A 137,878-nucleotide genomic window follows, 5' to 3' on the forward strand; every position below is an offset into this window, starting at 1 on the left:
TTATACACCACCTGTAAGGAAGCTCAGATTGGCTTACAAACTCTTTTCCCTTTTTCTCCCCACAAGAGATGCTTTGTGAGGGAGGTGGGGCTGAGAGAGTTCTGAGAGAAGTGTGACTAGCCCAAGGTCACCTAGCAGGCTTCATGTGGAGGAGCAGGAAAACAAATCCAGTTCACCAGATAAGAGTCTGCAGCTCATGCAGAGGAGTGGGGAATCAAACCAGGTTCTCCATATCAGAATCCACTGCTCTTAACCACTACGTCACAAGGCAGGATTTAAATTAAATAAGGTTTTAATTGTATTATCTGTATTATGTATTTCAACTGCGTGTATTTTTTGACTGTTAGCCACCTGGGCCCTAACAATAGTCAGGAAAAGGCGGGGTGTAGATCTAATAAAATAAATAAATGACAGCAATACGTTAATAAGGGACTGGCTGCATACAGTTCGTTTGTCTTTCTACTCCACCCCCAAATCGTTGTTCTCATCTCTTCCCTGTGCCTAGTGGCAGATTGGAGACGCTTGTCTTGCAGTATGGTCAGTTGATGGGCTCCTGTATCCTGCTTGCATCACTTCCATGGATCAGGAAGAGGGATGCTGTGTGGTACGCTTCGATGGCTATGGAAATGAAGAGGAGCAACAGCTGACTGCTCTCCTACCCCCTGACTGGAGACCCCCAAAAGATGAAAATGCAGTGAGGGAGGTGAGAACTAGTGGGCAGAGGGCTCTACCCACCCCCACCCCCCACCCCCCGCTGGTAAGTCCCAAGCTGAAATCAGCAGGTTTCAGAGAGTCAACTGGATTTTCTTTTCCTTGTATGGAGGAGCTTTCAAATTCTCCACACACAGAAATCTAGGGGCAGTGTGTCAGGGGCAGTGTGTCAGGGGCAAAGAGTCCGAATCTCCCTGACACACTAGATTTCTCTGTGTGTGGAATTTTATTTGCACACAAAGGAGCGGTTGAATTCTCTGAACACAGAAAAGCAGTATGTCAGGTATGGGGGGGGAGTCTGAATTCGGTCCTCATCAACTAGCTTTCTGCGTGCAGAAAATGATGTTTTTATGGAGGAAAAAACCCAGATTCCTTGCACCTAAAAAGGAGGGTCCAAAAGCCTACCTGAATCATTGTGAAACACACATTTTATTCATCTAGCTTTTGACACTCTCTGGAAGTTCCATTTAGCTCAGGGGTCTGCAACCTGCGGCTCTCCAGATGTTCATGGACTACAAATCCCATCAGCCCCTGCCAGCATGGCTAATTGGCCATGTTGGCAGGGGGGCTGATAAAAGCTCTCGAATCCATGAACATCTGGAAAACTTCCAGGAATTCTAGGCTCAGTGCTATTGTGGCCTGTCTCCTCCACGAATTCTGTCCCCTTCTCACCAACCAGTGTTGTGTCATGTGATGCTGGAATTGGACGTGGGAGGCCTGGGTTCAAATCCTTACTCACTGCGTGGCTTTGGTACAGCCCATTTCCCTCAGCCTGATTACCTCACAGAATGGAGAATGATTTTGTAAGCTACCTGTTGGGGAGAAAAACAGGGAAGAAATATCTAAATCAGGAGTGGCCAACCTATGGTGCTCCAGATGTTCATGGACTACAATTCCCATCAGCCCCTGCCAGCATGTTCATGGACTACAATTCCAATTGGCCATGCTGGCAGGAGCTGATGGGAATTATAGTCCATGAGCATCTGGAACGCCATAGGTTGGCCACCCCTGATCTAAATAAATAAACTGAGATCATAGGGCTGTGGTGGCAGGGGCTGATGGGAATTGTAGTCCATAACATCTGGAGTGCCAAAGGTTCTCCACCACTGTCATAGGGTTCTGTCATAGGGCCAGGAATGAGTAGGGGAATACACTCTTTAGTTCCCAGGGTCATAAATGCCTCTTCTTGTCTTCCTAGTGGGGAAGGGGAGACCCGTGCCAAGCTGTGTGGTCAGGAGACGGCTTGTTGTATCCGGCCACCATTCAGGAAGTGGACGCGGAAACTGGCATGTGCTGGGTGGAATTCAACCATTACAGGAACCAAGAGTGGCAGGCGTTGGCCGATCTTTGGCCCCCTGTGGAACGCGAGGTGAGCGGCGTGTCTGGGTTTGTGTAGGGTGCCAGTCAGGCTCAGAACACCAAAAAAGAGGCAAGAAAAGGCCGTGGATTAAAGGCCTGAGAAGCTGATGCCAGAGGCAGCCCACGGGCAACATCTGGCATGGCTGAGAATCTGCTAATTGTTGGCATGCCAGGAGGGTCTGCTTAATTGGCAGGAGAATTTTGACCTTGCAAACGTAGATATGCTCCAAAAACTCATCATTGGCCACATATAATGTAGAAATGTGTGCATGTATTGTAGCTCTTTAATTTTACAAGAGTATAAATAATATCTGTGATTCTTATTTTTATTACAACATTTTCAATGGGATTGGGAGGGGTTCCTGCCCCGCCCGTGGCCAGTTTTAATTTAGTTTGATTTTTATTTTGCTGGCCTCTGGTTTAATTGATCTACTGTTAATTGTGTTTCAGCTTCCTTGGAAGCTACAGACGCCTTGCTAAATGTAAATCTTTTAAACAAAATATTACAGGCACAAATGCATACATATAAACAAACGTGTATTCGTTTGTATGTGAGTTCGTGCACGCACTTAGGTATATATAACAGTGACATTTTCATTTTCTTTACTTGCAAAATGTATATCTGGTTGTTAAGTGGGTCTTTAGCACACAATGACCAGCTAAAAATTTTAACCATGAAACTCGTGAAACGCACTGGAAAATAACCAAGCACCGACTCTGCAAGGCCCGCCAGCCAAATAAGAATGGTTGGCAGCGAGGCCTAGTGGATTCATCTGTCCTTTGTTGACTGCTGAGTTATGGTGCCCAGATCTCCGACTCTCAGGGATCTGGCTTCTTCCTCCTCCATTGTGTTAGTTCAGTCCTCATTGAGCATGCTGTACATAGAAAAGTAAATTTGGTGCTGCTGCAGTGGATAACTCCAGGTTGCTCAAGGGAGTGAGTCAAGGTGTATGCAAGTCATATAGAATGGCTTCTTCAGACTGGCCTAGGAGAAGACCGCCCCCCTCCCCCAATCCTTTAGCAACCTCCTTATTCGTTGCTATCTTCTTTGCTTTGCCTGCCTTAGCTTTCTACCCAGGAAGTATTGAGTGATGTTTTGCGATTTCCAGAGGGGAGAAGTGACGAGAGCAAAGGCCAGGCAAACTCCAGAATCCCCCAGCCACAGAAGGACCAAAAGCCTGTGAGTTTCTCTGCCCTGCTGTAGAATTGGGATCTGGGGGACCCTTGTTCAAATCCGCGTGGATGTTTGTTCTGTGGATGTTTGCTGGGTGAGCTTGGGCCAATCACACTTTCTCAGTCCAACCTATTTCACAGGGCAGGTAAAGTAAATCCGATTATAGAAAAGGTTAGCCCTGGTGGCGACGACTCACTTTCAGCCAATTACCACACACCCACTGCTTGGGGGTGGGGCTTAACAGTGAACGAGTAAAAAAGAACACAAGCAAAATAGCAGAATGTGGTGGTTACTGTTGTTGTTCACCGTCCTGAGCCCTTCAGGGGAGGGCGGTATACAAATCAAATAATACAATACAATACTCTCTCGCACACTCGCCCTTTTCTCCCACTGCTGAATACTTACAGTCACTGTGCTCTGCAGCGGCCTGAGGAGAAGCAGGTGCAGGCATTTGCCACTCCCCCTGGGAGAGTCACGGCTGCAACTGCGCTACTAACAGTTGCATTATGATATAGGCACCCGGGAAGAGGAGCAGGCATCCAGGAAAAGGAGGAGGGAGCTGATCACATGGGGCTTAGGGGGGAGAAAAGGCCAGAGAGATCCCCCCCACCATGGTGGGTACCATTAACCTTTCTGTGCTGATTGAGACATCTGGAAAGAGGAGGAGGGAGCTGCTGGGTCAAGGGGGAAGGCCATGTTTGAGGCCATCTTGAGCAGCAGCAGTGGGGTAGTGGTTAAGAGCAGGTGCATTCTAATCTGAAGGAACCGGGTTTGATTCCCCACTCTGCCACTTGAGCTGTGGAGGCTTATCTGGGAAACTAGATTAGCCTGTGCACTCCCACACACACGCCAGCTGGGTGACCTTGGGCTAGCCACAGCTTTTATGAGCTCTCTCAGCCCCACCCACCTCACAGGGTGTTTGTTGTGAGGGGGGAAGGGATAGGAGATTGTAAGCCCTTTTGAGTCTCCTACAGGAGAGAAAGGGGGGGTATATATCCAAACTCCTCCTCCTCCTCCTTCTCCTCCTTCTCATCTAGTGGCAGAGAGTTCCACAGGCTGTCAATACGGGAAAGTGTCAGGAAACTAGGAGAGGGGTACGCCTTGGGGAAGTGTCTCATGACTGACCCAGATCCTTTCTCTTCCGCCTCATCCATCCTTTTCAGCCTCCTCCGCACAGCTGCAACGATGAAGAATTCCTTCTCAGTATGCTCGTGGCTTGGCATTTGAGTGGCTACCATACTGGCTACTATGTGGTAAGGCTTATCATCTGGTAGAATGCGGGGGGGCCGGGGGGGAGGTCCTTTTCTCTAACACACAGCCTGAACTGTGGGAATTGGAATGACATCGTCCACTACTGTGTCCCATAACAGCACATTCCTTACTGTTTTACGATTGAATCTCCACTGGTTTTTTGAGAGGGTGTGTGGATTTTCTTCCTACTGTGGGTTGGCCTTTTTTGTGGTAGAGGATGTTTCAGAGACTTCAATCTAGTATGTCCCTAGAAGTTCTTTCCTTGTGTCTGGTCATTCAGGGCCTCAGACAAGGACAAAAGGAAATGGCCGTTCTTGCTCCAAAGAAGAGACCTGCTCCACATCCAAGAGTCTCTGAGCACCGCTAGGAATTCAGGTGGGTCTTTGAGGGGGAGAACAGACGGTTACAGGTAACCCTTCTACATTGCGACTTTCCCCATCGTGATTTCAATATATTGCGTGTCGGCATAAGAAACTAAGTGGGAATTTTGGGGGAGGTTTGTGGAAGCTGCAGTCAACACAAAAATTTAGAAACTCAGAAATGTATAAAGTACATGCGTAGTATTGTATAATATCTACATATTTTGTCTTTTAATCCCGTAAACATACATAGTTTCTTTTTTTAACAGTTAAAATGAAAGAAAAAAATTCAGACTTCTCTGGTATGAGTGGAGGGCCAACAATTTTACACGGATTTCCAATTCACAGGGGGTGTCACGCCCCAAACCCCAGTCATTTGGAATGGATATCTGTACTTTGCTGGTGGGCAAAGGTCCACTCCAAGAACATAAGAAAATGGGCATGTATTTTTTAGCAGATGCAATATTGGAGTCTGAAGCAGCCTTTTATAGGGAGGATGAAAGAAGCTGCTTTGGGAAGAAAGTCACGGTTTGTGTGAAGAAAATAAAATAAAATAAATAATTCCAGGTCCATTTACGTCGTTAGTCACATTTGCATTCCCTGCAGCCGGTTACTATGTCAGACTGAACAGGAAGGCCACTGAAATTCATAAACACCAAGACAATTTCAACAAGGAAGAAGAGACTCTGAGAATTAACAAAGCTTGGCTACCAGTACTTAAAAACACCAGAATCAAAGGCCAAGGGCATGCTAAGTTAATGGGCAATGGACTCCACCCAGACACATGATTTGCATTCACCAATACTGCTGCTACTGCAGGGAATGCGAATGTGACTAACAGTGTAAATGGACTGATAACCCCACCCGCACTACAATGTCCCTTTGCATAGCAAGTTCCGCCCAAACACTTACTGATTGGTTCCCCACCCTGGGACATAGACAATATATACCCCACTAAACATTCCCTTCTCACTAGACACAGTGTGTAACAGACATCTCTCTGTGATACACCTCTGAAGATGCCAGCCACAGATGCAGGCGAAATGTTAGGAACAAGATCTACCAGACCACGGCCACACAGCCTGGAAAACCCACCACAACCAGTTGAATCTGGCCGTGAAACCTTCGACAATACAGAGGAGCAGCAGTGGCATAGTGGTTAAGAGCATGTGCACTCTAATCTGGAGAACTGGGTTTGATTCCCCGCTCTGCCACTTGAGCTATGGAGGCTTATCTGGAAAACTAGATTAGCCTGTGCACTCCCACACATGCCAGCTGGGTAACCTTGGGCTAGTCACAGCTTTTCGGAGCTCTCAGCCCCACCCACTTCACAGGGTGTTTGTTGTGGGGGGAGGAAAGGAAAGGAGATTGTAAGCCCCTTTGAGTCTCCTTATAGGAGAGAAAGGGGGATGGGCATAAATCCAAACTCTTCTCTTCTAAGCTGGTCTTCAGCCAAGATGAGCCTCAGAATTACAAGAAAAAAGTAACATTTCTCAATTCTTCCTGATATTTGTATTGACCCTCATTTACTTCAGGAAATCTTTACGGAGATCATGTAGCTCACTTCTGGACCTGCTGGGTCTGATTTGTTTGAGTATTTCTTTCATATTCTAATCCAGAAGTTGGGTGTCACATTTCCAGGGAAGCATCCATTTTCAGACTATCCCTGAAAAAGTGCCCTGCCGTCAAGAACATTTTGGAGCTCCTCAGGACTTAAAAATCTCATCACAGACAAAACCAGAAGAGGAGAAACCTGAGCCTGCAGCTTATCTGTTGCTTAATCGCTGTCTCTAGTGGAGCAAGAGACCAGTGGGACAGTCTGAGCATTGAAGAAGAAGAAGAAGAGTTTGGATTTATATCCCTCCTTTCTCTCCTGCAGGAGACTCAAAGGGGCTTACAATCTCCTTGCCCTTCTCCCCTCACAACAAGCACCCTGTGAGGTAGGTGGGGCTGAGAGAGCTCCGAGAAGCTGTGACTAGCCCAAGGTCACCCAGCTGGCGTGTGTGGGAGTGTAGAGGCTAATCTGAATTCCCCAGATAAGCCTCCACAGAGCTGGGAATCAAACCCGGTTCCTCCAGATTAGATACATGAGCTCTTAACCTCCTACGCCACTGCTGCTCCTTTGGGCTCATTTGGGCAAATTGGGCACCACGCTCAATTTGGCAGGTTTTTTGGCAGGTTTTTTTTAGATAATTGGTGTGGATTCAGGATGCCGCTGTTTGCCCTCAGCCTCCCCCTAATACCAGGCATCCAACTGACAGGGGTAGATGCAATCTAATATTCCCCTGGGGCATTGCAGTCCAGTTTAAACCTACCTGCCAGAGAAAGTGGATATTTCTATCTGAGGTGGTATAGCCATTCCACTGCTTTAAATATTTGGTTGACTGAGGCCCATAATTATTTTGCATGTTTAAGATCGGGGTCCCTTTTGGGACCTTAGACTGACTTGAACCCATACCAGAACTCGATTCCGAAGGACTATCCCGACAGGGAAAAGGAGGTGGAGAAAATTCGTCCAGAGATCGTATACTTACAGAGTCGGTCATTGTTGGTAGAAGAAGAAGAGTTTGGATTTATATCGCCCCTTTCTCTCCTGTAGGAGACTCAAAGGGGCTTACAATCTCCTTGCCCTTCCCCCCTCACAACAAACACCCTGTCAGGTGGGTGGGGCTGAGAGAGCTCCGAAAAGCTGTGGCTAGCCCAAGGTCACCCAGCTGGCGTGTGTGGGAGTGCACAGGCTAATCTAGTTTCCCAGATAAGCCTCCACAGCTCAAGTGGCAGAGCGGGGAATCAAACCCGGTTCTTCCAGATTAGAATGCAGCTGCTCTTAACCACTACGCCACTGCTACTCTCTCTAGCTATTTCCAATGCCAAAAAGGAGAACCACAAAAGGTATTGGTGGGTGTCCCAGGCCACTGAAGTCTACTGAGGCATGCCTGTACCATATTGAAGAAATGGGGTGGTAGAGGATGCTGTAGTACAAAGGGAAGAGGTATGTTCTGTAAACATTGCAATAGACTTCATCGTTGTCCCTTATAATAATATAAGCCAAAATAACGTTTGGAATGGTTCTGCTTTTCCAGGCCTTTCTCTTTTCTGCTTCAATCTCCTCTCCTGGTGTGGATCCCAGCTAAGACAGGAGTCTTTGTTTGGGGCATCTGTAGTCCGAACCAGATGAGAGTTGGCCTCGAACCTCAGAGGCAAGACCAGCAAAGGGACCTTCCAGCCGTCCCCATCTGTACCGGATACTTGATCACTTTTTTTCCCCCTCCGAAGATGGATTTTTTTTAAAACCTCATCTATTTTTTCCCCCAAAAATAAAAACCTTTTTGTCTGATTTTGCCACTTGTACGGTCTCGCCCGCATGATGTCTCTGCTGAGAAGCAGCCGTGGTCTCATTCTCTCACCACCACCCCTGCCCCCGCCCGGTCACCCACCAGGATCCTATTTCTTTTTAATCTCCTGAATTCACCCAGTATTTGCAAACAGTGAGTCAGACCCTCTGGAGACACGGCTTTTTCAGGTCCCCGAAGAGAGAAAGAAAAACTCCTGTTTGCTTCTGAAGAGGTCGCCCCATCTTGTCAATCTCCCCTTTTGTTTCAACCCGGTAATGATAATTCCAAAATTAGAGCTTCCTTGCCAAGTGATGACGGATTATAAGAACCGGCAGAAGCACAGCTTTGTGTGTGGTTAGAGAGCTCTGATGGGGGGCGGGAGAGATTTTCTGTGGACTCCAGTCTCCCCCAAAGTACCAGATTCTGTTTCTGAAAAAAAGACAAGTTTCTAGTCTTCGTGGACTTGCCGACAAGAGTTCTTGGCTTGGAGGGGGTTCCGCTGTTTTGCTTCCTCGTTCGTTCCTTTCTACCCTTATTTTCTCCCCACTGTCAATCCCAAACCATCACATCGATCTCCTCTCTTCTGTTTTATCCTCGTATCAACCCTGTGCGTTCGTCAGGCTGAGAAAGTGCTCAAAGCCACCCAGCGAGTTTCTATGGCACAGTGGGGATTTGAACCCACATCTTAGTCTGACACCCCTACAACACACTGGCTCTCATGGTTCCTCTGGGCAACTCAGGCAGCATTCTTTCACTCCTGCCTGTTTGGACTTTCTGCCAAAGAGTGATCATTCCACGCAGGGATTAAACTGCTGCTTGGAACCTTGAGGCACACAAGAAGCAGGGACTATAATTTTGATGCAAACACTGAAATAATGAATTAGTTGGTGGTACTCAAAAGGAGGGGGAGAAGAGGGTACTTGCCCTTCCCCCTGTGCTTAGCCAGCATGGTGTAGTGGCTAAGAGTATGTGTATTCTAATCTGGAGAACCAGGTTTGATTCCCCACTCCTCCACCTGAGTGGCAGAGGCTTATCTGGTGAACCAGATGTGTTTCTGCCCTCCTACATTCCTGCTGGGCGACCCTGGGCTAGTCACAGTTCTTCGGAACTCTCTCCTACCTGTGGGGAGAAGAAGGGAAAGGCGCTTGTAAGCCATCTTGAGGCTCCTTACAGGAGAGAAAGGTGGGATGTAAATCCAAACTCCTCCTCCTCTTCATTTCTCATGAATTCAGATGCTGTTACTTATGAGCAAATAAAGCTACCTTGTACTTTATACAGGGCCAGGTATGGATTTCCAGCTGGGACTAACAATTGCAAGGTTTGATTTTAAGCAAAAAGGTTTCTAACTCAAAGACGCACCAAAATGGCACTAGTCTACTTTAGAGAAAAGAACCACCTTCTCCAGCATGGATCTGCCTGTTTTTCAAGATCCACATCAGTAGTCTGTTCGGGTGTCTCTTGAAACGGAGGCAGAGTGCTCAGGGATGGGACTTCCTTAGCGTTGGTGCCCCAACTGGGGAACCCCACCTCAGGACCAGCTGCTCAGCAATACCCTCCCTCCCTTCAGTAAGTTGAAATAATTTTATCTGGTTGAGCCTTTGGGAACAACAACTGCATTGTAAAGACTTTTGGGAGACTACATTTCTGCTGTTTGATTCTAATATTTTAGTCTCTTAGAGAACATAAGGTAAAAAGAGCCCTGCTGGATCAGTCTAGCAAGCCATCTAGTCCAGCACTCTGTTTTACACAGTGGCCAACCAGTTTCATGGGAGGACCAACAAATAGGACTTGCTGAGTTTCTGGATTGTATTTTTTAGGTAGGAAAGGAAGTACACACAAATTTGTACAAGGCTGTTTCCACACGGCCACGCTGGGGGGTGCATTGGCGTATACAAGGCTGACACACACCCCTGGGACCGTTCACACGAACAGTCCTGGTAGGGGCAGGGCACTGCGCCGTCGCCCGATCGACGTACCTTCCGTGCAACCTTCCGGCGCGTTGCCCAGGCCAGGGAACACGCCCCCCTGCCCTGCGCGACAGCTCTGGAATTGCAGGGCGGAGGGGCGTGTCCCCAGGTAAGTACGGATCATCTTCAAGGTATGGGTACTTACCTTTAAGGCCTTATGCGGCCTGGGACCCTCATACCTTCGGGACCACATTACCCCATATGTCCCTACTAGGCCTCTACGTTCAGCGGAGGCCAATTTGCTGGTAGTCCCTGGCCCCTCAATGATGCGGCTGGCCTCCCTTGCGCTTGAGCCAGGACTTTTACAGCCCTAGCCCCTGCGCTGGTGGAACACTCTTCCTCCAGCTGTCCGGGCCCTCGCGAAAGGATCTTGGTGAGTTCCATGGGGCCGCTGCAAGGAACATGGAGATTGTTCCACGGGCCTTTGGAGTGTCCAGCCACTGATATAAGTGCCCCGCCTCCCTCCCTACATTTTGGGCCCATTACCATCCCTATGGAGCCCGCTCTTTTTATCTCCCCTTCTGGGAGAGTTTAACGAAGGGATTGTTTAGCGGGCATTGCTGTTATTGAAGTCGTTCTTAATTGCTGCATTTTAACTTAAATTATTTACAGTCTATTATGTAACTGTTATTTTATGTTGTTCACCGCCCAGAGCCCTTCGGGGGTTGGGCGGTCTATAAGACTGAGAAATAAATAAATAAATAAATAAATAAATAAATAAATAAATAAATAAAGGTCACAGGGAAGGTACGTTGATCAGGAAAGGGGATAGCAGCTGGAAGCTGCTGTTTCCAGAAAACCTCGCTCGGGGAGCGAGGTTTGGAAACAGCGGCTTTGCGTCGCTGGGGGGGAGTGAGGGCGGTGCAGCTGCGATGCTGCTGTGCCCCCCATGCGAACAGCCATCCCTAGGGCGCTGTAAATGGCCCATGCGGAAAGGGTCTTAGTCAAAAAGCTAGTGAGGTGTAGTGGTTAAGAGCAGGTGGACTCTAATCCGAAGAACCGGGTTGGATTTCCCACTCCGCCACAAGAGCGGGGACTCTTATCTGGTGAACTAGATTTGTTTCTCCACTCCTACATTCCTTGGGCTAGTCACAGTTTTCGCAGAACTCTCTCAGCCCCACCTACCTCACAAGGTGTCTGCTGTGGATAGGGTTGAAGCCCATGGATCTGTTCTGCTAGTGTCAAGAGAAGAACTTTTGCACCAATGGGGAACACCACTGCTCACTGATCAGACAGATGAGATCCTACCCAATGCAACTTGAAGTGCCTTCAAGTTGTAGCTGACTTATAGTGACCCTGTAGGCAGTAGGAATTTCAAGGCAAGAGACAAACAGAGATGATTTGCCATTGGCGTCTTCTGCACAGCAATCATCATCTTCCTTGGCAGTCTCCTTCCAGTTACCAGTTAGGCTGACCCTGCTGATATCTGACTAACCTGGGCCATCTAGGTTAGGGCACTGTACTCAATAACCATCAATAATGGGGATTCACACTATCTTTGTGGCATGTTGTGATAATTTAATCCTTGTAGCCTAATGCAATCGACTTCATGAGATATTGATGAGAATTACTATTTAAGAAGTTTCACGCTGGAATCCCTCTTTGAAGCTTCGTCAAGAATGGTGAATTTCACAACAGTCAATCTATGCTGTGGTGGTCACTGTGTTCGTTTTTTGTATAGTTAATCTTTGCAGAGAGACATTGCTGGCCGGACCAATTGCTTCCCATGGCCTCCCAATCTTCTCCTCTATACCTTATACATCTTCCTATCAAGGATCTACCTCTCGCGCCAGATGGAGTGGGCGCCATTTCATCAAAGTTTCCGCCAGAATAATGCTGTTAGTTTTTTCACAGTGATGTGAGATCTTTCCATGTTCTTCCCCAGTAACAGACACAGCAAGATGAGATACAATGAGATACAAATTGGAAACCAAGGTGGTGGGAGGGAAAAGCAGCCTCACTTCCCCAATCTCATTTGTCTGTGGACTTCTAGTTTAATTTCTGCCACAGGGTATTTGCTTTAGAATATTGGGTCACTCAACTCCTACAGCAGTGACGCGAGAAAGAGATGCCGTCCAATGAAGGCTATTTCCAAAGCGCCCTTGGGGAGGATGGAGGTGCAGGTCTAAAAACCCTACATTCTCGCTGTGGGAAATAGCTGTCGCCTAGTTTGTTCCTTGTCAATACAGACGTTGAAAAATTCATGGCTAATGGAAGGAGAGGGTTATCCCCCATGGCAGAAGCAACGCGGCATAAATAACAATGGGATGATCTTCCCTGATGGTGGCTAGGACCCCCCCTTTTCCAGACCACCCACTCTTCACTCCAACGGGCACAATGAAAACTGTGACCATACACAAATGGACACTGTTGCATCCACCAATCAGGTTGCCGAAGAGGTGCCAAGTACGAAGGGCAAACTGATATAAAGCCCCCTGCGCACCTTCGGAGGAAGCCTGAGTTGTGGACTTCTTTGACCTGGGAGTTCAGCACCATGGCTAGCTCCAGGCTCTATATACTCTGCTTTGGGTGCTCCATTCTCTTGCTCTTGGGGGCTTGCGAGGAACCAACCAAGATTCAAGGTGCGGGAGATGCAGCTGAGGAAAGCCAGGAGGAAAAAGAAATGGTAAATGAGGTGGGGGAAGTTTCATGTACCAAAATCCATCAGTGTTTTCTGCCACACGCCTTTGAGTGTATGTGGTTTTAATTTTCCTTTGCAAGCCTGCAGACAAGACCTGCTTTTTCACCTTTCTGCAGTGCATAGTCATTTTTCTTGCCTGATAGCTCTAATAGTGTCTGTACTGAATTTGAATGTGGGACAGTGTGGGGTCCACTCTGTAGTGGAGAGCCCAGAGATGTTAGCTGTAAGATTTCCTAAATTGGTTGAGAGACTTCTCCATTGAGATGCCAGAGAGAGACCTTTTTAAGAAGTGGAGAGAACAGAAGACTATTTAGAGCTGCAGCTAACTAGAAGGTGTAGGGATCTGGGTTCAAATTCTATTTGCTATGAAGCTCACTGGGTGACCTTCTTGGTCACCCCCCTTAGCTTAACTGACCCCAAAGGGTTGTTGTGAAATAGGGAGAATTCCCCTTTCCCATGTGTTATTCTGAGCCTTTTTTGGGGGTGGGGGTGGGGGAATGGAATATAAGACATACATAGCTTTCATTTCATCACCCAGTTTAAATCATCTTATTCTCACTGGGCTGATTATTTAAGAGAACATGGCATGATTGAAGAAGGCCCCGGAATGAGTCAGACCTTTGCCCAAATCCAGGCAGGTGAACTTAGGTAAACTACTGTGTCTCTCAACCCTTTCCCCCATCTTCAAACTGGGCACAATACCACCAGCCTACCATGCAGGGCTGATGTAAATTATTACAACAAGATAATGTAGTGTAACATGCTAAATATTGAAATGCAATTTGAACATGAAATGTTACCAGCTGATTGGTCGCAGGGCTGTTTCCCCTAATTTTTACCTGATTTTTCTGGCTGTTTTAATGCTTGGTTTGTAGACTGGGGGGGGGGATTTAATGCTTAAACACAGTAATTGTCTTAGAAGAAATGTGCTCAACAAAATGCCTGGGGTACAGTCTAGTCCAGGGGTCTGCAACCTGCGGCTCTCCAGATGTTCATGGACTACAATTCCCATCAGCCCCTGCCACCATGGCCAACAGGGGCTGGTGGGAATTGTAGTCCATGAACATCTGGAAAGCCACAGGTTGCAGACCCCTGGTCTAGTCACTTTTAATCCCATCTGTTTAAATGGAAGATATCTTAGCCTGTGGCTAATTTTTATGTTGATTGGAATGACACTTCTTTGGGGCTGGATTATGGTCAGTTTCTGTTCTGGGCCAATATTTCTTTGCTTGACCCGGGCTTGAAACCCGGGTTCCTCTCCTTTTGCCTTGGCTGTGCTGGAAAATGCTGACCCCTGCTTTGCTGCTCTCATGTGATCATTCCAGACCAAAGTGTTCGTCAGTGGGGCTGCAATCACAAACTCCTGCTCGTGTACCAAGCAGATGCAACCACTGAACTTAATGCAACCGGCCACTGACATGTGCTACAAACAACCACTGCAGAGTAGGTGCTTTTAAATGATAATTCTACCAGGTGTATTCAGTGGAAAAAAACCCTGAAGATATAAATCCGCGTGTAGAAACCTGGACTATTCATATTGTTTGTCACCGAGACTCAAGGGCATAATTCACCAGCATGTTGTTACATGCAAACCAATTTAACACTGGATAATTTAATTTCCTGTATGGGGCCTATAAGGTCTTTCATCTGTAAATCATTTGCTCTTTCTCAATTGTGTCTAACATGCTGCTCATTTTTATAAAGATTACTTTGCTCATTTAAGAGGACGGTTATTGATTGGTCTTTAGTTAGATTCTCACCATCAGCCCTGCAGAAATTCCCGTCTCTGAATTATTTCACAAAACCTGTGTCCTGTTCACTACAGGCGCAACAGGGGATAGCTCCATGAAACATTTGTGAGAAACACTAAGAAAATTGATTGTTTTACATAGAAAATATACCTCACCAGACTGAAGACTGGGTGAAAGGGGAGGTCACAGTGGGCAGCAGCCATCAAGAATTTAATTGAGATTGGGGAGCTGTGTGTGCATATTAAAATCCACCAAGTTGTTTCCAACTCATGATGACCCTCTGAATCAACGTCCTCCCTAACATCGTATCATTAGCAGCCTAGCTCTGGTCTTGCAAACGGGGGGTTGTGGATTCCTGCACAGGTGTCAAACTCGTGGCTCTCCAGATGTTATGGACTACAATTCCCATCATCCCCTGCCCGCACCATGATGGGAACTGTAGTCCATAACATCTGGAGAGCCACGAGTTTGACACCTAAGCTTTATAGAGTCAATTCATCTCATGTTGCTTTTTCCTCCTTTCCTTCTGCTGTCAACCTTTGTTAGCGTTATCGTCTTTTCCAGCGACTCTTGACTTCTCCTTAAGTGGCCAAAATACAACAGTCTCAGCTTAGGGAACTAATTGAGAAATTGTCTAAAGTTCTAACTTAATTGCACTTAGGAAGAAATGTCAACACAGAGTCCCAGAAACCTGCTGACTGCGCGTGTTCCCGTTTCAAAGCAGCGTGGGAGTGTTTTGGGGAGGATGCAAAGTCAGCATTCCAAAATGTTGTTACATGCAAACCTATCAGGCCAAACGTTTCACTGAGCATGTGCAGAAGCTTGTTCAACATTCTGAGTTGAAGAACATTGCAGGGAAAATAGGTGCTCAACTCATAAGGCATCCAACCATTACAAGCTGGACAAATGCCTATACTAAACTGCCCCGATTCATAATGACCTGAAATAAAACTTGTTTCCTTCTGCTGTTCTTGCAATACCTGTAGTCACCACACTCCATTATCCTATCTGTCTTATAACCTGTTTACAGTTTTCTCAATGGATACCAACAGCGGTTTATTCTCTCTTGAGTGTGTTTGGTTTTGAGTTGCAGATTGAAGCTCTGCAGGAGGTGCTGGAGAAGCTGAGGAATAGCCGGATGCCGCTGCTTGAAAAGAAGTTAGGATGGGTTCCTTCGGTAAGCAACTTGGAGAGAAATGGCAGCCCACTTTGGCTTTCTGTGGTTCATTAGATCTACCCATTTCCATAGTGCAGTGGTGGCGAACCTATGACACGCGTGCCAGAGATGGCACTCAGAGTCCTCTTTGTGGACACACACACTGTCGCCCCAGTTTGGGCACTTGGCAGTGGCATAGCACCAAGGGGGCAAGGGGTGTGCAACTCACTGGACATGTGCCCCTGTGGAGCTGTGGTGAGGGTGTGGCAGGGGTGTTTTGGGACATTCCAGGGGCATTCCAGGGCAGGGCAGGGCAGACGGGGGGCGAGGCAGGGGCTCAGGGCATATGCATGCCCCCACGCAGTTTCCCCTTGCTCCGCCCCTGGCACTTGGTCTCTAAAAGGTTTGTTATCAGTGCCATAGTTTATAGCGGATAGGTTCCAAAACACAAAGATATATCCTGCTAATACACAAGCCTCAATATAAAGTGCACAGTGCGTTTATTGTGCTAGTACAATTAAATATACAAACACACAAAAACCCGATTGTGGTGGGTTTTCCGGGCTGTGTGGCCGTGGTCTAGTAGATCTTGTTCCAAACTTTTCGCCTGCATCTGTAGCTGGCATCTTCAGAGGTGTATCACAGTGGGGAGTCTGTTGCACACTGTGTCCAGTGAGAAGGGAAAGTTTAGTGAGGTTTATTTGTCCATGTCCCAGGGTGGGGAACCAATCAGTAATTATTGTCGAAGGCTTTCACGGTCGGATCATTCAACTGTTTAGCCCTTAACCGTGAAACCAAAACTCAATTGTCCATAACAAAATTCCAATTAGGCACAAGTCTTGGAGGCCATCCAAATAGATAGGCTTCTCTTTGCTCTCCTTCTGGGCTTCTAAAACAGGCTCCGCGGCGTCATCGCACATTTTCCCAAAAGCAATCTTCTTCAGTGGGAGCTCAGCATAAGGTAGCCAATCATTTGGTAAGGGTATCATAAGCTGTTAAGCTGCCTGTCCCCCTTGACTTGAATCTGAGTTACTAGTCATTTTGTTAATGGACAATTGAGTTGTTTTGGTTACATGGTCCAAGAAGAGGAGGAAGCTAATATAACTGGACTACACAAATGGATGAGTTAAGGGTGAACACCCCCAACCTGTACATCCTTAATGGATTCTTGTATGTATTGCGAAGGCTTTCAAGGCCGGATTCAGCTGGTTGTGGTGGGTTTTCCGGGCTGTGTGGCCGTGGTCTAGTAGATCTTGTTCCTAACATTTCGCCTGCAACTGTGGCTGGCATCTTCAGAGGTGTATCACAGAGGGAAGTCTGTTACACACCACCCGCAAAGAACTCACAACCATAACCCCACCCGCAATACAATGCACTCAACCACACCTTTGCATAGCACTAAAACATTCCCACTGGACACAGTGTGTAATAGACTTCTCTCTGTGATACACCTCTGAAGATGCCAGTCACAGATGCAGGCGAAACATTAGGAACAAGATTTGATTGCATGTCTTCATTATATGTTAGGAGTAAGAGTTGTATGTTTGGTCATAAGTATTTGTAATGTGTTCGAATTAGGCTGTTAGGTATCGTGATAAGTGGATGTTTAGAAATCCCGCTAGCACAATAAATGCACTGTGCACTTGTGTATTAGCGGGATATATCTTTGTGTTTTGGTTCATTAGATCTACTCCATGACCAACCAAGGCTTTAGGGTTGCCAGCCTCCAAATAGTGCAGAGGCGTAGCTGGGCCAAACTGCACCTGGTGCGCAGAGTGTTTTTTCCGCCCCCTTCCCCCCCCCCTGCAGTGCACACACACACACACCCCTTCCCACACTTAGCTATGTTCCTTTTCTTTTTGTAGTACTTTTTGAGGCTGAAAAATGTGGCCTATTTACAGTTCAAGGAGAAAGCTGCCTGACGAACTATACTTCCCAGGAGACCTTGTGAGCCCCAAGGTCTCCTGGGAACTGTAGTTCCTCAGGCAGTTTTTCCCCTGAACTGTAACTAGGCCGCGTTTTTCGGCCTCAAAAAGGACTACAAAAAGAAAAGGAATGAAGCTAAGTGTGGGAAGGAGGTTGGGGTATGTGTGTGTGCCATGGGGGGGGGGGGATTTTGCGCCCCCAGGCGTGCGTCCGGTGCACGACGCACCCCCATCCCCTTGGCCCTCCGCCACTGCCTGGGTGCCATAGAAGGCCAGCACCATGATGCTGCTTTGAGGACCCCCATACCAGAACCAAGCTGATACACTGCATGACTGTGCTGCAGCCTGCCTTGTGATACTTGCGGTGTACCTCTAGTTTAACTAAACCATCAGAATCATCTGTGTAGGGCACTTGAGAGGGAGAAAAAGGAGGCCTTGTCCCTGTGCATGCCTGCAATTTTTCTCCCCCACCCCTTACAGTGCGACGCAGGGGAGCAATGCGCAGTGCGGAAAGGGTCTCGCATTGGCAGGCTTTGCAACTGCCCCCGTCGAACGTCCTGCAACATGTACATCTTGAAGTGCTTGTGAGGATGCGGGCAAGGGGCACGGGAGAGAGTGGATCCTGGACGGGAGCTCCACGCACAGCTCCAGGTGAGGAGAAACCTCAGGTGCAGACTTCCTCCAATCTGTGTATCCCCAACTGTGCTCTAAGGAGCAGCAGTGGCGCAGGAGGTTAAGAGCTCGTGTATCTAATCTGGAGGAACCGGGTTTGATTCCCAGCTCTGCCTCCTGAGCTGTGGAGGCTTATCTGGGGGAATTCAGATTAGCCTGTGCACTCCCACACGCGCCAGCTGGGTGACCTTGGGCTAGTCACAGCTTCTCGGAGCTCTCTCAGCCCCACCCACCTCACAGGGTGTTTGTTGTGAGGGGGGAAGGGCAAGGAGATTGTAAACCCCTTTGAGTCTCCTGCAGGAGAGAAAGGGGGGATATAAATCCAAACTCTTCTTCTTAAACGTGTTATGCGTTGGGAACTCTATTCTCATGCATGTGGCGCCCCCATGTGCCCAAAAATGGAATAAAAAACAATGCAGGGATTTCCAGTCACAGAACTGGTAAAACCTCAGGAGGAAACGTGCAGAATGTTCTGCTGCCTTCTGGGAAAGCCAAGACTCCCACACGAGCACCAGATTTGCTAGCTATGATAGTCCAAGAAAGCCCAAACTCTAGTGTGGAGTGAGAGAGCCCCCCCCACCCCCGGCTCAGAAAAGAAAGTTGCCAAACCTGAATTATCATAGTTGCCGTTTAGCTTAATGTGTTTACTATGCAGTGGAACCTCGGTTTTCGTCGGTAATCCGTTTGGCAGGAGCCAGCGAAAACCAAAACCAACGAAAACCAAGGCACCCTAGGGCCACCTATTTTGCAGTCCTGGGTTGCCCTCTATTGACGCAGTTTTGATGGACAGCAGGCGACGGAAATCGACGAAAACCGAGTCCACTTTTTCACCCAGGTGATCAAATGAAAACCGAAATGAACAAAAAAACGAGGGAGACGAAAACTGAGGTTCCACTGTACTGGTTAATGTAGCACAGGAAGTGTTGGAAGGGACCCTAGAGGCCATGTAGCCCATCCCCAGATTCAGCACAGAAACCCAAGATGTTCCTGACAGATGGCTACTGATCTTTTTCTGATGTTCTGGTGGCACACCGTGCTGCAAAGTGGATGAAGAGAAAAATTCTGCTCAAGAATAGTTCCTTGGTTTGGGACCCTAGGTGGGCTGACTGTGTACCTCCCTATCCAGATGGTGCAGTGTATACTTGGAATGTGCTCTTCCCACAGAGACCAGAACAAAGCAGGCTTGGAACAGAGTACATGGGGGACAGGATGCCTGGCTGTTCTTCAGACTCTCCCTCTGTGGCATAGTGGTTAAGAGCAGGTGCACTCTAATCTGGAGGAACCATTCCCCGCTCTGCTGCTTGACCTGTGGTGGGTTATCTGGAAAATTCAGATTAGCCTGTGCACTCCAACACATGCCAGCTGGGTGACCTTGGGCTAGTCACAGTTCTTCAGAGCTCTCTCAGCCCCACCTACCTCGCAGGGTGTTTTGTTTGGGGGGGGACACAAGGGAAAGGAGATTGTCAGCCCCTTTGAGTCTCCTTACAGGAGAGAAAGGGGGGGATATAAATCCATCTCTCTCTGAGATATATATGTATGTATATATGGGAAGGGCTTATTTGGGGTTTTATTGTATTCCGTATGTTTTAAAATAGTGATTGGTAAAACTGCCTTGAGCTATGAGGAAGGCAGAAGAAGTACTTATCCATGCCAGCCTTTACTCAGGAGATGTATTTTGGCTAACATCTTGCCCCTCTCCCTTCTTCTTTCTCCTAGGTTGTAGAAACTCTTCAGAAAACGCCCTCTTGTGGATCCGCTTGTCCAGAGACATTGGGAATCTCCATCCTCTGAACCCAGAAAAATGGCCAAACTCCTGCAGGCTCTTTTCCCACCAGGCAGACCAAGAAAATAAAGTTTTCTGGCACTGTTGGGGGGCGTCTCATTTTGTTGTGACGAAACAGTTCTTATCTTTTCACCACAAAAAGAGTGGAGCAAAAGATTTGGTTCAGGGGCCTTGAAGAGAGAATTTGCAAATGAGACAATTTATTGACCTCATGTTAAAACCAAAAAAACCCCCCAAACAAAAACCCCCAAAATCTTTCCCCTCATTTGGGGACTCAAATATGGCTGTCACCATTCTCCTCTCTTCCATTTCATCCTCACAGAAACCCATTGAGATACATTAGGTTGGGTGTGTGTAACTGATCCAAGAGGCATATATTTAAACCAGAGGTGGGATCCAGCAGGTTCTCACCAGTTCCCGAGAGTGGGTTGCTAATTATTTGGTGTGCCGAGAGGGGGTTACTAATTGGATCCGCTTTTCCAACTCCATGCCCTTGCCTCCCCGAGAGGCATACTGCCTTTGAACGTGAAGGTTCCATATAGCAATTGCGACTAATAATGTAACTCCCTGAACTGGGTTAATCCCTTTCAGGTACTGCAATTCATTGATTCTTAGCCTTTCGTACCTTTTATCTCACCAGTCTCTATCCAAGAATGTGTGCGTTTTACCATTGCTTTGTTCAGATTTGTGAGTTGGGACATTTTCTATAATGTGATGATGATTTAGAAATGACCTGGTGCAAAAAAAAATTGGGGGGTCGTGGTGGGGTGGCTGCCCATGGGGGGGGGCATCCAACTCAGGTTTTGCCCAGCGCTCAGGTTTGCCTAGGTATGCCTCTGCCCCCTTTGCTGAGGGGGGCTGGCGAGGGAACCTGCTACTAAATTTTTTTGATCCCACCACTGATTTAAATTGAGGAGGGAGAAGGAAAGAGAGAGAACACACTGAGGCTTCAACCTAAAGAGTGTGCATGGCACCAACCGTTGCGTTCTGTCAAGTTACAGTTTCCCTCCAATTTGACTTTTCCTTGGTAAATCTAGTTTATCTGGCTTTTTTTGCTGCAACTGCAGAATAGCAGCATTCACCCCTGCCCAAAAGAGAAGGGCAGTTTTTGGGATGGGGCGTGGCTCAGGGATAGAGCTGTTGCTTTATGGGGAAGAAGGCCTATATTCAAGCCCCAGCATCTGCAGTTAGAAAAGACCATCAATCAGGTGATACGAAAGACCTCCTTCCGCACATGCAGAATAATGCACTTTCAATCCACTTTCACAATTGTTTGCAAGTGGATTTTGCTGTTCCGCACCGTATAACCCAGCTGCAAAGTGGATTGAAAGTGCATTATTCTGCATGTGTGGAAGGGACCAACTTGATGTGAGATCCAGGAGAATCAATGTCAGCCAATCAGGGTGGATGACACTGACCTTGGCTGAGCAATGGTTAGATTTGGTCCAGGGCAGCTTCCTGGGCTTTCAGCTAGAGGTGATATGAAGGCTGAATGTTTCCCTGTACGCTGCAAACCTAAGCACGTCAAGTTACAAACTTGATCCCTGATTTAAATGGACTTTGGAGTAGCCTGCCACTGCATATTCAGTGACTTGATACAACTTTTGCACGCAGAAGCTCCCATGTTCAAGACTGTGTGCCATATCGAGCCACATCCCTCCCGAAGTTAAGGCCAAAAAAGAACGCACTGACAACTTGCTGCACAGGCCAAAAACGCACAAGACCCATTCCAAGTTCCAGCCACGGTCAAACCCACCTCCTTGCCTGACAACAAAAAAATCTTTTGTCCATGAAGAAATAGCAGCCTCAACGGATCACTGACCAGTCTGTAAGGCTGCTCTGCCGTGTCTCACAATCAGGCACTATAGAAGCTCGGAGCCCGTTTGAACTTTGTTTTTAATTCTTTATGCACAGGGAAATCATCTTTTTTCTTGTCTGCGCTGGTGGTTCCTGAGCACCACAGCTACTAGGCCACCCACAGCTACCACTGTTGCAATGCCTGCGGCCAAGATCACAGCTCCATCCCACTGAACCGGGCTGTCTTGGGGGATCCTTTTCAGGCCTAGAGGAGTGGGGGGAAAGGAAAAGAGTTACGTGCTGCCAAATGAAGTCTCTCTCCTCTCCTCACAAACCCAGCAGGCTCGATCTCCCAAACACTGTTACCCCCAAATTTGTAGCATTGTAGCATTCACTTCCTGAAGATATTTGCAAGAAACTTCCTGGATGACAGGGCCGGCTGAAGAATTTTTGGTGCTGTACCCGACCAAGAGTTTGGTGCACCCCTGGTAAATCTGAATACCAAATCAATGTAAAAATAAACAAAGAAATAATCTTCTCGGCTGTTGTGGGTTTTCCAGGTTGCGTGGGCACACAATCTGGTAGTTTTTGCTCCTGTTTTGCCCGCTGGCATCTTCAGAGACATGTCAAGGTAAGATGCCTGTCTCTCTGCATCACAGTGTGGGTGAAACATTAGGAGCAAAAACTACCAGATCACAGCCTGGAAACCCCATAACAGCCAGTTGATTTTAGGCAGTGAACAGCATTCAAAAATAATTTTTGGTCTGATTTGGCACCCCTGAAAGCTTGGTGCCCTAGATAACTGCTTGACCACCCCCCCTCACCCCATATCACTGGGCCAGCCCTAATAGATCCTAAAGGATGTGGGAAGAATAAGCCTCATTCCCTTCCCCTTGTGTCAGGTATTTACGTTGTCCCCCTCCCGAATCCTCTGCCCATGAGGGAAACCATTGAAAGCTTTGAAAAACAAGGTTGCTGGCATTAATGCAGCATCAGGCTGCTGGTTAGTTTCAATTAGAGGTGAAATAAGGAAGCTGCATTAGTCACCCAAACATGAAAACAGCAAATGAATAATTCAAAATAAAGGCATTAGACAGTCTGCAAGCATCAGTGACCTCAACAGTGGTGAGAGGTGTTGAAAGCAAGCCAATACTCAGCAAAACTAGGAGGTGGTTAAGAGCAGGGGCCCCGGGGGGGGGGGGGATTCTAATCTGGAGAACCAGGTTTGATTCCCCATTTCTCCACCTGAGTGGCAGAGGTTTATCTGGTGAACCAGATGTGCTTCTGCACCCCTACATTTCTGCTGAGAGACTTTGGGCTAGTTTCGGTTCTTTGGAACTCTCTCAGCCGCACCTACCTCGCAAGGTGTCTGTTGGGGGGAGAGGAAGGGAAAGGAGCTTGTAAGCCACCTTGAGTCTCCTTACAGGAGAGAAAGGTGGGGTATAAATCCAAACTCTCCTCCTCTTCTTCTAAACCTTGCAGCAGAAGTACCCATGGGCAGGGAGGAAGCAGAAAGTTATACCAAGGCACTAGGCCAGATCCTGCAAGGTGTTTCCCTCCAGGGCAAGCGACCTTTGTCTGTGTGCTTGCCTCAGGAGAAACCCCCTGGCACTATAGGAGAGTGCTGCCGCTAGCAAACTGACCCAGTGGCAAGGCATTGCTTTAGAACAGGGTCCCCAGGGCACCTTGGAAATTCTGACACAAGGTGGTGGGTGCAATCACAAAAGGCTGCCACAGGAAGCCGAGTCAGCCACAATATCAAGGAGCAAAGTGATGCATAACTCTAATAGTAACTCTTCAACAGTTTAGACAGAATGTCTGCAGAATGAACATGCACAGTGAAGATCCTTGCGATGTGGCGACAGCTGCTGTTGTGGCGACTTAAGAATCTCCACAGCCAATCAGAATCACTGCTGGACAAAAGACCGCCCCCCTCCAGCCCCGCCCACTTTCTACAAACACTTTGCGCGTGCCAGGGAAGGTGTCAGCAGGTGCAATGGGAGACCCCTGCTTTACAGAATCTTTTCTTCCCCTTGGTAGCACGAGTAACACAGCATATGCCAAATACTATCGTCAAGCTACATATAATACGAAATGTGCAAAATTTAATGCAATAAGTGCAGAAATGTCAGAAGAAGAAGTCTGATTTATATCCCCCCTTTCTCTCCTATAGGAGACTCAAAGGGGCTTACAAACTCTTTACCTTCCCCCCCCCCCCACAACAAACACCCTGTGAGGTAGGTGGGGCTGAGAGAGCTCAGAAGAACTGTGACTAGCCCAAGGTCACCCAGCTGGCCTGTGTTGGAATGTACAAGCTAATCTGAATTCCCCAGATCAACCTGCACAGTTCAGGTGGCAGAGCGGGGAATCAAACCTGGTTCCTCCAGATTAGAGTACACCTGCTCTTAACCACTGCGCCACAAAACCAGCCAAAATGTCTAATGAAATTATAACATCCACAACAGTGCGCAAAAAAAAAAAATCCAAACATGGATTTTGTACATTTGGTATTGTATGGAGACTGGAGGTAGTATTTTGTATATTTTGTTGAGGCTTGATTGACTGTGCCCTATACCTGCTTTCATTATATGTATAAGGAGCAACAGAGGAACTAGGCATGCCCAGCAGCCTGTTGAAGTTTCTCTTGGGACTCCCCCCCCCCGCCATCACATGTGCTGTTGTTACCTTGGTAAGATAGCACTTCCGGGTCTCGGGCGCTAGAAAAGTTCACAGGCCCATCCAAGGTTACCAAGACCAGCTGTTCTTCCGGATAATCCCCTGCTGTTCTTTGCCCTGGGAGGAAACGCAGAAGAGGTTATTACCTTGGGCAGCTCAAGGGGCTATAGCCGTGGTGGCGAACCTTTGGCACTCCAGATGTTATGGACTACAATTCCCATCAGCCCCTGCCAGCATGGCCAATTGTAGGGGCTGATGGGAATTGTAGTCCATAACATCTGGAGTGCCAAAGGTTCGCCACCACTGGGCTATAGAGAGGTGGTTTATCCTACAACGATAGGCAAGAAATCTTCTCCCTCTGAAATAATGTATTCATCAATACCCTGCCTTCAAAGCAGTTTACTTCAAAGCAGTTTACTTCATTCTCTTCTATTTTGTCCTCATAACAACCCTGTGGGGTAGGCTAGATCAAAGTTAACACTCACTTCTTCCTGGCGCGGTCCCCTCACAACGGATGATGCATCTCTCCTGCCTTGAAGGTACACAGGCTGAGGCACTGCAGTGGAAATACACCTGGGGTTGTAGACAAAGAGGAAGGCGATTTAGCAGCAGTGCGGCTGGGGAATGAAAGTCTTAACTGCAGTCCATCCATCCGTTTCTTGGTTGGTAAATGAGTACCTAGCTAGGAGGTAAAGAATAACCGGGGAAAGCAATGGCAAACTACCTCACTAACGGCTTGCCTACAAAACCACTGCTCGCAGTGGTACCCCAGGGTCGGATACGACTGAAGGGGAAACTTTACCTTTATTTTTAAAAAATAAGAAAATGCATATTAGGAGATTAAGACAAAATCCAAGAAAGTTGGTACAGATACTTTAAACCAGTGGTGGCGAACCTATGGCATGGGTGCCAGAGGTGGCACTCAGAGCCCTCTCTGTGGGCACGAGCAAACAGATCGCCCCACCCCCCCATCTAGGCTGGCCTGGGCCGCTGGGTTCGATTATTAGCATTAAACCTAAGACCTAGTTTTGGGGAAGCAGTGTAGGTAACCCTGTTAAGCGCTGTTAAACCTCACTGATTTTCATGCAAAGTACTAAAACGCTATCCTTTACTTGGAAGTAAGCTCGGTTGCTGGCAATGGGGCTTGCTTCTGAGTAAACCCTCCTAGGGCCGTGATTCACCCGTTGGAAGAGTTGCATGGTTGCTTCAAAGCAAAGCCACCAACTACCACCAAGCTTACTCCTGAGTAACGCATGCCTCTGAGCCAACCATTTTTTCTAAAGTAAACCCTCAGTATTCAAGTTAAATTGCCGTGTTTGCATTTGGCGATAAATAAGAGGGTTTTGGGTTGCAATTTGGGCACTCGGTCTCGAAAAGGTTCGCTATCACTGCTTTAAACAAAAGTGTCAGAGGGAGTATTATCACCGCTCTAATTTTCAACACTTGTTTCAGAAATAATGGTTGGGGGAAGAGAAGAGGGGAACCAGTCGCATGACAGATTTATAGATCTCTTCAAACTTACAGCAGTTCACTGTGGAAAAGACAGCAAATAATAAAGCATTTAGAAGTGTCTGAAAGAAAAAGAAACTGTCCTGGGCAAAACACCATTTGCAATCTCCTTTTTGCTCCCACAGAAGGCTCAATGGGTAGTCAGAGATTTTATCACAATTATTTGTGATATTTATCACATTTATACGCTGCAGTCCATCATAAAGAGGCCCATGTTGGAGAACCCCAGACACCAAGGAAAGCAATGGAGGTTTGGTTCAGTTAAGCGGGACTGAACAAGGTTCACTCTGGGTTGGCGCAAGAAGAGAGCGGCTACTTTGGACACTGCCCCGGCATGGATACTCTTGGGAAGAAGGGTTTCCCCACAGGATTGTACAGCTTTCACACACCTTCCTGGGTATTCCGCATCTCACCTGTTATTTCCCCCAAATCTGTTTGGGGAAAAAACTGCAGGGCAGAAGGAAAGGTTGCCTCGTGGGTGGGAAAGTCTGGGGTCTCTCGGGAGTAATTGGGACAAGCCCCTTTGAGAGCTTTTCCTGCAGTTCGAACTCATTTCTGCCAAAGGGACTTTGACTCTTGAAAGGTCATCATATCCCAAAAATCTCGTTGGACTCAAACCTAGAAGTTCTCCTGCGGTTCTGAGCAGCCCTTCCCACCCCCACCCACCACCCCCAGCTCCTACCGGCCCAGTGAGCATCTTCTGGGAAGCAGGTTCCACAAAGGTGAAGGTGCTGACGACGAAGCGCTGATAATGGGAAGGGAACGGCACCCCTGAGTTGTCCTCGACGGACACCCGCTCGGTTTGGTAGTTGTCTCCTCTGTAGGGGCATCTATAAACGTGCCAAGAAACCTGACTTAGCAAATAGTCTACTCAGTTTCTATAGACATATATAAGCAACAAATATGGCCTTTGGTTTTTTAGAAACAGAAAGTTTTCAGTTCTTATGACTACACTAAAAAAAATGCTCCAACGTTTTCAACTCTGCGGTAAATTTGTCCATGTTATGGGCCTACGACAAAGCTGGTCAAGAATTGAAGGACCCCAACAGAATAAAGGTGCTGAAAATTTTTAAGCAAACCTATGGATCCTAAAGCAACCTGTTCGTGGGAGAATTTTCAGATAACTCTTTTTGGAAGTTTGAATTAGGAAATCAATTAGAATTTAACAGTGTCTGTGCTCATGATACACTTTATTGATATATTCAACTTCTACACCATGCTCTCCTGATGAGTCAGACTTGGGGTGGTTTGTGAAGCGACAGCCCATACCGTTACAAGAGCCAGAAGTGATTGCTCAAGTAGGTCATATTAGGAAAGTATGACAAGCCCTGTCCCATGGTATCATGCGCATTAATGGCTGGAATTTTGGGGATGTGGAAATGCTGAAAGCTCAAAGTAAAAATTACCACCTCCTGCAAACAAATTTCAGTCCTGGGCAGCCTCGATTTGTGTCAGGGTTGTGCAGAGAAGGAAAAGGGCTTTAACCCTTCAATCAAGGGGCTTTTGGGGAGGCCAGCCGCTGATGTGCGCCCCCCCTTTTAACAGCAGGGGTCCTGCTGTCCCCCCCCCTAGAGGAGTTCAAGCTGTTGGACGCCATCTGTTGTTTTGTAATGCTATGTTATAATTTGAGCGCTGTATTTTAATAAGGACCAGTACTAAATGTACTGTATTTGTTTATTTATTTGTCTGTTTATTTTATTTACCTGTTGTGAACCGCCCTGAGCCCTCCGAGGGAGCGCGGTATACAAGTTTAATTATAAATAAAAATAAAATAAATAAAATCTCCACTCGTTTTTAATATTCAGAGCAGCCTCAATTCGTCTCAGCATTGTGCAATTTTTGTCAGCATTTTGACACAAAGTATACTAAAAATGCATGCCCTTGGGCAGCTCACCTTGGTATTATCATACATCTCCTTCTGGTGCCGTTTCGTGGGCACCCAGCTGTCCCAATACTCATGAATTGGCCCCTGCTGAAGATCTGTAACCAACTGACTACAGCAGGGGTCTTCAAACTATGGCCCTCCAGATGTTCATGAACTACAATTCCCATCAGCCCCTGCCAGCATGGCTAAGTGGCAGGGCTGATGGGAATTGTAGTTCATGAACATCTGGGGGGGCATAGTTTGAAGACCCCTGGACTACAGGGAACCCAGCAATGTCTTCAAAGTCATTAAACTGGGGGGAGGGGCTCATGAACTGCATTGCAAACGTTGGTGAGCTATGGTTGGTTTTAAGAGTGTGGTACCAGGTAGAAACACCCTTAAACTACCCTATAGCTTGAACAGTCTGGAAAAGGCATGTGGCATAGGTTCAGATTTGGCTTAGCACAGTCAGTAGATGTGACTGGATTCTAGTAGAGGTCAAGTTGAAATCCCAACACAAAATAGACAGCACCAAACCAGAGGAACAGATTACTTATATCATACTTGCCTCTCCCTAGTGGAGATACACATTAGATTACACTATTGTTCTCTCTTCCATTTTTCTTCACAACAACCCTGTGAAGTAGGTTAGGCTGAGAGTGTGCGACTGGCCCAAGGTGTCCTGGTGAGCTTCCATGGCAGACCAGAGATTTAAAGTTCCTAACAGTGAGGGCTGTTTGGCAGTGAAACACACTGCCTTGAAGGGTGGTGGAGTCTCTTCATTCGGAGGTTTTTAAACAGAGGCTGGATGACCATCTGCCAGGAGTGCTTTGATTGTGTGTTCCTGCATGGCTGGGGATGACCCTTCTGGCCTCTTCCAACTCTATGATTCTAGGTCCCAGTCCACCATTCTAATCACTACTCTGGCTCTTGCTATAGAGATGGGAGGTTATAAAGCTGGGGGAAAAAGCAAGGCTAAAATAAGGAGTCCTCATAGTTTGTTTGCAATTAAAAGCTCAAAGCATGGTTAACACTATTAGGACATAAGGCGCCACTATTTCCCATGATCCAGATAAAACCAGCATGGTTTAGTGCCGTGGTGGCGAACCTTTGGCACTCCAGATGTTATGGACTACAATTCCCATCAGCCCCTGCCAGCATGGCCAATTAGCCATGCTGGCAGGGATGATAAAGTGTAGTCCATAATCTGGAATATAAAAAAACTCCTCCACCACTGGTGTAGTGCATAGGTGTCAAACTCGCGCCCCTCCAGATGTTATGACTACAGTTCCCATCATCCCCCGCCAGCATCATGCTGGCAGGGGATGATAGGAATTGTAGTCCATAACATCTGGAGGGGTGCGAGTTTGACACCTGTGGTGTAGTGGTTAAGAGTGGTGGGTTCAAATCTGGAAAACCGGATTTGATTCCCACTCTTCCACACGAGCAGCAGACTAATCCAGTGAACCGGGTTGGTTTCCCCACTCGTACACATGCAGCCCGCTAGGTGACCTTGAGCCAGTCACAGTTCTCTCACAACACTCTCAGCCCCACATACCTCACAAAGTATGGGGAGGAGAAGGGAAGGTGATTGTAAGCCACTTTGAGACTCCTTAAAGGTTGAGAAAAGTAGGGTATAAAACCCAACTCTTCTATTTCTTACGGACTGTGTTCAGACAAGCATGTTTCAATTGCAATGCAAACCGCCCAAATGCTTCCTTCCTTTTTGGGTACCGTTCATCCATCCGTTGTGCCCCCAGATCACATGGTGAGTACTGACCCTTTCTCCAGCAGTGGCCATTCTGGTTTCTGCAGGGGGTTGGTGCTTGGCGTGGCCCAGCATTCGTGCAGGACCAGATGCAAGGCTGGGTCTGTCCTCCCGAGAATGCGGACTTCAACGGGAACTGGGTCACGGAGGACCTTCACCACTGGATAATCCCGGTCGGCATAGTAGGAGAAGAAGAACGCATCTGGAGACAGGGAAGAGCCAGGTAGCTTCAAGTGAAAGGAGAGTCGGAGCATTGCTCCAGAAGGGTCTTTGCCAAATGACAACCATGCCAGCTTTCATAGGAGATGCTGGGGACAGAAGCTGGTGCCCTCCGAATGCCGAACACCATGCCACAGCCTCCCTTGCACGTATGAAAAGATTATGGCATGTATGTAAGGGGACTTCCTGGGTACAGTGGCAAGTACCATCCATGCAAAAATAGGCACATGACTGTCTCCCATATTCTTCTGCTCATGTAGCCAGCGTGTTGTAGTGGTTAAGAGCAGGTGCACTCTAATCTGGAGAACCAGGTTTGATTCCCCACTCTGCCACTTGAGCTGTGGAAGCTTATCTGGGGAACCAGATTAGTTCGTGCACTCCAACACACGCCAGCTTTGGCGAGTCACAGTTCTTCGGAGCTCTCTCAGCTCCACCCACCTCACAAGGTGTTTGTTGTGGGGAGGGGGGAGGAGATTGTAAGTCACTTTGAGTCTCCTTGTAGGAGAGAAAGGGGGGATATAAATCCAAACTCTTCTTCTTCTTTTAACATTTAGGAAGATAATTTGCTCGGGTTGTGGGATCCATGCAGTGAATTGAATCCCTCCCTGCCTTAAACAAAAGTTGTAAAGAATGAAATGTTCCGTGCTTTGCTTATTTTAAAAACAAATTGCCCTACACTGCAAAATGTTGACCTAAAAGAACGCTCATGTACCGAATCATAGCAGATAAGAAGGTTCTAAGGCTAGGCCAGGGGTAGGGAACCTGCGGCTCTCCAGATGTTCAGGAACTACAATTCCCATCAGCCCCTACCAGCATGGCCAATTGGCCATGCTGACAGAGGCTGATGGGAATTGTAGTTCCTGAACATCTGGAGAGCCGCAGGTTCCCTACCCCTGGGCTAGGCTAACTCCCTGATACTAAAGATAAGAGGGAATTGTTCTGTATCCTGTTGGTACACGGGTCAGTGGATAACATTTGAGAACCGCAGAATAACTTTTTACTTCATTAGCATAGTAAAAATTGCACCCCTGGTCAGACTGCCTATGAAATACCTGGACCTGGAATACCTGGAGTGGAATACATGGACCTGGAGTTCTGGGAGAAGATTTGGGGTAAAGGCCAGGGGAATACATGGGTCAAAAGAGGCAGGCAGCTGGCCTCTGAAGAAAAGTATATAAGCCAGATGGAAACTTGTGTTAATTGCACTAGCTTTGGCGTCTATCTTGTAGCTTTGCTGTCTGCGCGAACAATACAATGAAACGTGGTTTTGCACATTTAGCCATTGTGTGATTGAGTGGATCTCAGATCAAGCGAACGAATCCCCAGGCCTGGGGGGCCAACCCATGTACAGCAATTCCTCCTTCCCACAGGCCTAGAAACGCTCCTTCTGTGACTCAAAGGCTGCAAGAACAGAGGAAGGCAGGAAGACTTTGCTTTCTTTGCGCGGAGCCATTAGAATACATGCCAGTGTTTGCAGGACTTTCAGGGCAATCCTAAGAAGAGTTAAGCCAGTCTAAGACCATTGAAGTGAATGGAGTAAATGTCCCTAGGGTTGCACTGATAATTGCTTCCCTGTGCTGATCCATGACAGTAATAAATTGATTGAATGAATTGCTCTTCCCCTTCCCCTTGCATGAAGAGCCCAGTGGGGGCCAAGAAGCACATTGATCTATTTAATTGTCAAACATCCCCACCAACCCTGTTGCCCAAGCCGTCTGCTTGCTTGTTGGATACAGGAGAACTTACCTTGCGCCAATCTCATCTCCAGTGTGAGAGGTCCTTGCTGGGCAATGCCAGCAGGTGGCGTCAGTGGGACAACCAGGACGCTGACCGGCAAGGAGGCTTCGGCAGAGTAGCTGCAACGGACGGTGACTCTGTGTAGTGGAGCAAAGAATGAGCAGAGATGGGCCGAGCTGGTGCCTCCATTTTATTTTCGCCCATTTACAGCTGCAAGTCTCAATGGGTATAAGCAAAACGGCTGAAAGATCTCCAGAGATCACTTTTCCTGTAAAAACATAGTCCTACCAGCAACACCAAGCCAGCGTGGTTAAGAGCAGGTGCGCTCTAATCTAGAGAACTGGGTTTGATTCCCCGCTCTCGCACTTGAGCTGTGGAAGCTTATCTGGTGAACCGGATTAGCTTGTGCACTCCAACACATGACAGCGGGGTGACCTTGGGCTAATCACAGTTCTTCTGAGCTCTCTCAGCCCCACCCACCTCACAGGGTGTTTGTTGTGAAGGGGGAAGGGAAAGGAGATTGTGAGCACCCTTGAGTCTCCTTACAGGAGAGAAAGGGGGATATAAATCCAACTCTTCTTCTTCTTAAACAGATTACTATGCAGCACCAAGTCCTAATTCAAACTAGCAACTTGTAAAGTTTAATTCAGCCACAGCAAACAGATAGTCACTGGCAACATTAAACTAAGTAATGTATAGCAATAAATGTGGGCAGAGAATTTTTTTTCCAAATCCAGTGCCAGATATGCAGGAGAGGCAGCACCCGGATAAAAGACATGGGAAGGGAGCAAACGACAACTCTTGCGGCACACCGAAGCTTGCATTGCGTCTGTAGATCCCAAGCAGGGATCTTTGGGTCTTCCACATCTAGAGACATTTCGGTTGCCCCTCATTTCCCCTTCTTGCTCCGAAAACGGCTTTCCACCTGCCCATTTCCTTTCCATGCCTGAACAGCTCCTTACCTGAAGTTGCTGTCCCGGGTGATGGAACCAGACCGGGACACAAGAACTTGCCTGTCTGCCACCAGCTCGTTCTCATAGACTCGCTGGTTTCCAGTGGCCTGAACAGAAATAGGAGGCTTGGTGAGCAATTTGTGTTCAGCAACAACCATGTATCTTTCAAGAGGCAGCGTTAGTGAGTCTGGGGCCCCGGTTAAAAGCCAAGGAGGAAGCCCCAGGATCGCTGGAAGTGGCAGATGGGAGTTTTACAGACAAACCTGGTCATGCCCCTTCCTGACACCGTACCTTCAAGGTTGTCCCGCAAGCAGACAGTGGAAACTGGAAAAGGAGAAAGGCATTGGTCTTGGATACAGGGGCACACTCTCTCCCTCGGCTGCTCAGCAAGCGCACCAAATCCAAGGTGAGAGGCGGACGGGTTGCATCCCTGGAGACAGCAATGGAGAACTGGCCTTCTGGGGTGCACTGGGCTGTCACTGTGGAAGGAAGAGAGAAACAAATAATGAATGAGGGACGAAGTCACCACAATACTGTAGTTGCTGCTGTTTGCATGGTTTTCAACAAGCCCCCCAAATGAGTCCACGTTTTATGCTGCCAAGGCTGGATTCCATGCTTGGAGTGGCCTTTTTCTGCAAGTGGTACGTTAACCCTTCATTTTGTGGCATAACCACCATCCCAAGCAGCTTTACTTATCTTTGGGGCAACAGGACAGCAGAGGACATTAGCCTGACCAAAGAAATGCAAACCAGATAGACAATAGAAGAAGAAGAGTTTCAATTTATACCCCCTACCCCACCTTTTCTCTCTTGTAAGGAGACTCAAGGTGGCTTACAAACTCCTTTCTCTTCCTTTCCTTGCAACAGACACCTTGTGAGGTAGGTGGAGCTGAGAGAGTTTCAAGAGAACTGTGACTAGCCCAAGGTCACCCATCAGGAATGCAGGAGTGTGGAAACACATCTGGTTCACCAGATAAGCCTCTGCCACTCAGGTGGAGGAGTGGGGGATCAAACCCAGTTCTCCAGATTAGAGTCTACCTGCTCTTAACTACTACATCATGCTGGCTCTCACCACAATTTTTTAAAAAGCACATTAAAAGCACACAAAAAAAGCAATTACCGTATATACTCGTGTATAAGCCGACTCGTGTATAAGCCGAGGCACCTAATTTTACTACCAAAACCTGGGAAAACTATTGACTGGCATTAAGCCCGGGAAGGTGGGAGAAGCAGGGAGGCAGAGGAGCTCTTATTTGGGCAGTGACTCCCCTGATGTCATTGCCCAAATATCCCCCTCCCTCAAACTGCCTGGGCTTCCTCAAACCCAGCAGGGGAGGTGAGGGAGCTCCTTATTTGAGCAATGACATCAGGGGAGTCACTGCCCAAATAAGGAGGCTCCCTACCTCAGGGTTTGAAGCCAACTCAACTCAGGAGTCCCCCTCACCCTCCGAGGAGGGCAGCAACAAGCAGCTTGTGCAGCGGCAGGGAGGTCCTCCCGGGCCACACCCCCAGCCTTGGCAGAGGCCTGAAGAGCCAGCAGGTAAGCAGTGACTCGTGTACAAGCCGAAGGGGCATTTTTCAGCCTTAAAACAGGGCTGAAAAACTCGGCTTATACGCGAGTATATACGGGTATTTACCACACTATACTGAACAAATAACAACGTCCACAAGAATTATATGTGGCTAAATAGCAAATAGCCAAAATGTTAACACTTTCTGAAAAAGCTTCATTCATAAAAATTAAGCTTCAGCGGATGAAGATTTTTAGAACGGGATTACATCCAGATTCCTGTACCTGCTGCTTCAAACATTTTGGCTGTTTACTATTTGGCCACATTTTATAATTCTTGTAGGACCTAGTAGGACCTTCCAGGACCTGGAAGTAGGGTAGTACAGCCTACTGGGAACCTCACTCATTTGCATTGGGTTCTGTACATTCTAGCAAGGTTCCCACCTGAAAGAACCGGTCCTCTGCCCCTGGGCTCACCTCTGTTGCCATAGTAACAAGGAGCCATCCTGTCTCTGGAGTTGTAGCAGCATCCCAGGTCCTCGCATTCCCTCTGGCTGACTTGGTAGGATGCACATGGGAGTCTGTCTGGAGCTTGGACGGCAGAACACAGATCGGGGCTGGGAGAATCCAGTGCTGCAGAGGAGGGTGGACGGCACAGTTAGAGATATGTTATATCATAGGTCGTTTCCCCACTTCTAAGATGGAGGTTGATATGCACTGGTTTCGTTTGTTCCAGGATCTTTTGAGCGCGGGGTCATGTTCCCCACCACAGCTTCTGCAGCTTGGTCCAGTGAACGTGGCAGCCACGCAACAGCCAGGCAGGACTCCCCACGATCCGCTCAGGGGGTGTCCTGATTGGCTGCTGCGTTGTGCTGGGGCGGGATTTTTTTCCCCAAAGGGACAAATCAATGTCTCCACATCTATTTGAGCACACACAATATGTGTCTATGCCCATGTGGGCTCAAAACTACGTGCAGACATGGATTTCTAGTATTAAATTTTTTGAAAAAATTAATAACCGGCTGCACACGCATCGCATACATCCCGCCATGGCCACGTCACTAAGCGGCAGGAAAATTGAAACCTGGAGTCATCCCCTGGGCTTCCCCACTGCCCCATGCAGGTTTTTCCAAAAGGCGCTGTTCCAAACAGGAGCAGATATGACGCGCACTGAGGGGGGTAGGAGAGCGGCAGAATCAGAGCAGCTGTGTTGCCACTGCTGTAGTGGGGGGTGCGGCTGGACCCCATGCTACTTGCCGCGAGTAGCAAGCAACAAAAGGTGAGTGGGGAAACGGCCACAGAGAGTCGTCTGCCGCTGAACTCCTGGCAAATGAGAGCCAGCCTAGATAATTATGAGATAACCTAGGACGTAATCTAGGACACACCATGCAAGGAACAGATGCTGCTAAGGACTGGGGGAATGACAGCTACTCAACAGGGGAAGACATGGCAGGCATGCAAAAGACCCCACTTTCAATCTCCAGTTTTAAAAGCATCTCAGTGAGAAGAGGCTTTAGCCCAGGACAGAAGAGACTGGGAAGAGTAACAGCTTGTCCGGCCTACTTATACTCTGCTTGCCTCCCCAATGGGGATCCAAAGCAGTAGACAAGATTGTTCTTCTCTCTGCCATTTTATCCTCACAACAACCCTGCAAGGAAGGTTTGGCCAAGAGATTGATTGGCCCAAGGTCCTCCCCTGAGCTTCCAAGGCAGAGCAGGGAACTTGGACCTCCCAAATCCTAGCCCGTTCTTACCACTACCCCACACTAGCTCTCAGAAGGCAACTTGACATGAGAGCAGCCAACAGTCACCTAGCTGGGCAATAAAAACCATCAATGAGAGTAAACAAAATCAAGATGGCCAAGGAGGAAAGAGGTTTCAATTATTTGGGCAGAAGCAATGAGTGAGGTTAGTTAGCAGGATGTAGGGGAGAGAGGCAAGAAAAGGGAGAAGTTCCTTCCTGCAGCTTGAGCAGATAATTCCAGCATCCCCACATCATTTTGTAATGCTTTATCTGCAACGCTTTGGTTTTCGGCTGTTTGAATTGTGCAAAGCCAGTGCCATTCAGAGTCAGCATTGACAAACAGGGCACCCAATTGCCAAGGTTAGGGGATTTCTTGCAACCTCTTGCAATAGCTCCGACCCTAAGCAGGAGAACCTCTTGACTGCCCAATACAAAATTCTGCTTGCAGAACATTCTTTGTGCCAGAATTATCTTTGCCTGCAGTTTCTGTACATGCTCCTTCCACATGCAGAATAATGCACTTTCAAACTGCTTTCAGTCAGGGGCGTACCTAGGCAAACTGGCGCCCGGGGACAAAACCTGAGTTTGGCGCCCCCCCCCCTGGCCTATGGCGTGTAGGCGGCCACCCTCCCACCATGACCAATTTGGGCATTTGGGGTTGGCCCTTTAGTGTTTTTTCGGCCCTGCAGGGAGGCTTTTAAGGCTAGCGGCACCATGATTTCAGGGCATCATCCAGAGACGGTCCTGATGATACCATCCAACTTTGGTGATGTTTGGTTCAGGGGAAGCAAAGTTATGGACCCCCAAAAGGGGTGCCCCATCCCCATTGTTTTCAATGGGAGCTAACCTGGGATGGGGGCTACCCATTTGAGGGACCATAACTTTGGTCCTCCTGAACCTAACTTCTCCAAACTTGGGTGGCATCATAAGAATAGTTAACAGATGATACCCTGAAATTTTTTAGTGTCATAACTGTAAAATACATCCTTCCAGGCACCCCAAAATTTGCCCAAGATTCTTTGTTTTGCAGTGACTTTGCTCCACTGCAGCTAATGAGAATTTCTGAGGCAGGCTGCACATTTTTTTGAAGATAGAGGCACCAGACTTTCAAGGTGGCTCCAGGGAGACATCCTGCTAATTGCATCAGGCTTAGAGACCTTTGCTTCTGTCCAATTTGCCTGGGCCCCCCAAAAGGCTTATTTTGTTTCCCGGCTCCTGCACTTGAAGCCTGCTGGGTGAGGTTCTCTCAGAACTTCTCAGCCCCCACCCACCCCAAAGCAAAAGCTCACCAACCTTGGATGCTATTACTCAAGGCCTCTTGGAGTCACCTTGAAGAAGTCTAGGCGCCTTTGTCTTCAAAAATGTGTGGTCACTGCTTACACACTCAGAAATTCCCCAGAATCTGCCCGCCATCAAGCCTGCATGATGTGCATGTGTTCTGTGGTGGGAAAAATTATTTTTTCCCACCATACCATGACCAGGCTTCCCAATAGGGGCTTTCTGTTATGCCCAGCTTTAGCTCTGTGGTAGAGAGTTTCAACAGGAGGCACTGTGGTAGTGGTTTTCTTCTCTCTGGGCAGGGGCACTTATTTCCTGTAGGGGCTGCTGGTGTAGGAATCTCCTGAAAGGAACCAGCCAACTTTGCTAAAGGGAGTTTGCCTGTGATGGCCCGAAGATGCTGTGGGCATCAGGTTCACCTTCAACTCGGTGCCCACAGCATTTTTCCTCTTCACACACATTTTAGCAAAATTTGGCTGGTTCGCTTTCCGGGAGACTCACACCAGCAGCCCTGCAGGAATGCCCCCCCACTCAGAGCAACATCCCTACCACAGTGCCTCCTGTTGAAACCTCTACCACAGAGCCATCTGGGCATAACAGATAGCCCCATTGAAGAGGTATCTATGGTGAGGAAAGTAATTTTTTCCACCACAGAAACTGCCTAGAGCCTGGCAGAATTCTGGGGGAATTTCTGAGTGGTGTAAGCTGGCTGCACATTTTTTTTTTTTTTTGAAGATAGAGGCACCAGACTTTCCAGAGGTGGCTCCAAGAAGGACCTTGAGTAATAGCATCCAAGAAGCTTGAGGTGAGCTTTGCTTCTGGAGTGGGGGGGGGGGAGTTGAGAGAGTTCTGGGAGGAGCACTCAGCCCCACAGAGCTTTCATGTGTGCAGGGGCAACAAGAAACTAAAGTATAAGCCTTTGGGGGCCCATAAAAGTGAACCCCCCATAAGCAAAGGAGTCTCCAAACCTGGAGTGCAATTAGCAAGGATGCCCTCCTGGAGCCACCCTTACCAGAAGTCTGGTGCCTCTATCTTCCAAAATGTGCAGCCTGCCTACACACTCAGAAATTCCCCAGTGAACTCTAATGTAGCAAAGTCACTGCAAAACAAAGAATCTTGGGCACAGAAATTTCTTGGGGGTGCCTGCTAAAGGGGTGTATTTTTTGCAGCTAAGTGACCCCCCAAAATTTCAGAATTATCTTCTGTTAACAATTCTTATGATGCCACCCAAGTTTGGTGAAGTTATGTTCAGGAGGGACTAAAGTTATTGTCCCTCAAATGGGTAGCCCCCCCATCTCGGAGGTTAGCTCCCATTGAAAACAATGGGGATAGGGCACCTTTGAGGGTCCCATAACACTTTGCTTCCCCTGAACCAAACATCTACACCAAATTTGGGTGGTATCATCAGGACAGTCTCTGGGTGGTACCCCGAAATTTTGAAGTGCCATGGCAACAAAATGCACGCCACCTGCGAGTGGAACGTGAAAAAAAAACACTTTAAAATGTAAAAAAAAAAAAAACATACAAGAAACTGACCCATAGAGAATGTTGGCGCCCCCCCACGTGACCAAATGGGGGGCGCCCGGGGACAAAGGGTACCCCATGTCCCTAGGTAGGAACGCCACTGCTTTCAGTGCTCTATGAAGCTGTGCGGAATGGCAAAATCCACTTGCAAACAGTTGTGAAAGTGATTTGAAAACGCATTATTTTGCGTGTGCGGAAGGGGCCTGTGTTTTCAGAACACAACTGAGGGTTCTCAAAGAACTCAGGTAGGAAATACTGCTCACCTACCAGTGTATACGGAACTTGGTTGCTAAAGAAAATAAACGAATTCCTTAGAGGGGATTGAAAGAACAGCTGGTGATACAGGTAAAGTACAAGCAGGGGGAAAGGCCATTTACCTTCATGATTGCTCTGGGAAGGTTGATGGAATGCAATAGAACTAAGGCTGAGGAAAAAATGGACATGGCTTTTGGAGAATCTGCCTTCTCGAACTGTTTAAGATAGCAATATGCATCTTGACTGCTGTGTGTGTATCAAGAACATGGCAGATACTATATTTCAAAAGCTTGGGACTCACTTGAGACCAGAGGCGTAGCTCCAAGGGAACGGGGGGGGTGATGCACCGGGCATGCACCCCGTGGTGTGTGTGGTGAGGGTGTTCCGGGGGGATGGCTGGGGCATTCCGGGGTGGGGCAGGGGCGGAGGATGCAGCAGTGCACCGGGCACTTCCCCCCCTTGCTACGCCTCTGCCCGAGACCCTTGGTAATCACAGCACTATTTTTGGATCTCCTCCCCACCGAAGATCCAAAGTGGTTCCCTGCGTTTTGACCATGCATTTTCCAAAATAAAGCTGCTTAGCAGAGACTTCTGAATAAAATTCAGTGCCATGGGATAGTACTAGTAGATGGAGGTCTGGAAAGGGTTCAACAAACTGAGATTTTCCTACTGGAACAACATGCTGGGCAACAGGAGGTTCAACTACAGCAAAGTTCCGCAAAATGGTGCCAACCAGTATTTCCATTGGCACCCACCAAGCTTTTTCAGAAAGGGGTGGGGCCATTGCAAGGTAAGGCTTGTTATTGGCTTCCCTGATTCAAATGACAGAATTTTCCACTGAAGAACGAAGAGGATTGATAATCACGGGCGTTCCTTCGTCAGTGTGTGGTTCCATCCCCCATCCCCCTTCCTTCTTCTCAGGATGTGTGAGGAGGATGGTACCGTCTTTGGCTCCGCCTCCTAAAGCAGCCATTTGGGGCCTAGCTTCGCTTTCTGTGGAAGCCATTTTGGGGTGGCATTCACCAGTCTTTCTCAAAATCCCAAAGGTGTCCACAATCTTACAAACGGTTGAGGACCCCTGAACTGCAAGGACCACCTTCCAATTTTTTCCCGTCCCTAACCCCAGTTCATATACTTGGGACTCCTTATATTTTCAAGGTCAAAGTCCCAGGAATTACCTAGAAAGGCATCTGGGCATTTCAGCACTTCTTTATAGGTAGTTTTTTGTCCGTTGGCTCTTAGACCTTCAATTTGGATCGTTGCTTGATAGCTTCCATCCTAGACAGAAGAAATTCAGGTCAGCAGTTGAGATGTTGTCACATGAATATGCAAGACACTGAGACGATATAAGAACATAAGAACATAAGAACAAGCCAGCTGGATCAGACCAGAGTCCATCTAGTCCAGCATTCTGCTACTCGCAGTGGCCCACCAGGTGCCTTTGGGAGCTCACATGCAGGATGTGAAAGCAATGGCCTTCTGCTGCTGCTGCTGCTCCTGAGCACCTGGTCTGCTAAGGCATTTGCAATCTGAGATCAAGGAGGATCAAGATATAGTCACAGCTTTTTCCTGTGATGCACACAATTGGGAGTTGGGTGGGTAGAGCAGAGTTATCCTTGCAGCATAACTCTCCAAGGCTTAAGGACAAGTACTGGTAAGAGACTTGGATTGAAGAACAGGACAGCGGGACTGCTTCAGAGCCGATTTGACCTTGATGTTTTGGAGAGCTTCCGATACATCAGTGTGCTTTGCCTGAAGAATGAAGCTCTCCATCTTTAAGCCAAAGCAAAGGAAAACTTTGTGTTTTATCTGAAAACAACAAGAGGATGTTTTATTTGAAAACACTGACATTCTGGACAATTCGGAAGGTTACTATGTCAGACTATACAGGGAGGCCATTGAAATTCACAAACACCAAGATAACTTCAACAAGAAAGAAAAGACTCTGAGAATTAACAAAGCTTGGCTACCAGTACTTAAAAACACCAGAATCAAAGGCCAAGGGCATGCTAAATTCATGGACAATGGACTCCACCCAGACACAGGATTTGCATTCACCAATACTGCTACTGCTGCAGGGAAAGCAAATGCAACTACAAATGTAAATGGACTGATAACCTCACCCGCAATACAATGCACTCAGCCACACCTTTGCATAGTAAGTTCCACCCAAACACTTACTGATTGGTTCCCACCCTGGGACATGGACAATATATACCCCACTAAACATTTCCGTCTCACTAGGCACAGTGTGAAACAGACTTTTCTCTGTGATACACCTCTGAAGATGCCAGCCACAGATGCAGGCGAAACGTTAGGAACAAGATCTACCAGACCACGGCCACACAGCCCGGAAAACCCACCACAACCAAAGGAAAGCTCCTTTGCTCCAACATAGAGGAAAAATGCAGGGGGCTGTAAGCAGAACTTGTGGGCGGAAGCTCTGCCTGTTGCCAATCTAGGGTGGTGGGTATATGCTTTGCTTCCCTTCGATGGGCTTGTTTTTCATTCACAGCAGAGGACCGCAGCTCAGCTGTTAAACAGGAAAGAGGGTTGCTCTTCCTTATTTTACCAGGTCTTCTGCAACATTGCATTGGAGAGCCATGGGGTGCATGGGTAGGCAGCAAAGGAATAAGGCATATGATACCACCTCATATACCTTTACCCAGTGGTGGGATTCAGCCGGTTCGCACCACTTTGGCAGAACCGGTTGTTAAATTGCATGTAAACAACCAGTTGTTAAATGATTGAATCCCACTACCAGAACTGGTTGTTAAATTATTTGAATCCCACCACTGGCTCTACCCTGTTTGCTACTGCTTCCAGAGTGGGGCTGTCCCCTGCCCCCCCCCCCCCCCACACACAAGTACTGGATTAAACTAGTACCAACAGCAGCATATTTATTTAAAATGTATTTGTAATACATGCACCGCACCTCATACTAGCATTTCTAGGTGGTTGGCAAGTATGCTACAAGCTTCGCACTACATATTTGCAAGCTGTCTGGTGATTCACGGACAAAGCTACAGCTCTGCAGAAAGCCACCCTCCTTTCCAAGACAATTGGCCACCCCAAACTGGTTACTCCAGTGGATGTAATTAAGAAGTTGCCATTTTGTTGTTCTAATAGCAGTTTAATAGAACGCAACCAACTGGAGGGCCCAGCAGTGGCTCAAAAACTTAGTAGCCATCTTTGGAGAATGGAGGGAATGGAATGGAGGGAAAAGGTGCTAAGACTGTACTGGCACAGAATGTGGCATGGCAGACTGGCAGTGCATTTGAGTCATGATGTGCCCGCTATCTAGTGAGACTCCACGTTTATGTCCACACAGGTGCCAATCTCTTTTTAAAAACAACCCCACCCCGAAAACAAGAAGAAGAGTTTTTATAGCCTGTTTTTCTCTACTGATAGAAGTCTCAAAGTGGCTTATAAATACCTTCCCTCTACCTCTTCACAAGAGGTACCTTGTAAGGTAGGTGGGGCTGAGAGAGTTCTGAGAGAACTGTGACTGGCCCAAGGTCACCCAGCAGGCTTCACCTGGGAGAACAGGGAATCAAACCTGGTTCTCCACATTAGAATCCACTGCTCTTAGCTATTACACAAGAGTCAGAAAACAGATATTCATCACAGGTCAGCATAGACTGGCCGTTCTTATGTGGGGCTTCTATTCTGAAAGAGATAGCTCACTCAATCCTCCTATTCCAACCTTGCAAGATTGTTTTAACTATCAAGATCTTACATGGGCTTTGACATAACACCCGGAAGTTGCTATCTTCACCACCATGGAGCCATCACGATTCGGGGCTATCCGAGTCCCACAGACCGAGTCATTCTTCAAGGGGTGAGGCTTGCCTTCAGCATCTAGAGGGGGTTAAAGCAGCAAAATGCCTTGACAAAGACAATCCAGGCATCCCCAGATGGGTCCTACACACCCTGACAGGCCACCCCAACACCTCTTCAAGCTCTTGTCCCAAAGAAGGAAAGGCCAAGAAAATAAATTTACCACATGTGTGAACAAGCTTTTGTAAAGGGCAATTTATTGCCACTTCCCCATATGAGGATGTGTTTCTTAAATTTGGCCTTTCAGGTATCCAAACAGACTAGGTATTTTTGGATGTAACATTTACTATTTTCTTTTTAGCATCTACCCAATAATTTTCTGTGGGATGCCTTTTTAATTCAAAATATTTATTCTAGGATTCAAGCATAATCTAAACTCTGGTTTAGTGTACCAAATAAACTTGCAATTCCACACCCAAATTATAATTGTACATATATATGACTAGCCTCAGGAAAGCTATGTTACCTCAGAAATACTATGGCCACCTACCCTGTTTCCCCTAATATAAGACATCCCCGAAAAATAAGACATAGTAGAGGTTTTGCTGAATTGCGAAATATAAGGCATCCCCCGAAAGTAAGACATAGCAAAGTTTTTGTTTGGAAGCATGCCCAACGAACAGAACACAGGAAAAATAAGACATCCCCTGAAAATAAGACACAGCGCATCTTTGGGAGCAAAAATTAATATAAGACACTGTCTTATATTCTTATAATATAAGACACTGTCTTATATTCGGGGAAACACGGTAGTTATATTATTTCTGTCTAAAGACAGACTTGTCAGCCAGGTCACCCCTCCTTTATTTATTTATAAGTGTTTATACCCCACCTCAAACTAGCATCTCTAGGCTGCTTACATAAATTAAAACAATAAATACCACAATTAAAACACAATCAATAAAATATATCCATTAAAACTAGAATAAGAACAACCTTGAAATAACCCTGACTATCCCACCCCCTAGACTAGCAGTTCTAAAGGGAGATTTCCAAATGTCTGGACGAAGAGAAAGGTCTTTGCCATGTTCCTAAACCCATAAAGGATAGGGGCATGGCAAATCTCCAAGGGGAGATTGTTCCAAAGCATTACCATGAACTGTATCAATCTTCTTGCTCCCATTCTTGGGCTCTCAATACCAGTTGTTAGCTCTCAAAAGCCTCTTACAGTTACTGCATACACATGCAAGTTTTTGAGGAGGCGGCAGCCAGATTTTTGTGCTTTGCTGCAGAAGACTTCTGTGGCACCTTGAATACTTTTAAACTTTAGGGCTGCCAATCTCCAAGTGGTACTTGGCAATCTCCACCTATTACAACTGATCTCCAGCCAACCATAATCAGTTCCCTGGGAAAAAATGTCTGCTCTGGAAGGAAGACTCTATGGCATTATGGACCTGCTGAGGTCCCTCTTATCCCTAAACCCCACCCTCCCTAGGCTCCACCCCCAAAATCTCCAGGTAGTTCCCAAGCCAGATCTGGCAACCCTATTAAACACAGATGCCACATCTAGAGTAGTGATGAACCTGACTAGTCCATGTGTAGGACTGCCAACCTCCAAGTGGAAGTTCTCTCAGAATTACTACTCATCTCTTGACTACAGAGATCACTTCCACTGGAGAAAATGGTTGCTTTGGAGGATGGGCTCTATGGCATTATAATCCCACCTTACTGAGGCTCAACCCTCAAAACAATTTATTTGCATCCTGTTTCCTAGCAATTCTTTTTCTGAAAATGTTTTGAAAACATTTTCAATTGCTGTGCGTAGTTCTTTAAGATATCTCCCATGCACCATTTTCTAAGATCCTGCCTGCCATCTTGTGCTATATTTTCATCATTTTGTTTTAATTTTGGGGAGTTGTGTCTCTGTAGCTTCAAAGACCGCTAGAGAATTGTGGCTCAAGACTTTGAATCTTCCTAGCACTAGATCCACAGCTCTTTGTAAAAAATGGAACTGCCACAAAATGGTGCCAAGAATCATTTTGAGGGGTGAGTGCAAATAAAATGGCGGGGTGGGTGGGGGTGGAATTGAAAACATTTTGCAAACATCTCCAAAATGTTTTCAGTTACTTGTGTGGAAAGGGCCATAGAGTTGGCAACCCTATCCTTTAGCTGCTTCGAGGGCTTCATAATAGCACATACGTCTCCTTTTATCATCACATCAGGGAGGGGCTATAACTCAGTCTAAGAATCTCCGCTTTCCATATGGAAGGTCCGAGGTTTGATTCCCAGCATCTCCAGTTTAAAAGGGCCAGGAAATAGATGATGCAGAATCTGTCAGCTTGAGATCCTGGAGAGCTACGACCAGTCTGAGTAGACAATTCTGATAGCGGTAGCCTAAGAGTTTGATTCAGTACAAAGCAGTTTCATGTACTGAGACCAGAACAACCTTGTGAGGTGGGATAAACATATTCAAGCACTTACAGCAAAAACTTATCTATAGAATGCAAAGTGGCAGACTCCTACAATCTCAGTTGACTTAAAGAAGAGTTTGGATTCCTACCCTCTTTTCTCAACTGTTAGGAGTTTAAAAAACAGCTTGCAAACTCCTGCCTTTCCTCTCCCCACAACAGACACCTTGTGAGGTAGGTGGGGCTGAGAGAGCTTGAGAGAATTATGACTAGCCCAAGGTCACCCAGCGGGCTTCATGTGGAGGAGCAGGGAACCAAATCCAGTTCACCAGATTTGAGCCCTCCGCTCTCAACCACTACACCAGACCATTGTAAGAACAAGAAATAACACTTAACAGTTTAATAGCCATTCATTTTCACTGCTCAAAACTAGTGTCCTATTATATAATTATTACCTTAAAGGAGGAGAAGGGCATTTCATTTAAACACGGAGAACATATTAAAACAACACTCATCCTCCATCAACCCACAATAGATCAGAAATAGTCAAAGCAAATAGCTTCAGGGGGAAATTCAAACTTACCCAAGATTCTTATTGTAGAGAAAGCAGCTTGAGGATGAGGTAACAAGAGAAGTTCTAAATTGTCTCCATTACAGTTAAGCAGCCCAGAATCCCAGGTAGCTCCAGCAATAACCCCCACATTCACTTGGGCAACCCCAACAAGGAACCACAAAAACAAAACTCCCTCCAAACCCATCCTAGTTAATACACATGCCCAGATGTTTACCTGCTGCCTGGTGTTCACAGGTGTGTTATACCCCTGGGAGAAATGTGATTGGACTACACTTAACTGAGCTACCCTATCTCATGCCTTCATCAATTGACACACCTGAAAATGAAGATTGCGCTCCTATAGACCCTTACTAGGATATTAGAGTTGCCAGCAGGCCTAGATAAAAATGTCCTGTCTCTTTAGTAAAGGTGTGGACATGGGTCCTTGAACCTTGTCATGGCATGGAGATAAATAACATCGTTTGGTAAATAATTGGGCACTTCTTCAGGTCTCTCGGGAGTCACTCCCATTGAATTTAGTGGGGCTGACCTCCCAGTAAATATGCACAGGCTCAAGTTGGCGGGTTGCAAACCAGTGGTGGGATTCAGCACGTTCACACCACTTCAGCAGAACCAGTTGTTAACCACCGGAACCAGTTGTAAAATTATTTGAATCCCACCACTGTTGCAAACCTATGCACACTTCCTAGTTGGAAGGAAAGTCCATGAAACACAGTGCAACTCACTTCTCTCAGTCAACACAATCGCGGACTTACTTATGATATAGACAAGAGATGATCATATAGGAAGAGTATCATCCTCAGTTTCCTAACTCCACTTACAGTGACTTTCTATGTTCCAACACGCTGCTAAATATATGAATCGAAGATCAGAGCCGGTTAGGTTTACTGACATCTGGAGACAAAACAAATGTCCCATCCCCTTAACACTGTCTTAGTGAGCTGTTATTCCCCAGGTGATGTTATTTGTCCTGGAATGAAGAGTTTCAGCTGCCCATGTCCATTCAAGAAGAAGCTCAGAGTGAGTCTGATGCAGGATTGGGGCCACCACATTTGCAGGAGAGTCACAATTAGCTGCTGGCATATGGAACTTGCTTCTCAGGAGGCCTCGAGAAGGAAGCCTGGGAAATAAAAGGGGCCTCCTGCTATATCTTCTTAATGAGAAGAGGAGCTTAACAGGGCAAGGGAAGTGGGTACCTTAAATGGCTTCACTACCAGGTAATTATTATTAGAATTAGCTCTTAGAGATACCTGTTGAGGTTTATGTGGTTGTCTCCTGGGGGAAGGATGTTTGAAAGCCTTGCTTTAGGTTGTTTAGTTTGTACACAAGACTGCATTGATTAGCTTTTTTACTTATCAGTATTTGTTTACCCTTGTTATTCCATGTAAGAGAGTAACTGTGATGTTTCTCTCTTTTTCAGTTCTGTTTTTACAACCTTTTAAGACAGGTTAGGCTGAGGAAAATATTGGTTCAAGGTTACCTCATGGTAGAGTAGGGTTTTGAATCTGGGTTTTCCTGTACTCAGTCTTTATAGACTGCTCCATATTGGTTATTACACTTGAAGGGAGACTTTGATTTGTCTAAACCTAGTAACCTATTTCTGTATGAATGTTATTTACTTATTCCTGTTCCCTGAGTAGTTGTGAAAGGAGAAAAGAAATGCAAAGAAATCTTAAATGCTGTCAATAAAGAAAAAAGTAAAGCACATGTTTTAAATGAATAAAATTACTATAGTCAACAGATACTATTTAATCAGTTATTGATTGAAGCTTTCAAAGTTTCAAAAGCATTGTTGAGGTGCCTAAAGTAACCTTTGAAAAATACTTAGATTTCTATTGCCCAGGGTATATTCCTAGGCCAAATTCCTAATATAATTTGTGGTGAAAAATTTCCCTTGAACTTTTGTTGTTGCTGTTGTTGTGGTAAAAGTCACTGCATTAAAGTATTTAGAAACAATACATTTTCACATGAAGTGGAATGTCTCTTTTTAGCAGATACCTTTATCTTTGCATAGAAGATCACATGTACCCATAGTCTTCCTTTATAAAGCTACAGCCTTTTCTGGTGCAAATTGGAAAAAAAAATGCCTTGAACCTAGGGTAGTATAAAATTAGTAACCTTTCATGACGCTTTAAAGAAAAATATCTAAAACTAAAGACTTAGGATGCTGTTTATATCGTGAGATACTTCAATAATAAGAAGAAGAGTTTGGATTTATATCCCCCCTTTCTCTCCTGCAGGAGACTCAAAGGGGCTTACAATCTCCTTTCTCCACCTAAGGGTGGAGAGCATTACCTCAAAATGGCTACCACAAGAAGTGGAGCAAAACACAATATCTCTCTCCTTCCTTTGCAAAGGAGTTGCAGAAAGAGAATAAAAAGAAATGAAGGAAAGTGGGGGGGGGGGGGAGAAAGAAAACCTGAAAGAAACTTTCATTTTAATGAGGGCAGCTAGTAACAAACTCTGCCTTACAAAGGCTCTGCCTACTTTCTGGAAAGCTTGGCAGGTGCCAGGGCCAGGGGGAAGTATTGGGTGGTGCTATGGTACCTATTGGCAGAATGTTGGGGAGCCCTGCTCTGGGTTATTAGGAAGGGGCAGGAGAAACTCTCTCTCCACACCACTTAACTGGAAACAGTGTTTTCTGGAAAAATGAGGTATTTTTGTACAGCAATACATGTTCCATAGAGTGCAATTAAGAATACCTCAAAAGTATATTTCTGGCTTTTTGAACTCTGGATTGTTTTTGTTTACTGAAAGAAAATGGTTTTGTGGCTGTCTTTTGGAGTCACTGCTAACAGCCCTGTTCAAAAGTTACAGGAAACACACAATTTGTGTACAGCATACCCGTGATTTTCCTTAATGCATGTGCTGAGTCATTCACATATTACATTCAATGCACGTATAGCTGAGCATGTGACTGAAGTGCCACGTTTATCCAGTTACTGGTCCCTGACTTTATTTGTAAAATGAACGTGTGCTGGATCTTCCTTACAAACAGATATATACATACATATGCAGGCTGTACATGCGTTCAATGTAACATGTGGACAGGGCTGGTGAACTAAGAGAAAAACGCTGTAGAACCTCTTCTTTGTTTGTTCTGCCCCTCAAAATTTGACCAGAGTAGGAAATTCACCCCCAGCAGGGGTAGGGAACCTGCGGCTCTCCAGATGTTCAGGAACTACAATTCCCATCAGCCCCTACCAGCATGGCCAATTGGCCATGCTGACAGAGGCTGATGGGAATTGTAGTTCCTGAACATCTGGAGAGCCGCAGGTTCCCTACCCCTGACCCCCAGCCTCTCTTCAGGGATACATGGGACACTTGGTGCCAAAGATTCTCTGGAATGTCATAATTTGTGGTATAAAGTCAGACCTACTGAACTCGGTTACACTTGTGTGTGTGTAAAGTGCTGTCAAGTCACAGCCGATTTATGGCAACTGAGTAGGGTTTTCAAGGCACAATCCAGTAACTGTCCACTACGTAGGCATGCTGTCTAATATGGGGTCTCCAATCTTGTTCAGCCTGGGGGCTATGTTGGAATTCTGAGAATGAGAAGTGAGTTCTGCTGCAAAATGTGGCACTCCATGTGGCACTTGGGCCAATCACAAAATGTTGGAGGCTACAGGCCAGTATTCTCCTAGGGTGGAGGCCGCTCTACTCAGGCCAGAGCATGGTGGCCAGGTAATCCGGTTGACATGGGCCTATGATTTTGAGGGGCCTACTCCCTCAAGTAGAGGCAAAGGGGACCCTTTGGTAAAGGAGGAGGAGGAGTTTGGATTTCTCTCTTGCATAGGCGTAGCTGCTATGGGGACATCCGGGGACAAACACCCCAGGTGCCCCGTGGGAGTCACATGGGGGGCAGAAAAATTGCCCCCACACACTTCGAAGAAGGAGGGGTGTGGCTGGGCCTCGGTGTGACGTGTGTGCGCTGCCCTCTTCCTTCCCAGAAGTGGCTGCCCCCCTCCATGGTGCCCCCCCACTTATTTGAGTTCAGCTGGCTGCAAAAGTAGCCTGGTGGAAACTACACTTTCCAGAAGACCTAGCGAGTGAGTTGGGGCTCGCAAGATCTCCTGGGAAGTGTAGTCCCCACCAGGCTACTTTTCCCACCAGGCTGCAAAAAGCGTCCGGCTGAACTCAGGTAAGAAGGGGGCAAAGGGGGATTTTTAGCACAAAATATTAATATTTTAAAGAAGGTCCATAATAATAAAAGATTAATGCAGAAACAGTATAAACAAATAAATGCTGACAACTGAAACCAACTTGTGTTTTTTCTTAGATCAGTTTTGTGGGACAATGGGAAAAAACATGAAAGCATATGATACATAAACTATATGTATTTAGTGCTGATTACAAAAATATTTATGAGCTGTTTGAAATGGGGCCTACGTTTACTACCTTGTCAACTTTGTATGGCCTGGCTACACCGCGTTGAGTGCACCCTCTAAACCAGGGGCCTTCAAACTCTGGCCCTCCAGATGTTCATAGACTACAATTCCCATGAGCCTTACCACTTGGCCATGCTGGCAGGGGCTGGTGGGAATTGTAGTCCATGAACATCTGGAGGGCCAGAGTTTGAAGATCCCTGCTCTAAACACAAAGAGTGATACCTCTGCGGCTCTTCAGGAGTACCTCCTAACTCCAGTGAGATGGAGAAAAGCCAGGAGTGGATATCTGCTTTTGAAAAGTAGATGGGGGTACCATGTTGGGGTTTACTAGTCAAAGAGCCGAGGCCTCCTTTCAGGAAGTAAGATCCTTATCTCAAGGGAGGCTCCTTGATTGGGCTGAGTTTGAGCGACATGGGATTTTGCTATTTACCGGGTGATGGATTCACTCAGGGAATGGGGCTTTCTACTGTTGAACAGCAATTGTCAAACTCTTCTGAAGAGGATGTCATTTCAGTTTCCAGGCGACTCAGCCTCCGCGCTTCTTTTGATGGTTCTCGGCCTCATCACCCACCCACGCTGACCATGGTGCTAGAAGCCGTGCAGGCCCTCGAAAAGCCAAAGGGTGTTTCAGCCTTCGCTATCAAACGTTACATCCTCCACCAATACCCGGGTGTCGATCCAGTGAGGCTCAAGTACTATCTGAAGCAGGCTTTGGTGAAAGGGATAAGCCAAGGGTATCTGGTCAGGCCTTTCAAGTCTTCTGCGCAGGGTGCTTCTGGAAGCTTCAAGGTAAGAGGGTACCGACTTCAGGCAATTCTGCAACAGTCAGCAATCCAGGGCATATTCATGGCAAGGTGAATGCTGGCTCCTGCTGCCCTAAACTCCTTAAGTTGTCTGGTCTGGGGCTGCTGCCTTGTGTGGGATCCTATCTTGCATACTTTAGACCAGTGAGAGCAAACCTTTTTTGAGACCGAGTGCCCAAATTGCAACCCAAAACCCACTTATTTATCACAGAGTGCCAATATGGCAATTTAACCTGAATACTGAGGTTTTAGTTTAGAAAAAATGGTTGGCTCCGAGGCGTGCGTTACTCAGGAGCAAGCTTGGTGGTAGTCAGTGGCTTTGCTTTGAAGCAACTGTGCAACTCTTCCAATGGATGAATCACGACCCTAGGAGGGTTTACTCAGAAGCAAGCCCCATTGCCAGCAACTGAGCTTACTTCCAAGTAAAGGATAGCGTTTTAGTACTTTGCATGAAAATCAGTGAGGTTTAACAGCGCTTAACAGGGTTACCTTCACTGCTTCCCCAAAACTAGGTCTTAGGTTTAATGCTAATAATTGAGCCCAGTGGCCCAGGCCAGTCTAGATGTGCGTGGGGGGTATTCTGTTTGTGCGTGCCCACAGAGAGGGCTCTGAGTGCCACCTCTGGCACCCGTGCCATAGGTTCGCCACCACTGCTTTAGACATTTAGCAAATGCATTTTGAGAAATGATCGCTTCACATAGTTATATATCTCTCGAGGCTTGCTTATTTACTTTGTTCATAGCCACCTTTCTCGCTGAGACTGAAAGCGGACTGCAGAACAAACTTCCCAAAATAATCAGAGTGTAGCAAGAAACGACCAGTGAACTATTTATTTACATCGTTTGTACCTCCGCTTCTCTTCTCAGTGGCGACCCAAAGTTGCTTATATAATGCTTGCCTTGCCTGGTTTATTCTCGCAACAACCCTGTGTGGTAGGTTATGCTGAGAGTGTTGACTGGTTCCGAGGTCTACTCAGCAAGCTTTCACAGCTGAGTGGAGAGCTGAACCTGTGTCTATAAGATCCTTGGCCAGCATTTCTAACCACTATACCATGCTGGCTCTCTAGCATGCCATAGCAAATTTCCTCACATTTTCCCTGCCCCTCCCTGCCTCCTCCGCCTTCTCTGCCAATGCCACTAGAGGGCTCTTACACATTTTTTTTTAATGTCAGTTACCAATTAAGTCCTCCAGTACCTCTGAGGGGTGGCAGGGAAAATAGTGCTGATGTATGCAGGGCAAGATAACATCTGTACTGGCCAGAAACATCTGGGCTTCCCAGTCCACACAGTAATGATTGTGGTAGTCACAGTATGATGTAGTTGTGCCTTTCCCCTTATTGTCCTCAAAGGCCCCTCCAACCTGCGGAGGGGAATTTGTTAGTGGGCCCAGGCCCCAAGAATGTCCAGTTGTCGTCAACACGAGCCAGGGCTCTTACGGCCCTGGCCCAAACTTGGTGGAATGCACTCCCCAATGACATTCGGGCCTTGCGGAATCTGGTTCAGTTCTGCAGGGTCTGTGAAACAGAGTTATTCCACCGAGCCTTTTCTATTGGGCCTGCTGGGGACCCTTTTTGATATTGTTCTTGATCCTTGCCTGGGATATGACATGTACGCCTGTTCCCTTATATCGTTCAGGATTTTATTTTTTACGCCATCTAGAAATGAACTGGTTTTTAATTGGTTTTAGCATTTATACTTTGTATTTTGTAATGTTGTACTGTTTTTATGTGTTTTCACCATATATTGATTGCAAAGCTGCCCCAGGTCCTTTGGGAGATTGACGGGATATAAATGCAAAGTATTAATTCATTAATTAATTTTTAAAATTGTAGTAAAGCAAGTTTAAGATTTTAATATGTCCCCCAAAGAACTTTGCGCTCAGCTAACAACAATCTACTGGTTGTCCCCAGCCCTAAAACAGTCCAACTATTTTCGACCAGAGCCGGAGCTTTCTCAGCCCTGGTCCCAGCCCAGTAAAACGCTCTGTTGAGCAAGACCAGATTCCTCTGGGATTTATTATAATTTCACAGGGCCTGTAAGATGGAGCTGTTCTGTCTGAGGCAGCAAAAATTTCCATCTTGCTGGCTGGAGCGGTGTGTGTGGTGGGGGTGGGGGGTGGGTGGGAATCACTGAAGGGGATGCAAAATGTAGAGCAGTGTTGGGGTTCTGGTCTTCTTTCTGCAAGGCAGCCTGAAGCATTGAGGGGTACCCACTCGGTTCTTTCAAGTACTTATACTGGAAAAATACTTTATGTACCTGCAGCTAGGGAAGGAGAAAGCCCAACAGAGAAAAGGCCTCAAGAAGAATCCTGATGAGAAACCCACAGTCAAGCTGGAGGGAAAGGCAGCGAAACAGCCCAAAGTCAAAGAAAAATCTCCTAAGCAGAAACTGAAGCGCAAAGGTAAGGCGCGTCTTCTGCGGCAAGTGGGGACCTGTTGTGACTTGTGTGCCAAGGTTTCCCCTGAGGTCCTTGGAGCAGAGAGACGAGGCTTTTCAAAGCTGATGAGTGAGATTGAAGATGCAGGGAAGGTACCAGGCTTGAGCCAAGAAGTAGTCCCACAGCGCCCAGGTTTTGTCTGTCTCTCGCTGTTCATGAACTATTACTGTTGATGGTCATGTATATGGTGCTTATCTGGTTCTCTATGCACAAAAAGAAAAAAGGGAAAAGGGAGGGGGTAGCTTTTCTGTCCCTGGAATCATAATGGAGATGGACTGGATGTTACAATGGTGCTGGAGCAAGCAATATGTGGCCCCACCAAAATATGGTGGGCTTGCATCTGTTGGTGGCTGCGACCCAGGTGTGAACCAATCAGAACCTGCGATGCTGTCAGGTTTACAGGACCACGTAACTCGGCTTGGTCCTGATTGCTAGCCGCCCACCAGGCCTGTAGCATCTCAGTGAAGCTCCTGATAAGTGAATGGTTCCTCTTTGATGTGAAAGGTCTGCCTCTATTGAAACTGACACAATGCAGGTGGTAGGAAGATTCCCAACTCTGGCTAGCAAAATTCCTGGACATTCAGGGCAGGGTTTGAGAAAGGACCTTAGGGAGGTTATAATGCCATCAAATCCATCACCACTCCTAAAAGGAGCCATTTTCTCCAGGGTAACCAATCTCGGTTTTCTGAGTTCAGTTGTCATTCTGGGATCTCTTCAGGCCTCACCTGGAGGTTGGCAATCTTAATAAGTAGGGTGATGTTTACTGACTGGGTCCCTCTCACAGATGACTTGTATTCTCTTTCCTGGCTTGGGTTGCTGTTTATTTTTAATGCTGCTGATGGGCTTCCAAGAAGGAAACTGCAGTTTGGGTGCCGGGTACTATAATGGCAGGGCTTTGCCACACATAAGGTCCTGAGGTAACCCCTGGCCTGTCTCAGGAGCAAAGGGAAGCAAGTCCTGGGATTCTCTGCACAGGAATGATCTCCTGCCTCTCTGTCCTGGACAGTATGGGCCAGAGCTCTGACTTGGGCAGGAAATGGCTTCGGCTTCTTATCGTCTGATCCCTCCCAATTTGTCTTGCAGGTCCTGAGCAGGTGGAAAAGAAGACGTCAAGCACAAAGCCCAGGGTACCTCTTGGCAATGTAAGCACATGGTATTTCTATACCATGCTTAGCTCTACAGCAGTGATTCCCAAAAAGGGTTCCGTGGTACCCTGGGGTACCATGAGCACGTCCCAGGGGTACCATGACAATGCTACCGCCAGCCCCCCCCCCCCCCGAATCAAATGGATTTTGCAGGGGAGTGGGGTTGGAAGCCTCATGGGCTCCCTTTAAACAACACTGAAAAACAGCATTGTTTTATTTGCCTAAATTCGGCATGGATTGTGGGGGGATAGATTTAAAGGGAGCTCTCTCTTTAAATCCCCCCAATCCATGTTGAATTTAGAAAACAAACAACGGGGCTGTCAACGCTGCTTTCCTTCACCTCCCCTTGCTTGCCACTTTTCCTTCACCTCCCCTTCACCTCCCCTGCTTTCCTTCACCTCCCCTTGCTTGCCACTTTTGGCCTGCCACCTACAGGCCAAAAATGGAAAAAACCCTTAAAAATGCAAAAAAATTCAAATGAACCTCAAGGGTTCCCTGAGATATGAAGAGCGAGGTTAAGGGTACCGCAACAGCGAAAAGGTTGGGAAACACTGCTCTACAATCTTGATGAGGATTCACTCCCTCCAGATCCATAGAATGAACTTCGGAGGAATTGAAGTTGGGCTTTGCTAGTGATGCCTTGGAGTCAAGCAGTGTGCATGAAAAAATATATAAAGAGGTCTCCCCTGACATCTGCATGCTGCTCTGGTGAAGTTATTTGGCCCCAAGTCTGCTTCTTTGTGGAAGAACATGCAAAGGATGAATGGCAGAAGGAAAGGGGTTGAGTTTGGGGGTTTTTTAGTTGGTCACAGAGATATGTGGGTTGGGGAACTACCACAGAAAGAAGAGAGAGGGGTATGGAATTCTAGCCAGAAGGCAAACACCGATCCAAGCTGTCTTTGTCAGACAACATTTGGAAGTTCTGCTTTCACAACCAGGAGGGTTATTCTTGATAATGGTTTGGTTGCCACAAAGGTAGGGATACCAGCAGCCAGGTGGGAGCTGGCCTTCTGCTGCTGTGCCCAACCGAGCTGTCCCTGCCCCCAAGCGTGGGCGTGGGGATGGGCAGGAGGCCTCCTGGGGCAGGTGTTATTTTCAGGCGCCATTTCCCCCCAATACCCCTCTGTTCCCAACCTGGATCTGGCAACCTCTCTCCCCCCCCCCGTCCTGCCCCGCCCACATCTCCCACCAGTGGCCAGGGGGAACGTGGCAAAGCTACAGAGAACTATATCCACTTCTCCATTTGAGCTGCAGATATAATATTGGGGATCATCCTCTTGAGAGCCTGTAAATGCTGTGGTCATGACAGCTGTTTTCTTCTTGTAGGGTGGAGCCACAACTTCTGGGGTGGAACCAAGGCCCAAGGCCTCTGGTGAGAAAGCGGCAAAAGCTACCAAGCAGCAAGGTTTGCCAAAGGCCACCAAAGCAATATCGGCCAGTGGCCCAAAGAAGCATCCCCCCAAAACCAAAGCTGAGCTGAAAGGTGTTCCAGAGACCAAGGCCAAAATCAAGTTGCTGCGGGATGAAAAAGCCAAAGGAGGCTCTGTGCCCAAGGGGGCAATTGCCAGAAGTAGGGCTGCCAGTGAGGCAAAGACAGCCCGTGCCAAGGGTCAGGCCAAGGCCAAGAAGGGTACTGGCAGAGAGCAGGTGAAAAAAGAGGCAACTGCTGGGTCTGAGGCCTGATTTGTGGGCCGCTTCAGAGCTAATTGCAGGTGCTCCAAAGAGCCCCGGACAGAATTGTGAAAAGGGGCTTCCAAGTCCCCATGCAGCCGGAAAGATTTTTTTCAGGCCAGTGGGAGATCTGTAGGTCCATTTGTGGGTGAATAGATGGCGCTTGAGCCTCGCCCCCCGAGTCTGCCGTTTTCCCCACTTTGTGGTCCTCATCAGAATTGAGCCTGTGTGTCTGGGAGCTCATCTGATATTAAGTCCCTGGTTGGAGGATTCCTGTTGTGAGCCTCATCAACCTGTAGCAAAAACAGGCTTGCTCAGGATCAGTGGTCAGATTCTCAATGGCTGTTTTAGGTCCGATTTTAAGCTTTTGCATTGTTTAATAAAGTTTGACATTCAGCAAATTATTCCTTGTCCAATGAAGGCCGTTTTCAGCCCCCACGCCCCGCGCACCAAAGGCCATGGCGGGGAGAACAGGCCCCTTTTCCATGCCCTACAGCTACCACACGTTGAGGTCAGTAAATATGCCCGGAAGTTTTCCTCCTTCTGAGCCCTGTGCTCTTCCAGGGTCACCCTTGAGCGCTGATGCGGGACACCTTGGGGAGACACGTGGAGTGACCTTCTCCCACAATTTCTGCTTACCCGAGTCCAGGGGCTTGGAGGCGGGTGAATGTCCACCTCATTTATCATTGTGAAGATCTCCTCTGATTCTGGAGCAGGGGAAGCTGGGGGCAATAGCCGCTCATCCGCTCCAAACCATGTGGCTCTCATGATTTTTTTAGGGGGGGGGGGATGATGTTCCTGTTTTCCCCGACAATCCTTTCGAGCACCTCCTAGAAGGGGCAGGTCGCCCTATTGTTACCCGACACCCCCTGTTGTGTTTCACAACACAGTTGTATTCTTGCCGCAGTGTCTTGGTCTTGGTGCGGCATTTGATGGCAGTCCTGCTGTGACCCCTCCTCTCTGCAGCCACCTTCTCAAAAACATCAGTGTTCCTATGGCTTTTGGTAAGGGCTCGCTGGACTGCCCTCTTGCCCCAGATCCCGAGCAGGTCCCTGGTTTCCGCCTCCTTCCACGCGACACCTCTCCCTGGTCCCTTGGCAGAGAGCCTGCCATAGATCCTTCCAGGCAACACCATGAGCAGAAAACGTGCTTGGGGGAGTGTTTTGGAAAGGGCGGGATGCAACGGTTGGCGGTTCAGCAGAGTTGAAAACTGTTATGACGTCAGGTGGGGCGATCAGGGGGCTGGGTGGGAAAAATGAACTGGTTCTGCTCCCATGGTGTTTGCACGGTAGCAGGCTCACCACGGGATTTTTTGAAAAGAATCACCAAATTGGTGATTTTTGAAAATCCCAGGATGAGGGGCAATTTCGTGGGGCAAACCCACTTTAGGACAGGGAGCCATGCGAACCTCTTGGTCAAACTGGGATATTTCCCTTGCTCAACCCCAGGATATTTGGACCGTGCAGAAACAACCTCAGTCTCGCCATCCTTTCGTTATTGCAGAAACACAATTTTTAGCTTGCTCAAACAAGGTTGGTGAAGGACTTTTCAGCGAGGAGTTTCGGGTGGGGGAAGCACTCTGTGCATGTTCAGAGGCGTCCTGAATTGAGGGGTGGGCTAATGAGAGAAAATGGGCTGAAATACGGAGCGTAGGGGGTTGATATGAATTTGAGCCTAGGTGGATCCTCTTTCTTAATGGGGGAACCTTCGCTTAAAAATATATATATTTTTATACACACACACCTTTTTTTTAAATTAAAAAATAACTGGTTTAGTTGACCCCGCGAAAGGCACTCTAAACACGCACAGCAGCCCCCGCTGCGCTGTTCATTCTTCGCGGCTCTCTTAACGCGGGAAACCATCGACGCCGTACGGCCACGCCCCCGCCACGCCCATCTACCCCGATTGGTGAGCAGTGACGCCATGAGGCGTGGCCACCGCGCGGTGGCGGGCGTAGCCAAGCGGCGCGCGGCGGCGTCAGAGGCGGTGGCGGCCGGGCTTGCCAGGCACCCACCAAGATGGCGGCGTCGGTGGGGGGCGCCGGTGGCCCTCCGCGCTTTTCGCTCCTGGTGGTCTTCGGGACCGGGGGCGGCAGGCCCGGCCTGCGTAGGGCCGTGTTGGGGGCCGTCAGAGCCGGTGAGGGAGGCGGGCCGTCAGTGGCTCTTGGGGGACCGGAAGTGGAGTGGGACTATCTTGGGCGGGGGTTGAGTATCTGGTCTATTGATGTGATGGTTTTTTATGTGTGTAGTAAATGTGTAGTAAATGTGAGGTTTAGGGGGGCGTAGGGAGAGCTTTCACTGGTTCCCCCGTTAAGGCTGTGGATTGGGAACCTCAATTGACGGGAGGGGGGCTAAGGGGAGAAATTGGGCTGAAATACGGGTGGGTGGGTTTTGATATGAATTTGAATATAGGAGGATCCTATTGGGCCTCACATAGGAGTTTGGTTGGAAGGGAAGTATGATGTCGGTATGATACTGGTTTGGTGTTGTTGGGGGAAGCAGATACGAAAGATAGTTGAAGAGTCAGATATAGTAGAGCAGTGGTTTCCAACCAGGGGTGCATGCAACCCCCCTCCCCTGGGGTACTTGCTATAGTATTTGTGGGTATGTGACAAAGATTATGTAATGGGTTTGCTAATAGGGGATTACAGTTTTAGGGAAATGGGCTGCCAAGGGGTGAAAAAGATTGGGGACCACTTGTGAAAAAAGGTTGGGGGCTACTGTAGTAGAGGGCTATGTCAAGGAAGAACTGAATGGAGGATATGATCTTGTAAGAGGGAGGATCTCTTCCCTAATCTCTTATGCAGATGGTGGAGTTTTGCTGGTGGGAACAGAGAGGAACAACTATGAGGGAAGCTAATGGGAATGGATGGGGCAAGGCTTGGAGGAACTGAAGCAAAGCTGTTGCTGCTTTGAACCGCCAAACAAGTAATTTTTTTAATGCTCTCTGTTCGTGATGTTGTGAGAGGTAGGAAGGGGGATTTTTTTTTGTAAGAGACTTGGGGGTGGGGGAGTAGAAAGCAGGCTCAATGGAAGTACTTATGTTATTAAAAGATTCAGGATGGCCTTGAGAAATTATCCAAGTCGTTTTGCCACTGATTGATGGGACATACATCTGGAAACATGGATTATTACATGCTGGATTTCAGTGTGAGCCAGTTTCAATGGTGGAACACCCATGATTTGTGTTAATAGGAAACATCAGGCCACACAAGATATAAAGGCTTCCCATTTGCAGATGAAAAATACCTGTAAAGAATATGTCTGGCTGTGTTTACTTTGGTAATTTTGTATATATGACCACTGAGGAAGGCCACATAGGTTAGAATACAAATGGTCCTATGTTGTTCATTTATAATGATAGTATCATTAACAGTATCTGAGATCTTTGTAATGGTTCATATTGATGTTTTAAAATGTGCAGCCTGAGTCCCAGGCCCTGTGTTCTTTACAAACTTTTTTGTGTACACCATATACTATTTTGTTATAGATTTTATAGGTCAATCTTTGTGACTCCCTGAGAAATTGTGCCAAATGACAGCTGGCCTTACCTTTCTGGGTCTAACCTGAACATATGATGCTGGTTTCTAATGCTGACAAATTCAGGCATTTTAATACATTCACAAAGTGGGTAAGAGCATGCAATGAGAATATTCAGTTCAAAAAAGTGAAAGCTCTGCCTAACATGAAATGGGGCTGGGTCCCAAAGTTCATCAGTCCTTGCCTTTGGCAGGTCAAGCCCAGATGCTCCCTCTTCAGTTATCAGAAATGAAAACCAGAGAGCTGGTAAACTGAGTGTGCCTTTCATCCTTGCCTGTTGTTTTAGTACCTCCAACTCTTGTACTCAGACTCATCTTTGCCATGTCGAGAAGATAGTCCAGGGCAGCTGCTTTGAACCCCCTCCTCTCTTGTAACTCTGGGGTCAAGGGGCATGTTTTCATGCTGGGGTGAGTCAAGTTTTTGTGTCTGGCTTTGTGCTGCTTTACTCCACACAAAGGAACCATTTTCCTCCAGACCCTCTTGCTGGGGGGCGGGGGGGGGGGCGAGGACTCCAGTTGGCAATCACAGTTCACCCAAATGAACAGATGGGAGATGTTCAAGGCAAGCCTGTCTGGGGCGTTCTCTTCTTTGTGTTTCGTTTGTCCTGAGAAAGCAAGTTGCTTCGTTAGCTGCTTCTCCGAGAGTCCTGGGAAAGAGTTTCCCTTAGCTGGAGGGCCTCTTTTTCTCGCGCGTGGCTGAGTCACTTCTGCAAGGTGCATGCACCCTGGCAGCCAGCAGCGCACCTGTTGTGGAACGTGCCTCCTGGCAGCTTTGCTAGAAGAAGCGGCTTGTAGTAGCTTGCATTGGGGTGGCTGAAGGATTTGTGGTGTCTGCTCTGCCTGCTGAACCTCTCAGGGTGCCAAGATCTGCGTGATTCACCATTTTTGGTTCTGTTACATTATCAGAAATTGTGCGCAGGGTTTTTTATTCCCTTGCTTTTGGTTTAAAAGAAGACCTTCTAGCCCAGCAGTTCTCAACCTTCCTAATGCTACGACCCTTTAATACAGTTCCTCATGTTGTGGTGACCCCCAACCCCAACATTTATCCATTTTACAGATGGAGAACACTGATGTTCTCTTAGGCGACCCCTGTGAAAAGGTCGTTCGACCCCCAAAGGGGTCCCGACCCCCAGGTTGAGAACCACTGTTCTAGCCCTCATGGTTGTAGCCTTTGAAACCTGCCAGGCTCCAGTGCTCACAAGCTGGAAAGTCCATGGCTTGTATGATGTCTCCCTGTTGGCCTCTATTTTGTATGTATGGATCCATGTGATGTGACTTCTCGTCCCTTGACTCTGTTCTGAGCAATGTGTGCTCTCACCTTCTCCACCTCTGATTAAAAGAATAACATAAATATTGTCTGCATGATATGTACAGTTTGTGAAGAATCTTGCCTCTTTTTAACTCACTAGATAACCTTAGAGCCAGCATGGTGTAGTGGTTAAGGTATCGGACTGGGACCTGGGAAACCCAGGTTTGAATCCCCACCGTGCCATGGCAACTGTCCTTGTAGAGCAAGGGAACATGGGGGCAGGGCTGGGTGAAGGTTTGTCAAACCCAACCATGGAGGAACATCTGTGTGAAAAGACCCCGTTTCAAAGACAAAAGCCATGTTGTCTTTTTACGCAGGTTTCTAGGGTCATTGGCGACATTAATGTGTTAAAAGGATTGTGTGATGGAAGAAAGACAATGTAAGGCCACACCTGATCAGTGGAATGTCAACCGGCTTTCCTTGCTCTCTTTAAAGCTGTCCTCTGTATCAATGAGGGCTGGGGCTTTAAAAATAAAAAAGAAAGCTAAGATTCTTGGGATGCCAGATCATAGCAGTCATTGTGCAGGTGTGATCCACAGGCCTTGCTTCGAAGAAGCAAGAGTTGATTTTTGTACCCTGCTTTTCTCTACTTTTTTAAGGAGTCTCAAAGCAGCTTACAAACTCCTTTTACCTTGTGAAGTAGGTGGGGCCTAGAGAGTTTGGAGAGAACTGTGATTGGTCCAAGGTTGCCCAAAAGGCTTCATGAGGAAGAGCAGGGAGACACACCTGGTTCACTCTTATGCCCTTATCATGCCTGCTGCTGCTGTGCTGGTCCTGGCCAGGATTCTTCCAGCCTTCTGGACCGGTTCACATTATCATCCCAAGCAGCGTTACAACCTTCTTAGCCCATAGACTTTAGCAGGCAGGTCGGCGGCGGGGGGGGAGGGGGGCATCAGACACTCCTTGCTGGCTTGTTCACCCTGGTGGCAGCCAGATTTTGGCCAGGAGCTGAGCTGTGAGTTCTCTCTGGATGCATTGACTCAGGGCTGACTCAAGCAGCTTTCCTGGAAGGCTGAAGCATTGCTGACCACTTGCGTGGCCCGGGGAGTTGGCAGGAAGCTGGCTGTGCCAGAGTGTGTCATAGAAGTTCTGGGTATGAACGTTCTGGCCTGGAAAGGTCTCCTCGGATGGGCTCTCTCCTTTTAGAAGGAAAGGAACGCCCATTGCTGGCACTTGGATGCTTGGGATCCCTGAGCCAAGGGTAGGGCTGTACTTTGGGCCTGCATCCCCTTTTCTTTCTCCTGAGGAAACCTAGGGACACTTCAGTCAAAACACTTTTTACAAAGCTTTGTTGGCCTACAGATTAAAAGAAGAGTTTGAATTTATATCCCCTCTTTCTCTCCTGTAAGGAGACTCAAAGGAGCTTACAATCTCTCCCCCACCCCCCAACAAACACCCTATGAGGTGGGTGGGGCTGAGAGAGCTCCAAAGAACTGTGACTAGCCCAAGGTCCCCCAGCTGGCAAGTGTTGTAGTGCACAAGCTAATCTGGTTCCCCAGACAAGTCTCCACAGCTAAAGTGGCAGAGCGGGGAATCAAATCCGGTACTCCAGATTAGAGTGCACCTGCTCTTACCACTACACCACGCTGGCTCTAAAGCTATTTAGAAATACAAAACACACAGCTGTAAACTCCTGAGCAATCCAGGATATGTTTTCATCAATGTCATCTTGTGCTGGAGTAAAAACTCTGGGCTGGAAGGTTTCAGTGTTTCACTTGTAATCCAAAGAGCAGCCCTGTAAGGTAGGCCAAGGTTATCCCCTTATTGGAGAGAGAAGGGCAGCTGAAGTTGAGTGGGGGTGACTGAGGCAACCAAGTAAAGTGAGAATTGATCTGGTAATCTCCTGCTTTGCTGCTTGCTCCCTTGGTTTTGTGGCCAGCCTTTCGTTCGTTTCTTTGGGTCCAGATCTTTGCAGTGCTTTTATGAGGGAGGCCCACTTGAATGGGGAGGCTCGATAGCGCCGTGCTACAAAAGGAGGCAAATGTGTAGTTCAGCTTGCTTTTTAAACAAAAGCTTCTAGTCCTTGTGGCTGCAGAAATGTGTCTCTCCGTGTGTGCCTTTAGTGGTGGTTTTTGCTGCTGGTTTGCTTATAAATTGAACCATTAGGGCTGGGGAGACCTGGGTACTCACTCATCCACAAAGCCTTTGAACCAGTCATTAGCTTACAAAGGGGGTTGAGGGGCGGGGGAACTGCTTAAAGGGAAAACCAAGGTGGGAATAACCACTTAAAATGTGTGGTTTGTGGGGCGTGTTGGTAATGTAGGTCAGATTGAATTGGTTATTCAGCTTTGAGAACTGGGCTTAGATGTCTAATCAGCTCTTTACTTTGGCCTCCTGCTCTTTTTGTGATTCCCTGGTTTGAAGAGCCTTGTGGCAGCGGCCTCTTTCCCCATCTGCTGAGATGGCTTCCTTGTTAAGCGGCACTTCCTCTGACACCAAACAGGAAGCAGCTGCAACGGGCCTCTCATTCCAGGGTTCCTTGTGTTTTTTTCTCTCCCCCCTCCCCCGCCCCCTTAAAGCCAGGGGCTTAAGATTTGGGAGAGGGCAGTTAATATTTCTGTCATGTGAGTGTCTTGGGACTCCCGCTGTTAAGAACTTTGCTGTTGCAGCCTCCTTTTCTTCCCGGTCAGAGCAGCTCTTTGTGTCAGGGCTGAAAGCTTAGTCTTGGGAGTCAGCTGGCGATTTTGCAAAGCCTTCGTGTTGTGGCAGCGGTTGTAGTGTGTAGGTTTAAATTTTTGCACCCCTCCGCCATGTGTACATATTAAAGGTTTGTGACTTCTTGGCTTTGGCAGTGACTTGCAAGATCCTATGAGGTCTCTCTTGCCCCTCATATATACATATTGCCCAAGTGGGCCCCTCCGTTCCTCCGAGGGGAACCTCCTTGAAATCCCTGGCCCGAAAATTATCCGGCTGGCCTCGACAAGGGCGGGGCCTTTTTGGTCCTGGCCCCTACCTGGTGGAATATGCTCTCGATTGAGATCAGGGCCCTTCGGGACTTGAGTAGCTTCCACAGGGCCTGTAAGACAGCTGTTCCGCTGGGCTTTCCCTGTTGGCCAGCTGGGCTAACATCTACTTTTCTGGCCTCCTGGGGGGTGGAGGGGAGACATTTTGGGTTTTAGCAAGTTGGCATCTGGAGCTGAGTAATTTTATAATTCTTCTTAATTTTAAAAATATTTTATGCTTTTATTGTATGGCTTTATGTTGTTTATTGCCGCCCTGAGCCCCTTGGGGAAGGGTGGGATATAAATCTTAAAATAAAATAAATACCCTTTAATGGCATAGTACAAAGATTTACAACAAAATACACAAATTAAAAGACAGAGTACAGAGCTAAGACTGTTTGTTTATGACCGTGCATAAAAACCTGGCCCTTTGCTCTAGAGCAGTGGTGGCGAACCTATTGCACGCGTGCCAGAGGCTGCACTAAGAGCCCCCTCTGAGGGCACACACACATATCTAGGCTGGCCTTGCTTTTGAGTAAACCCTCCTAGGGTCGTGAGTCACCCATTCGAAGCATTGCACGGTTGCCTCACCAAGCTTACTCCTGAGTAATGCGTGCCTCAGAGCAAACTGTTTTTTTCTAAATTAAAACCTCAGTATTCGGGTTAAGTTGCCATGTTGGCACTTTGCGATAAATAAGTGGATTTTGGGTTGTAATTTGGGTCTCGAAAAGGTTAGCCATCACTGCTCTAGAGCAGTGATGGTGAACCTTTTCGAGACCGAGTGCCCAAATTGCAACCCAAAACCCACTTATTTATTGCGAAGTGCCAACATGGCAATTTAACCTGAATACTGAGGTTTTAGTTTAGAAAAAACGGTTGGCTCCGAGGCTTGTGTTACTCAGGAGTAAGCTTGGTGGTAGTTGGTGGCTTTGCTTTGAGGCAAACGTGCAACTCTTCCAATGGGTGAATCACAACCCTAGGAGCGTTTACTCAGAACATGTCCCATTGCCAGCAACCGAGCTTACACCCAGGTAGAGGATCAAGCTTTAGTTCTTCGCATGAAAATCAATGGGGTTTAACAGAACTTAACAGGGTTACCTACACTGCTTCCCCAAAACTAGGTCTTAGGTTTAATGCTAATAATTGAGCCCAGCAGCCCAGACCAGCCTAGATGTGTGTGGGGGGGGGGGGGCGTGCCCACAGAGAGGGCTCTGAGTGCCACCTCTGGCACCCGTGCCATAGGTTCGCCACCACTGCTCTAGAGCATCCGTGGATTTGTTGTTTAACAGATAAACAGCCTTCTGCTGGTCTGTCTGGCACTCTTGCCCCTCATAACTGGTTATCAGCAAGTTAAGCAAGCTCATAATTGTCTGCCATTCTAGCTTTTTATGCAAAAGCTGGTCTCCGTCCCTCTAAAAAGTCTAAATGGATAGCTGAGAAAGTGGTGCATCTCCCAGGAAATCACTCGGGTTTGAAGCTGCTGACAGGATTGATGAGCCCGGTTAGGAAAGAGGCCTCTCCCAACGGCGGTTGACCGTTTGGTGCGCTTCTTGCTTAAGAATTCTAACCGCTCGAGAGTGCTTGCAGATGATGGTCTTGGTGTTTGGTTTCCTGTGAACTCATGCATGCAATCTGAATACATCCCCCAAAGACTGACCAAATTTTAAGATCATCCCAGGCATTCCAGTAAAAGTCGGAAGGATGTGTTGCTCTTTTCCTTTTTCTTTCACGCAGCCCCCTGCAGAAAGCTGACTGGGTTCTCTGCCCCACCTAAGGCCCTTTCCTATTGAAGCAAGCCCATAACTGTGTGAGTCTGCCTAAAGGACTTTAGACTCCAAGAGAAAACGGCTCAATCTTTTTAATCAATTGGGTTGGGAGATGTGGATCCAACCCCAAAACACTTAGCAGTTTTCCTACCCCTGCTTGAGCATTTGCAGAGAAGTTTCCTCCCCTCGCGCAGAACTTATGTCCTTGACTGGCGCAGAACTTATGTCCTTGACTGGCAACAGAGACTGGCTGAGAATATTTTAGTAAACCAATCAAGAGGACACGTACATTCATTGTGTAAGAAGAGCTCTGCTGGATCAGACAAGGGGTCCATTTAGTCCAGTATGTTTTATGCAGCAGCCGACCAGTTGCTCCGTGGAGCCAAATGGAGGACGAGGCGTTCTCATGATACTGCCTCCTGGCCTTGGTATTCAGAAGTTTGCTGGCTTATAGATGTTTCCTGTAGTCACCATCCACTGACGGACCTTTCCGCCATGAGTCTGTCTAATCCCCTTTTAAAGTCACCTGTGCCCTTGGCCGTGGCGGTATTCATTGCAATGCAGTAAAACTGCCTTTTTCCAATTTACACTTTTGGTCTGTTTAGTTCAGTATTATCCACTCATATGTGGACATGACCTATAGGGTCACGTTACAAAACGGTGTGTGCCCCAGCAGGGGGGCGGGGCTTGGTGGCAGGCAGCTGCACCACTCGCCTGGGCTGCCCGCCACCAAACCCTGCCCCCGGCCTCCGTGCAAGCTGGCTTTTGCCCTCCCCAGGAGCAGGCCTGCAGAGAGGTAAGGGGCAGGGCTCGGTCCAAGCCTCGCCCTGAGCACGGGGGGAGGGGAGGGGGAGGGACGCTCGAAGGAGGTGTTGCCATCAGCCGCCATTTCCCCTCGATACGCTTCTGCTGCTACCTGAAATGCTTTTGATTGCAGACCTTGGCAATGAAACACAGAACCTTTCTGCCGGCAAAGCCAAGCATCAGACACTGAGTGACGGCCCTCTTGACGAAAGAAAGCAGAGGAACATAGCTGGAGGACTTCACTCATAAATGTGTGAAGCAGCGTTGTGCATAGCCAGACCCTTGTTCAACCCTGTTTCAATCTTTCATGGCAGGTAGAAGGAGGTCTTTGTTGGCACCTACTACCTGTGATCCTTTAACTGTAAATATAATGACTTCAACCCTTGAATTGTAAACCCCTCATGGAAGCCACCAAATCCATGCCGTGTTGTGGTTGGCTATAGGGCTGTAGCTTACAATCTGACCTTCTTCTGGGTCATAACTCCAATGGTGCTTAGAATCCTGTGTGATTTTATAGACCAGGGGTCTGCAACCTGTGGCTCTCCAGATGTTCGTGGACTACAAATCCCATCAGCCCCTGCCGGCATGACCAATTGGCCATGCCGACAGGGGCTGATTTGTAGTCCATGAACATCTGGAGAGGCACAGGTTGCAGACCCCTGTTATAGACTGTGAGATGTACCGCAGCTGAAACTTTCATGGACCCGGGGTCCCTTTGCATTGGCCTCTGCCGGAATAAATCCATTAGCCTTTAAGGTGTCCCAAGACAAGTCGGGGCTATGCTGCTGTAGCAGACTGTCGCAGGGCTGCCTGTCTGATGGTGGTTAGTGATGGGTCTGTTTATTTTTCCCTGATGCATTTGCTCCGTGGCTGTGTGCAATGTCTGTGGTATGTTGCCTGAAGTCTCGAATGTTTGGTAGCTTGGCTGCCAGGGTAGGGAATCTAGGAAAGACTGAGGATACGGTGAGGCTGGATATTTCTCGGTGAGAATGACTTGGCAGCATGTGGTACAGTTTTGCTGCCTTGCCCCGTGAGCTTCCTGGATGAGGGCAGACCCCTGGGCAGGGGCGTATGGCCCATGAGGACATGGGATGTCCCATGTCTCTAGGTGCCACCTATTTGATAATGTGGGGGTGCAAAATCACACACCCCATGTGATTAAGCTGCTGACCCCCACACCTGTATCAGAGACCGTGAGTAGCCTTCTCATGGCCTCTGATGGAGATTGGGGGGCCCGGCAGCAGCCGGCACTGCAAGTGCCTGGCGGACTTGCAGCAGACAGTTCAGTGCCGGCAGCTGCCACTCCCCCTCTCTATAGGAGGCTGTGAGCAGGTGTGGCTGCCAGAAGAAGTGGGTGGTGGTGGTGGCAGCAGTCGGTGCTGGGCCAGGAGCCGGCTGCGGGCAAAGCCTTGTTTTTGCACACCCAGGGTGGTGGCACAAAAACAAGGCCTTGCCTCTGGGCACCGTTTCATCCCGGTACGCCCTGAAATCTGCAGTGAGCTCCTCAAGGGGATGCCTTAGCACAGCACACACACATATTGCAGTCCGCTGTGAGAGCTGCCATTGTGCAGCTTTGCTGATGCGAACAGCCCCGGTCTTATGTAAACTAGCAGGCCGTGGCGATGGCAGCTGCGGTGCCTGGACGCCAGCAGCTGCTCTCCCTCTCCGCTGTTCTCCAGCAGGACGATCATGTGGTGTTCCCCGTGTGGCCAGCAGAGCAAGTGCTCCGGATCTGTTTTGTGTTGTGATTGCAGCAGCAAAGCTTGTGATACAGTAGAGCGGCCGCAGCTGCACGGAATGCCCGTAAACGTTCTGCTTTGGTCAGAGAGCAAAATCGTTGATACTTTTGTCCTCTACTTTCTGTATGAGGAAAAGAAACCACTCGGTTGTGGCTGGAAGTGAATGTAGCCATGTTTAGATATTTGAAGGCATGTCATGTTGGTGAGGGAGCAAGCTTGTTTTCTGCTGCTCCAGAGTCTAGGACCAGGAGTAATGGGTTCGAGGTGAAGGAAAAGAGATTCCACCTAAACATCAGGAAAAATCTCCTGACAGTAAGGACTGTTCGACAGTGGAGTGCACTACCTCGGAGTGTGTCTTGGAGTCTCCTTCGTTGGAGGTTTTTAAAGAGAGGCTGGATGGCCATCTGTCAGGAGTGCTTTGATGATGTGTTCCTACACCCTGACTTGATGGCCCTTGGGGTTTCTTCCAACTGTATGATCTTGTATGATCTCTTAGAGCAGGGGTGTCAAACTCGCGCCCCTCCAGATGTTCATGAACTACAATTCCCATCAGTCCCTCCCAACATGAGCATTGGTTATACTGGCAAGGGCTGATGGGAATTGTAGTTCATGATCATCTGGAGGGGCGCGAGTTTGACACCTGTGTCTTAAAAACTGGAGGTGCCAAGTGGTGCACTGAAGATTGGGAAGACTTCTCAGGAAGCGCTAGTGCAAGGAAGAGCCATGTTTGCTAAGCAGAACAGAGGGGCAAAAGGGCTGGATTTGACCTGTGGATTTGAGCCACTAAACCAATTAGCAGGATGCACGCGCCCAGTAGGAGCCTCGAGTTCCTCTGATGTTGAAAGGCAGCTAATAAACGTTTTAAATAAATACATTTGGAAGGGGGGGGATCGTTCCCCACTGTACGTTTTTGGCTCTCTTGTGGACCGCTCAGTTCAAGGTACTTCTTGGAATTTGCTGATGCCTTTTTCCCAGTGGGGACTCAAAGTAACTTGCACCACTTTCCTCTCCTAAATTTTATCTCTCAACAACCACTTGGTGAGCTAGTTTGTCTGGCCCAAGGTTGTCTGAAGGCATTCCGTGACACAGCCAGCAGCCCATCTTACCCTAAAGAAGGATTGCAGATTCAATTGGTTACTACCGGATCGTTCTCCACTGGAAGGATTGTGGAGAATTATTGCATCTGATAAGTCATTGCTATGGAAGAGGACTCCTGAATTCTGCTGGGCTGTAATATGTACACATCTTGGTTCATCATCTTGCCGTTTGGTGCTAATAAGTCTTAATTAATTGCTGTAATGATGTGAACATTTCTTATTTATTTTGCTGCAGCCATGAGCTTTATAGGTTCCTAGGTATATCCTATAACAGGAGGTGGGGAGGGGTGAGGTCCTCTTGTCTTGATCTAGGGATCATGATAGGGTGTAAGAACTAAGGTTGCCTCTAGATGGTCCTTCGATTTGTACACGAGAGTGAAAGTTCAGGCACGTGGGTGTGAAGGGGGGGGCACCTATAACATCCTGATAGAAAAATACTCGTGATGTTGATTGACTCTTCCCAGCAGCAGCGCCGGTTGGTACTTGGTTTATGATGCTGTGAACGATATCTTTGGTATAAGTCCTGCTCTGCCCTTCTTCAAGGGTCAGTAGAAGCTGCTGCAATTTTGCCTTGAGCTTATTCCAGCTCTGTGACAGGGGCCAGCATCTTATGTAAACTAGATACCCTGCACCGTGATTGCTGCTTCTCCTTGCTCTGGAAAGCCAAGAACCTGCTGGCACTGTCCTTCCATGACTTCTCCCTTTTCCCTCTTCCAGGGATTCGCTCATGGGATATCGACCTGACCTCCTGCAACCTCGACCAACAGCTAAAACTCTTCGTATCCCGTCATTCGGCTACCTTCTCAGACATTGTGAAAGGTAAGAGGTGGGCAAAGACGGTGCTTTCGGGTGGCCTTAGTCATTGTGGGACACCTTTTCTAATTTTTGTCCCAGTGTTCATGCAGAGATTTTCTCTGGTTATAGGATTCCAGAACTATGCCTCCCACTCCTGTTCCCAAGATTTTGTGGCTGGAATTTGCAGCAGATGCAGCTGAACTTTCTGGCAAGGAGTTTCCTGGACCTGCAATGAATTTTTCATAGTTGGACATTTTTGGCATGGAATGGTGGTGGTAGGGTGGGTGGGTCTGGTGCGGGATGGAACGTTCTTTGAAGGATCCTTCTCAAGCTTCTGTGTCTCTCGTTTGGTCCTGGATGTCCTTATCAGCTCTCTGCTGTCTTGATCCGCTGCCCTTCTTTGTCCTTTAATAAAGAGGGTAACCTTTTTCTGGCTGTATAATCCAGCCAATTGGAGATCATGGAGCCAACATAATGATGTCATGGTGCCACAGAGCCAATCTGATTTGGCTCCCTGACAGCATCCCAAAGCTGAATCAGAGGGAAGGCTGTCCTCTTTTCAATGGGCAAGGGTTATCAGACTTCCTGGACTGTTTCTGTAGGCGGGAGTGGTAGATGATCATTCATGAAACTTGAATCTCTTGGGTTTTGTGCGGCCTGCCCACCAGGGTCAAACTGAGCTTGTGGTTATTTTTCTTTTGAATTTTTATCCCATTTTCTTCCAAGGTGCTCAGAGTGGTCGGCGTGATTTTTGCCCGACCTTTAAATACCGCAACTGTCTTGTGAGGCAGGTCCAACTGAAAGAGAGTGATAGTCGCATAGTTCCACAGTGTGGATTTGAACAAGAGTCTTCTTGGGCCTAGTCTGGCGTCACTTTGCCATTCCGTGTTATCCTGTGTTCTCTAGTTTGGTTCACTTGCTGTGTCTGCTGTGGCGTACCTGCCCTCTCTCTGTTGTGGCGGCTAGCTCATGTCAGGTGACCCTTCTGAATCGATTGCCAGTCAATTCCGTTGGACGACCTCCAGTTAACACAAGAGGCTTTCCATTTTCCCCCACCACGTATGATTTCATAAATGTGCATCCCGACCCCTTTTCCTTGACTTCTGGTTTTTAAAAAAGCGTTGTCCTTTGTGCAAAGATTTCTCTCCTTGATCTGAAAGAAACACCTGCAGAAGCCTGCGTGCTGCAGGCCTGCTTCTCCAGAGTGTGGACAGCGCCCCCCCACCCCCGCCGCTCCTCGGTTCTGCCTGCCCATGTCCTTGCATGACTGTCCGCTTTGCATGCTTGGTACTGAATTCACGTTGCAGACAGGGGTTTTGTCTGGCACTTGCGTCAGTCTGCGAGCGGCAGCTGGAAAACGGCTGCTGTTGTCTTTTGCGAGGTGGAGGGAGGGAGGGCCGTTTCTTCGGCCCTCCAGGGCATAGCTGAATCCTCTGTGTTTTTGCTGTGGAAAGCAAACATTTTGAGCAGGGAAGACAGAGCCGCTTTTGTGGAGGGCTTCTCTGCAGCTCTCAGCTTGGGCGGTGTCCGTGCCTTCTGGATCAGGCAGCTTTCTTCTCTGGGAGATTGGCTCAAGAATGCCCACCCCATTTGTTGTGCCTCAGGCAGTGGAAAACTCATTGTGCCCCCCCCCCCCATTGCTTGTTCAAAAACTGGTGTGGTTGTGTGTTTGAGAGCTCCATGGTTGCAGAGTATTTGTTGGCAGTGGGGTGAAAAGAGAGGCCATCCAGTTTGGAGTGGCGGATGAAGGGGAAGTACCAGAAGCCAACCTCTGAGGGTGGGTGCTCTTTTTTTCATGCTTCAGCGTTGAGAACCTCCTTTGAAAAGAACTGCTTACCTTGCTAATTGCACGGTTGCTGCTTTGCCTGCAGCTTCCCTGTCAAAAGCGAGAATGCTGGGCGAGGCGAAATCCGGGGTTGGTCCTATCCTGTGGCTGCTCCTTTGCAGCTGATGGGAACTGGGCTCACAAATGGAGTTAATTCTGAGGGTGGTGCATGACTTGATGCTCAAGGGTCCCTCGCTCTTGCCAGCCTATAAATAGCAGTTGCTGGAATAGCTAATTGTCATGAAAGGCTCGACCTGCAGAGCTGGCCGTGGGTTGTGGCCTCTGGCTGCTGCCGCTCTGGACAACTCCACTGTTCTTCTCTGACAGGAGCACATGTCTTGATGTTCCTAGAATAGCAAGGGCTCGCCACCCAAACCCGTGGGGCTGCCGCATGACTTCCAAAGAAGTCTCCCTCTTCATCTCCGTGGGTCACATTGACTGCCTTTGATCTGAGGCCCACCAGTCAGAGTTCTGACACTCATGAGTAGGAGGCAAGTTACATTGCCGAGCAGATCAGCGGAATGGTCTGCGGGACTTTCGACAGCCTCAAAAACTGAGTAAGACAAAAAGGCCGGCCCCCTGCCTTTTCTGGTTTCCGAATCTGTCAGCAGGGAGTTTGTGATCTGTAGCCGGGAGGACTGCGGACTTGAATTCTCAGGAGTTCATGTTGGGAGCTGAGTTCCAGGCTTCTTCATAGTCGAGGCCAGGTGTTGAATTGAACCAGTCCCCAGCCTACACAGAGCACCATGTCTGCTGGAGGAAGGCACAGTTCTGCAAATAGATCAGGCTATTCGAGAATGTTTTAAGAGCCCCCGGGCTTCCTGATAGTTGAGGCCAGGTGTTGAATCGAACAAATCCCCACCCACATGAAGCACCATGTCTGCCACAGGAAGTTGCAACTCTGCAAATTGATCAGGCTGTTCAAGAGTGTTTTAAGAGCCCATGGGCTTCTTCATCGTTGAGGCAAGGTGTTGAATCGAACGAGTCCCCAGCCTACACGGAGCACTGTGTCTGCCATGGGAAGCTGCAGCTCCACAAATTGATCAGGCGATTTGACAGTGTTTTAAGAGCCCTTAGGGGCTCCTTTGCGCAATAATCCCTTTGTAGGATCAGCAGATTTGATGGTCTGCTTTGTGGTCAAAAGGCCTGAGATGACTTTTCCCCTACTTTCTGCATTGCTGAATAGACATTTTTCCTCTGCGCAGGCTGGGCTCCTGATCCAGCCCCTCCTCTTAGAAATTCATTTTAGTCCATCTCCTGGGGTTCTAAGGCTCTAAGTGCATATGATTGTGACCTGTGTATGTGTATTTAAACACCAGTCGTGGATAAAGCAGGAAGGGGTGTGTGTGCTACGTAAAAGGAAGGAACACCACTTGGGTGAGGGTTCTGAATCCTCCCCCTACCAGCAGTTCAGGTCCCTGCAGCCCCTCCCACCAGGTACCTGTCCTTCCAGCTGTGCAGGCTTTCAGTATTGGAGCCCAGATGCAGGGAAAGTTTGGGGGATGGTTTGCAAGGGGGTGGATTGCCGGTCTTAGGAGTCAGCAGGGTGACAAAATTCTTTGTATGCTTTCACACCAGACCTGTCCCTTTATACCAGATGCAGGCAGATCCAGGTTTTAAGCCTGTTCATTGGTTGCAGTTTGAGCCTGGCTCTTATACAGATGGTTGTTGTACATCTTATACAGATGGCTCTTATACAGATTGGTTGCAGTTTGAGCCTGGCTCTTATACAGGTGGTGGTTGTTTTTTCCCTTTTAATTATTTAAACATTTTTATTCAAACTTTAAAACCATACAGAGGTCAAAGTCACACGTGCCCCTTAAAGGTAAAGTTTCCCCTTCAGGTGTCCGACCCTGGGGTACCACTGCAAGCAGTGATTTCATAGGCAAGCCGTTTTTGTGGGGTAGTTTGCCATTGCTTTCCCCGGCTATTCTTTACCTCCTAGCTATGTGCTAGGTGCTCATTTACTTACCAAGGAATGGATGGATGGCTGAGTTGACCATGAGCCAGCTGCCAGGATATCTGATGCACAGGGGGCTCGAACTCCTGACTGTGTAAGTGGCAGTGCAAGCACTTAACCACTACGCCACGCGGCTCCTACACGTACCCCTTAGTACCAATTTATCAGTAGAGCTGAGCTTTCTCCTTCACCCTCCTTCCAAAGAACATGGGAAGTGGGGCTTACAAGTGTGTGTAGACCCACTTGAACCCTTTGCTCCTCCATACTTCTGCCTGCTCAGAAGACCATCTTACCCAGTGCTAGAATGCAGTCCTATTCTGGCATGCAGGCTGCAGGGTCCAAAGGATGTCTCAAGCTACAAAGCTGCTCCCTGGCAAAGCTCTGTGGGACTTTTCTCCCCGCTGCTCAGTTGTTCCTGATGCAGCGGGGATGCTGTGGTCCATATCTATGAAACTGCCTGAATCCTTCTGCTGACTGAATTATATTCTCCTTTACTATGTGCAGCTGAGCACCCTCCTGGGTGCATTGGGTCACCTTTTTCCACAAAGCAGTTAGGTTCTCCATACCTTGGATCATCTGTATGGATTCCCAAAGCCTGATATGATCTCTTTCCTTCTGTATTGTGCCTCCCCTCAATACCTCTGTGTACGTGTGTGGATCTTCTTGTGTGGGGGGCAGATGCCTACAGATATGCTGCTTCTCCTTCCGAACTCGGAGGACATCTTTCAGGGTAATTCCCACCATTGGTTTGGGAGGCAGGAATCAAACTTTCTTCTTCCTGTTTCCTGTGGGAGTTACCCAGTCAGCTTCAGCCTTTTTCCTGCCTTAGTGGAGAGCATTCATTGCCTAAGCTCCAACTCTGTCAACTGTTCCCGTTCCTTTCTCTTTCCTTATCCGTAACCTTACCAGCCCTCTTACGCTACCTTCTCAGCCTTCTCCCTCCCTCCTGCCTTGTCTTTAACCCTGAGCCTTGTTGAGAGCTCTGCCTGATGAGGAGAAATTGCCTCAGTGTTGGGGTGTTCTGTCCTCTCTAGAGCCCGTGCCTGGAAATGGAAGGTGAGAATAGCGGTCACCTTCCTTTAAGGAGATGAGGAAGAGAAGGCGACAGCAGCAGAAGCCTCAGGGGAACCGGTCCAGACAGGCACGTCCCAATTATCCCAACAGAGCCCCTTGGGGATGGGGCGGTATAAAAGCCGAAACAATAAATAAATAAATTATGGGCTATACCAACCTTGGTCAAGAACACGGCGATGCCATCTTCATGTCGCCAATAATGCACCAAACGGGTCGAACAGATGTCTGACAGAGCAGGCGTACCAGCAAAGAAGTCATCCCCTCACCGCAAGGGAGACTTGCTTCACAGCAGCTGAAGACTGAGGTCCCAGAAAGATGTCCTCCAAGCTCAGAGGGAGAACGACCGTTGGGTCTTACCTGTGAAAGATCCTACTCCTCTGAGCGTCAGAGGACATCTTGCCCTCCCCACATCATCGGAGTTCAGACAGGCAATGTTCATATCTGAATGTATTATTGAACACAGTGTTACATCATTTCTTCTCTTTCTTCCTATTGCGGGGTCTTTGTGCACCTTCCCACTATTAATTGTTTACTGTTTTGTTTAAAATAGTTCTAGAGAAAAGTGTTCAGCTATTGGGAGCAGGGGTGGAGGGAGAAGAAACTGTGCCTGGGGCACGACCTGCCTGCACACGCCCCGCCCCAGGAGGGGGCCTGGGGAGGGGCGACTGGGTAACTCCCACAGGAAACAGGAAGCAGAAAGTTTGCCTCCTAGGTGAGTGGTGGGAATTACCCAGAAATATGTCCTCCGATTCTCAGAGGAGAAGCACCTTTTACAAGTAAGAACCACTAGTCGTTCTGTGTCTTTGAAGCCAATTAATTTTATTTTTAAACAATTCTGCCATTTCTCATATTATCCAAGGGATTCAGCCTTTTGTTACAGATGTGAGGCTGGGGCCCAGTGTCATTTACAAAACAAACAAAACATTCCCCCTGTATCACTTTGAACAGCCTTCAAGAGAACTTTTGAGATTATTGCCTCAGGAATGGGGAGGGTATAGTTCTGTCTATTTCTTGCTACTTGGCAAAATATTTCTCTTCATTTCCCTCGCTACGGAGCTCTTTGTTTCTTGAGGAACTGGGTTACTGTCCTGTCCCTCTTCTATAAATGCAGCTAGCGAAGTGCGAATCCTTACGGACTGGATATTTAGTTTTGCCCCAGTTTTATTTTTAGTCAAAAGCATTGCTCCTTAAGTGTCTAATCCAATACTGATTACAGTTAAAATACTATGCGCAGTGCTGGTCAGGGAACTGGATCCAGGCATGAATGGAAATAAGTCAGGCTGCTGTTTTCTCCCCTTTGTTTGCCTTGCTGTTTAGAGTGTGCTCTCAGCACACATGAAACTATTCATCCCTTTTCTGGGAAGAGAAATTAACACGACGTCTGCACGCTTGAGGAAAAAGAGACCGGGCCGCCACTGATTTCCCTGTGACATATTAGCGCCGCTGTTTTTTTTAAAGCTCGACAAGCATCCTTCACGTGGGGCATTGCATGATCTCCAAGGTTTATGCAAGCCGTGGATTGGTTTTGATCTCTTTGCTGCTTGCAAGATTGCTTTGGGAAGCCTGGCCTGTGTCCATTCAGTCTCTCATGGGCTGGAGTTCTCCACCGTTTGCAGCCTCTGCCTATGTTAATAGGAATCCCTGGGCAGCAAAGGGGCCGGATCCTGTTTTGTCCCAGTCCGCCTGTATTATACCAGCCACGGCCTGAATCGCAGGAGGGGAATTGCACCGTCTCTTGCACAGATGGCTGCAGGAGGGGGTGATGTGTGCTCAGCATTTTAAAACTGAGCTGAGCCAGTTGAAGCCCCTTGCAAAATGCAGGCTGTGAGACATGTGACAGGGACTGAGGCCATTGGTCCATCTAGCACACTTGTCTCTTCTGATTGGCAGAGACTCCCCAAAATCTCCCGCCCAGAGAGGCCTTTCCAAAATTCTGCTATCTGTGATTTTGTAACAGGATGTGCTGCCTGAGATTGAACCTGGGACATTCTGCAGCACCAAGGCGCCTTCTGCACATGCAGAACAGTGCACTTTCAATCCACTTTCAAAGCACTTTGCAGCTGTGCGGAATAGCAAAATCTACTTGCAAACAGTTGTGAAAGTGGATCGAAAGTGCGTTATTCTGCATGTGCAGAAGGGGCCCAAGTATTGTATTGCTGAGCAATGGTGGTCTCTCTCCCTCCCCTTCAAACTTGTATGAATCTTGCATTGTACACTTTCTCACTGCTTCTGGTCACAGTTAGAACAAGGAGATCTGCAGTGCAATACACACACCCTGACCACTGAAGTCTTACCCTACCGATGATGTGATCTCCCTTTCCCCTTTAATTAATCATCCTTAGCTAGTTATTGGTTATTGAGGTGCCATAGTATGCCAATTGTAATTGGTTTGCTTTAATTGTAAATCTATTGCTGTAAGCTGGCCCGAGCCCATTTACAGGGAAGGGCAGTCTATAAATCGAACTATAAATAAAATAAAAATCAGTTTGTGCATATTAGGTTTGATCCGGTGGATTTGTTGAACTAGCAGCGGGGTTTTCCTCTTGTGTCAAGGGAGATTCCTTATTCTGGAGGTAGCAGCAGCAGAAGGCCATTGCTTTCACATCCTGCATGTGAGCTCCCAAAGGCACCTGGTGGGCCACTGCGAGTAGCAGAGTGATGGACTAAATGGACTCTGGTCTGATCCAGCAGGCTAGTTCTTATGTTCTTATCTCTGCTAGAACCAGCCTTTTCAGTTGTGGAATTTGTATGCAACTTTGGCTCCACATAAGTTATCTCAGTCTATTTGGAACCTCCTTGAGCAAAGGATAGCTTTTGTATCATTCTTGCTGCTGTCATACTCTTCCCGAATTTGGTCCTTTGCTTGTATGAGAGGCACTGAGGGAGCTTCATTTATGCTCCCAAGGTCTAAGCTCTGTGGAATCACAGCCAAAGGAAACCCCAGTATCTGACAGTCCTCAACTGAGAATCTATCCCTGACAAAGCGATATTGCAGTAATGGTGCCTGTGGTGACTCGATTGCCAAGAACTGGCTGAGCTGTGGTGTGAGTTTGCTGCCTTACTTTGATGACAGATGAGTCTGATGTTGTGATGGTGGGCTGTGACGGTATCGGGGGACAGTAAATAAAGGAACTGCTGCTCTTGTGCATGTAGCAGGTTTTTAGTGTTTGATGACCAGCCCACTGCTCCCAGCTTGAGAGCATTTGCTTGCCAACATTCCTTGTGGCATTTCTGCCAGTAATACATAGGAATGTGATTCAACACAAGTCACGTTGGTTATAAGGATGGTTTGCAGTCTCAAACTCAAGACAGCATCGGAATGTGATCCGACTCAAGCCACGTTGATAAGGAGGCTTTGGGCCTGAAGAAAAATCCTTTGAAAGCCTATTTCTTGTGCTTGGCTTCCAGAGTCCTGTTTACAATTGGACTAATTATACTTGACTCTCAGCATCTTGTTTTTAAAAATTATGTCAGAATATCAAGAGAAGTTGTCTTGAATTGAGATGTCCCTTTCTTCCTGTGTTCAGAGTTCTATTGAAACTTATACATATATATATATAATAGGTGATTATTGTTTTTATTGCACTGTGACACTTTATTATAAATTTCATCAACATTTATTGGTTGTCTTGTATGCAGCAGGGAGTGAATTGTATTTGTATTTCATATGTACTTGCCTCTCCCAGGTTTGGTGTTTTATTGCAGTGTTTGATGACAAGCCCATTGCTCATAACTAGGACTGGCCAGGAATTACTTTCTTTACACACATATACCAGTTGTTTTTTCTTTACACTGTGATCCACGTTGAGTCTCATTGAGAAAGGTGGACTGTAAGCAGAGTAAATAAATACATTATGGCTGGGTGGTTGCCTTACAGTGTGATTTTTGCTGTTTGGAGTTTTGGCGTTTTGCATGTTCTGTCATCAGGTGTCTGGGGTATATCTGGAACCAGGACAGAAATGGCTGAAATTAGTATTATACGACCTTTTGGGAGGAGTGACATGATGGACCGGAGTAGTGTGGTGTGGTGGTAAGAGCAGGTCCACTCTAATCAGAGAACTGGGTTTGATTCCCCGCTCTGCCACTTGAGCTGTGGAGGCTTGTCTGGGGAACCAGATTAGCCTGTGCACTCCAACACACGCCAGCTGGATGACCTTGGGCTAGTTACAGTTCTTCAGAGCTCTCTCAGCCCCACCCACCTCACAGGGTGTTTGTTGTGGGGGTGGGGAAGGGAAAGGAATTTGTAAGCCCCTTTGAGTCTCCTTACAGGAGAGAAAGGGGGGATATAAATCCAAACTCTTCCTGAGGTTCGTGTGCAGATCTCTCTCTCTCTCTCTCTCTCTCTGGTGCAGGTCAGCGTGCCCTTCATCATCGTGGCGATATCCTGGAGACGTTAGTTCTGCTGAACCCTTCTGACAAGTCGATCTGTGACGAGGTAAGCAGGGAGCCCTGCTTTGGGCATGGGAGCGGCTGGGAGACGGGCCCTGACTCGCTCGGCACACGTTTTGGCATCAAACATACTCTGAGCTTCAGTGCCACTAATTATGTCTATGCCAAGCGTATGTAGCAGCAAAATCTTTTTTTCAAGCTGTCGCAACCTCCAGCTGGCAGCTGCCTTTTAAAGGACTTTTGACCAGGGGACTTAAGCATGAAAGTTCAGAGGTGTGTTCCCCATTGTGTGAAGGGGGATTGGCTCTCTAGGCACTGTGGCACTGTACGTGGTTTATTTAAGCTGGTTCCTGGGTTCAGTCCGTATCATCCCTGCCCAAATGGCCCAGGTGGCAGTTCTTGGGAGAGAACCTTTATTGCTGGAGACATTGGGCTAAGCGAGATAGACCACTGTCCTGATTTGGCAGGGTCCCTACTTGGCAGGGTGTTGCATGTCAATGGGACAAAGGTTTCTTGAAGGTCTTTCCTTGCTGTGATGCAGCTAGTTGTTATGTAATTGCCTCAGATAAAATCAGATGCTTGGTTTGTCTCTCCCAGACCATTTACGCGCTTGTGCTCCTTCATGCTGAGGGTCCATTATCTGCAGGTTGGATTCTCGGCTGTGCACAAGTTCCCCTCTTTGGTCTCACTGCCTTCTCAGATCAGATAATCCCCATGGTTTCTGAAAGCTTTCAAAGTGCAGCTGACTCTCTCCCTTCACAGGGAAAGTGAAGGAAATCCATATGTGTTAGGCTTTTGGGGTATTCTCGTTCCCCCCTGCCTTTCCCTGCCCACACCACAACAGTTCGTCCTGCTCTTTGGGCCACCATTTCAGAACAATAAGAAGGGTATATCTCTGCATGATAGTGAAATTCACATGAAATTGACCAGTTTCTAGTGAAGTAACACTAGACCATAGACGCAACCAAAAACAAATGATGTTTCAGGCAGCCTCCTCAAATGGACATTTTATGGAAACAGCAAGGACGCAGGGGGGTGGGGGAAATGGCAGCCCAGCTAGGGACATTTGCAGTAGTGGAATCCCTGTGTGAACAGAAAACCATGGGACAACCCCAACACGAAGTAAACAACCACAGGTAGTTCATGCAAAAATGGCCCACTCTCGTCTCTTCCAACTGGCATCATCACTCTCAGGAGCTGGTGAGAATTGTCGTCCATGAACATCTGAAGCGCCAGAGTTGGACACCCCTGCTCTAGGATCTCAGTCATCAAAAGGCCTTTTGATGCGGTTCTTCCCTGTCGTTCCTCCCTGAAATAAAGTTCTTAATGGGAGGGTGAACTTGTCAGACAAATAGCTCTGCCTCTGAGCTCTGCCCATGCAGCCTTGCACTCTCTCAACCCTGATGGGTGGCTGAGGCACGGGTTCATTGCCCAGGAAGCTTGAATTCAAGTGTGTTTACACTCATAATCCCACAACCGGTCCTTTCTTCTTTCCCTCTCTGCTCCAGCTCCGCAACCTAATTACCGATTCTTCCCGCCACAAGTTGCTGATTTTTGCTGGCCCCTGCGTGGAGGAGACCGGGGAGCTGGTGCTCCAGACGGGCACTTTTGCATTGCGGGACTTCATCCAGGTCTTTGCTGACAAAGCAGTGAGTCTTCATTTGTTTGCTGGCTTTCTTCTCACCTGCCGCCAGGCTGCTTCTGGGTATTTGTTCTGGGAACTTTAAAATTGCTGACTGATCTAACCTTGGAAATTGGGCTTGTTGGTACGAAAATATTCCTGAGACAGGATTGGTTGTAAGGTGGGGCGGTCCTTTTTGGGCTGGATTCTCCCAGGTCAGTCCAGTCTGTTCATATAATTAGTTCAGAGCGCTGACAGGTGGCTCATGTGGTTGAGCAGTCCTCTGCGCAAAAAGGGCTGATTTGCTGCTTGTAATTTTTCCCCCTATCTATGAAAGGATTAGGTTTAGAATCTGTTTCCATGAATACATTTGGTTCCCATGCAGAAGGAATTTCATATGCTTCTCCATTTGTGCTGTGCCTCTCTCTTATGTGAAAAGGTGGCATATCAGGGAGAGGCAAGGCTAGAGTCATAGAATCATAGAGTTGGAAGAGACCCCAAGGGCCACCAAGCCCAACCCCCTGCAATGCAGAAACACACAGTCAAAGCACTCCTGACAGATGGCCATCCAGCCTCTCTTTAAAAACCTCCAAAGAAGGGGGCTCCACCACACTCCAAGGTAGTCCACTGTCGAACAGCCCTTACTGTCAAGAAGTTTTTCCTGATGTTTAGGTGGAATCTCTTTTTCTTCACCTTGAACCCGTTACTCCTGGCCCTAGTCTCTGGAGCAGCAGAAAACAATCTTGCTCCCTCACCGACATGACGTCCCTTCAAATATCTAAACTTGGCTATCATGTCACCTCTTAACCTTCTCTTCTAAACATACCCAGTTCCCTAAGTCTGTCCTCGTAAGGCATGGATTCCAGCCCTTTTACCATTTTAATTGCCCTCCTCTGGACCCGTTCCAGCTTGTCAATATCCTTCTTGAATTGTGGTGCCAAGTCTTTATGACCTTCGTCCATATGGAAAGAAAGCTGATCGTGTTATGCAGACAATTGCCTCCTGCGCTCTTGCCACCTGCGCTCTAAATTGGTCCGTTCGGTGAAAACTAGGCTTCAATCACACACCACACAAACCTTTATTGGCATATAAAACAGGACAAAATTTTAAAACAAAACAAGGTTAAGAAATGCAGTTAAAACACTAGGCTTCAATCTCATGGAGGCGGGGGACATCTTGTGTGGGCTGCTCCCACGCACACAAGATGTCCCCCTGCCATCCATGAGAAAGACCCTTCACGGTTAAGTACCCAGTGTACCTTTCCCCTGATGTCTGGTTCCTGATCAGCACTTCATCACTTTCAAACAAGAAGCAAACCTGATAGTCCAGAGGCAAACCTAATCTGGTTTTTTAAAAAAGAAACAAAGAAAGGGGAAAAATCTTTAAGTTAACGTGTATTGGAGTGGTAGGTGGGATGTCCAAATAACCAGTATGGGAAGTGAATGGTGGACAAAGATTGTTATGAGACTAAAGGACTCCTTAGAGATATTGTACACAGGAAAATGCCTATAATCCAAGTGCAAACCATGTACAGGTTAATGCCAGTGTACTAAAACAATAGTTCAGGCTGCTCCTGTGTATATTTATTACTTCTTGCATGTGTGCCACCTCCTAGTAAAGGATTTGCAACAGCTAGTGTTTGGGTGGCGAAAACATAGATTAACAGTTATTGGTAATGTTGTATATTTTCAGTTGATCAAATGTGTGTTCTTACTCACTCTTTGTGGATCTCTTGCCATGAATTTTGAGGTAGTTACGGCTCTTCAGTTGTAAATAGTTGCTGACCCCTCACATCTAGCGCATGTTAGACACCCCTAGAAGTATTTGATGGTAATATGCAAAGAAGCACATTCCTAACTATGTAAATCAGTGTTTGAAAGCATTGTCACTAAGGGTAGGGCTCCCTGTATTGTTCATTCCCTAGAATCTGTAGATTAAAAATGAAGGAGAAAGAATTTTAAGACCTTTTTTGTGCCTGAGACCTGTAGTTAGTCAAAGAGCTAGGTTTGAATTCTCACTCTGCCCAGGGAACTGGCCGGGTGACCTTGGGCTAGATCAGTGATGGCGAACCCGCTATGAGCACGTAAATCTTTCGCGGCGTTCTCAAACTCCATCCAGCAGCCGAGCAGCGGGCCCCTCTTCACCGCTGCAAGGCAGGCGGGCGCCATCCTTCGGCGGTGCCAGAGGTGGCCGAGCCGTGAGACCCCCTCTCTGTGGGCACTCTGTGCAAGGAAATCCCTCCCCACATCTAGAAGGCTGGCCTGGGCCGCTGGGCTCGATTATTAGCATTAAACCTAAGACCTAGTTTTGGGGAAGCAGTGTAGGTAACCCTGTTAAGTGCTGTTAAACCCCACTGATTTTCATGCAAAGAACTAAAGTGCAATCCTTTACCTGGGAGTAAGCTCGGTTGCTGAGCACCTCTTCACCCGCCCTGCAAGAGAGCAGAGGCGGTACATCCTTCCCGGCGGCGGCCGAATCGAGCGCGAGCACCTCTTCACCCGCCCACCAAGAGGGCAGGGGGCGGGCGCATCCCCGGCGTATGGGCAGCTTGAGCACCTTCTTTCGAATAAGGCGGCATCCTCCGGCGGCAGGCCGAGTCGCTGACACCTCTTCACTGCGCCATTGCAGGAGCAGGCGGTTGCACAATTCGGCTTTCAAAGGCCAAAGCCAACAACTTCACCACCAAGCAGGGCAGAGGCGCATCATTCCCCGGCGGCAAAGGCGGCAGCCTCTTCACCCGCCCTGCAAGGAAACAGAGGCGGGCGCATCGGCTTCGGCGGCGGCAAGGCAGGCGCCGACCACCTTCACCGCCCTGCAAAAGAGCAGAGGCGGGCGCATCACCGCTGGCGGCGGCGGGAGCCGAGCCGCTTGAGCACCTCTTCACCCGCCCCTGCAAGGAAACAGAGCATCATTCCCCGGCGGCGGCAGGCCGAACGCCCGACGCTTCACCCGCCCTGCAAAAGGGCAGGGCATCGCCAGCGGCGGCCGGAGCACCTCTTCCACCCGCCCTGCAAGGGGCAGGTGATCATTCGGCCGGCTGGCGGCGGGCACCTCACCATGCAAAGGCAGGAGGCGGTATATTACTTCCCCGAAAGTGACGGCGAATGAGCGCTGGTACCTCTGGAGCTACTAAGCCCTGCAGGCAGGTGACATCATTCCCGGCGGCAGGTAAGGCCGGGCACCGCTTTTTTTTCTACCAAACAAAAACCTCAGTATTCAGGTTAAATTGCCATGCGTGACGGCAAGGCCGGCTTTGTGAGCCTAAATAAGTGGGTTTTGGGTTGCAGTTTGGCGCACTCGGTGTGGCCGGTGGAAGTGGAGCGGAGGTGGAGTCAACCAGCAGTGGGGGGAATTGTTGAGGAGGAGTAGACAAATGAAATAACTCAAGGGGAAAAGGTTCGCCATCACTGGGCTAGATGTTCCCTCTCAGACTAACCTATTTAACAGTACCGTGTTTCCCCGAAAATAAGACAGGGTCTTATATTAATTTTTGCAGCAAAAGATGCATTAGGGCTTATTTTCAGGGTAGGGTTTATTTTAGGGGAAATACAGTACCTTCACAATTCATAAAGGCGGGCTCTCGGCAACCCCTTGCTTCCCCTGTTACGTGTGACAGAAGCTGCATCCTCTTTGGCAGGGAGCACAGGGCATTGTCTGCAATTGTGATCTGTAACTACCGGTAGGGCTTATTTTTGGAGGAGGGTTTATATTTTAAGCATCCTCCAAAAATCCTGAAAAATCATGATAGGGCTTATTTTGGGGGGAGGGCTTATTTTCGGGGAAACCTGGTATTAGTGACATAAATCCTAAAACTTGCTAAGGCTCAAGCGTGATACATGGAGTATCCATGATCTTGGACCACTAGAGATTCCATTAGAATGAGGTCACTACCATTCCACAAGGGATCATCCTGTGAGATACAATCCCTTTTATACAAAGGGCGATCTGGTTTGAACCAGGCTATCTGTTTGTCATTGGAAATTCAGAGCTATTACTAGATGCTTGATGGAGGTGGGACTATATTGTGTATGGATCTGACTGGTAAAAGTAGCCTCTGACATCAGAAACGGGGATTTGCATGGGATTAGGGAAATCCGCTTGTTAATCTTAGAAAGGAGGCTGGCTTAGATCCAACACTATTTAGCATAAATGTCTGGACATTTGGCATTTTCCTTTGTCTTCAGCGGAAATGGGGTCCACAGGAAGTTGGGTGGTGGTTAAGAATTCCTTGAGTTCTTGTTACCACAATAAACTCTGCTCATGCTCTGAGGAGCCTGCTACAGTGTAGGTAATGCGTGTTGAGCTTCATTAGCTCAACTGTATTTCTTTTCATTTTAATATCTCCGTGCTGATGTTGGTGTGTGCTTTCCCCTGTATTTTGTTTTGCCTTTTCCCCACCCTTTTCGGAATCCAATCACCCATTCTTTTTTAACACTAAATCTTTTTGAAAAAAGCATTTATTTTTTTAGTTCACTTCTATTTGGGATATTTCTCTTAATCTCTTCTCAGTGTGCTGACGGCACAGTGCTGCCAGATTGATTATCATGTATCTTGTTGCTGCACAAGTAGCGCCCTGGATGTCTGCCTTCTAAGCAGGTCTAGATCAGAGGTCTGAAACCTGTGGTTCTCCAGATGTTCATGGACTACAATTCCCATCAGACCCTGCCACCATGGCCAATTGGCCGTGCTGGCAGGGGCTGATGGGAATTGTAGTCCATGAACATCTGGAGAGCCGCAGGTTGCAGACCCCTGGTCTAGATGCTCTTAGGAGGTTCTAAGTGGTATCAGCTGGTTACTCCAGTACTTTCCTGGGAATTTCCCAGCAAGGGAAGGTACCATTTCTCCCTTCCTACCATAACGTTGCGAGGATAAAATGGAGGAGCGGAATCCTCATTGAATCCCCATTGAAAAGAAAAGTAGAGTATAAACAATGTAAATCAGAGAGAACATAAGAACAAGCCTGCTGGATCAGACCAGAGTCCATCCAGTCCAGCACTCTGCTACTTGCAGTGGCCCACCAGGTGCCTTTAGGAGCTCACCTGCAGGATGTGAAAGAAATGGCCTGCTGCTGCTGCTGCTGCTGCGCCTCCTCCGCCTCCTCCTCCTCCTCCTCCTCCTCCCCCCCCAAGCACCTGGTCTGCTAAGGCATTTGCAATCTGAGATCATCAAGATTGGTAGCCATAGATCGACTTCTCCTCCATAAATCTGTCCAAGCCTTTTTTAAAGCTATCCAGGTTAGCGACCATCACCACCTCCTGTGGCAGCATATTCCAAACACCAATCACATGTTGCGTGAAAAAATGTTTCCTTTTATTAGTCCTTATTCTTCCCCCCAGCATTTTCAATGAATGCCCCCTGGTTCTAGTATTGTGAGAAAGAGAGAAAAATTTCTCTCTGTCAACATTTCCTACCCCATGCATAATTTTATAGACTTCAATCATATCCCCCCTCAGACGTCTCCTCTCCAAACTAAAGAGTCCCAAACGCTGCAGCATCTTCTCATAAGGAAGGTGCTCAGAGAATGCTGAGCTGAATGGCCTGACGGTCTGGGTTTGGAAAAGTCAAGTTTGGAAAAGTTCTGGTATTCACAAGCAAGATCTACAGCTCTGTTTTTCTACTTGGAGGCAGGGCAGGGAGAGCAGCATGGTTCAGGCAGCTATTTGTATGCAGACAGTCCCAGTTTCAAAGTAGTGGTGCTGGAAAAGTACATTTTCCCCCTGTCGGGGCTTGAAGAACTGCAGCTGATCAGTGTGAATAATATTGGGACACTAAGACCCAGATTTTGGTCAGTCTTTGTAGATGGTATCTTCATATACTCACTGTTCTCTCCCCCCCCCCTTCCATTCTGTCTCTCTCTCTCTGCCCCTTTCAGGTTGGGGAGTTCCTAAGCTCAGCAGACCCGTCTGCTAAAACCAGCTTGACTGTGATTTGTCCAGACTTTGGGGTATGGAAGGATTCCAGGCTGAGCGAGCACAACCTGTTGGATTTCATCGATCTCCGGTTCAACCCTGGCTGCATGCTGCCCGAGATGGAGGGCTTACAGGAGTTCGTCGAATATCTTTCCGAGTCCCTCGATCCCCCGTCCCCTTTCGACCTCCTGGAGCCTCCCAGCACTGTTGGCTTCCTGAAGCTCTCCAAGCCTTGCTGCTATATCTTTCCTGGAGGGAGAGGGGACTCCGCCTTCTTTGCCGTGAACGGATTCAACATATTGGTGAACGGGGGCTCCAATCCCAGGTCCTCCTTCTGGAAGCTGGTTCGTCACTTGGACCGCATCGACTCCATCTTGGTGACCCACATTGGGACGGATAGTTTGCCTGGGGTGAACAGTTTGCTGCAGAGGAAACTCGCTGAAATGGAGGAGGATCCATCTACGCATGGCTCCCAGAACGACGACTGGGTGAAGAACCTCATCTCACCAGAGTTGGGTGTCGTGTTCCTCAATGCCTCAGAGAAGCTGAAGACCATAGAAGGAGACTCGGGCATCCTAAAGAGCTGTGATGAGGGCAGTTTGGCCCTGCAATACCTAGACAAGCTGGGCATTAAGATGAGCCCTCTCTACCGAGATGTTGGCGCCAAGGCGGAACCCACCATCCTTTTCCAGAAGATGGGTGTGGGGCGACTGGACATGTATGTCCTTAACCCAGTGAAGGGCAGTAAGGAACTGGAGTTCTTGATGCAGCAGTGGTGTGGGAATGGTTACCCCAAAGGGCTGGAGCTTCCCTTGCAGTCCTTGACATCTGTTTGTGCCCTTCTGGTTTGGCACCCTGTGAACCCCACCGAGAAGATTGTCCGGGTCTTGTTCCCTGGTTGCACGCCCCCCAGCAAGATCCTGGAAGGACTGGAGAAAGTCAAACACTTGGAGTTTCTCAAGCATCCAGTGGTTACTCAGAAGGACCTGGAGTCTTTCTCCTCTTCTCCTCAGCTCAAGCAGAAGCGGACAGAGAGCCAAGAGAGTCTCAGGTCTGGTTCTAGGCTGAGCCTCACCGAGTCAAGCTTGCCAGTCTCCAAGGAGAAGAGGGAACTGAAGCCAGTCAATGTCCGAGATCGACCAAAAGCGCCCAGTGAGACGTCGAAAGGTAGCATGGAGGAAGAGAGAACCAAAGAGGCCCGATCCAAGTTGGCCTCTTCAACAGAAAGGCTCAAACAAGACGTGAGGCCTAAACTGCTGAAGGAGAGGCAGATACCTAAGAGGGATGTGAAGAAGGAAGAGAAGAAGCCGGCAGCAAAGGAAGAGCAAGGCCAAAACAAGGATGTAACCAAAAAGGAGTCAAAGGTTCTGAAGAAAGAGGGGAAGGTAGATCCTCCCAGAAGAGAAATAAAGAGAGAGGAGATCAAGAAAGATGGCAAGATGGAGGAGAAACTGACTAAGCAGCCAATTCGGAAACTCCCTTCTGCGGAGGTCAGAAGGCCCCAGTCCAAGATGGGTAGTGTCAGGAAGTCTATTCCCACCCTCAGAAAGGACGTGGAAAAGACAAAGACAAAGCTCTCCAAGGAGACCGCCAGCACCCAAAAGACGTCAGGAGGTGCCAACGGAGGTCGCTCAGATGTGTCCAAATCTTCTTCTGAGAATGGGATCCAGGATATTGAGAGGCCAAGAGGGAGCTCTCGGCAGGGGCCGTTGGGAGCAGAATCCACCGATGAAGGCATCACCACGGCAGAGAGTGAGTTGGAACCTTCGCCCCTGGATGGCCTGGGTTGCCATGAAAATGGCCCAGAGAGTGCTGAGAATGGCCTGGGTGTCTGGGTAGACCCAGAGAGCCCCCAGCCTTTCCGGCACCTGGAAGCCATTTCCCCTCTGAGAGGCATTGGCCCACCGTCCCCGTTAGCAAAGACTCCCAAGAGTGATCGGAGCGTCAACTTTGAGCTGACTCCCACAGATATCCTGCAAGGCCTCAACCACTGTCCAGAGGCCGAGGAAGCCTGCGGCAGCTCCGAGGAGAAGACCCTTGAAATGATGTCCCCCTCCAGCTCCGCCCCTGCTAGCGCTGGCCACACCCCCTTCCACCAGTCCCCGGTCGAAGATGCAATCATGGCTGAGGAGCCAATGTCCATTACCAATCCCTGGAGGCCCGACAGTTCTGTCTCCGGCTCTCGGGCCTCGTGTGAGAACTCCAGTTCGTCACAGGAAAGGCCTTCGGGATGCCTGTCCCCCAGCCTCTTCCGTGACGACGTTGCCGACGTGTCCCCTACCATTACCACTCCTTCCCTCCCAGCCGAAGTGGGATCCCCTCATTCTACCGAGGTAGACGAGTCTCTCTCCATCTCCTTTGAACAAGTTCTGCCCCCCGTCTGTGAATTCCCTCAAGAAGAAGTGGGGAACCTCCGTGCAGGGGGGCTCACCCCGGAACCAGAAGGCCCGTTGGGCAAAGGTGGGCTGAGCTTGCCTGTCCGACCTTGTCACCACCACCACCACCACCACCATTCCACCGTGCAGCGATTGGATGGCCACGTCCTGCCTCGCTCAGGCCACCGTTCAGACTCCCCTCACGATGTGGACCTCTGCCTTGTGTCTCCGTGTGAGTTTGAGCACCCCAAGTCTGAAAGGTCCCCGTCTGTCAACTTCAGTCCCCGGGACATGTCAAACAGCAGCGACTTCTCCCAAGAGTTGACCAAACCCCAGGCTCACAGGAAAGGCCCGAGGGGGCGCAGGCCGCACACTATTATGGACGAGACCCCGCCTACTTCGTTCAGCGAGTCGCTGCCCACCCTTTCAGACTCTGACATCCCCCCAGCCACTGAGGAGTGTCCTTCCATTACCGCTGATGGCTGTTTGGACTCGGACGAAGAACCCGACAGCCTGGCGCCGACCTGTGACCCGCTCCCTGCCCCGCTGAAAGACCCTTGCCCCTTGCCTGCCCAGCCAGGCATCTGCATGGTGGACCCAGAGAAAGACGGGCCCGCCAAGGCCAAGAGGACCACTCCACGGGTGAGCTCTGCACCCCCAAAAGTAGAGGGCCCAACAGCTTTGACCACAAGCAGCAAGACCAAACCTGCTTCTGCCAGCTCAGCAGAAAAAGCCCGGCTGCCCACTCCTAAGAAAAATGAGCCCTCGGCAACCCGAGCTGGTGGGGACACACGAACGCCCCTCACCTCTCGCAAGACTTTATCAGGAGCTGGCAGGCAGTCTCTAGCAGGTAAGCCACTACTTCCTGGGCCTTGGGAGGAGGAGGAAGGAATGATATGTGACAGAGAGGATCCAGGAATAGAAGGAGGATAATGTATAAACATGTTAGTGAAATCCAGCGGGGCCAGGAGCCATGGCTTTCAAACAGGGATTGGCACACTTTCCTTTTGTAGATGCAGCTTACCAAAGAGCGATACCTTCAAAACCAACATTCCTGCATGTACACTGGGTGCCGCCTCCCCCTTTATGTGTTCACCCTTGCATAGGCTGGTAGACTTCAGCAACCATGCCCCAAAGTGTAGAGCATGGGTGCTGTGGCGTAGTGGTTAAGAGCAGGTGCACTTTAATCTAGAGAACCGGGTTTGATTCCCCACTCTGCCACTTGAGCCGCAGAGGCTTATCTGGGGAACTAGATTAGCCTGTGCACTCCAACACATGCCAACTGGGTGACTTTGGGCTCGCCACAGCTCTTCGGAGCTCTCTCAACCCCACCCACCTCACAGGGTGTTTGTTGTGGGGGGGAAGGGCCCTTTGAGTCCCTTTGAGTCTCCTTACAGGAGAGAAAGGGGAGATATAAATCTAAATTTGTCTTCTCTTCTTCAAACTACAATTCTCATTATTCCTCCAGTTGTTTTGTGTGCGTGTTTTTAAGATGCCATGTAAATATTTGTTGAAGAGCTCCATCTGCTGGCTGGAGGGGTCATTACACCCTCAGTGGCAATTTGCAGCTGCAGGGCCCCCCGGGGTTTTAGGTATTGGTCTGCAGGATTTGTTGCTGACCTGCCACGAAGATATTGTGTTGATGCAGCGTGGGAATTTCTTTTCGTGCACTATTTAATGATAAATGCAGCGCGCAGCAAGAAATACAGAGGCAGCCAATTAAAAACAGCTGTAACAATGCAGTAGGGAAGCTTGGAGGTGTCATAGCCCTCATTCTCCCCTGGAGGACTGTAGACTTCGAAAAGGGGGCTGAGACTAGTCTGTCTGTCAGCCTAATAATTCCAACAAGGTGGTTGTGAGGATAAAATCGGTGAAGAAGCAGACAACAATATCTGTTCATCTTCATAGTTTCTGTGCAGTTCCACAAGGGAATGCGCCTGTGCAGGTCCATGTGTGCCTGCAGAGAACATAAGAGCATAAGAACAAGCCAGCTGGATCAGACCAGAGTCCATCTAGTCCAGCACTCTGCTACTCGCAGTGGCCCACCAGGTGCCTTTGGGAGCTCACATGCAGGAGGTGAAAGCAATGGCCTTCTGTGGCTGTTGCTCCCGAGCACCTGGTCTGCTAAGGCATTTGCAATCTGAGATGAAGGAGGATCAAGATTGGTAGCCATAGATCGACTTCTCCTCCATAAATCTGTCCAAGCCCCTTTTAAAGCTATCCAGGTTAGTGACCATCACCACCTCCCGTGGCAGCATATTCCAAACACCAATCACATGTAGCGTGAAGAAGTGTTTCCTTTTATTAGTCCTAATTCTTCCCCCCAGCATTTTCAATGAATGCCCCCTGGTTCTAGTATTGTGAGACAGAGAGAAGACCACTCAGTGAACAGCAGTTGCAGGTAAGTGCCTTGAACTCCTTGGAGGAAGACTGAATTAAACCTTCTTCATTCATGAAGCAGCTTTAATAGTGAATCAAACTGCTGTTCCTTCTGCTTTGGGGATTCTCTTCTCTCTTCTCTAATGGGTGGCAGCTCTCCCGGCTTCCTGACTGAGAAAAGATTTCCCCAGCAGTCGCTCTTCCTGATCTTTCATAATTCAAAGTACTTTGGATTGATCCCAGCAGCCGTCTGGTTTTGTTTGCTGTCTGCTGATGCCTTTAACACCACCAAAGGCTTGTGTTAGTAACGTCCTCTGAAGCCAAGCAAAATTTCAGGAAAACTGTTAACAGTAATTTCTTGTCTTCATGTTTCTCTTCTCCAAAGAGCTCAGGGCAGCATATTTGGTTCCTCTGAACTCCATTTTATCCTCACAACAGCCTTATGAAGTAGGCTAAACGGGCAGTGTGAGTGACTGGCCCAAGGCCCCCCCCCCCCCCCGGCTTCATGAAGGAGACTTCATTTTAGGTCTCCCAGGCCCTCTGACCTGTCCACCTAGATGTGTGTGTTTTTCTCCCATCTGAAACCCCCCCCCCCCTTCTTACCCTCTTATCTAGGCACCAAGTTTGCCCCACAATGTCCTCCAGTTTACCTCGAGCTGGCCTACATCCCTGGTGCTGCCAGCGCCCAGAAAGTGGACGAGGACTTCTTCCGGCGCGTCCGTTCCCAGTGCTATGTCATCAGCGGCGAGGACCACATCAAAGAAGGCATCATGAGGGGCATTCTGGATGCGCTGCTGTCCGGGAAGCAGCACTGGGCAAGTGACTCCCAGGTGGGCCTGCAGCAGAGCACGAAGCGCTGTGCGGGTGGGCTTCCGTGTGCGCAGGTAGAGGCATCTTGCAACTGAGAAAGTAGCATCTACGCTCCTCGTAGCATCTACACTCCTCGCTTTGCTGCGTGGCTGCAGTTTGAGGTGGTGGCTGTTGTCCAGTGGATGCAGCATAGTCTCTTGGTCAGGGGTGGCCCATCCGTGGTTGAGGGTCCCAAGAAAGAAATGAGAGGACAAAAAGAGAGGCTTAGGGAGCTGGGGATGTTTAGTCTGGAGAAGCGCAGGTTAAGGGGTGACATGATAACCATCTTTAAATATTTGAAGGGGTGCCATGTCGAAGAGGGAGCAAGCTTGTTTTCTGCTGCCTCAGAGACTAGGACACGGAGTAATAGATTCAAGGTGAAGGAAAAGAGATTCCACCTAAACATTAGGAAGAACTTCCTGACCGTCAGGGCTGTTCGACAGTGGAACTCACTGCCTCTGAGAGTGGTGGAGTTTCCTTCTTTGGAGGTTTTTAAACAAAGGCTGGATCAGCATACGTCGGGAGTGCTTTTATTGTGTGTTCCTGCATTGCAGGGGGTTGGACTTGATGGCCCTTGTGGTCTCTTCCAATTCTATGATTCTATGATTCTAAGTTGTGGACCATGAGCTGGCGCAAGTGCAGTCTAAGAAGCTGCAGTCCAGATGTATAGGAGGTCAGGAAGCCGCCTGAATGGGAGCTTCCAGAGTAGAGAAACAGGTCTTTTCCAGGCAGTAGAGGAAACTCTGGAATAGATGTTCTGGTTGTATTTTTTAAACTGACAGAAACAGGGAGAAGTTTAAACAGATGCTATGCTCACTAAGCTTAAACTTGATTGCTTTAACAACTTAGAACACATAATTTATAACTCATTTATAAAGCTATCCTTCCAGTTGGGGGCTGGTAAGAGCCATGCACTGACCGATTAGAAACTATCCCCCTGTCAGAATCAAGAGTTTTCTTCACACAGCTAATCAGTATATCACAAAAATTGGAACCATTAAAAAAACACACCCAGCAAAACCATGCGGTGTTAGAAAAAGTGAAATGAATTGACACTTCACCTACAGTTCACAATTGTTTGTAAATGCAGTTGGAAGAAGAGTTGGTTTTTATACCCTGCTTTTGACTATTTTCACTCCAGCCGGGTGACCTTGGGCTAGTCCAGGGGTCTGCAACCTGCTGCTCACCAGATGTTCATGGACTACAATTGCCTAAATAAACAAAGAGATACACACGATGGATGTTGTGTATCTCTTTGTTTATTTAGGCTATTGTTGACGTTGCACTCTTAGAGATCATGGACTACAAATCCCATCAGCCCCTGCCAGCAGACCAATTGGCTGTACTGGCAGGGGCTGATGGGATTTGTAGTCCATGTACATCTGGAGAGCCACAGGTTGCAGACCCCTGGGCTAGTCACAGTTCTTTGGAGCTTTCTCAACCCAGGGTATTTGTTGTGTGGAGGGGGGAGGAGGAAAGGAGTTTGTAAGGCCCTTTGAGTCTCCTTACAGGAGAGAAAGAGGGGGATAAAATTTCAACTCTTCTTCTTCCCTGAATGGGGGAATAACGGCCACTGGTTGAGTTCCCAGCTGAAGTTTGCTTGTGGGCCGGCTGTCCTTTTGGTGCACTTCCCCTTTGCTGAGATGGTTTGTGGGGAGGCCCCTGGATGTTTCCCAGGTCTCATTCAGCATGTGGGCTTTAAAAGGGCCTCTTTGGAATGGGTAGCTGCTGTTTGAGACAGTTGAGTTCCGGATTACCTCCCTGGTCTCTCATTCCAGGTGACCTTGATCCCGACCTTCGACTCGCAGGCCATGCATGAATGGTACTTGGAGACACTGGAGCGCCAGCAGGAGCTGGGGGTCACCGTCCTGGGCAGCACCAGCACAGTGGCCATGCAGGACGAGAGCTTCCCGGCATGCAAGGTGGAGTTCTGAAGGGCCGGTGGGCTGCATCTGGTTCGGAGCCGTGAGGTGCTTTGAACGCAGGGGCCTGCGGCCACCGTCAACTGTGTGAGGTCCTCTCCTTTGCCCACTGGCAGCTGGCGCTGGCCACAGGAAAGGAGACTTTTCTGCCTTCTGGGTTATGCAGAAGAAGGCTGGAAACTTTTTTGGGGACTTCTTGTAGTCCCCACAGCAAATAGCATCCACTGTCTGTTTTATTTGTTGCATGTCCACCGCCAGAGCCTTGAGCCCTGGTTAAGCACATGGAAGGAAGTTGGTGGAGTTGGGGAGAGGGAAAAGGGGGCGTCTTTGCATTCAGGAGGCTGCAACTGGGATACGCAGTCTCCCTGCCTCAGCCGGCATCCCCATCGGAGGGGGGGCCACACTTTTTTCTTTTGCCCCCCTTCTACCCGACCCTTGGCAGCGTGGCTGGAGCCGGGATCGGCGGGCCAGGCTTTGTTACAGTGACCGCTTCGGCTTGGCCCACACTCCGGCTCCGAACATCCTGCGAGGCAGGCAGCCTCACCCTCTGCAGTGGGGAGACGCGTGTTGCCTGTGGCACGTGGTGAGGGGTGGGAGCGATACTGGGATGGCCGCTTGGCCGTCTCCACGGAAACAGGGTTTCAAAGGCCTTGAGGGTCGCCCGTAGCTGCTCTCTCTTCAGCCAAGTTCCCCTCAAGCCCTTCCCAGTGGTGGGGCGGAGTGGAGTTGTTTCCCCAGACAGGTTTGGGGTGTGGGTTGCCATATCACGAGTGATTCCCTTTCTTTTACTGCAGAGGCAAGAGGACTACTATTTCTGAAAGCTTTTTCTTCCCTTTTCCCGGCCTTCCCAGCAAGAAGCTGCCCCTTTCTCCATCCAGGGCCTGGTCCTTTAATGATGGACCAGAAGCACCATTGCTGTCTCCTGTCCAGACACCTTCCCCTCCACACACCCCCCCCCCATGTTTTCTCCAGTGGACAAGTTTGGATGACACTGCCCCCATTCCGTCCTTTCCAACTCCAGAGCAAGGCCAAACGTAGGCCCATACAAAATGGGGTGGGGGGGACTGCATGTAAGCTTGTCTTTCATTCGCCCAAACTCTGATTTGGGGGGGTGGGGGATGACACCCAAGCAAGGGTCACAGCTGTGTGTCTGCCTGCCTGACTTAGCTTCCCACCCAGGAGGGAGCAAGTGTCAGCAGTTGGCATATTGTGCTGCAGCTTTGAAGCTCTTTGTGTCGGGAATTTGTGGTATGTTTCTCTCCAAACCTTTCCCCCCTCCCCGATTTCAACACACACTCCAGACTTCTACCTCTCATGTTTGAAAACTCACTGTTCGTGGAAGTGTGCTCATCTTGGTGTTTCATCCTCGAAGATGACTCCATGAAACATGGAGCTAGCCAAGCCCCCCCCTCTTGTCTTGTCTTCTCTTTGCAGCCCGTTTCTCTCCCCCCCCCCCCATTTTCCTTTTTATTCTTCCCTTCCCACTTCAACGTTTGAAGGAATGTTTAGGGCCAGCTGCATCCCCGACCCTGCAATGTGACACTAAACCTCATTTTCTAAGGACAGAAAAAAAGATTGTTGTGTTTTTTTTCTCTCTCTCTTAAATGTCTATTTTGTATTTTTTCTAAAAAATAAAAGAAAAAGATAAGAAACCAAAACGGTTAATTTAGGGAAGATTTTATTTATCGCCTCAGCGCTGCGAGGTGTCTGCCTGTCCCGCTTGGGCAAGGTGGCTGGGGAATGGGGGTTACGCTCCCCTTTCCACCTGCCCAACTGTACCCTCATGTAGCCTATTCGGGGTCCATGTTTCAATATTTGTGTGACGTGTGTTTTTAGAAAACCAGTTTGGGGGCCATGTGGGGCTGAGGGAGACAACATTGAGAGGGTTTTCCGTGTCCTGCAGATCTGGAACCCAAAATTGGGAAAGCACCTGAGTAGGGGCAGAAGAGGTAACGAAAGTCCCTTTCTCCATTCTCCCTCCCTCCCCATCCCCAAAACGTAGGGAGGGGGGGAAAAAAAGGTTGCGATTGTTGTATCAGTGCACTGAAGAAAGACACCATGCTGTTGCGAGTATGTACACACATGCACACACACTCTGCACATTCTCGTAAACTCTTTACTGTGTTGAATCCTTTTCCGGGGGGACACCCCTCATTAAAGAGTTAAATAGTTCAAGCAGTCCCCCGTGTTGCGTAATGTTTTGCTTGTCTGTCTGGTGGTGTTGTGTGTCTGTCTAGCCGTTGTGCTTTCCTCTGAGGCGAGGAGATTTTACTTGATCTGTTCTTAGGGGAAGAAAATGCCAGAAAAAATGCTCACCTAAGCACAACAGTTCCATAGGATATTAATGACTGCATCCCATTTTCTCCAATGGCACAATGTGTCCCACTTACCAGGCAGGTCTAGAAGAGAGAACTGGGATGGCCCAAGGTCACCCAGCAGGCTTCATGCGGAGGAGCGGGGAATCAAATCTGGTTCTCCAGATGAGAGTCCTCTGCTCTTAACTGACACCATTCTGGCTCTCTAGATGTGCCTCTTTGACCCACAGCCCTGGCAACTGACAGACAGTGTAGCCTGCCAAGAATACGAAGTCCAAAACGCAGACCAAGGTGAGGCCAAAAATTCCCACTCATGAGCAGTCAGTACACTCAGGGAACAGTCTAATCAGAGGTTCTCAGATGCAGGGGCATAGCTCCAAGGTGGCATCATCCACTAACATGCGAACACATTGATCCCACACTGACCTAGGTCTCACAGCAAGCTTAAGTAGCCCGTTTCCCTTCCAGGTGCGGCACAGTCCAAGCTAGCTGAGTGCCCTTTTCCTTCTGAGGAGCAAAGACCCAGATTCTGTAAATTCCTTACTGTAGTCCTTTGCCTTTACAAGGGAAGAGTGGCTATGATGTGCCGGTCGTGCGTTCTTGCTCCTGCTCAAAGTCTCTGCCCTGGTTCTTTGCCTTTGGAAAGGGTCCTCCCTACACTGATGTCTCCTATCTTGAGGGCCCTTCTGGCTGACAGGCTGGTGGTGCTACTGATGAAGCCTCCTTTCTGGGGAAGTTTCTGCTTCACTAGGGCCTACCTCACAAGGAGTGTCTGCCAGTATGAGTCTCAGGGTCAGCTCATTCTCTGATGATGACTCATCCTCCCACTCTGATCCAGGGCTGCTCACTACATGGTTGTCTCATAAGCCGGGACCTTCCTCTTTCTTCTCTTGGGGGAAGGGTTGTAACTGCAATCTGTAAGCAAGTCATCTCTTGCCACTGAATCGGTTCCGAGAAGAGCCCAGGGAAGAACTCGGAATGTTTTGATGACAGTTGACTTCCGAGGGCCACTGTTAGAAGAGGATCTCCCTCTCGTGTGGGAAGAAGGAGAATGCCTCTTCTAACATGGTGTGGGCTTAGTCCAAAAAAGGACCAGGTTCCTTTTTTCCTTCCAGAACTGTTTTTCCCTCACATGCACATTGATGCAGGTTTACTTTCTGAAACAGGCTTTCACACAAGCCTCCTTCAAGTGGGTTTGCTGGAATTCATGCATTTTGTGTTGGAAGGAGGAGAGTGCATACAGCAGTGATGGCAAACCTTTTCGAGACCGAGTGCCTAAACTGCAACCCAAAACCCACTTATTTGTCACAAAGTGCCAAAATGGCAATTTAACCTGAATACTGAGGTTTTCGTTTAGAAAAAACGATTGGCTCCGAGGCGTGCGTTACTCGGGAGTAAGCTTGGTGGTGGTCGGTGGCTTTGCTTTAAAGCAACCGTGCAACTCTTCCAATGGGTGAATCACGACCCTAGGAGGGTTTACTCAGAAGCAAGCCCCATTGCCAGCAACTAAGCTTACTCCCTGGTAAAAGAGCGCGCTTTAGTTCTTCGCATGAATTAACAGGGTTACCTACACTGCTTCCCCAAAACTAGCTCTTAGGTTTAATGCTAATAATGGAGCCCACTCTGTTTGCGCATGCCCACAGAGAGGGTTCTGAGTGCCACCTCTGGCACCTGTGCCATAGGTTCACCACTACTGGTATACAACCTCAGGTGTGTTAATTTATTGAATTGCGATTGTGTTTCATTAAGCAGGGAGGCTGAGACATTCCTATTCCCCTCCCCTCCCCAGCCATTTCATGCAGTTCTTGATAATGGCAGTGGATACACAGCTGCTGTGAGGAATTTTTTTTGCAGTGACAGAATATGGTGGTTTGGAAGTGATTCCCCCCCCCCCCCGGCCACAGCTACTATTTGCTCCCCCCCCCCTCTTTTGATCACTGAGCTCTGTTGCTTTTGGCTTCATGATTGAAAGCAGCCAGGGATGGAGTGGAAGTGTTGTCATGGCAACTGTCTGGTCAAACATGCTGGCTGAGAGCATCCTTGCTACTGAAAGGGGGACCACAGCCCCATGGGTCTGGAAGGGGTGGTGGTGGAGGAGCCAGCTTTTGTCTGCCCTCCCTGAGGTCTGTATTCCTAGGTCTGCTTGCCAAGAAGTAATGCCTGTTGAACTCTCTAGGGCTTACTTCTGAGTAAAGGTCTTTAGATTCAGCATCATGGGTGGGGCTTTTGGGAAGAAGAAGATTCTAATGGGTTTCTGGAGGCAGATCCAGCCCTTCCCAAGTGCTCGTGGACAGCAGAGGCAGCGTCTCCAACCTCCACCCCTGGGAAGCTGCTTGTTTCTCTCAGTTGCAGTGTGAATTCTGCAGAATGCCCAAATATTCTGCTGTGCATTTGTGAAGGTTAGTCAGTGCGTTTGTTTAGAGCCATGTGGCTCTCCGAGGGAGAGGCAGTACGCTATCAGTTAAGCCGCCGTGACAAAATCAGTGTCATTTTTAAGCCAGCAATAGAACAAGCTGTGTGTGGGAAGGATCTGGCAATCAATCTGGTATCTACGCAAAACCGAGGCGAGCATCCCTCTTAACCGGTGTTGAAAATTTCCCAACATTTGTTGCTGCTTGAATAATGATGGGGAGCTAGTTTTTCATTGGGGCGGGGTGGTGAGAGACGGAGAACTGTGATCTTGTGTGTGACCAGGCTAGTTTTTCAAAACCTCAACAAATCGAATGGTTTAAAAGATTGTGGCTCCCCTCCTGTCACCTGCACAGTTAACTAAGCTGCAAAAAAACCCCCCCTCATACTACACATTCTTCTAACTTCTGCAATTGGCAACACAGCTCGTGAGAGGGTGCCCTGCTATGACCATAGGACGCTGCTTTATCCAGAGCCTGGCTGTTGGTCCCTGTGGCGTATAGCTGTTGCGTCTGGGAACAGTTCTCCAGGCTCTTTGACAGAAAACACTCTTATCTTAACAGCTTCTCCCTGAAATCCTTTTAAGTAGAGATTGACTTAGAGACTTTCTGCGCTCAAAAGCGTGTGCTCCATCAGGGTGGCTCTAAAAGCAGAAGAGGATAATTAGCTTTTTTGCTCATAAACGCCTGAAGCTGCTGAGTCAGACCAGCGATTCATTTAACAGAGTGTCTCCTCTGACTGGCAGCATCCCTGCTGCTGGGCTTTAATCCTGGGACTCTCCGCAGGCAAAGCATTTGTTTTTGGGATACCTACCACATCTTCTGCCCTAATGCCTCTCGCAGCGCACACACATACAGCCTGAAGAGTACTCCCCCCCCCCCTAATTTATCCCTATGCCAAGACAGTGAGTTTGTCTTGATGTTGAATTGTCAGATACAGAACTAGGAAACCGAATTGCACATGCTGGAGATGGCCCTCCACAGACAACAGTTGAGAGCAGAAACTGAGAAAGATGCATGTATTTCTGCCAAGACAGCAGACCCTATTTGAGTTTCCTGTTTGGTTTCTAAAACATTCACCTGCCAACGCGCTGTTTTGCCTCCAGAAATCTGTGTGGGTTTTTTTCCCCCTCCTTTTCAAGCTGCTTTTAAATTGAGGCTAGGGCTGCTGGTGTGCCGATGTGCTCGTGCATGCAATTTTGCTTTTGCAAACACTGCCGCTAAACTCTGTCCTGGTAAATGTTTTACATATCCCAAGATCCTTCAATTAAGGCAGTCCATAAGTTACTGGTGCCAACTGGTATTTGCATGGTGCTTTGTTGATGGCGAGTAGTTTCTTTCTGCTAGGGCTCCTCCAAGCTATTTCACTATTGGTGTGCATGGCCCCTTCCGCACATGCAGAATAATGTGTTTTCAAACCACTTTCACAACTGTTTGCAAGTGGATTTTTCTATTCCGCACAGCTTCAAAGAGCATTGAAAGCAGTTTGAAAGTACATTATTCTGCATGTGCGGAAGGAGCCCATAACTCTCTTGGGGGTTTGTGTCTGTCCACCAAGGGGGACACTGGCATGTAAGGGTCTCTGAATCAGCCCTGCTGGAGCAGACTAGTGGTTCATCTGGTCCAACTTCCTGTCTTCCACAGTGGCCAACCAGTTCCTTTATAGGTCCAATAACAGCATAGAGGCCAAGTTCTCCCCGGTTGTTGCCTCATGGCACGGGTATTTAGAGGTTTACTGCCTTTGTGGAGGTTCCATTAAGTCACCATAGCTAATAGTCACTGATATCCACCATAACTCTGCCTAATCCCCCTTTAAAGCCGTCTATGTCTGTGGCCGTCCTCAGGCAATGAATTCCACATTTTTTAAAATCACCTTCTCCTTTCTTTGACATTTCCAGAGGAGAAATTTTAGTAACTAAATGTAGGGAGGGGGAAGGTTGCCAGGTCTCCCTGGCCCCTGTCAGCCTTAGGTGTATGAAGCAAAGCGACTGGGTTTCCTCTCCTTTGTTTCCTCCATTTTATTTTAGCCATTTAAAGTTCTTAACTGGAAGTTCAGTTATTCTAAGCTGCCTTGAACTGTGAGGAAACGCAGGATATAAACATTTTCACGAATATATGAGCTAACACTTACCACTTATTTTTATGTTTCAAGGCTTTTTCCAGTTAAAATTCTATCTTTGTCAGTTCAAATTCTCTTTCCCAGTTTAGCCATTTCTAGTTGGAATTTCCAGTTCTCTGACAGGTAAGGATCTGTCTCTGTACCTGTTTCCACTGGATCTAATTCAGCTGGATTTCCTTTCTTAGGAGACAGAATTTTTTTCTTTTTAACACACCTGGTTTTTGTGCTGTTTCCACATTTTTCCCTTCAGTAATTCCCTACTTTACCCACATTCTTCTTCACAATTATTTATTTTCACTATTAGACTACTTATTGTCTATAGACTATCACATTTTTACCTCACGAATTACTGTTCTGTTGTCTATAAGCTATCACATTTTTACCTCAGGAATTACTGTTCTGTTGTCTATAAACTACCACATTTTTACCTCATGAATTACTGTTCTGTTGTATCTACCACATTTTTACCTCAGGAATTACTGTTCTGTTGTTTGAATAGGTGTTTTAAATCTGTTCTGTCTCTGATCCCTGCTCTGTCACTCTTGTCTTAATGTGTTCCTCAAATGGATCCCACCATGTTAGGGCCAATTTATCCTGATCCTAGCCCTTCTCTGATTATTTTATTTTATGCCACTTTACAATATGTCCCTCAGGCTGGAGAGTTGTGAGCCACCTCAGTATCCGCATCCTTTTTATTTATTTATTTTTGCTAAAAAAAATCTGTCACTTTTAGGTTATAAGCAAAGTGCATTTCTTTGATTAGTGTTTCTTCTTTTACACCCAGGATTTCCTAATGCTGAACCAGAGAGCACATCGGACACAAATCAGACTCATTTCTCCTGTTTCCTGTATAGTGTTCCACGGGTTATACATGTATTGGTGAGAACATGGGAGTCCAAGTAACAAAAACACATATTTTCCTCAGTAAGACTGATATTTCATGCTTTCTGACTCCAGTTTGGTAGACAACACAATTACTGGAGCTGGCAGACACTTTATGCTCATTGATTATAATGTTGGTGCTTTCGGCATCACAGAATTAGGAACAATAACAATTTCACTTTTTAAACACAAGAGTAGCACCCCAGCCATCCCTGGCTAAATAATCCCTGTCTGAAGTCCCTGCTGGACTCCCTGCCAATTCATGGTATCTCATGTCTGTTCTTCCTCCAAAGCCCATCTTCCATTTTGTCGCTTGTTTGTTGACTATTAAACTTATTCAGGTTTGGTTTTTTCCTCTCTTGCTCTGCTGTTCCATTCAGCCTTTTAAAATCTGTTTGGTCTGAGCTGAGTCCAGAAGAAAAGACAGCAAAATCTTTTTTCCTGTCCATTCTCCCCCCACCGCCTTTCTGATAGGATCCAAACTACAGGAAATTACTTTCAACATGACCTACTTGGTATTCCAGCTTGACCAGAATCGAGTTTGGGGACGTTACATAAATCTCAAATTTCTGAGGGCTGCTCGTATTCCATGTTTCTGTTTGAGTACAGAACAATTTGCCACTGTTTGAACTTCTGCTCTCGTTGGGCATGCGCTGATCAGGTGCCACCAACTTGTGAGTCTAGACTGGTCTTCTGTAGCATGCCCAGCGATGCCTCTGATCAGGACAGGATATCATGTTTCCTACTGCCGAAGCTGAGGATATAGGTATCTGTGAGCTGTTTGCAGCTGGAGGAAGAGCTGAGCAATGGCTGAACAGAATTTTTGGTGCCTCAAGACAAATAGGTTGTGTAGATTTTGAGAAAGTACAAAAACCTGTCATCCTTGTTTGATCTAAGCGGGATGAGAGTACACAACAAATTCCAACCTGGAAACCTCTCCCTTCTCCCCCACCACATTCCATCCTCCCAGAATAACCTAAACTTATAGATATACTTAAAAACACTTCTTGTGGGATACATTTCTCCTCCCCAGCATCTGTGATTTATTTGGGTTTCATATTTTTGTAAGGTTTTATGAAGCCCATGAGTTCTGCAGTGAAGAAAGTATTAAAAATGCCAATTAAAACTGACCAGTATGCAGAGGCGTAGCTGGGGAAAATGGAGCCCATGGGCAAAATCTGAATTTTCCACCGCCACCCCGCATTATGGACACCCCATCCTCAACTGAAGAATTATTTGTTTGCACCAGGTCATCTCAAAGTCACCATCACATTATAGAACATGCCCCAACTCACAAATCTGAACACACCCAGGGCTCCCTAGTTTAAACAACATTGAAAGTGATGCTCTTTTTGGGGGGAATCCACCTTGAAACAGCATCGCTTTTAATGTTGTTTAGACTAGAGAGCCCAGATTCTCCTTTTAAATCCACCTTAAGAGGAGACTCTGGGCTCCCTAGTTTAAACAACATTGAAAGTGATGCTGTTGGGGGAGGGGGGGAATCCACCCTGAAACAGCATCACTTTAGGTGTTGTTTAAACTAGGGACTCCAGATTCTCCTTTTAAATCCCTCTTAAAGGGAGAATCCACCCTGAAACAGCATCACTTTCAATGTTGTTTAGACTAGAGAACCCAGATTCTTCTTTTAAATCCACATTAAAGGGAGAATCTGGGCTCCCTAGTTAAACGACATTGAAAATAATGCTGTTCCTGGGTAGATTCCCCACCCCCAGCCCCCAAACAGCATCACTTTCAATGTTGATTGTTGTGGGTTTTCCAAGCTGCATGGCCGTGGTCTGGTAGATATTGTTCCTAAAGTTCCACCTGCATCTGTGGCTGGCATCTTCAGAGGTGTATCACAGAGAGAAGTCTGTTGTACACTGTGTCCAGACTTCTCTTATAACACACTTCTCTCTGTGATACACCTCTGAAGATGCCAGCCACAGATGCAGGCGAAACATTAGGAACAAGATCTACCAGACCATGGCCATGCAGCCTGGAAAACCCACAACAACCAGTTGAATCTGGCTGTGAAAGCCTTCGACAATACTTGCAATGATTTTTTAATCTAGGGAGCCCAGATTCTCCCTTTAAATCCACTCCAAACAAGGTAAGTTTAAAGGGAGACTCTGAGGAAAATTTGAGTGTGCCTGTCAGGGGAGCAATGTTTACATTAGCAGTACCAAAATTTCAGGCTATCTTCAGGAAGCTCTCTTGATGATATCACCCAGGTTTGGTGAAGTTTGGGACAGGGGGTCCAATGTTATGGACCCTCAAAAGGTTAGCCCCATCTACTATTAGCTCCCATTGGAAACAATGGGGGATGGGAGTGCCCCTTTGGGGGTCCATAACTTTGGACCCCCCAAACCAAATTTCACCAAACTTGGGTGGTATCAGCAGGAGCATCACCTGAGGATAGCCTGACATTTTGGTGCTGCTATCCTAAAAACTGTGCCCCCTGCCATCCGACAAAGTGAAAACACAAAATATTTTTTTGAAATACAAACAAATCCAAATTTTTCTGCGCTCCCCCCACATGATCAAATGGGGGGGGGGTGCCCGGGACATTTGTCCCCACATATCCCCATGGTATCTACACCCCTGCCAGTAGGGCCAGCTAGTGTCTAACTAGTGTCTGAGACACCCAGCTTTAAGACCCCCACAGTGTCATGGAGGCTTCCTGGGGGACCTTGGGGAAGCTATACACTTCTCAGCCAAACCTACTTCACAGGATGATGACTGTTAGGATAAAACAGAGGAGAGAATGATGATGTAAGCCACTAAGAAGAAAAGCAGCGTATAAGTAAGTAAACAATAGAGACTCTAATTCCTTTATAGTGGCAATGTGCAAACTTTAGAGTAATGGAGAGCTCTTCTGCATATTTAATGGAGAAAAATGTCAGCATAATGGAAGAAGCCTGGTGGCTGCAGCTTGAAGTCTTAAAATGCAACACAAGGAAGGTTACAGATATAACTAGATGGATGTTGGATGCAAAACGGGCTTCATGATGGTTCAGAAGCTACTGGACAGAAGTGGAAAAATCGCTGCTCTTCCCCTAAGAATGTAAACACGAGTAGTAATTTGGACCTGTTCCTAGCACTAATCAAACATAGGTGTCAAACTTGCGGCCCTCCAGATGTTATGGACTACAGTTCCCATCATCCCCTGCCAGCACCATGCATATTTTTATCTCGCTTTCCTCATTTGATCCTCACAACAACCCTCTGAAGTAGGCAATGCATAGTCTGACAGGCCCGAAGTCAAAAACTGGCATAGTGGGAGGAATTACTATGGTGGAAGCAAGAGGAAGGCAGGGAGGGTGGAATGAAGAAATCCAAGGAAATATGTATGCATGGGGATCTCCTTCACTTTCCCGCAAACCGAACAAAAGTTGTGCTTTGTGAACATTCACAAAACACGGAGTTGCAGAACTGAAAGTGGGTTTAGCACTGAGGAGGGGAGGTGCATGCATATACAAAATTAAACCTGACGAGAATGTCTGCAGAAAGTGAAGGAGATCGCACATAAATCGCCACTGCCTCATGCCATAGCAGGGACTTAAATCTGGGACTCCCAGAACTGAAGTCATCTTCCAACCATTTCAACCCACTGAACAGCTCACTAAAATTTCCAAAGACGCTTAAATAGGAATGACATTTTGAGTAACCCTCTGAAGGTGTTTCAGCTTAGTTTAAACCTTTTCGCTTTTTGTGCTGAGTGGATGGTTTCAGTATTGTTGTCATGTTCACAGCAAACCTTCCAGTCTTTGGTAAAAGTCCCCACTCTTCTTGTCTATCTTACAGGGCTGTCATAATAAGATATGTATGGGTTTGGGTGTTTAAGTCAAAATATGATGTGCCTTTTGTCATCACTGGGGAAACAGTGTGCATGTGAGGGAGGGGGAGGGCTTCTATCAACAATTTGCAACTGTGTATTGGGGAGCCAAAGATCAGAAGACCCCAAATGGGTGAAATCTAGTTTGGCCCTGCAACAATGGGCTATCAGGAAGGCAACAAGCCTTCCCTACTGAATGTGCCCCTGTATTTCAGACTGCCTCTGACCATGGAAGCTCTATTTATCCCACCGCAACCAACATCTGTCAGTAGCCCTGTTGCTGATGAATTCTGTTTCCTCTTAAGAACAGCAGCTAAGAACTACATTTTCAGGACCACGCCAAGGGGAGTCCATCTGGTTCTGCCTCCTGTTTCCAACCGTCTGAGAAGCCCACCAGTGGGGCACGAAGGCAGCAAGGATTTTTTCCCTCCCTTCTCTTTTAGAAAGGGCTGTTCAGAGATAGATTTCCTCTGACTGTGGAGGTTCCACTGGACTTGGAGCTTGGAGCATAACTTGCTGGAGCCCATCTATTATATAGATAGTGGGTTGTGCTGATTCTTATACCTTCCCACCCCTTTAAAAATAATAAAAAAGGGTGGTGGGGAGAGAGACATAGGCACTGCTTCCGTTTTAAAAATGCAAATAAGTCCCCTGGCGGGGGAGAGAAAAAAGGAAGCCAGAAGCCACATTTTATGGCGGGCGGACCAATGGGGAGCGAGTCTACTTTCCGTTTTGTAACCAAGGCCTGGCAGAAGCCCCGCCCCTTTCCCACCCCTCCGGGCGTGTGGGGGGGGGGGAGAGAAGCGGGTGGTTCTTTTTTTATTGCAAAGGAAGCGAGCAGAGCAGGTGTGCGATGCCGAGGCGCGCCGAGAGGTCAGTGCATTCCCCCCCCCCTAGTTCCCCCCCCCTTTGCGCCCCCTTCCCAAGGGGGCTCCTCCCCAGTGCAGAATCGCACTGCAACATTTGGTGCTTCTTTTTGAAAGAGACACGCCCACAGCCCCTCTTTTCAACCCTTTCTCATTTTAATCGGGGGGGGGGGACGGGGGCGGCGGAGAGAATCTAATGAGCTCTGTCAACAGGGTGGAAGGGGCTCCCCCCATTCAGCCACCCACTCCCTCCCAACTTGTCTTTCCTCCCCAATTTGGGAGGGGGAAATCAGATCCCCCCCCCTCCATGACTTTAAATTCCTCTTCTATTATAATTTCCTGTCATATGCTTGTGCTATTCCAATTAACTTGTTGGAGGGCTTTGCGATCCTCCCCCCCCCCCCCCATTTCATATCCCGCCACTGCTTTTAAGTGCTTGATGCAGGGTTGGGGGGGCTGGTTGTAAAACAATAATCCGAATAAGGCCGGGTTTTGTAGCCACATCTCTGCCTGCAGGGATAAATGCATGGATATTATTAATATTGATGAAATAATGCGGAGGGAAGGTGAAAGGTGGGAGATGTTTTCTGCAGAGCCGGATTTTGATGCCCAGCCAGGATCTGTTTTGGGAGGGGAGGGGGTGGATTCATGCCCGCTGGTCTGTTGTGCTATTTCTGCGCTTGAAGAATCGGGCCCTCCTATGGAAGAAAGGTAGCCGGCGATAGATGCCGTCACCTAGGAGAAGCTGAGTGCCAGTAGCCATTGCTGGAAATGGGAGGCGGGGGGGGGGGGGGTTACAAGATGGTAGCAGGTGCGTGTCTATTGTGACTCCCCCCCTTCCCTGTGCTTTGGTGGGCAGGTAATTTTTCCAGAACCCTCTGAGGTGATCGTCCAGCTTTTTTCTCTCCTTGCCTGAGCAGAGCCACCTGTGAGAAATTTTCCGGACCTGCAATTTCCAAACGGTGGGGAGGGTGGGAGTCGTAGCTGAGCTGAAGGTCGTTTCTTGCCAGGAGTGGCGTGTGGCCGTGCCCAGGGATTGGAGGCTCGGCCTAGCCTGGTCTCAGACTGTTGCCAGCTGGGGAGAAGAAGGGGGGGGGGCAAAGATCTGGCTTTGCTTTCGCAAAATTGTAGGCCTGAGTCAACATAGGTATTGTTTCCTTTCGACTGTTCGAGTGTCGAGTCTTGGGGCTTCTTTTCTGACACGTATCGATTTCTCGGCCCGTTCAGACTGGAGGAACCAGTGGAAAATTCTTCCGATGCCTCTTCACATCTTGGCTTATTGCTGCAACCATGCACCAAGTTGAAAAAAAATGTTTTGAAGTGAGTCAATATTGGCTCGGGTGGGCCCATCCCAGGCAACCCTTCTCCTGTCCAAGGGGTTGCAGGAGGGCCACAAGCCTTGTAACATAGGGTGGTTATACTGGGCCCTTTGCTGAATGTAGATTTCTGGACCTCTTATTGTGAACTAAATTGCACCCAGCATTGTTCTCCTGTCAAGATCTATGCTCACTTTTCCCTTCGTTTGGCTTGTGTGCCTCCTATATGTCTTGTACGCGTGAAACCAGTTGATGCACCAAGCTCTGTATCTGCCCCCGCCCCCTGCTCTGAATCAAACTGGCTTTGAAGGGTCTTGGAGAGAGGAAAGACTTTCTTCGTGTCTGAGATCTTTAAAATTGGACATGCCCCTGAGGGTTTAGCATGGGCATCTAGGGCAGTGATGGCGAACCAGAGTTGGCACTCAGAGCCCTCTCTGTGGGCACGTGCAAACAGAGTCATCCCCCCCTCCTGCCACACACATCTAGGCTGGCCTGGGCCACTGGGCTTGATTATTAGCATTAAACCTAAGACCTAGTTTTGGGGAGGCAGTGTAGTATACCCTATTAAGGGCTGTTAAACCCCACTGATTTTCATGTGAAGAACTAAAGTGCAATCCTTTACCTGGGAGTAAGCTCCGTTGCTGGCAATGGGGCTTGCTTCTGAGTAAACCCTCCTAGGGTCGTGATTCACCCGTTGGAAGAGTTGCACGGGGGGCTTCAAAGTCACCGACTACCACCAAGCTTACTCCCGAGTAACGCACGCCTCGGAGCCAACCGTTTTTTCTAAACGAAAACCTCAGTATTCATGTTAAATTGACGTTTTGGCACTTTGCAATAAATAAGTGGGTTTTGGGTTGCAATTTGGGCACTGGATCTCGAAAAGGTTCACCATCACTGATCTAGGGTGTAAACTTTTTAATCTCTTCTGAATTCTGCTGAGCTGCTTTGTTGACCCCTGATCCCATAAACCTCCAATTCGGACATCTATAAACATGTACTTTATATGAGCTAATCTAGAAGGTAATTAAGGAACTCAACCGATGCAAAATATGGAGCCCACAGCTTGAATTGTACCGAGCTGTGTTTGCATATAACTTTCGCTTTACAGTGACTGGAGTCGTTGCCAGTTTTGATTTTGGGCCCAGATCAGGGTACTGATTTTAAATCTTTAAAGCTCTTTGTGGTCTGGGACCCCCGTACTTGAGACTGCCTCTGTCTGCCCCCTAAATGAAATCATCCTTCTTTGAGCAGAATTATTATTGGGATACAATTTCTAAAGGACGTTTAAAAGAATTCTCTTGACCACTGAGCTGTGGAGTCCTGCAGTTAAACCTGGCTATCCATTGATGTAGATTTTTCCTCATGAATATCTCAGTCTGACTTTGGACTGTATCTGGCCCAATCTATCACATTTTTATCCCCTATTTCCTTCAAGGGTGGGTGCCTGTCATTCTCCTCTCTTCCCTTTTAATTACACAGCAACCCTGCGAGAGAGGTTAAGCTGGTGCGAGAGAGGCTGACCCTGGGCTGCCCGGTGAGCTTCATGACTGAGTAAAGATTTAAATCTAGGGCCCCTTCCGCACACGCAGAATAATGTGTTTTCAATCCACTTTCACAACTGTTTGCAAGTGCATTTTGCTATTCCGCACAGCTTCAAATTGAAAGCCGTTTGAAAGTGCATTATTCTGCATGTGTGGAAGGGGCCTAGGTCTCCACATTTCTTGGTTGGCACCCTAGACATTGTACCCCACTGTCTTTCACCACCCTCTGATTGGTAGGAACTCAGGCATAGAAAGGCACCTGCTAATCTGGGAGTTTTTAGTTGTAGAAGCCACAGTCTGAACCTAAGAATTGGTAATAGGCACTCTGGCATTTTCTGAACTACCACATGGGGCTATCTTCTACTGATTCAAGCCATTGGTAGTTCCATACTGTCTCCTCTGGCAAGTAGCTACTGTCTAGTACCTCGAGCAGAAAAGGATATTTCCCAGTATCTTGGATCCTTTAAATGGAGACTCAGTTTGATTCTTTCTGCGTGCCAAACTAGAGCTGTCCCACTCAGCTCTTCCTCAGATAACAGGATGTTGTGGTTTGATCATAAAGGTTCGCACACTTGATCCTCTGTGCTTTCTGTCTTGTGTTGTGCAGTAGAGGATAAGGCTGCCAAGAAACTCAATTCCACCATTTATTTATGTATTTACTTTAAACAGTTCCGCCTCGCCTTATTTCCTGGGACTCGTGGTGGCTAACAAGGCAGCAACTGGGTAGCAAGGAGACTCATTATGAACAATCCAGATTAAAACAGACACAAAAGTATTCAAAACTGAAAACACACCAAATGGAAACAATCACAACAGAATAACAACTGCCCCGACAGGGAATAAAACTGGAAAGGGAATCAGTTGTGATACTGGACCCTTGGCACTGGCAAATGCGATTTAAATTTTTTTCATTTAAAACATTTATATTCTTCCTTCTGTTCTCTGGCTTGGCTAGCCCTGCAGTGCCAGGTTGAAAAGATGCCAAGTCAAACAGTCCAATGAACAAGATGACAAAATTGCAGACATCTGAAATGGCAAGGTATTACAAAATATATATAATTCAAATCATGCCATTAAAAAAAGCAGAGAATTTAAAATGCTGATGTTTATGCTCTCTTTGAAGGGCAAGTTTGCCGCTTCTTTTCTTTCTCAGTTGCGGCTTAAAACAAGATGGGGGGGGGGGGAAGGCTCTAGCTGGATGCTTCCTGCAACCCCCTTGTCCATGTTCAGCTGACTGGGGATTTTGCAGAGGTTCACCTGAATATTGACAAGGTGAAACAGGTCCAGAGGAAGGCAACCAAAATGGTAAAAGGTCTGGATTTCATTCCCCATGAGGAGCACCTTAGGGAACTATGTATGTTTAGCCTGGAGAAGAGAAGGTTAAGGGGTGACATGTTAGCTATGTTTAAATATTTGAAGGGATGCCATGTTGAAGATGGAGCAAGCTTGTTTTCTGCTGTTCCACTAGGCCAAGGAGTAATGGATTTAAGGTTCAGAACAGAAGATTTCACCTAAACATTAGGAAGAACTTCCTGACAATAAGGGCTGTTCGACACCACACTGCTTCGGAGTGTGGTGGAGTCTCCTTCTTTGAAGGTTTTTAAACAGAGGCTGGATGGCCATCTTTCAGGAATGCTTTGATTGTGTATTCCTGCATGGCAGGGGGTTGGACTTGATAGTCCTTATGGTTTCTTCCAGTTCTATGATTCTATTATTCTATGAGTCCTAGTGCCTACCTAGTTGTATCCCAAAGCACTAGTACCCAAGCGGAACATTCTAGAACAGTGATGGTGAACCTTTTCGAGACCGAGTGCCCAAATTGCAACCCAAAACCCACATTTATTGCAAAGTGCCAACACGGCAATTTAATTTGAATATTGAGGTTTTCGTTTAGAAACGCGTTACTCGTGAGTAAGCTTGGTGAAGCAACACTTTGAATGGGTGAATCATGACCCTAGGAGGGTTTACTCAGAAGCAAGCCCCATTGCCAGCAACCGAGCTTACTCCCAGGTAAACAATTGTGCCCAGGCCAGCCTAGATGTGTGTTTGTGTGGGGATTTTCTGTCCCTCCACATGACGGACTCTGTGCACGCGTGCCCACAGAAAGGGCTCTGAGTGCCACCTCTGGCACCCGTGCCATAGGTTCGCCACCGCTGTTCTAGAACAAAGAAGGTTCCAGAAATAGTGGGCTAATATACAATGCTACTCTCATCTTTTGCTGGAAAAGTGTATCACCACTTTAGTGAGTTTACTTAAATCCTGGACACCTGAGTCCTTTCTCCTGCTCTTCCAAACTGAAAAAGGTTTGGCTAGTTAACAAAGCTAAAAGTATATCCACTTCCCGGGTTTAAACTGGATTAGTAGCCACACCTCACCCATTACTTCCTGTAGTTCTAGAAGGGGGAAATCTCAGGCCAATTAACAACTCCTAGGTTTCTTTGTGGGAAACCAAGGTGGTTAGGCTAGTACAGGGGTAGGGAACCTGCGGCTCTCCAGATGTTCAGGAACTACAATTCCCATCAGCCCCTACCAGCATGGCCAATTGGCCATGCTGACAGAGGCTGATGGGAATTGCAGTTCCTGAACATCTGGAGAGCCGCAGGTTCCCTACCCCTGGGCTAGTATGAAACCAACCTAAGATTGTAACATAAACATGCCTTGGGAATTGCATTTTCTTGTTTCCCTTGGGGAAGGGATAAAAATGTTTGGGATGTGGGAAGCTGAGCCCGTTGGGTATTGTCTTTACTACAGATATGGCGTGACACATTCAGGAAGCATAGTGTTTGTGCTGTGGGAACTTTACCACTCGGCGGCATTCTAAGTTTCTTTTTAAAGGATAATTTGAGATGGTTAGCTTGTGGTTTTAGGGCAAAACTCAAGTCCTGTAGCATAGTAAAGGCTGATAACGTTTTCCATGGTGTAAGTTTCTGTGAGTCAAAGCACATTTTGAAGTTGGCCTTTAAGGTGCTGCTAGACTTGAATTTTGTTCCATTTTAAGCATAAATATTGTTTAATACTTTTTCTGTGTGAACAGGGTTAAAATTTTGATAGCAAGAAATGTAAGGTGGTTTTTGTTGCAATGATCTGTTATTAGCTGATTTTTTTCAAACTCTTGGCATTGTGCAGCTCCTCACCATCAGTTCCCAATCCATTGACACATTGGTGGGATTCTGACTTTCTCTTTTTGGATGTACCGTGGTTTTGAAATACTACAATACTGCATTTTTAATAGTGTCTAAACTATCTGAAATCTCGTGCGCTTAAATAAAGATTGGGGCCTCCCCTTTTCCCCGAATTGTATTGAAATTTCAAACATGTTTCTAGGGTGGTTTTTTTAAAAAAATATTGTCTGTTTCATATTGACTTGGCTGGGGTAGGGGACTTCCAGTGTGCTCCGAGACACCGTTGCAACATTTCTGGAGATGGATTTGGATTTGGGACTCTGACGCGCCCCTCTCCCTCCCTCTCTCTGTACCTTTAACTTTGTACTGCCACCAGGAATAAAATTCCAAAAACTATTTTATTTCCCCTTTTATTTTATTTATTTTCTTGGCAATGTGTTCGAGAGGCAAAGCAAACGGGTGGCATTCATGGAACTGAGGAAAAATCAGGTGGGAGTTCCAATATTTCATTGAACCAACATGAGATTTTATTTATAACTGGTAGGTAGCTTCACGGTTCCAAACAACTTAATTTCCAAAATTAAAATGAAATATAACTGAGGCGCCAAAAACTTTATATAACTTCCAGTCAGCAGAAAGTCATTTTGACCCTTTTCACTCTTATAACGAAACTATGGCCCCTTCCGCACAGGCAAAATAATGCGTTTTCAAACCACTTTCACAACTGTTTGCAAGTGGATTTTGCTATTCCGCACTGCTTCAAAGAAAGCAGTTTGAAAGTGCATTATTCTGCATGTCACCCTTATACAGCTTCTGTTCTTTTCTGACAGATTTTTCCTCAGAGAGATTTAATACTCTGACTATGAGTTCTCACTTTGTAAAAACCACAACCAAAATTCTTCTCACACAGATATGACGCAGATCTCTTCATCATTACACCATATGTTTGGAGCGCTGCATTTTAACTTGTATAAATTTTAGTATTTTATCTTATTATCCACTTGTATGTATTATGTTGTTAACCGCCCTGAGCCCTTTGGGGGAGGGCGGTATAAAAGTGGAATGAATAAATAAATAAATAAATAAATAAATAAATAAATAAATAAATATGTAGCCTAACTCTTCTTGCGGCATGAGCAAAAAGTGCTACTCGGTTGGAAATGTATGGATCTCCATCGGACAATAGACAAATCAATTTCCCAGTGTTGTCAATATCCCCTACAATTGGAAGAAGTCCTGTAATAAATTTGGTCCTTATGTCATCATGAAGATGGCACTCCAAAACAATGCAGAATGCCCTCATCTGTCTCACTGCCACAAATGGTTAGATACCGGCACATTGCTACATCGTGCGCTATACACTGCTATTTTGGAGAATGCTCAGAATGCTGTAAGGGGTCTGTCTCAGTTTTAAAATAGCCATATCGGGCCACGTGGAATCCAAGAACAAGAACAAACTCCATGAAATGTCTTTGCTATGGGAAGTGTTTACACAGATTTTTAAAATCTCAGTTTAAAATCAGCATTGTGGCCGATTCCCCACGGTCAATTAATCGCGTGATATCAAGGATTCAGGAAGAACTCCCCACTGCCTGATCGACGAACAAGGATTCATCCCGGTTCTGACGCTCATTCTCCCCCTTATCCTGCGTCTTTGCCAAACCTGCTTGAAAGTACTACTTTTTCAAAAAACACGTATTCGTTTGGAGGGGAAGATTGGGGGGTCTAATCCTGGTTCAAAATTCCTGCCGTGGAGCATGACGCAAATGCCTTACAACCAATCAGTGCGTGCGGTGCTGCTCTCGCGAGAGAACAATAACCAACCAGAAACTTGGGCGGGGGAGACGTGATGAAGTGCTGACATCATAACATGAGCACATTTTTGCGGGAGAAAAAAAGGTCCCGCCCCAACACAGCACGACAGCCAATCAGGAGAGATCTGTCAAGTCGATCGCGTGGTAGTGGGGATTGTTACATTTCTTGAATCCGAGATAGGCCTAGATGTCTTCACTGGAAACATGCTGCGGTGGGGAGGTTGAAATTTCAATGAAAAGGTGCAGTTTATTTTCAAACTTGGTTTGATCTAGATCAGGGGTAGGGAACCTGCGGCTCTCCAGATGTTCAGGAACTACAATTCCCATCAGCCCCTACCAGCATGGCCAATTGGCCATGTTGACAGAGGCTGATGGGAATTGTAGTTCCTGAACATCTGGAGAGCCGCAGGTTCCCTACCCCTGATCTAGATCAGTGGTTCTCAACCTTCCTAATGCCGCAACCCTTTGATACAGTTCCTCATGTTGTGGTGACCCCCAACCCTAACATTTATCCATTTTACAAATGGAGAACACTGATGCAGAGAGTCTTAGGTGACCCCTGTGAAAAGGTTGTTTGACCCCAAAGGGGTTGCGACCCACAGGTTGAGAACCACTGATCTAGGTTAAATTTCCTGGTGGGGATTCGGCCTGTATGTTCAAGAGTTCATCTGCTGTTTGATCCACTTGGCCTTTCTTTACCTTACGGAGGTATTTTACTTGCAAAAAGCATCTTAAATCAGATGGGGAAACGTGTTGACAACTGGAAACCCTTGACAGCGTGTTTCGATGTAACAGAAAACAATAAATAGATGACTATTGGTTTTGAATGTTAAGGATTGTTAAATTAGAACCAACAGAGAAAAGGGAGTCTTTGCATCAGTCATGATGCTAAAGATCTAGGCGGTGAATGACAAAGTGCTAAAGAATTGTTTTTAGGATTAATATTCAGTGCATAAGAAACTGGGAGTCCTTTTGGAATAAATACTTTGTAATTTGGTATCTCTTTTCCTTTGGGCATGCTTTTGGTGTGGGAAGATTTTGAAGTATCAAAACGGGTGAGCATCTTCCAGGGGCATTTTCAGGCTCTTCTGTTTTGTTTGAGCTGTGGTAATTGCTGTGAAACTGCCTTCAGGAATTCTGCAAAGAAGAAGCGGGCATCCATATGCATTTTCTCTTTGTTGTCTGTAGTTGGTTGTTTATCTGCTGGGCATCTCGGGGATGAAACAGGCAAGAATTTTGAATGTAGCACAACGAAAGCAATGTTTAATAACTGTGTTTTGAAGCGGAAGTGTTTCATGCATGTTGTACATTTGCAGCAAGTTTGTAAGGTAGAAGAAGAAGAAGAGTTTGGATTTATATCCCACCTTTCTCTCCTGTAAGGAGACTCAAAGGGGTTTACAACCTCCTTTCCTTCCCCCTTCCCCCCCGCAACAAACACCCTGTGAGGTGGGTGGGGCTGAGAGAGCTCCGAAGAACGGTGGCTAATCCAAGATCACCCAGCTGGCATGTGTTGGAGTGCACAAGCTAATCTGGTTCACCAGATAAGCCTCCACAGCTCAAGCGGCAGAGCGGTTCTCAAGATTAGAGTGCACCTGCTCTTAACCACGACACCACGCTGGCTACTGTTATATGGCGGAGAAAGAGAATGGCTTTCTTAAGTTCTAGAGCCGTGGTGGCGAACCTTTGGCACTCCAGATGTTATGGACTACAATTCCCATCAGCCAATTGGCCATGCTGGCAGGGGCTGATGGGAATTATAGTCCATAACATCTGGAGTGCCAAAGGTTCGCCACCACTGTTCTAGAGAGACTGGATGCAAATAGGAGAGTGTCGTGATTTGCGGATAAATTGTACCCCTCTCAGTTTTCTGATATAGTGTTCAGCATGTGAGCGGTGGCAGCAGTGGTGTTGTTACTGGAGAGGCTGTGGCCTAGAGGTAGAGCATTTGTTCAACATAGAGAATGTCCCAGATTCAAGCCCCAGTACCTCCAGTTAAAATGACCGGGTAAGAAGAGATGTAGAAGTCTTCTGCCCAAGACCCCAGAGTAATGGCTGCAGGGCACAGTAGAAAAGAAAGGGCTTTGATGGATCACAGGTCTATCAAACATTTTTTGAGGGAGTATTATTTTCCTCCTTGGCGTGCAGATCCTTTCAGTGCCAGGTGGTGAGGAGCAGCAGCAGGTCGGCATCTCTGGGTGGGCAGTATGGTTTTTCCCCCCCAATTGGAAGAAATCTGGCTGGCGTGAATACCAGTAATCACGTGAGGCCTGGATCCCGCTAGGGTTGCTCTGGGTTGGGAAATATGTAGAGATTTTTTTTCGGGGGGGGGGCAGTCTGGGTAAGGCGAGATTTGGGGAGAGGAGGGACCTCACTCGTTTATAATGCCATAGAGTCCACTCTCCAAAGCACCTGTTTTCTTCAGAGAACTGATCACTGTCATCTGGGGTTTAGTTGTAATACTGGGAGATCTCCAGGCAGCCCCTGGAAGGGTGGGGAAGGATCTCTGTTGATTCTAGCTGACACACACACACGCGCGCACACGCACACGCGCACACACACACACACCAATTCTGTGCCTGTTCAGTCATTGCCTGGGCTGTGTTCCCTGATCCCTTGACTGCCTAGTAACCTTTGAACTGTCAGGTAGAACAACTGAAATCTGGGTGCTGGAGCTTTCCTGGAGGGGCTAACAGGGGTCTTTCCGTCTCCCTCCCAATGTTGCTCTTACCCTTCTGGTGACAGCCTCTGGTAGGGATAATCAGCAATCTGGAGTCCTTTACATGGATCCATGCCCTTTGAGCCCAGAGGTCAAAATAATTTACAAAAAGTTTTTTGTGGGCGTGTTTGGTCAGGGCGGGCGAATGGACTGGGCTGCAGATTTATTTTGGAAACTGACTGTATCCTGGATTGTGTGTGCGTGGGATTATTAATGCTTTGCTAGCGGCTTCTCTGTGTTAAAGCCATCTTTGCGCTCGATGGTCTAAAGAACATCTTGCATCTTCAGAGGTGGGTGGGGAACCGCTGCATTTCTGCGTAATTGTTTCTAGCCCAGTTCTTGCTGTTAGTTTGCGTTCGGGCTGTACCACTTCTATTTGCGGACAAACGCTCTGTGATCAAATGCTCTTCCCCCTCTCTCAAAACAAACAAACAAAATCTCTGCATGGAAAAAGCTAGCATGTCAGGCAAGCAACTAGGCAAGATCCCCCTCCCCTCAAGATGTAGTTATTGGTAGTCATTGTTTCAGTATGTTGAATATTGGAAGCTGCTCCGAACCCATGAGTGGAGGGGTGACATAGAAGTCAAATAACAACTAAATAAATAATAAAGACGCTGGTTGTTGTGGGTTTTCCAGCCTGTGTGGCCATGGTCTGATAGATCTTGTTGTTTCCTGATGTTTCGCCTGCATCTGTGGCTGGCATCTTCAGAGGTGTATCACAGAGGGACGTCTTTTACACACTGTGATACACCTCTGAAGATGCCAGACCACGGCCACACAGCCCGGAAAACCCACAACAACCAGTAGAATCTGGCTGTGAAATCCTTCGACAATATGATAAAGATGCTCTTGACACACTGGTTTCCCATGAGCAGAGAAACTGTTTATATGGTAGAACCATTCCTTTATGTGAGTTCCCCCCTCACAGGGAACAACTCAGCCACAGGGTGGTCACATCTGTGAGAATAGTCCTTTAACCTTCCTACACCAAAACTGACTGACCAAAATGTCTGCTCTTTTGCAGTTCAGATCTGGGTTTGTAGTCCTGGGTTCCTTATCCTTGCAAAAAGGCACTAGGAGTGAAACAAAGCACAAACTTCCCCCAATTTCCTATTTAAACATGGCTCATAAATAGAATGTCACCAGCCTGCTGGGTCACTAGTCCACAAAAAGCTGACGCATGGATATAACAGTGGTTAATCTTCAAAGTGCTATCGTATGCCTTCTTGACTTTGCTGCAAGAGGTGGACACAACTGCCCCTTGGGAATTATTGCTCATAATCAAATACCACTGAAAGGCATTACATAGTAAGAAACCGTCAGAACGCAGCAATTTGCGAACGTTAGACAAATGTACTGACGATGCTGCTTGACAAGTACTTCCTGTGAATACCTCAATAATTTCCAGCTTTCGACAAATAAATTTAATGAGGGATTGTTGTTTATAGTATTATGCTTCTGTCGTGGGAAATCGTATTTGGAAGAGCTAAAACCTGATATTTTGTAAAGCACCCCGCCCCCAGTAATGAGCCTGTCTTAATTTCCCCAGTGTGTAACATAAACCAAATTAGCTGCCATTTAGATCACAATCTGAATCACTGGTCAGTAAAGCTAGGTTTGAATCATGGTTTTCTACATAAAGACTCATTCTTGCTGGTATTGTCTTAATGGCCTTTTCCGCACAAGACATTTAGAATGTTTCCAGAATGTGAAGCAAAGGCATATGGGGGAGGGGGGCGGGATGGCGCCCAGAGACAACTCCTTCTCCGGGCGTCTGCCCAACCCCACGACCCACCTGTGCGCAGGGGTGGGGTCACGCCCCAAGCCATGCCCCCAGCCTCCGTGCAGGCCAGCTTTTGCCCCCAAGCCAGCCTGCAGGGGGGCAGGGGCTTGGTGGTGTGTGGCTGGGGCGCATGCTGTTTGGTTATATGGGGGGGGCACCCAACACCCCTCCATGTGACCAAAAGGCGTGCGCCCGGAGACATGGGTGACCCCATGTCCCTATAGGCCCGTGGTGGCGAACCTTTGGCACTCCAGATGTTATGAACTACAATTCCCATCAGCCCCTGCCAGCATGGCAATTGGCCATGCTGGCAAGGGCTGATGGGAATTGTAGTCCATAACATCTGGAGTGCCAAAGGTTCGCCACCACTGCTATAGGCCATACGCCTCTGCTGCAAAGTGGATTGAAAGTGCGTTATTCTGCATGTGCGGAAGGGGCCTTAGGGGTTCACTTTGCGTCCTCTGTTTTGAGGGAGAAGTATACAAATGCCCCTTATTCAGAGTTTGATGGTAGCCAGAGCATCTTAGGCTTAAAGGTATGCCGAGTCTCAGACGTCTACCTCATTGGGAAGTACTCTGTGAGTGGATTAGTGCTGACTGTTTTATCTCCTCTCCCTTATCTTAATGTGAAATTGTGTCTTTGTGTATGTGTGTGTGTGTGAGAGAGAAAGCACAACCGTGCCTGAGAACATTGTCTCTTCAACCACCCCTTTTCCACAGGACTAGCAACATGGATCGATCACTTGCTGCAGCTGCATCTTTTGTTTTAGATTACAGTTGATGATGTTATGTTCGTGACTCTTGAAAACAATGATCCAATTACCCGAAGTGGATTGCGTCCGTGCCTATCTTCCATATCCATTCATATCTTTATTTTCAAATATCTAGCACTTATCCAACCCTCTCTTGTGCATGTATCTAGTGCCAGTCATCAACCTTCCCCAGATGAATTTTTGTTCCTTTCCCAAATGTCCTCCACCCACAATAAATCTTTTTTAAAATTTGCCGAAGTGTGTAACGACTCTTTGATGCGTTTGCCCTGACAATAATTCTGAGAGGTTGGTTGGTATTGTTCCCATTGTATAGGTAATTGAGGGGGGGGGGGGGGGGGAATGAAAGACGTGCTCTGTTAACTCAAAAACAAAATGTACTTTCAATGCAATTGTGCAGTCGTTTGCAACTGGAACTTGATATGAAAAATAAGAAAACCCACTGGCAAAGGATTTCTGTAGTCCGTCGAAAACACAATAGCAGACATCTCTTGGGGTAGCACCACTATGCTTTCCAGACTCAAACAGCAACAGGTTTGCTTTTTTTTGCCCTTCTCTTGCCCAAGACAGAAACACCTTTTCTGATTCTCAGAGACCAGAGCTACTTGGTCTGATCCTGAAACAACGAGGTTACCTTGCAGTGGTGGGATTCAGCCGGTTCGCACCACTTTGGCAGAACCGATTGTTAAAATGGTGCTTGTAAACAACCAGTTGTTAAATTATTTGAATCCCACCACTGGCTACCTGTTTGTCTTCCTTTTGCTGAAGTAATCCTATTTTTTTTCCTAGAGGGCACCTGTGAATTGCTGCTGGACCTTTGCTGGTGGTTCCAAGTGGGGCCATCTGAGGTTTTAAGCTTGGGTTAAGCAAACATTTAACGCTCCAGCAGCTGTTTGTGTGTGTTCGCTTATCTGCATATTTGGACAACCTGATTGCAGAAGCCAAGTGCTGATCACCTGCTGGATTATCAGCAAGGGCTTCCCACCCCGCTGGTGTGCCCTTTGCTCAGCTGTGTTTTCTCTCTGTCCTCTCTAGGGTGGTGCCCCAGCCCTTCCTTTCTTGTGTGAGCTGAGAGAATGAACAGGCGAGGACCACGGACCTCTCTCCATTGGGTGAGTGAGACCCCCAAAGAGACTTTCTTGCCCTCTAGCATTTGGCCATGAAGGGGGGAAGTCAAGTAGTTAGAATCAGAGGCTCTGGGCTCAGAATGCCTGGGTCCCGGTGGGGTGGGGAAACAGCACCTGGGGCAACACCTGCTCTGGGCGCCCCTCCCCCTGCGCCCCACTTACCTTAGCTGGCAGGAACCTGCTGCAGCCCACCCCTTGGCCTGGCCTCGCCCAGCGGAGGCTGGGCCAAGCGGTCCCGAGTGGCAGCCCAGCCAAGCTGCTCCTTTGGCCTGCAGAGGCTCCGCTGCCTGAAGGAACTGCCTGGCGGGGCTGGGTCGAGGGAAGGGGTGTGGGGGTGATTCTCCGTCCCCTCCATGTGACCAGCTGGTGTGTGCCCATGGAATTGTGACCCCACATGTCCCCGTGAGTGCTCCGCCCCTGCTGGGTCCTCTTTGCTCTCTCTCCAAGGGGAATGAAGTCAAACTCAGCAGTGCAACTAGAGGCTCTAAGTTCTATTTTTGTCCCTGGGGATAGGGATGGGAGGACATGTCAGCTGGTCCAGACTATTGTGAGAGTCTGGTGGGGCCCAGAGATGGTAATTGATCCCCCCCCCCCCCCGTTTCACCGCATACTTCAAGGAAGGCCAAACACCAAACGTATACCAAGATCTCTTCATATTCTTTCATGTCCTTTTTTTTGGTCAGTACGTGTTTGAGGGGAGGAACGGAATGGTGAAACTCACACTAGCAGAGTGCACACAAAATGTCTTGTGTTTGAGGAAGAAGAAGAAGAGTTGGATTTATATCCCCCTTTCTCTTCTTAGGAGACTCAAAGGGGCTTATAAACTCCTTTCCCTTCCTCCCCTCACAACAAACACCCTGTGAGGTAGGTGGGGCTAAGAGAGCTCCGTAGAGCTGTGACTAGCCCAAGGTCACCCAGCTGGCGTGTGTGGGAGTGCACAGGCTAATCTGAATTCCCCAGATAAGCCTCCGCAGCTCAAGCGGCAGAGCGGGGAATCAAACCCGGTTCCTCTAGATTAGAGCACACCTGCTCTTAACCACTGCGCCACTGCTGCTCCCTAAACAGGTAGGGTGGCTTCGGTCTTCTCTCAGATCTTGAAGGGAGGCCGTGCTAGGTATGGAAATCAAGGGGATTTGCAGGATGGGGAGGTAGCTGTGGATTCAGAACACCTGCAGAGGTTATGTCATATTTGTACATGGCTGATGTTTTCAGGCACAGAATCAAGTTTGGGTCCCATTTGCAATCGTTCACTTGTTTATTCGTGGCCTGAGCAGTTCTAGTGTGTGGCCTGTTTTGTGGGGTGCTCTCTATTTCTATATCTGGAGGTCAGTGCTGATATTTTTTCCTCCTGTCCTACGCAGTCAGTGAGAAACTGTACTACCGACTGCCGTTTTGAGATGGTGGAATCTTGAACTGGTAGAGAGGAGTGCATTACTTCAGACCATGGGGGGTGGATGGGATCTCCAGTCCGTAAAATCTCCCTGCAGGTAGAAAGCCAGGCACAGCGAATAGCAGGCAGAGCTACATTTCTTCCTTCCAGATCCATGTTTTGATCGCAGAAAGGTTTTTTTCCCCCTTCCACAATTTTTTTTAAAAAAGCTCCTCCCATCCGTACTCTGAAGTGTATAGTTTCCTCTTGCACTTCACGGCTTTACTGCTTTGGTCTGCTAGGTAACACAAATCAGGCCTAAAACCGCCCAGAGAGTTGAAGGCCTTGCGTGATAGTGGTCTTGCTGTTGATGTCGGCAAAGAGCAGTAAAGAGGAATCAGGGCAAGAAAAGCAGAGTGAAAACAGGTAGGGCCACAGATGGGGGTGACAGGTCCTGTGCGGGGAAACGTGGGATATTTACAGATGGGGCAGAGAGGAAAAGTGGGTGGTGCGGAACGCAAGCAAAGAAAGGGAAGGCATTGCAGAGAAAAAGGGGGAACCGAGAAAACCATTTTCCCCCCTGCTGTTAGTGGAACAGTGTGGTTCCTGGGAATTAAGAATTGGCCTTTTTTTAGCTTTGTACCCCTATATTGTGGGTGGTGGTGGAGGGGTGATACATACATTCCTGTGTTTTATTCCCCAGCTTTAATAAATTCAGGATTGGCATAGTCCAAAGGCTGCAGACCCGGCAGTCCTTTCCTGAGCACTGAAATGGGAGGTTTTTTGGGGTGTGTGTGTGTGTGTATGAAGTAGGGGGGTGAGCAAAGTACCCCTACACCAGTAGGGAGGTTCCAGATCTTCCCTGGTCCTTGGAAGGACATGGCATTTTGTGAGTTTAAAGCAGGGAGCAAAGATACCCCCAGGGACATGGAGCAAGATAGTTCTGTTCTCGTCTGCCTCTTCATTCTCCCCCTCCGCCAGCCAGTGGGTTATTCATTATTCAGTGTGCTATCTGGTTCCAGGGCCTAGGCCCTGGCTGAATCTCCTGGCACAATTTACAGCCTCCCTGTCTCTGCTCTGCCCCACATTATTAGCAAAGGAGCAAACCGGTTTTTCCCCAAACAGCCATTAATATCCCCCCTCCTCTGGCTGTTCTGACCTAGGGCTTTTCCTAGTTAGAAGAACTTTTGCCTGACTGTTGGGCTTGGTTGTGCAAGCGACGTAGAACTGACTGCGCTCTTGTAGTGTCCTGGCTACAGTTACCAACCTCCAGGGGGGACCTGCAGTTTGTCTGGAATGATAGTAGATTTCTAGTCAGTTCAGTTACCCTGGAGGAAGTGGCACCTTCGAAGGGTGGAGTCTATGGTTTATCATAGAGCCTCGGAGAAATGGAAGTCCTAGAGTGTCGTCACATCTTTACTGAACTTCCTTCCCTCCCCAAACTCTAGTTTCCACAGGCACAGCCCCCAGATTTCCAGGAGCTTCTGAAGCCACAGCTGGCAATTTTAATCCTGCCTGTCCCTTAGTGACGCATCGTGTTTGCCCTTGCCACCACTGCTGATGTAGGTTGATCCTACATTGACATTGAGGCTGCCATTTTCCATCTTGGCTGGACCCTGACTCCATCCTGGGCCCTGCCCACTCCCTCCCCTTTTTTGGCCTTTAGATCGGGCGCCTGTTTTTAAACAACTGTTTTTAAACAACTTTTAAACAACTTTTGTTGTTTTAACTCATTTAATGTGAATAACTGCTGCTTAAGTTTTAGTGGATATAAGTTTATGTTGAGTTGGTTGCTGTCTTGGAGAACAGCTATGTTGTGAGCCGCCTCGAGCCCTTTGGGGGGTGAGGCAGGCTATAAATTTGATTAATAAATAAATAAAAATAAATCCAGGCCAGAGGAGGGCCTGGGGCAGTCGTCATTCCAGATATGGGGCCCCAACCCGCTGATCTGCAATCACATGACATCATTGACACATGATGTAAAGCGAGAGGTAAAAGTTTAATGGTTTTGAGGCTGGAATCACAGTTGATCTCCCAAGAGAGCCAGGGACAGGAAGTTTACCTGAGGAGCAAAGAAGGCAAGAATCAGAGGCAAGGAGGAATCTGCTCCATTGGTGACCTCTCCTCGCTTCTCTGTTGTTCTTTTTGACATCCGTACAAGAGAAGCTGGAGGCACTGCACCCTTTCTTCTCTGTGCATGTGCTTTAGCTGCAAGTCCTTCCAAAATAGAACAGCCAAGATGGAAGCTCTGTAGGAACCATTGTGGGGCTCTGTTATCCACCTGAGGATCTTGGGCCATGAGCAGAAGAAGAAGAGGAAGAGGAGGCGGCGGAGGAAGAGTAGTAGTAGTAGTTTGGATTTATATCCCCCCTTCCTCTCCTGTAGGAGACTCAAAGGGGCTGACAATCTTTTTTCCCTTCCCGCCCCCACAACAAACACCCTGTGAGGTAGGTGGAGCTGAGAGAGCTCCGAGAAGCTGTGACTAGCCCAAGGTCACCCAGCTGGCATGTGTGGGAGTGTACAGGCTAATCTGAATTCCCCAGATAAGCCTCCACAGCTCAGGCGGCAGAGCGGGGAATCAAACCCGGCTCCTCCAGATTAGATACACGAGCTCTTAACCTCCTACGCCACTGCTGCTCCTGAAGGTGACTGGGCTCAAAGGTAGAGGGCTAGGGTCTGCTCTAGACAGTCTGTTGGAAACTCTCATCCTCTAAATCCTGGGCTCGAGACCAGATCTGCTCTGCAGTGAACTCTTTGCAACCGAACGCCTGGGTTCTGCATCGGGGGGCCCATCCAAATACCCATTAAAGAAAACCCTATCGATGACGTTGTAGTTCACTGATCCTTTGAGTTTAATTAAATTGATAAAATGACTAAAACTGTTCAAATTCTTCATATCAGAAACAGCTTCTTAGGAAAGCTGAGTTCCTTTTTGGATGACCCGCCTGTGAGTCACAGCAGGGATTGTCTCTTGTAGAAGGGGCTTTCTTTTCCAGGAAGCAAACCTGTGGATGCCACCTGTGGATGAGGCATTCTTCCTTCTCTTGTTTTCCAGGAGAAAATACCTCTTCTAAAGAGATGCTAACTATCTACGGAAGAGGCATCCTGTCCTCTCTCAAAGGACGGAATGCCTCTTCTTGCTACCTGCAGTTTTCATAGCTGTCAAAAAATTAAACAGAGGATGGAACGATCTCCTTGCCTATCAAGTCCAACCCCCTGCAATGCAGGAACACACAATCAAAACACTCCCTACCTATGCCCATCCAGCCTCTGTTTAAAAAACCTCCAAAGAAGGAGACTCCACCACTCTCCGAGGCAGTGAACTGCACTGTCGAACAGCCCTGACAGTCAGGAAGTCCTTCCTAATGTTTAGGTCCGTGGTGGCGAACCTTTGGCACTCCAGATGTTATGGACTACAATTCCCATCAGCCTTGGCCATGCTGGAAGGGGCTGATGGGAATTGTAGTCCATAACATCTGGCCCCCCCCACCCCCCCCCCCCCCCACCCCCCCCCCCCCCCACCCCCCCCCCCCCCCACCCCCCCCCCCCCCCACCCCCCCCCCCCCCCACCCCCCCCCCCCCCCACCCCCCCCCCCCCCCACCCCCCCCCCCCCCCACCCCCCCCCCCCCCCACCCCCCCCCCCCCCCACCCCCCCCCCCCCCCACCCCCCCCCCCCCCCACCCCCCCCCCCCCCCACCCCCCCCCCCCCCCACCCCCCCCCCCCCCCACCCCCCCCCCCCCCCACCCCCCCCCCCCCCCACCCCCCCCCCCCCCCACCCCCCCCCCCCCCCACCCCCCCCCCCCCCCACCCCCCCCCCCCCCCACCCCCCCCCCCCCCCACCCCCCCCCCCCCCCACCCCCCCCCCCCCCCACCCCCCCCCCCCCCCACCCCCCCCCCCCCCCACCCCCCCCCCCCCCCACCCCCCCCCCCCCCCACCCCCCCCCCCCCCCACCCCCCCCCCCCCCCACCCCCCCCCCCCCCCACCCCCCCCCCCCCCCACCCCCCCCCCCCCCCACCCCCCCCCCCCCCCACCCCCCCCCCCCCCCACCCCCCCCCCCCCCCACCCCCCCCCCCCCCCACCCCCCCCCCCCCCCACCCCCCCCCCCCCCCACCCCCCCCCCCCCCCACCCCCCCCCCCCCCCACCCCCCCCCCCCCCCACCCCCCCCCCCCCCCACCCCCCCCCCCCCCCACCCCCCCCCCCCCCCACCCCCCCCCCCCCCCACCCCCCCCCCCCCCCACCCCCCCCCCCCCCCACCCCCCCCCCCCCCCACCCCCCCCCCCCCCCACCCCCCCCCCCCCCCACCCCCCCCCCCCCCCACCCCCCCCCCCCCCCACCCCCCCCCCCCCCCACCCCCCCCCCCCCCCACCCCCCCCCCCCCCCACCCCCCCCCCCCCCCACCCCCCCCCCCCCCCACCCCCCCCCCCCCCCACCCCCCCCCCCCCCCACCCCCCCCCCCCCCCACCCCCCCCCCCCCCCACCCCCCCCCCCCCCCACCCCCCCCCCCCCCCACCCCCCCCCCCCCCCACCCCCCCCCCCCCCCACCCCCCCCCCCCCCCACCCCCCCCCCCCCCCACCCCCCCCCCCCCCCACCCCCCCCCCCCCCCACCCCCCCCCCCCCCCACCCCCCCCCCCCCCCACCCCCCCCCCCCCCCACCCCCCCCCCCCCCCACCCCCCCCCCCCCCCACCCCCCCCCCCCCCCACCCCCCCCCCCCCCCACCCCCCCCCCCCCCCACCCCCCCCCCCCCCCACCCCCCCCCCCCCCCACCCCCCCCCCCCCCCACCCCCCCCCCCCCCCACCCCCCCCCCCCCCCACCCCCCCCCCCCCCCACCCCCCCCCCCCCCCACCCCCCCCCCCCCCCACCCCCCCCCCCCCCCACCCCCCCCCCCCCCCACCCCCCCCCCCCCCCACCCCCCCCCCCCCCCACCCCCCCCCCCCCCCACCCCCCCCCCCCCCCACCCCCCCCCCCCCCCACCCCCCCCCCCCCCCACCCCCCCCCCCCCCCACCCCCCCCCCCCCCCACCCCCCCCCCCCCCCACCCCCCCCCCCCCCCACCCCCCCCCCCCCCCACCCCCCCCCCCCCCCACCCCCCCCCCCCCCCACCCCCCCCCCCCCCCACCCCCCCCCCCCCCCACCCCCCCCCCCCCCCACCCCCCCCCCCCCCCACCCCCCCCCCCCCCCACCCCCCCCCCCCCCCACCCCCCCCCCCCCCCACCCCCCCCCCCCCCCACCCCCCCCCCCCCCCACCCCCCCCCCCCCCCACCCCCCCCCCCCCCCACCCCCCCCCCCCCCCACCCCCCCCCCCCCCCACCCCCCCCCCCCCCCACCCCCCCCCCCCCCCACCCCCCCCCCCCCCCACCCCCCCCCCCCCCCACCCCCCCCCCCCCCCACCCCCCCCCCCCCCCACCCCCCCCCCCCCCCACCCCCCCCCCCCCCCACCCCCCCCCCCCCCCACCCCCCCCCCCCCCCACCCCCCCCCCCCCCCACCCCCCCCCCCCCCCACCCCCCCCCCCCCCCACCCCCCCCCCCCCCCACCCCCCCCCCCCCCCACCCCCCCCCCCCCCCACCCCCCCCCCCCCCCACCCCCCCCCCCCCCCACCCCCCCCCCCCCCCACCCCCCCCCCCCCCCACCCCCCCCCCCCCCCACCCCCCCCCCCCCCCACCCCCCCCCCCCCCCACCCCCCCCCCCCCCCACCCCCCCCCCCCCCCACCCCCCCCCCCCCCCACCCCCCCCCCCCCCCACCCCCCCCCCCCCCCACCCCCCCCCCCCCCCACCCCCCCCCCCCCCCACCCCCCCCCCCCCCCACCCCCCCCCCCCCCCACCCCCCCCCCCCCCCACCCCCCCCCCCCCCCACCCCCCCCCCCCCCCACCCCCCCCCCCCCCCACCCCCCCCCCCCCCCACCCCCCCCCCCCCCCACCCCCCCCCCCCCCCACCCCCCCCCCCCCCCACCCCCCCCCCCCCCCACCCCCCCCCCCCCCCACCCCCCCCCCCCCCCACCCCCCCCCCCCCCCACCCCCCCCCCCCCCCACCCCCCCCCCCCCCCACCCCCCCCCCCCCCCACCCCCCCCCCCCCCCACCCCCCCCCCCCCCCACCCCCCCCCCCCCCCACCCCCCCCCCCCCCCACCCCCCCCCCCCCCCACCCCCCCCCCCCCCCACCCCCCCCCCCCCCCACCCCCCCCCCCCCCCACCCCCCCCCCCCCCCACCCCCCCCCCCCCCCACCCCCCCCCCCCCCCACCCCCCCCCCCCCCCACCCCCCCCCCCCCCCACCCCCCCCCCCCCCCACCCCCCCCCCCCCCCACCCCCCCCCCCCCCCACCCCCCCCCCCCCCCACCCCCCCCCCCCCCCACCCCCCCCCCCCCCCACCCCCCCCCCCCCCCACCCCCCCCCCCCCCCACCCCCCCCCCCCCCCACCCCCCCCCCCCCCCACCCCCCCCCCCCCCCACCCCCCCCCCCCCCCACCCCCCCCCCCCCCCACCCCCCCCCCCCCCCACCCCCCCCCCCCCCCACCCCCCCCCCCCCCCACCCCCCCCCCCCCCCACCCCCCCCCCCCCCCACCCCCCCCCCCCCCCACCCCCCCCCCCCCCCACCCCCCCCCCCCCCCACCCCCCCCCCCCCCCACCCCCCCCCCCCCCCACCCCCCCCCCCCCCCACCCCCCCCCCCCCCCACCCCCCCCCCCCCCCACCCCCCCCCCCCCCCACCCCCCCCCCCCCCCACCCCCCCCCCCCCCCACCCCCCCCCCCCCCCACCCCCCCCCCCCCCCACCCCCCCCCCCCCCCACCCCCCCCCCCCCCCACCCCCCCCCCCCCCCACCCCCCCCCCCCCCCACCCCCCCCCCCCCCCACCCCCCCCCCCCCCCACCCCCCCCCCCCCCCACCCCCCCCCCCCCCCACCCCCCCCCCCCCCCACCCCCCCCCCCCCCCACCCCCCCCCCCCCCCACCCCCCCCCCCCCCCACCCCCCCCCCCCCCCACCCCCCCCCCCCCCCACCCCCCCCCCCCCCCACCCCCCCCCCCCCCCACCCCCCCCCCCCCCCACCCCCCCCCCCCCCCACCCCCCCCCCCCCCCACCCCCCCCCCCCCCCACCCCCCCCCCCCCCCACCCCCCCCCCCCCCCACCCCCCCCCCCCCCCACCCCCCCCCCCCCCCACCCCCCCCCCCCCCCACCCCCCCCCCCCCCCACCCCCCCCCCCCCCCACCCCCCCCCCCCCCCACCCCCCCCCCCCCCCACCCCCCCCCCCCCCCACCCCCCCCCCCCCCCACCCCCCCCCCCCCCCACCCCCCCCCCCCCCCACCCCCCCCCCCCCCCACCCCCCCCCCCCCCCACCCCCCCCCCCCCCCACCCCCCCCCCCCCCCACCCCCCCCCCCCCCCACCCCCCCCCCCCCCCACCCCCCCCCCCCCCCACCCCCCCCCCCCCCCACCCCCCCCCCCCCCCACCCCCCCCCCCCCCCACCCCCCCCCCCCCCCACCCCCCCCCCCCCCCACCCCCCCCCCCCCCCACCCCCCCCCCCCCCCACCCCCCCCCCCCCCCACCCCCCCCCCCCCCCACCCCCCCCCCCCCCCACCCCCCCCCCCCCCCACCCCCCCCCCCCCCCACCCCCCCCCCCCCCCACCCCCCCCCCCCCCCACCCCCCCCCCCCCCCACCCCCCCCCCCCCCCACCCCCCCCCCCCCCCACCCCCCCCCCCCCCCACCCCCCCCCCCCCCCACCCCCCCCCCCCCCCACCCCCCCCCCCCCCCACCCCCCCCCCCCCCCACCCCCCCCCCCCCCCACCCCCCCCCCCCCCCACCCCCCCCCCCCCCCACCCCCCCCCCCCCCCACCCCCCCCCCCCCCCACCCCCCCCCCCCCCCACCCCCCCCCCCCCCCACCCCCCCCCCCCCCCACCCCCCCCCCCCCCCACCCCCCCCCCCCCCCACCCCCCCCCCCCCCCACCCCCCCCCCCCCCCACCCCCCCCCCCCCCCACCCCCCCCCCCCCCCACCCCCCCCCCCCCCCACCCCCCCCCCCCCCCACCCCCCCCCCCCCCCACCCCCCCCCCCCCCCACCCCCCCCCCCCCCCACCCCCCCCCCCCCCCACCCCCCCCCCCCCCCACCCCCCCCCCCCCCCACCCCCCCCCCCCCCCACCCCCCCCCCCCCCCACCCCCCCCCCCCCCCACCCCCCCCCCCCCCCACCCCCCCCCCCCCCCACCCCCCCCCCCCCCCACCCCCCCCCCCCCCCACCCCCCCCCCCCCCCACCCCCCCCCCCCCCCACCCCCCCCCCCCCCCACCCCCCCCCCCCCCCACCCCCCCCCCCCCCCACCCCCCCCCCCCCCCACCCCCCCCCCCCCCCACCCCCCCCCCCCCCCACCCCCCCCCCCCCCCACCCCCCCCCCCCCCCACCCCCCCCCCCCCCCACCCCCCCCCCCCCCCACCCCCCCCCCCCCCCACCCCCCCCCCCCCCCACCCCCCCCCCCCCCCACCCCCCCCCCCCCCCACCCCCCCCCCCCCCCACCCCCCCCCCCCCCCACCCCCCCCCCCCCCCACCCCCCCCCCCCCCCACCCCCCCCCCCCCCCACCCCCCCCCCCCCCCACCCCCCCCCCCCCCCACCCCCCCCCCCCCCCACCCCCCCCCCCCCCCACCCCCCCCCCCCCCCACCCCCCCCCCCCCCCACCCCCCCCCCCCCCCACCCCCCCCCCCCCCCACCCCCCCCCCCCCCCACCCCCCCCCCCCCCCACCCCCCCCCCCCCCCACCCCCCCCCCCCCCCACCCCCCCCCCCCCCCACCCCCCCCCCCCCCCACCCCCCCCCCCCCCCACCCCCCCCCCCCCCCACCCCCCCCCCCCCCCACCCCCCCCCCCCCCCACCCCCCCCCCCCCCCACCCCCCCCCCCCCCCACCCCCCCCCCCCCCCACCCCCCCCCCCCCCCACCCCCCCCCCCCCCCACCCCCCCCCCCCCCCACCCCCCCCCCCCCCCACCCCCCCCCCCCCCCACCCCCCCCCCCCCCCACCCCCCCCCCCCCCCACCCCCCCCCCCCCCCACCCCCCCCCCCCCCCACCCCCCCCCCCCCCCACCCCCCCCCCCCCCCACCCCCCCCCCCCCCCACCCCCCCCCCCCCCCACCCCCCCCCCCCCCCACCCCCCCCCCCCCCCACCCCCCCCCCCCCCCACCCCCCCCCCCCCCCACCCCCCCCCCCCCCCACCCCCCCCCCCCCCCACCCCCCCCCCCCCCCACCCCCCCCCCCCCCCACCCCCCCCCCCCCCCACCCCCCCCCCCCCCCACCCCCCCCCCCCCCCACCCCCCCCCCCCCCCACCCCCCCCCCCCCCCACCCCCCCCCCCCCCCACCCCCCCCCCCCCCCACCCCCCCCCCCCCCCACCCCCCCCCCCCCCCACCCCCCCCCCCCCCCACCCCCCCCCCCCCCCACCCCCCCCCCCCCCCACCCCCCCCCCCCCCCACCCCCCCCCCCCCCCACCCCCCCCCCCCCCCACCCCCCCCCCCCCCCACCCCCCCCCCCCCCCACCCCCCCCCCCCCCCACCCCCCCCCCCCCCCACCCCCCCCCCCCCCCACCCCCCCCCCCCCCCACCCCCCCCCCCCCCCACCCCCCCCCCCCCCCACCCCCCCCCCCCCCCACCCCCCCCCCCCCCCACCCCCCCCCCCCCCCACCCCCCCCCCCCCCCACCCCCCCCCCCCCCCACCCCCCCCCCCCCCCACCCCCCCCCCCCCCCACCCCCCCCCCCCCCCACCCCCCCCCCCCCCCACCCCCCCCCCCCCCCACCCCCCCCCCCCCCCACCCCCCCCCCCCCCCACCCCCCCCCCCCCCCACCCCCCCCCCCCCCCACCCCCCCCCCCCCCCACCCCCCCCCCCCCCCACCCCCCCCCCCCCCCACCCCCCCCCCCCCCCACCCCCCCCCCCCCCCACCCCCCCCCCCCCCCACCCCCCCCCCCCCCCACCCCCCCCCCCCCCCACCCCCCCCCCCCCCCACCCCCCCCCCCCCCCACCCCCCCCCCCCCCCACCCCCCCCCCCCCCCACCCCCCCCCCCCCCCACCCCCCCCCCCCCCCACCCCCCCCCCCCCCCACCCCCCCCCCCCCCCACCCCCCCCCCCCCCCACCCCCCCCCCCCCCCACCCCCCCCCCCCCCCACCCCCCCCCCCCCCCACCCCCCCCCCCCCCCACCCCCCCCCCCCCCCACCCCCCCCCCCCCCCACCCCCCCCCCCCCCCACCCCCCCCCCCCCCCACCCCCCCCCCCCCCCACCCCCCCCCCCCCCCACCCCCCCCCCCCCCCACCCCCCCCCCCCCCCACCCCCCCCCCCCCCCACCCCCCCCCCCCCCCACCCCCCCCCCCCCCCACCCCCCCCCCCCCCCACCCCCCCCCCCCCCCACCCCCCCCCCCCCCCACCCCCCCCCCCCCCCACCCCCCCCCCCCCCCACCCCCCCCCCCCCCCACCCCCCCCCCCCCCCACCCCCCCCCCCCCCCACCCCCCCCCCCCCCCACCCCCCCCCCCCCCCACCCCCCCCCCCCCCCACCCCCCCCCCCCCCCACCCCCCCCCCCCCCCACCCCCCCCCCCCCCCACCCCCCCCCCCCCCCACCCCCCCCCCCCCCCACCCCCCCCCCCCCCCACCCCCCCCCCCCCCCACCCCCCCCCCCCCCCACCCCCCCCCCCCCCCACCCCCCCCCCCCCCCACCCCCCCCCCCCCCCACCCCCCCCCCCCCCCACCCCCCCCCCCCCCCACCCCCCCCCCCCCCCACCCCCCCCCCCCCCCACCCCCCCCCCCCCCCACCCCCCCCCCCCCCCACCCCCCCCCCCCCCCACCCCCCCCCCCCCCCACCCCCCCCCCCCCCCACCCCCCCCCCCCCCCACCCCCCCCCCCCCCCACCCCCCCCCCCCCCCACCCCCCCCCCCCCCCACCCCCCCCCCCCCCCACCCCCCCCCCCCCCCACCCCCCCCCCCCCCCACCCCCCCCCCCCCCCACCCCCCCCCCCCCCCACCCCCCCCCCCCCCCACCCCCCCCCCCCCCCACCCCCCCCCCCCCCCACCCCCCCCCCCCCCCACCCCCCCCCCCCCCCACCCCCCCCCCCCCCCACCCCCCCCCCCCCCCACCCCCCCCCCCCCCCACCCCCCCCCCCCCCCACCCCCCCCCCCCCCCACCCCCCCCCCCCCCCACCCCCCCCCCCCCCCACCCCCCCCCCCCCCCACCCCCCCCCCCCCCCACCCCCCCCCCCCCCCACCCCCCCCCCCCCCCACCCCCCCCCCCCCCCACCCCCCCCCCCCCCCACCCCCCCCCCCCCCCACCCCCCCCCCCCCCCACCCCCCCCCCCCCCCACCCCCCCCCCCCCCCACCCCCCCCCCCCCCCACCCCCCCCCCCCCCCACCCCCCCCCCCCCCCACCCCCCCCCCCCCCCACCCCCCCCCCCCCCCACCCCCCCCCCCCCCCACCCCCCCCCCCCCCCACCCCCCCCCCCCCCCACCCCCCCCCCCCCCCACCCCCCCCCCCCCCCACCCCCCCCCCCCCCCACCCCCCCCCCCCCCCACCCCCCCCCCCCCCCACCCCCCCCCCCCCCCACCCCCCCCCCCCCCCACCCCCCCCCCCCCCCACCCCCCCCCCCCCCCACCCCCCCCCCCCCCCACCCCCCCCCCCCCCCACCCCCCCCCCCCCCCACCCCCCCCCCCCCCCACCCCCCCCCCCCCCCACCCCCCCCCCCCCCCACCCCCCCCCCCCCCCACCCCCCCCCCCCCCCACCCCCCCCCCCCCCCACCCCCCCCCCCCCCCACCCCCCCCCCCCCCCACCCCCCCCCCCCCCCACCCCCCCCCCCCCCCACCCCCCCCCCCCCCCACCCCCCCCCCCCCCCACCCCCCCCCCCCCCCACCCCCCCCCCCCCCCACCCCCCCCCCCCCCCACCCCCCCCCCCCCCCACCCCCCCCCCCCCCCACCCCCCCCCCCCCCCACCCCCCCCCCCCCCCACCCCCCCCCCCCCCCACCCCCCCCCCCCCCCACCCCCCCCCCCCCCCACCCCCCCCCCCCCCCACCCCCCCCCCCCCCCACCCCCCCCCCCCCCCACCCCCCCCCCCCCCCACCCCCCCCCCCCCCCACCCCCCCCCCCCCCCACCCCCCCCCCCCCCCACCCCCCCCCCCCCCCACCCCCCCCCCCCCCCACCCCCCCCCCCCCCCACCCCCCCCCCCCCCCACCCCCCCCCCCCCCCACCCCCCCCCCCCCCCACCCCCCCCCCCCCCCACCCCCCCCCCCCCCCACCCCCCCCCCCCCCCACCCCCCCCCCCCCCCACCCCCCCCCCCCCCCACCCCCCCCCCCCCCCACCCCCCCCCCCCCCCACCCCCCCCCCCCCCCACCCCCCCCCCCCCCCACCCCCCCCCCCCCCCACCCCCCCCCCCCCCCACCCCCCCCCCCCCCCACCCCCCCCCCCCCCCACCCCCCCCCCCCCCCACCCCCCCCCCCCCCCACCCCCCCCCCCCCCCACCCCCCCCCCCCCCCACCCCCCCCCCCCCCCACCCCCCCCCCCCCCCACCCCCCCCCCCCCCCACCCCCCCCCCCCCCCACCCCCCCCCCCCCCCACCCCCCCCCCCCCCCACCCCCCCCCCCCCCCACCCCCCCCCCCCCCCACCCCCCCCCCCCCCCACCCCCCCCCCCCCCCACCCCCCCCCCCCCCCACCCCCCCCCCCCCCCACCCCCCCCCCCCCCCACCCCCCCCCCCCCCCACCCCCCCCCCCCCCCACCCCCCCCCCCCCCCACCCCCCCCCCCCCCCACCCCCCCCCCCCCCCACCCCCCCCCCCCCCCACCCCCCCCCCCCCCCACCCCCCCCCCCCCCCACCCCCCCCCCCCCCCACCCCCCCCCCCCCCCACCCCCCCCCCCCCCCACCCCCCCCCCCCCCCACCCCCCCCCCCCCCCACCCCCCCCCCCCCCCACCCCCCCCCCCCCCCACCCCCCCCCCCCCCCACCCCCCCCCCCCCCCACCCCCCCCCCCCCCCACCCCCCCCCCCCCCCACCCCCCCCCCCCCCCACCCCCCCCCCCCCCCACCCCCCCCCCCCCCCACCCCCCCCCCCCCCCACCCCCCCCCCCCCCCACCCCCCCCCCCCCCCACCCCCCCCCCCCCCCACCCCCCCCCCCCCCCACCCCCCCCCCCCCCCACCCCCCCCCCCCCCCACCCCCCCCCCCCCCCACCCCCCCCCCCCCCCACCCCCCCCCCCCCCCACCCCCCCCCCCCCCCACCCCCCCCCCCCCCCACCCCCCCCCCCCCCCACCCCCCCCCCCCCCCACCCCCCCCCCCCCCCACCCCCCCCCCCCCCCACCCCCCCCCCCCCCCACCCCCCCCCCCCCCCACCCCCCCCCCCCCCCACCCCCCCCCCCCCCCACCCCCCCCCCCCCCCACCCCCCCCCCCCCCCACCCCCCCCCCCCCCCACCCCCCCCCCCCCCCACCCCCCCCCCCCCCCTCCCCCCCCCCCCCCCACCCCCCCCCCCCCCCACCCCCCAATTCCCATCAGCCCCTACCAGTGCCTATGGCCTACAATTGGCAATGCTGACAGACGCTGATGGGAATTGTAGTTCCTGAACATCTGGAGAGCCGCAGGTTCCCTACCCCTGGTCTAGAAGGAGCTTAATTTCTCTCCTTCAGATTGCCACAATTCCTCCTCTCTCCACCTCCAGCCTCCTTCCGTTTAAGAGCATTTCAGCTGAATTCAGTGGCTGCTCAGAATGGCATGGGAAGAGTATTTGCCATCTCTTCTCTCCCCCTCCCCCCTCTGTATCTTGGAGTGGCACTGGGATGACTCTCGCTTGTTTACGTAGTGACTGGCCCCGGGTGGCACCATTGCTGCCCAGCAAGCCAGCTTTTTGGGTCAGGAGAAAACAGTTGTGTGCCGGAAGAAATGCTGTAGAGCCGAGCCAAGCAGGGAGAAGCAAAGATCCCGCAGAAACCAGCACCGCTTAATCTGGGCCCTAATTATTTGCTATACACTGGAACTTGTATTGGCTTATTCTAATTTTTATGTGTGATCTAGTCAGGACCATTTCTGGGCACTCTAACTTCGGGGGACTGTTTGCAACGTGAAATAATTCTGCTGTCAGTTTGAGCTACAGACAGATGTGTTATGTTAGAACCAGAAATAATTTGATTTTTGCATTCAGCTTCAGCTGGTGTTTTGAGGTGTTTGTGGATGGGGCTCCAGGGCCCTGGGACCAACTATTTTGACAAGGATATTGACAAGCTGGAACGGGTCCAGAGGAGGGCAACCAAAATGGTAAAAGGTCTGGAATCATTGCCCTATGAGGAGAGACTTAGGGAGCTGGGGATGTTTAGTTGGGTGAAGAGAAGGTTAAGAGGTGACATGATAGCCATGTTTAGATATTTGAAGGGATGTCCTGTTGGAGCAAGCTTGTTTTCTGCTGCTTCAGAGACTAGGACCAGGATTAATGGGGTTTAAGGTGAAGGAAAAGACATTCCACCTAAACAGAAGGAAAAACATCCTGACAGTGAGGGGGAAGGGAAAGGGGTTTGTGAGCCCCTTTGAGTCTCTTCACAGGAGAGAAAGGGGGGATGTAATCCAATTCTTCTTCTTCTTCTTCTTCTTCTTCTTCTTCTTCTTCTTCTTCTTCTTCTTCTTCTTCTTCTTCTTCTTCTTCTTCTTCTTCTTCTTCTTCTTCTTCTTCTTCCTCTCTTCTTCTTCCTCTCTTCTTCTTCTTCTTCCTCTCTTCTTCTTCCTCTCTTCTTCTTCTTCTTCTTCTTCCTCCTCCTCCTCCTCCTCCTCCTCCTCATTTTCAGTTATTTGAGATAGCTTCATACAAAAGGTAGTCCAAATACTGACAGTGGAATGCACCACCTCGGAGTGTGGCGGAGCCTCCTTCTTTGGAGGTTTTGAAAGAGAGGCTGTATGTGCTTTGATGGTGTGTTCCTGCATTGCAGGCGGTTGGACTTGATGGCCTTTGGCGTCTCTTCCAACTCTATGATTCTATGATTCTATTTTGCCTGGTGCCAGTCCCTGAAATATCAGCCCCCTGTTATTCAGAGCAAAGCAGGGCAATGCATGAAGGACTTTGCAGCTGCAGGTTTGGAGTAATGCCACATTACAGTCAGGGCAGCACGAAGAGGCCAGAGTGCCTCCCCTTTACTACACTGGCTGAAAGTACGAGTGTCATTCAGATTCTGGAAAGAAGCCAGAAGTGGCCCACTGACCCCTCCCTGGTGGTTTTGTTTGGCCCGTTTCAGAAACAGAGACTTCGATGGGAATTCCTGAAGCAAAAGAGGAGAGTTCCTCTTTTTGAGGGGCTTTTTGAGAAGAGGGCCGAAAAAAAGAACTCGTGAACAACACCTCTTCCCATTTTGTGCTTATTTGATGCTGTTCTCGGCCATTAGGTTTTTGTAGCCCCTGAAGTTTGGGAAACTAAGATAAGCTTTGCCTGGCCTATCCTGCTAACATTGACTCTCCGTCTGTGATTCTCATGAGGCATACGGGTGCTTGCTGTTTAGACCTAACAA

At 51.1% G+C, this 137,878-nt stretch overlaps 4 protein-coding genes across 7 annotated transcripts in view; 3 read left to right on the top strand and 1 right to left on the bottom strand.

Moving 5' to 3' along the window:
- The window catches only part of LOC125433206 (survival motor neuron protein-like), a 14,213-nt gene extending 6,021 nt beyond the window's left edge, over positions 1-8,192 (top strand). For all 4 annotated transcript variants that reach the window (XM_048497651.1, XM_048497650.1, XM_048497648.1 and 1 more), the window contains exons 4-9: positions 506-703; positions 1,910-2,080; positions 3,137-3,250; positions 4,408-4,497; positions 4,776-4,870; positions 7,938-8,192. In XM_048497651.1, the coding sequence (XP_048353608.1) occupies positions 506-703; positions 1,910-2,080; positions 3,137-3,250; positions 4,408-4,497; positions 4,776-4,862 (660 nt within the window). In that variant the 3' untranslated portion in view covers positions 4,863-4,870; positions 7,938-8,192. The remainder of the gene's footprint in view (positions 1-505; positions 704-1,909; positions 2,081-3,136; positions 3,251-4,407; positions 4,498-4,775; positions 4,871-7,937) is intronic.
- A 4,408-nt stretch (positions 8,193-12,600) lies between these two features.
- Positions 12,601-20,152, top strand: LOC125433713 (cocaine- and amphetamine-regulated transcript protein-like). Its single transcript, XM_048498459.1, has 4 exons — positions 12,601-12,782; positions 15,642-15,725; positions 18,110-18,280; positions 20,018-20,152. Exons 1-3 carry the CDS (start codon positions 12,651-12,653, stop codon positions 18,215-18,217), a joined length of 324 nt encoding a protein of 107 aa, XP_048354416.1. The 5' UTR covers positions 12,601-12,650; the 3' UTR covers positions 18,218-18,280; positions 20,018-20,152.
- Positions 20,153-22,003: 1,851 nt separating this feature from the next.
- On the bottom strand, positions 22,004-50,650 carry ZP4 (zona pellucida glycoprotein 4). Its single transcript, XM_048497806.1, has 12 exons — positions 50,638-50,650; positions 42,656-42,777; positions 40,569-40,725; positions 34,594-34,749; positions 32,899-33,086; positions 32,617-32,714; positions 31,664-31,791; positions 29,711-29,900; positions 26,749-26,896; positions 25,043-25,130; positions 24,567-24,674; positions 22,004-22,146 (listed from the first exon to the last, which is right to left on the bottom strand). The coding sequence occupies exons 1-12, from the start codon at positions 50,648-50,650 to the stop codon at positions 22,004-22,006; spliced, it is 1,539 nt and encodes a 512-aa protein (XP_048353763.1).
- A 7,420-nt stretch (positions 50,651-58,070) lies between these two features.
- MAP1S (microtubule associated protein 1S) lies at positions 58,071-96,592 on the top strand. Its single transcript, XM_048496391.1, has 7 exons — positions 58,071-58,257; positions 70,034-70,135; positions 79,323-79,405; positions 80,868-81,008; positions 86,853-90,114; positions 92,259-92,473; positions 94,271-96,592. Exons 1-7 carry the CDS (start codon positions 58,140-58,142, stop codon positions 94,424-94,426), a joined length of 4,077 nt encoding a protein of 1,358 aa, XP_048352348.1. The 5' UTR covers positions 58,071-58,139; the 3' UTR covers positions 94,427-96,592.
- The last annotated feature ends 41,286 nt before the right edge of the window (positions 96,593-137,878 follow it).

The sequence above is a fragment of the Sphaerodactylus townsendi genome, linkage group LG05, assembly GCF_021028975.2.
Source record: "Sphaerodactylus townsendi isolate TG3544 linkage group LG05, MPM_Stown_v2.3, whole genome shotgun sequence".
Lineage (NCBI taxonomy): Eukaryota > Metazoa > Chordata > Lepidosauria > Squamata > Sphaerodactylidae > Sphaerodactylus > Sphaerodactylus townsendi.

Coding starts and splice junctions, on each gene's coding strand:
- LOC125433713 (XM_048498459.1), top strand. CDS start 12,651: ATGGCTAGCTCCAGGCTCTATATACTCTGCTTTGGGTGCTCCATTCTC. Junction 12,783..15,641: donor GCCAGGAGGAAAAAGAAATG/GTAAATGAGGTG, acceptor TTTGAGTTGCAG/ATTGAAGCTCTGCAGGAGGT. Junction 15,726..18,109: donor AGTTAGGATGGGTTCCTTCG/GTAAGCAACTTG, acceptor CACCCCTTACAG/TGCGACGCAGGGGAGCAATG.
- ZP4 (XM_048497806.1), bottom strand. Junction 29,901..31,663: donor GGAGATGAGATTGGCGCAAG/GTAAGTTCTCCT, acceptor CCCTGTCTCCAG/ATGCGTTCTTCTTCTCCTAC. Junction 25,131..26,748: donor AGAAGATGCTCACTGGGCCG/GTAGGAGCTGGG, acceptor CTACAACCCCAG/GTGTATTTCCACTGCAGTGC.
- MAP1S (XM_048496391.1), top strand. CDS start 58,140: ATGGCGGCGTCGGTGGGGGGCGCCGGTGGCCCTCCGCGCTTTTCGCTC. Junction 79,406..80,867: donor ACAAGTCGATCTGTGACGAG/GTAAGCAGGGAG, acceptor TCTCTGCTCCAG/CTCCGCAACCTAATTACCGA. Junction 92,474..94,270: donor ACTGGGCAAGTGACTCCCAG/GTGGGCCTGCAG, acceptor CTCTCATTCCAG/GTGACCTTGATCCCGACCTT.